The sequence below is a fragment of the Pelobates fuscus genome, chromosome 3 (assembly GCF_036172605.1).
Source record: "Pelobates fuscus isolate aPelFus1 chromosome 3, aPelFus1.pri, whole genome shotgun sequence".
NCBI classification, from domain to species: domain Eukaryota; kingdom Metazoa; phylum Chordata; class Amphibia; order Anura; family Pelobatidae; genus Pelobates; species Pelobates fuscus.
Window position 1 is genome coordinate 244,317,856 of NC_086319.1, and position 144,179 is coordinate 244,462,034.

At 43.5% G+C, this 144,179-nt stretch overlaps 2 protein-coding genes across 2 annotated transcripts; one reads left to right on the plus strand and one right to left on the minus strand.

The window, feature by feature from the left end:
- Positions 1-6,156: 6,156 nt before the first annotated feature.
- LOC134603694 (tubulin alpha-8 chain-like) lies at positions 6,157-60,550 on the plus strand (the record flags this gene model as incomplete). The annotated part of the gene is made up of 3 exons (XM_063449872.1): positions 6,157-6,379; positions 36,639-36,787; positions 59,564-60,550. Coding segments are annotated over 3 exons (1,359 nt in total), but the record flags the coding sequence as incomplete, so codon positions are not given.
- Positions 60,551-61,081: 531 nt separating this feature from the next.
- Positions 61,082-113,341, minus strand: LOC134603695 (uncharacterized). The gene is made up of 6 exons (XM_063449873.1): positions 113,159-113,341; positions 111,485-111,576; positions 110,607-110,737; positions 110,151-110,316; positions 89,760-89,899; positions 61,082-61,485 (listed from the first exon to the last, which is right to left on the minus strand). Exons 1-6 carry the CDS (start codon positions 113,234-113,236, stop codon positions 61,340-61,342), a joined length of 753 nt encoding a protein of 250 aa, XP_063305943.1. The 5' UTR covers positions 113,237-113,341; the 3' UTR covers positions 61,082-61,339.
- Between the last annotated feature and the right edge of the window lie 30,838 nt (positions 113,342-144,179).

The following is a 144,179-nucleotide window of genomic DNA, read 5'->3' on the forward strand; positions in this document are numbered from 1 at the left end:
AAACGTTTCGAGCAGCAGCCCTTTCTCAATGCTAATGTCCTGGACATGGCCTGGACATTAGCATTGAGAAAGGGCTGCTGCTCGAAACGTTTGCTGCTTTAACTTTGTCCTCAAATAAATTGTGGTAGCACCTGGGTGTGCACACCTATACTAGTGTTGTATATACACTGGTTGTATATAGACTGTTGGGACTTCAGTGTGGAGTATCTGTAGCACAGGTCTAATTTTTCTTTGTTTATACTTTGAATTTTGTAGGCATTTTTTGCCTCTACCTCACCCTATAAATATTACTTTCCCGGCCACAAGAGGGCAGAGTGGCTGTGTGTCTGCTGAGCGGATCAGAGCAGCCACTCCCCCTTCCCTCCTGCTCGCAGTGCCAGAGGAGCATCTGGAGCTGGAGGACAGACAGCAAATCGTAAGGTAGGAGAAGAGGGGCAGTGTATTTATTTGAGGAAGGGAGGGGGCCAGTGTATTAGAGTGGTGAGGGGAGGGGGAGAGTGTATTAATGGGAGGGAGGGGGGCAGTGTATACATTTAAGAGAGGGAAGGGACAATGTATTAACTTGGGGGAGGGGGACACTGTATTACATTGGGGAGGGGCAGTATATTAAAGGAACACTATAGGGTCAGGAACATGTATTCCTGACCCTATAGTGTTAAAACCACCATCTAGCCCCCTGGGCCCCTCATGCCTCCCTAAATATTGCAAAATCTTACTTGTATTCAAGCCTGAAGCTTTAGCTCTGCATGCTGTTTGCTTCAGAATAGCAAGCTGTCTGCTGACATCATCAGAAGTGCTGGCCTGATCCAATCCTTCATAATTTCTATTTTATATCATGCAAAACAGGAGAAGACAGATGCTAGATGGTCTCAAACTAAAGCAAGTTATGAGACCCTAAGCATCCCTGGATATAAGTATAGCTTACTGGAAAAATAAAAAATGTATATAAATGCTAGTGGCTAGTGGGCGTTTTGCAACTATTACTCTTTTGTTCTCACATGGGCACTTACTAAACACCTTGGGTGTGGAGCACCTTGATGATGCTCTAATCCACTACTTTTGATTTATTCGTTTTTTCTTTCTCTACTATGTCTGTCTACCTAGTTGAAAAGGGAGAGAGGCTTTATAAAGTAACTGTCAGTACATTTGTCACTGACCTCTAATCTTGTTCTATATTTCTCTCTCCATATACTGCTTTATCTCCCTTTTGCATTATTAGGACCCCCGGTATACAGTTATATTCTCTGAGTATTTCTTTTGGACTCCTGTACACCGCAAGGGGGGCTGGGGACCTACACTATACCATCAAGTCTTAGGTTGAAGTTCCAGCTTCTAATATGCAATTGAGGAACGTATGGCTGTGGGGTTACTAGGGGTAGGGGTATGGATACTTTCATTTAGTAATTTTCATTAAAGGATTTTTAATTTTCATTCCTTGTATCCCATATAGACCTCTGCACTTTGAGTTTAGTGCATATGTACCCTATCCCAGGTCTGCCAGACAGTAGGGATCGGATCTTTTGTATATACTTTATTTATATATATATATATATATATATATATATATATATATATTTTTTTTTTTTTTGTAGCACTTTCCTCTCTGTTTTGGGTGCTCTAGCCACTAGCATTTATATACATTTTTTATTTTTCCAGTAAGCTATACTTATATCCAGGGATGCTTAGGGTCTCATAACTTGCTTTAGTTTGAGACCATCTAGCATCTGTCTTCTCCTGTTTTGCATTTACCCAGTTTAGGGGTTAAGCCCCTGGAGACCCCTGGAGTCTCCTTGCGGTACACAGGATAGCGTGGCCAGACTGTCACTGTCCCATCTGGTTCAGTTATTTGGTCTGTCCCCCGCTACCTGCCTCTTGTTTCTTCTATTTTATATCATACATACTAATTTATCCATATTACTAAGTGAACCGCAATTAGTGATCTGTAATTATAGTAAAGACATTGTTATCTTATAGGTGAAGAGGAGAAAACAAATCATTCCCATATATTAGTTATGCCTCTTCATAATAACTGTTTTATATCATAAATACTCAATTATCCATAATGGTAAGTGTACACACTAAATGATCTGCAGTTGTAAAATAAAAAAGACTAAAAAAAACACTAATAGTTTCCCTCACATCATGTTCCACCCTACTCCTCCTATCTATTTTATGACTTCAATATGAATTTAGTTAGAATATCCCTTATGCCACCATTTGTGACCTCCAGTGACCCTCTATATACCCTTTCCCCAGGGCCGGATTAACATAGGGGCTGGTGGAGCTGCAGCTCCAGGCCCAGGCCCATGGAATAGGCCCATTGATTTAAAAAAAAAAAATTTTTTTTTTTTTTTTTTACACACTACTCTTTGGGTTGCCAGGTATTTCTCATGTATTTCTTATGGTTGCCAGGTATTTCTCTAAAGTATTTCCCAGGTATTTTAGGCTGCCTAGCCAGTGCCGGTATTGCAGTAATACCGGCAATACAAATGTCTGTCTCAGTATAAACAGAGATTATTCTGCAATACCAGCGGCGACCAGTAGGGATCGCTGTTTGTATAGAGAGAGGCAGGGATAAGAAGTTACAGCATCTCCCTCCCTGCCTCTCTCTACTCACTAATCCACAGGGGAGCAGCTCTGCACAGAGAGTCCAGACAGCAGGTTCAAACCTGCGAGACATGGGGGCAGTGAGAGACTTGGGGACACTGAAACATTGGGACACTGGGAGACATAGGGACACTGGGGAACATGGGGACTCTGATACACTAGGGACACAATGGCCCCATGTCTCACAGTGGCCCCTAGTCTCTCAGTGTCCATATGTCTCCCAGCCAGTGTCTCCCAGTGTCCCTGGTGTCTCTCAGTGTCCCATGTCTCCCAGTGTACCTAGTGTCTGTGTCCCTAGTCTCCCAGAGTGCCCTAGTCTCTAAGTGTATCTCAGTGTCCCCAATGTCTCCCAGTGCCTCAGTGTCCCCAAGTCTCACAGTGTCCCAATGTCTCTAAGTGTCCCCTAGTGTCCTAGTGATATCGGGACACTGGGCGACATGGGAACACAGAGACATGGAGACCCTGCAGGACACAGGGAAACATGGGGACACTGGGCGACTTTAAGACTTGGGAGATATGGGGCACTCCCAGTGTCCCCATGTCTCCCAGCCAGTGTCCTTAGTATCTCAGTATCTCCATGTCTCCCTGTGTCCCCCAGTATCTCCATGTCTCTCAGTGTCCGTATTGTGCCACTGTCCCAATGTCTCCCAGTGTCCCCATGTCTCCTAGTGTCTCAGTGTCCCCTAGTATAAAAGAAAAAATCTCAGGCACTCACTGTGATAGATTTAAGCAGGTTTATTGGACACCGCAACGTTTTGACCTGTACCCAGGTTTTCATCAAGTCTCCAGTGTCCCCTATGTATCACAGTGTCCCCTATGTATCAGAGTTTCTCAGTGCCCCATGTCTCCCAGTGTCCCTGGTATCTCCCAGTGTCCATAGTGTCTCAGTAGCCCTAGTCTCTCAGAATCCCCTAGTATCCCAGTGTCCACGTGTCTCACAGTGCCCCCAAGTGTCTCAGTGTCTCCTAGTATAAAAGAGAAAAATCTCAAGCACTCACTGTGATAGATTTAAGCAGGTTTATTGCAATGTTTTGACCTGTACCCAGGTCTTTATTGAGTCTCCTGTGTCCCCTATATATCACAGTGTCTCAGTGCCCCATGTCTCCCAGTGTCCCCTCACGTCTCATAGTCATCCAGTGTCCCCTAGTATCTCAGTGTCCCCATGTCTCCCAGTGTCCCAATGTCTCTCAATGTCCCCTAGTGTCCTAGTGACATGGGGACACTGGGAGACATAGGGACACAGACACTGAGGGACTGGGAGACATGGGGACACAGACATGTCCCCTTTTTGTGTATGTTTGCCCTTTTTGGCAGTTCTGGTTATGTGATTTGTGTCAGTGGCCCACCCTTTTACCCCATCCATAGACTTCCTGCTTTACTGGACACTGCTGTTAGGGGGTATGGTATAGGACCGGTTTGCTTGAAAGATGAAAGCGTGAGATTAGCATAGGGTATGTGTTTTCTCATAGCTGCATCCTATGAGTTTCCCTCCAGCACCATCTCCATCAGATACATGATGCTTAGGAGGTAGGGCTGTTTTAGTGTTGTTGGTCAATAAGATTTTGTAATTAGGCCCATCTTAATCTGGCCCTGCCTTTCCCCCTTCTTCTTCAGCCCTCTTATTCCTTCAATTCTGGTATCTTGTCAATATTTAATTGTAGTTTTATGGGAATTTGGTAGTTTTAGTCCAGGCTTCAAGGTTTGTGGGAGAGTCAAAACTGAGCCATGTGTCTCCCCATCAAACCAATAGTTTTGATGGGTAACCCCATCTATATGTGGTTCCATGTTGTTTCAGGGGTTCCAGGGTGTAACATATTCTTCCTCACTTTGTGGTCAGCGGCCGTGCGTCTGCACGACTAACACTTGCGATATGTTAATGGATGCCAGCCGCTGCGGTTCCACAGCCAATAATACCCCCATGTCTGCTCACGTGTATGACAACGTTGGCGTGCATGTGACGTCACGCACGCACACACCGCGTGCGTACGCTTTGAGGTCAAAGAGCGATCCCGGCCAATCAGAAAGGTAAAGCAGGTATAAAAATATCCACTGAGGATATCTTTTAAACTTAAATCTGCTAGCTTAATTTTAAGTGCAGTAAAGCTATTCGTTATCTACTTGTGTGACATAATTAGGTTGATCTCCAGAACTCTGGTGTATTATCCACTTTCTCTTCATGAGATATAGGGGAGGGGGGGGGGGGGAGCCAGACACTCTTATAGGGTGGGTTTCGTCTTTCTTTTCTTTATCCCTTGCCTTAATATTTTTTTTTTTTTGGTCTAGATTTTTCAGGAGCAATGGAAGATTTTTTTTAATTTAAAATCAGCTTCTCAACTCCTTGTTATGTATAGCAGGAGCTCATAAGAATCTGTTTTTTTCAGACTTTCTCAGATTGCACCAATGTAATAATTAGTGCAGTATAAGTAACTTTCACTTTTGCAGCTTGTCTGAGAAGTCAGCAGTGATACCTGGACGGAATCATTCTCCAGGCATATCAAGCGAGATTTTGTATAATAATCCAACACCCCTATAAATGAGTGCTGATATTCAGCTCTTTTTAGATAAGGTTATATCCATTATTCAATTGGCTTCCTTGCAGAATCATAGGTTTTGTGGCAACCTTGGATTGAGAAACATCGGTGGGTAAGCTTCTAGTGCTGCCACTATTGTATATACATAATGGAGCTGTTTCACTTGCTCACCTCCTTCAACCGTACAAGCTGTAGGTTCCTAGGCAAAATCGTCCCACTGGCACTTTAATGCAGTCAACCGGAGAGTGATGGGAAAGGAGGAGCCAGGAGGGTGAACGCTCCTATCGCAAGTGTTGAACTCTGCCTGCAGCCACTTTGAGGTAGGCATACTCATCATGATGACATAATGATCGTCATTGTGATGACACAACAGCCCCCCCTCAGGCCCCTCCCCCTTCCCACTGGGCCACTGTTATAGAAAAAAAAAGGCCTGAGCCAAATTTGCCCCCCAGTATGGCGCTGTATCAGACTGATCCTACCAAAAAGGGCAGTTTGTAAACGTTTTATTAGCGTACCCTGGCATGGCACCAGAGGTGTGTAGTGGTTATGATCAGTGGTGTATTTTGGATTTGTGCTGCCCTAGGCACAACTCAATTCGGGCACCCCCAAATCTAGATTTGCCCATCCCCTCCCCCCTCCAATTCGTGTGAAGGCCAGTTTTTTGACTGACAGACACAGGCCCTCATTGATACATGCATTGACATACACTCAATGGCAGATACAGTCATTGGCACACACATACATTAAATTTGTTTAAGGGGGGGGGGGGGGAGAGAGGGGCTTTTTTTTTTTTAGATCATTTTGGACAAGTAATAGAGAACTCACACAGGCTCATGTAACAGCTCACTTTACACGAGGAGACCTAACAATACTTAAAACTAAATTGAAGTAAATGAATTTCCTTTAAATAATAAGATTATGTTATAAAAGACGAGAAGAAAGTGCAAACATATCCAAAATTCCCTTGCTTTAATAAGATTTTTTGTTTTGCCATGAAAGCTGTTGCTAGTAACTTTCTTATTCTATCCAGAGGGAGTGCATATCAGTACATATTGGCCAAGCTGGAGTGCAGATTGGTAATGCATGCTGGGAGTTGTACTGCCTAGAACATGGAATCAAGCCTGACGGAAGCATTGCCTCAGATAGCACAAATTCCTCCGCACACCCCTTTTTCAGTGAAACCGATGGTGGAAAACATGTCCCCAGAGCTGTGTTTATCGACCTGGAACCCACTGTTATTGGTAAAATGATTTTAATTAAAGTTTTATCACTCATGTCTGTAATAAAGCAATACCCTAGGCCAAACATAAAGTGATGTAGTTTTCAGCTTATAAGTAATTCTAGCAATGTTTTTCCAGCCCTGAGTAAAAAACAAAAACAAAAGAAGTTTGTTGTTGTTTTTTTAATACTCACAGGTTTGGAATACCAGAAGTTTTTATTGTGTTTTTTTTCCTGAAAGGTTGTCATGTATTTATTTATTTTTTCTAAATTCTTTATTAGTAATATTCAAAAATAGAAAGAACAATACAAACTACAAGTGCACGACACATATATCATAAACAAAAGGCATAGGCATGTGTGTGAGGTTTAGTGATGTATGCAAACATTGAAATGCAAAGAAAATGTTGACAGATAAAGGCACATTAGTAACTTTATTTATCCCTGACATCAGTGATATGATCTGCTGAGCCAGGTAACCATCATTCTTGCTGTGGGGATGTCTATCACAGATAGATAGGTAATCCTTGGAAAGCAAGATCCTTTGAGATTCCCAATTGTGTAATTTTATGGCATAATAGCAATTATTAGGTACTGTCATATTGTGCCAAGGTTAGCAAGGAGAGTCTTGCAATTTTCAGATCATATTTTGAAGAATGCCTGTCTGAGCAAGTTGTACTGCAAAAGTGCTTCAATTAATTAAGTGTCTATGTCCAGCGTGCTGCACACTTGAGCCCAATTGGGGGATGTTTGTGTCGAAAGAGGGATGAGAGAAGAGAGGTACATTAGGTTGATGGGTGAGTATGAGTTGCCAAGTCCTACAACCCCACATCCCCTTGGGAGGTGGTAGTGGGAGTGTGGAAAATGGTGGGGTAGTGAGGCTGGTGACTGTCGACATTTGTGTCATTATTGATGGGTTATTTTCAGAGAGGTTTCAGAGACTAGTTATGTTACCAGAGATGGCAAGTCATCAGGGCATTGTAGTGTCTGCATCCAACCATGGATCTCATATCATACAGAATTTCTTTTAGGGGTGTCATGGATTTCTAAAGTGAGACTGTCCATATCTATACCATCCTAAATTTTATTTTGGGAATACATGGTGTGGACCTTTCTCATCGCTCTACGTGTATTTGGTGCTATGTGCACTGTAAGTTTGTTCTCTGATCTTGTAAAACAGGGCTGCCCAACAGGTAGATCCCCAGATGTTGTAGAACTACAACTCCCATGATGCTTTGTCATTCTGAATGCATTCTAAATGCATGCAAACAATTATGGGAGTTGTAGTTCCACAACATCTGAGGATCTACCTGTTGTATTTGGAGATTAGTAGCAGACATTGTCTGTCTAATACTCTAGTAAGTATGGATGATATGCTCAGCCATAGTGGCTGTAGCTTTGGGCAAGTCCACCAATAATGGTAGAAAGTATCCACCTCACCACATTGTTTCCAACAAAGATTGGAGGATGATCAGTGCTTGATGGCCAGGTGGTGAGGTGTTCGTTACCATCAGAATAGCAACTTAAACACCTGCTCTTTACACCCTGTTCCAAATTATTATGCAAATTCTATTTAAGTGTCATAAAGATTAAATATTTAGTTTTTCAGTTTAACTCATGGATGGCATTGTGTCTCAGGGCTCTTTTGATCACTGAAAACAATCTCGGACACCTGTGATAATTAGATTGCCAGGTGAGCCCAATTTAAGGAAAAACTACTGTGGCGAAACCAACTTCGCCACTGTGAACTGGAGAAGCCTGGTTGCCCGCCTGCTGCCTTTGGACTATGGACCAGACTTTATGGGAATGTGATACCCCAGATAGCTATACCATGGAGCCTATTCATATAATGAAAGACTATGGGAAAGACTTTAGCTCCATGGCAATTGTACTGTGTGAATAGGATCTGCGCCCTATTCGGTAGTTTTGTGCGCTCAGATCCCAGCTATCTGGGGATATGTGAAATGTCTGTGTGTTATGGTTAAAAAGTTACTTTCTGAATTTTAAAGTGTTTTATGTCTTTCTGTAACCATGTGGTTAATGGAGTCTGTCTCTGTGCTGGAGATAATTAGATTACTTCTTTAGCACAGAGAAGGCTCTGTAAAAAAAAACAGTCTGAGCTGGGAAGCTAGGGGTTTTAAAAGATACTTTACTAACTTTTGAACCCCTGGTCTGATCCATGCCATTTTTTTAATATGTTGTTCCCCTGAATGGATTGATTGTGGATATGTATTTTTATGTGAATGTGTATGGTTTTAGAGTTAGGAAAGTTGTGTAAAAGTATATTTTAAACTGTATGCATAATGGGATTATGTGTCACACTAAGGGAAGGGGATGTGTGGGAGGTAACATCTATGTCATTGGTTCTTTTATGCCTCCCCCTGGGTGTGGCCTGTATGTGTGAGTTGGAAATAAAAGCCAGGCTGGATGAGCCAGTCCTGAGTTCCTGTTTTACCCTCAAAGTGAAGTGTCGTCTCATTATTGGGGGAAGGATTGATTGCATGCTGTTCCAGTTGACTGCTAGGAGTGTAAGCCTATTCGTATGGTTCCTATTCAATGGTCTACAGCATTCAGAGGCTTGAGAAGATTCATATGCTGAATCGGTTCGGTGATTGTGGTGTCTGCCAGAGTGCTTGGAGTCCTCAGGAAGCGCTAGGAGCATCCATTAACGGAGGTACCCAGTCGGGGTGCCAGGCGATCCGTTACATTACCAATGGATTATTAAGCAGAGCACCATTTTCATGCAGTATGGGGAAGAAAAGGATCTCTCTGCTGCCGAAAAGAGTGAAATAGTTCAATGCCCTGGATGAGGTATGAAAACATTAGATATTTCACGAAAACTTAAGCAAAGAAATGGCTGCATTGGGCAGAAAAATACATGAAGACTAATTTTCAAACAGTCCTGTTCACTGATGAGTGCCGTGCAACCCTGGATGGTGCAGATGGATGGAGTAGTGGATGGTTGGTAAACGGCCACCCTGTTCCAACAAGGCTGCGACGTCAGCAAGGCGGTGGTGGAGTCATGTTTTGGGCCGGAATCATGGGAAGAGAGCTGGTTGGCCCCTTTAGGGTCCCCGAAGGTGTAAAGATGACCTCTGCAAAGTATGTGGAGTTTCTGACTGACCACTTTCTTCCCTGGTACAGAAGGAAGAACTATGCTTTCTGTAATAAAATCCTCTTCATGCATGACAATGTACCATCTCATGCTGCAAATAATACCTCTGCATTAATGGCTGCTATGGGGATAAAAGGAGAGAAAGTCATGGTGTGGCCTCCATCCTCCCCTGACCTCAATCCTATTGAGAACCTTTGGAGCATCCTCAAGCAAAAGATCTATGAGGGTGGGAGGCAGTTTACAGTGTGGCCAGTGTTATAGATATTGGAGATTTGTCCCTTTATGGTCGGAGTGCCCATGCAGTCCAGTCCTGTTCAAATGTGATAAGAAATGATGTGCCAGCTTGTTGGATGGCAGGGTTAGATGCAAAGCTATCAAGCTGCAGGTACCTAAGGTAGTCAAAAGAGGATAAGGAGGAATATTCTGTATGTCCGTGCACTCAGCCGCGGCGTCACAAGCACGGTGTGGGAAGAAAGGTGAGTAAAAACACTTTTCCCATGTGATTGGAGGGGGCAGGTCACTTAAACATGCACACTCACTGACAGACACATACTGATTTGATATACACATGCACTGACAGACACACACATTGATTTGATAGAGACTCACTGACTGAGACAGACACTCTCATGGACAGACACTCTCACACTCACTGACTTGATACACACTCACAAAAAGAGATACATTCACTGACTGACACACAGAAAACCAAACACTCGCTGATTTTTTTTGTTTTTTAAATTCTTTATTTTTGAAGCGCATTGTCAGATATTTTGTGAAGCTAATACATTTAATGGGTTACATGAGGTGATGCAGTGACATAGTGGTAAAGAGGGTTTTTTTTTTGGTTAATGCATAAGAAATAAACAAGCTTATCATAGAAGTTAACATGACATCCAAACAAGAGTTAGTCAAAAACAAGGTAGCGTAGACCGCCCCGTGGGTGGTCCTGTATTTACAAAATGGTAATAAAAACCAGGCTGGGTGTTCCAGCACCTCCGATTCTGCTTGACCCTCAAAACGAAGTGTCGTCTCGTTATTGGGGGAATTTGATTGTATGCTGACTGCCAGGAGTGTAAGCGGATTGTATGCTTTTCCTGTTCAGCTGATTCCAGGGTTCGTGTGTTTCCAGTTCGGGAGTTGGTGAATTCGTACAGTTTGGAATTCGGGAGATTGGTGATTGCTCTAGCTGCTGGTCTATGAAAAAGGGAATTATCGCCTAAACGATTTTTATCTCCTTCTGAGTGAAACTGTCCGTTACAGTGATCCTGCGAGGGTTGTTAGGCAGGTACAGATTGTCGAAGGGACAGCGTCCCCCAGAAGTCCTGGACAAGGAGTTTGTCCAGGAAGGACAGCGTTCTGGACATCACACCTCCATAGTCAGGCTTGGGGCCTGCGGCATCCGCCATGTAGGATATGCCATGTGGTGTTTCCTCGCTGTTTGAGGCAGGATTGCACAGCCCTGGTGATGTGAGTGAGCCTCCAGGGTGGGGACTGGGATCTCCCCCACCGTTCCGAAGGGGGGGGGGGGGGTAGCAGGGCACCATCAAGATTTGGACGAAGGTCTTCCTGAGTTTGGCTGGGAGAGCGGCCAAATCTCCCCTCCATAGTGCTCGTTAGGCTTCACTCCAGCCCGTTGAGGGCTCAGTCTGGATGGCTGCTACTGACCGTACAAAGCCGGTCCATTCACACCAGGTATTCATGCTTCGCAGCCTGACCCAGAAAGAGCGACGGGAACACGGGTAAGTGGCTTAAAAACGATGATTTGCCCTGAGCTCTCTGAAAAGGCGTCCAGCCGCCATCACAGTCAGGCCCGGACGCTTGTCTATTGTTTGGGCAAGGAGGGCAGGCTATCTTACAAACCTAAAATTCTCTTTTTAAGTCTAATTGGCTGGATAAATAGAGGTTCAGTAGAGGCGTACAGGCGTAAGTGGAATAATCATTGTGAAAATACTGTAATGTGGGGAGGAGGGCAAATATCTACATGGGTGATGGTGCTATTCCATGACATTGATGGGTCATAAACTATTTCCAATGTTGGAGACAAATTAAATATTGATAGTGCTAAATTAACTAAAGTATATTTAATCTGTCAATCTATTAATTAAATACACATTTTATTTCATTTAGTACTAGCACTACATCAATAAGAATAGGGATTAAGAGGTGGATGATATCCACCTCTGGGCAGGTAGGTACATAAATAATTGTAGGGAAAAAGGTAGATAATTGTCTAATCAGGAAGTCTGTATATAAGAGAACCTAGTCAGACACAGCCCTCAAAGTGAGAACAGAGGGGAAAAAGATGAATCAAGAAAATAGGGGGGTGAGCCCCCAGTCACTGAATGACTGGATCAATAAATAAAAGGTAACGATGACCTTCTCCATACCTCCCCTTCATTGTATACTCAAGCCGAAAGTGAGATAAAGGAAGGGGCTGATAATAAATATGTGGGTATCCTAAAGAACCCCATCCCCCATCCCACTGTTCCCATATACCTTGGCACCGCACAAGGCTAGTGCCTACCTGCACCAATAACCTTTAATGTACAAACCCTCAAAACTGTAGCATAGTGCTACCCAAGTGCTTGATGGAATAAAAAAAAAATTAAACGCTTATTTTAAGTAGCCTTATAAAATGTAAAACTTTATTTTACTTATATACTTTTTCTTAATCTGTATTTTGTAATAATGAATCCACTGACCATTTTCTGAAAATCTCGACCTACTAATACTGTGAACTAGACGTGTGCAATTCGTTTCGTTCCGAATGTAAATTCGGATGAATTTCGGGCAGTTTGGATGCTTACGAATGTCCGAAGTACCGAACCGTATGACATTGGTCCGATGTACTTCAGATTTCTGAAAAGTGGCAAAACATGAGAGAAGGAGGGAAAATGACGTGAATGATGATGGGAATCTTGACCAATAAGCTAATTCCTGGCACTGGGATCCCTATAGATGTGTAAGTGGTTTTGGTGGCAGTCCTGCTACCACAACCACTTACACATATGTAGAGCTCCTAGTGCCAGAAATGCCAACACAACCACTTACACATCTGTAGGGCTCCCAGTGCTCAGACTGCCACCACAACCACTCACTAGACATGTGCAATTAGTTTTATGCAAATCGGACATTTGGATGCTTACGAAGTTCCGAATTGCTGAAGTTCCGTAGTTTGGAAGTGCCGTACCGAATGCCATTGGTCCGAATTGCCAAAGCAGACCAATTTTTTACTTACCCAAATATTTGTACTGAACTTTTTTTTTATTGAGCTTTTTATTACACCCTACTGTTGTGAGCACAAACCTTTTCTGTTGTTGGGACTTGATTTTGTTCCTTGTTTGATACAGTCTCCTTTGTGTTCTCCTGACAATGTACATCTACGTAACTCTTTGATTGATAATCCTGTTGAACTGATAAAACTTTAATAAAAACCTCAATTACAAAAAAATGGAAATGTCAGAATTATATGGAAACTCTAAATGCAATAATAATTATTGCACAGACTATGATATAGTGAATTTCCTTGTCACTGTGTCCTTCACACAGTTGCTGATTACTGAGGAGTCGCTTTTTTGATGGACCTCAATAAGGAAATTTATATAAATTACATGGCCTCTACAGTATGACTACATTCAATTTATTCAGCAGTTCCACTCATCCGGTCTGAGAAGTTGAACTGTTACTGAGGGGAAATAACTACTTATCTCATAAATACATAGTATCCATCATGAGTTTATAGGTGCCATCAGAAACCTTAGACCAGAATGAGAGGCTCCTGATTGTTGAAGCTACTTTTTAGTCTTGTGTTACATAGCAAATTTGATTTACCTGATCAGTAATGGTGTAGTTCACAAACTATATTTTAAAACTCTAGTGAGTGCTCTGTTTTTACATGTTTTACATTTTTGACAGTTAAAGCCATTCTGTGCGGAAATAAACCTATAAATATACAACATGCAGATACCGACAAAAGTTAATACTGGTGGATCCACCCCCTGATATATGAAGGTAGCAATGTGTAAACAAGCACTCATGAGATAACCAAAACAAAAAAAAGATGGAAAAACAAGAAAATCAAAATAGTATCTATATCCAGTCCACTGGTTAGAGTACAAGATAATGGCAAAAAAAAAGGGAAGAAAAAACTGTATACAGTACAAAAAAACAAGGGGGCATTTTTTTTTATATCTTTTGCCTCCTCTTTTTCATGCTGCAACAACTTGTGATGCTGCTTCCACTGGCACTGCAGGTCCTTCTACCTTCTAAGAGAGTGTGTGTGTGTGTAAAACTGTATGTGAGGGTGTGTGTGTCTGCCTGCCTCCCTCCCCTCCCTCCATCCATCCATCCATCCCTCCATCCCTCCCTCCCTCCCTCTCTCCCTCCCTCTGAAAAAATATACACCTGCATTCACACACACACACATAACTCTGAAAAAATATACACCTGCATTCACACACACACACACACACACACACACATAACTCTGAAAAAATATACACCTGCATTCACACACACACACACACACACACACACACACACACACACAACTCTGAAAAAATATACACCTGCATTCACACACACACACACACACATAACTCTGAAAAAATATACACCTGCATTCACACACACACACACACACATAACTCTGAAAAAATATACACCTGCATTCACACACACACACACACACACACACACACACACACACACACAACTCTGAAAAAATATACACCTGCATTCACACACACACACACACAACTCTGAAAAAATATACACCTGCATTCACACACACACACACACACACACATAACTCTGAAAAAATATACACCTGCATTCACACACACACACACACACACACACATAACTCTGAAAAAATATACACCTGCATTCACACACACACACACACACACATAACTCTGAAAAAATATACACCTGCATTCACACACACACACACATAACTCTGAAAAAATATACACCTGCATTCACACACACACACACATAACTCTGAAAAAATATACACCTGCATTCACACACACACACACACACACACACATAACTCTGAAAAAATATACACCTGCATTCACACACAGGCCTAAATGCCTGTTTTTATCTGAATTAAATAACCATCACACACAGCCAATAAATCCAGCACAAATATCACATACAACCAATACACGCATATCACACACTGTTAATACACCCATTACAAATATCATACACAGCCAATACATAGCATACATATCCCACACAGTCATCACACCTATCACATACACAGACAACACAAACTTTACATCATACTTGGATGACGGGGGTCGCTGTGAAGATTTTTCACACAGGGCGCCTAAAGGCCTAAGGCCGTCCCTGCTCCAATGTCACGTGTTGGTGGCAGTGATGAATCCATTGGTTTTATAATTCTGTTTCACCCACCACTGCAGAAAGAGCACTTTTGTCTATTGCCCAGTATTCACAGCTATGAATATGATGACCCAAAGCATTTTAAGGGAAGAGTATGGAGAAGTCCGGCAGCAGCCCTGTATTTTCTCTGGCAGCAAGTGTGTAATTTTTCCTGCATCTTGTCTACCATCTCTAGTTTCATCTATGTCTGCTGTGGAATTCTATCATCCAACTTAGACAGTTGAGACATACCGCTAGCAAAATTAGCTCACCCACTCTCAATGTTACCAGCACCACTACTACCATCACCATTTCCAATTTCATTAATCTAGTGTACAGGCTTGTGGTGCGACCATTTCCACTGCTACCAAAGCAAATCCACCTGTATCTTCAGCAGACATAATTAGGGTTGAGGTAGTTGTCAACAGAGACAGGTTGGATAGGAACTGCTGGTCTCCTTATCATTCCAGGGAAGTAATCTCCAGCCAGTGGCATACATACCAGGCCCCTGCGACCCGGTATGTACCCACTGTGGCTAGCCTCTTCTCCTGGGGGGCCCAGGAGCCGGCCACCTCAGGGCCCTCCGAGGCTGGCCCTGCTGTCACCCCGCGGCCGGTCCTGCGGGCGCGCGAGGGAGCACTCTCCCCTGATTGCTTCAGCTCCCTCGCGCGCCGCGTACTGATACGTCATCTTCTGGCGTCGGCATCCCTACGCGGCGCGCGAGGGAGCTGAAGAGGAAGCACTCAGGGGAGAGTGCTCTTTGCACGCCCGCCCGCCCAGTGACCGGCCGCCCAGGAACCCATTGGGGAAGTGCCATCCCCAGAAAGTGACACCTTGCTGACCACCCTTAGAGCCAGGAATTTAAGGCTCTTTAAGTGGTGAGCGCTATACCTACCATAGCTGTACTATCTGTATTCTGTAAAGTACCACACATTTGGTCGCCTCTTTCTCCCTTTATTTGTATTTCTCTTGGAGGTACATCAGTGAGGAAGTGGTGTGTTGTTGCCCAAAGAGCATAAAGGTTTACCTTGCGGAGCCAATAACATATAGGCTCCAGACCATGTAAGTGGTTCTGTTTTATTTACCCATCACCGATTATTGTCCAAGACCATCTGCACTATTAAGGGGGGCGGTGCCTGACCACCGAGGCAAGCAATCGCAAGGCCTAACAGCTCCGCGTGTAAAACGGGAAAAAACGGTGGAAAACCCAGGCTGGGGACCCCCAAGTCACCACAAAGACGCAATATACCCCCTACAAGCGACATGGGGCGAAAAAACAAAAAAATGCCGACCGAGAAGCACTCCCCGAGACTCACGATTGGCGATATGTGGGGACAGGCCTGCGGGGCAAGCGGGACCAACATGGCGGCGCTTCATGGCGGATGCTCCGATTTTTCGGATGACCTCTCTGGAGAGGAATATCTGCCGGCACCCAAGACGGGGAGGCCAACACAGCCGACTACCCTGGACCCAGACACCGCTCCGGTGACAATAGCGGCCCTCACGCGGCTACTGGCAGACCACCACAAAGATCTGCATAACGACATAGCTGCATTGAGGGGAGACCTAAAGGGAATAACGGCCCGCCTCAATACGTTGGAACATACAGCCCGAACCACTAACCAAGACTTCGGGGAACTCAGACAAACTGTCCAGGACATCCAGCGGCAACAGAGACTCCTCGAACACCGCATGGCGGAGCAGGAAGATACTAGGCGGCGTGATAACGTGAAGATAAGAGGGATCCCGGACGGGATCTTCGAGGCAGACTTAGCCCAAGCTGTTGAACGCCTCCTGGCGAAAATCTTACCACCAGCGCTGGCCAGCAAGATTGCCCCTGCCAACGTATTCCGGATCCCCAAACCGCCAAGGGCACCGACCGGGGCCACACGGGACGTCATACTTACCTTCCACACTCGACTAGACAAGACAGCAGTCCAGAATGCCCTGAGAGGAAAGACGCCGTTCCATTTCGAAGGGATGACTCTAACCTTCTTCCCCGATCTTTCGAGAGGCACCCTGGCCTGGAGACGCTCCCTCCAGCCGCTGACCACGCTACTCCGGCAAAGAGACCTCAAGTACAGATGGCAAATGACCCACATACTCACCGTACACCAGGGGACGGACACTCATCAGATCCGGGAGCTGAGCGACGCAACACCGCTTTTGCAGGCACTGGGCCTACCACCAGACATCCTCACACAGGCAGGACAAGGGAGTGCCACGTCTCCTTCACACTCGTGGGACCCGGCAAGATCCATCCCGTTTGTACCGACAGGCCACACACCCGAACCCTATGTGGCGCTCACTACCTGAACGGCTCATGGGACGACTCGACAAATGGATTAACCCATGGTCCCGTAGCCGCAACACCACCGCAGAACCAGAGAGGGACATATCCTGGGGCCGGAGGGAAACCATGCATAACCCGTGGCCCGGAGTCACAGTACGGGACTCTGTAGAATGTTTATTTAACGGATCACCAAAGGTCCCTGCAAAGAAGGTGATCCCGCAAGAACTGCCTGTAATTGTGCAATTTTGTTTGTCAGTTTGAACATGACAGTTTATTGTTTTTCTTTCAAACCATTATATCTTCCCGTCTACCACCCCTACTTACACCCAGCAAAGGCACTGCTGACCATAGATCACACACACACGGCGCCCAGCCATCCCCACCGAATAGGCAACATACACTTTAAATAACCTGTTGCTTAACCTGCGGTTCATAGGACAGCGTGCTTTAAATATGTTCTGGCATATAGCCTAAACTAGACTGCCAACATGTATGATACCATACCTGTCGTATGTCTTTAAATGCTTCCATACTGCGCATGCAATGTTCTATTATACCTGTTATAAAAGCATAGTCGTGCCATGTGCACTAACCAACTAGCTTTACACTTGAAAGGTTACATCACATTTCTTTCTGGTCCACGGTAGGACTACATAAGGTTACCTTGTTACTCTCTACGCAATTATAATCATAATTGCATTTTGTTTTACCATGTCTTGTTTTATTTTTCTATTTTCTGCCTAAATAACAAATTGTTGTGCACAGTATTTCCAACGCCATAATGCCCTACAAGTGTTATACTGAAACATATATGAATGTCTTGCACCAGACGATGGGGCAGCGCAAACCTGTTTAATGAAAGATGCACGTATTTACAGATAGCCAAACTGTTGTGGTATATGTAGTAAAAGACATTGGGAAGGCTAGAAAGGCACCCAATACCTGCTTATACTCTCTTACTGGCAGGGTTTAACCCAATCTAGCCTGAGCATTTCTATAAATACTGTGAACTAACGTGTGTTCAATCCAAACTATAGAGTGTAAAATGTTTGCCTGATTTACCATCCCCTACTATGCTTAACGCGAGACCTGTCAAGCTCATTAGACATACCTATGTAATTAATATAACCCTCAAACAATGTGCAAGTTCTCAGAGCCACTGCTCTACATGTCCTGTTTTCCATGTTATTCTACGCTGCTGTGGCGCGAGATTATGTTTTAGTTAAACCATGCTATATAAAAAAAAAAAAAAAAGAGGTACTAGTATTAAGGAAATGCTAGATATCATCATTATTGACCCCGTTACTGTATTCTTAATGCATTTCCCTCTCTTTATTCTGTATCCCATCTCACATGCCTCAATAAAATACATCTGCACTATTAACTATCTACTGTTTATTTTTCCATATGTTTCGTTTGCATTTTCAAGTTTGTTGTCACACTGAATTGATGGGGTAAGTTTAACCCCTGCGCTATCCTCATTTTACAGCGCTCCACTAATTGGTATACACATACATTTCCTGTACATTTCCGCCGCCATTACCCAATTTTTTTTGCGTACCCCCAGGGGCACTGAATTGTACCACTGGGGGTACGTGTACCACAGGTTGTGAACTTCTGCACTAGAATAATAGAATGGACTAATAAAAATAACAGTAAACCATGAGCTTGAACAGAGCTTTGTAAAAGTCCCTCTATATACATTGTCTTGGCAGATCTCGCCTATCTCGCATTTGTGGTGAAATTTTGTCATCAAAACTAATATGGTGACCAGGGGTCATGTGACCAAGTTCATGTAGATCTTTCTTACAGGGGGATAAGCTTTACCCTTTGATATGGTAATTGGGTAATTCAATACCTTTACAAGTCAGGAAAGAGAACCACCTCCCCCTATCCCCTTTCTCTCTGTTCCTTCTTGGCTGTGCTCAGGGCCGGTGCAAGGATTCTTGCCGCCCTAGGCAAGAATACATTTTGACGCCCCCCTTATGAACGCAGCTACATTCCCTCAAAGTCTTATTCACTAAACTCTGAATTACACTAAAGAGACATTTAGGGAAAGAGGCACACTGAGTAGATATTAAAGGGAAACTATAGTGCCAGGAAAATAAACTTGTTATCCTGGCACTATAGCTTCCCTCTCCATCAAGTGCATCTCCCCTCGTGGTGCAGCAGGGGTTAAAACACCTTCTGTCACTTACCTGGGTCCACCAGTCTTTTGTGCTGGCTTGGTTCCACCTTCGCTCCTCATTGGCCACGCTTGCAGTGGTATTTCCGTGACTGGACGTCCCCGTGCATAGCCACTAGAGGAGTTAACCCTAAACGGTAATTATTGAAGTTTCTTAAAAATTGCAATAATTACCTTTGCAGTGTCACTTACACAATCTCACTAATACACACTCTCTCACTGGCATACACACTTACACATTCTAACTAACTTACACACTCTAACACATACACATTCTCACTTACCTACACAGTGCCACTTGCACACTCTCACTAACACACACAGTGTCACCTACATACTCTCACGTATACACACTCTCACTGGCATACACATTGCCAGTTACACACTCTAACACCACTCAGTGTCACTTGCACACTCTCCCTAACACATACTCACTTACAGTGTCACTTGCACATTCTCCCTAACACACACACGCACACACAGTCACTTGCACACTCTCCTTAACACACACACACAGTCACTTGCACACTCTTCTTAACACACACACAGTCACTTGTACACTTTCCTTAACACACACACAGTCACTTGCACACTCTCCTTAACACACACACAGTCACTTGCACACTCTCCTTAACACACACACAGTCACTTGCACACTCTCCTTAACACACACACACAGTCACTTGCACACTCTCCTTAACACACACACAGTCACTTGCACACTCTCCTTAACACACACACAGTCACTTGCACACTCTCCTTAACACACACACACAGTCACTTGCACACTCTCCTTAACACACACACACAGTCACTTGCACACTCTCCTTAACACACACACAGTCACTTGCACACTCTCCTTAACACACACACACAGTCACTTGCACACTCTCCTTAACACACACACACACAGTCACTTGCACACTCTCCTTAACACACACACACACAGTCACTTGCACACTCTCCTTAACACACACACACAGTCACCTGCACACTCTCCTTAACACACACACACAGTCACTTGCACTCTCCTTAACACACACACAGTCACTTGCACACTCTCCTTAACACACACACAGTCACTTGCACACTCTCCTTAACACACACACACAGTCACTTGTACACTCTCCTTAACACACACACACAGTCACTTGCACACTCTCCTTAACACACACACACAGTCACTTGCACACTCTCCTTAACACACACACACAGTCACTTGCACACTCTCCTTAACACACACACACACAGTCACTTGCACACTCTCCTTAACACACACACACACAGTCACTTGCACACTCTCCTTAACACACACACACAGTCACCTGCACACTCTCCTTAACACACACACACAGTCACTTGCACTCTCCTTAACACACACACACAGTCACTTGCACACTCTCCTTAACACACACACACACACACACAGTCACTTGCACACTCTCCTTAACACACACACACACACACAGTCACTTGCACACTCTCCTTAACACACACACACAGTCACTTGCACACTCTCCTTAACACACACACACACAGAATCACTTGCACACTCTCCTTAACACACACACACAGAATCACTTGCACACTCTCCTTAACACACACGCAGAGTCACACACAGTCACTTGCACACTCTCCTTAACACACACACACACGGTCACTTGCACACTCTCCTTAACACACACACACAGTCACTTGCACACGCTCCTTAAAACACACACACACAGTCACTTGCACTCTCCTTAACACACACACACAGTCACTTGCACTCTCCTTAACACACACACACAGTCACCTGCACACTCTCCTTAACACACACACACACGGTCACTTGCACACTCTCCTTAACACACACACACAGTCACTTGCACACGCTCCTTAAAACACACACACACAGTCACTTGCACACTCTCCTTAAAACACACACACACAGTCACTTGCACACTCTCCTTAACACACACACACACAGAGAGTAGCTTGCACACTCTCCTTAACACACACACACACACACACAGAGAGTAGCTTGCACACTCTCCTTAACACACACACACACACACACAGTCACTTGCACACTCTTCCTAACACACACACAGTCACTTGCACACACTAACACACAATGTCACTTACACACTCATTAACACACATACTGTCACTCAAACACAAACTTTACATAAAGTCACACTTTATTTACACACACAAACAAATCAATTTACACACTCCCCTATTTACAAACATGCACACATTAAGAAATCCACCTTAACCATGCCATACCTGGGTACTGTGAAGAGAAGAGGTCCAGGCTGCAGGATCCAGGATGTTGCTCTTTCTCCTGGGGGAGCAGGAGAGCCATGCACTGTGAGCACAGCCTGCTTCCTGCTCCCTTCACCGTGCTTCCGGTGTTCACATGCCCTTCAAACGTGTGGGGAAGGGGATTACTATATAGATAGATTTAAAAAGGGTTGTTGCTTCGTGGGTCTGGGCTTTGTGTTTGATAAATTTATAGTATTGTGTTGTTGCCTTCTAATAAATACCTTTTAATGTAGACAAACCTTGTGTTATATATATATATATGTGTGTGTGATTTACCACATAGAAACATAGAATGTGACGGCAGATAAGAACCATTCGGCCCATCTAGTCTGCCCAGTTTTCTAAATACTTTCATTAGTCCCTGGCCTTATCTTATAGTTAGGATAGCCTTATGCCTATCCCACGCATGCTTAAACTCCTTTACTGTGTTTACAGCATTTACTATCCTTAAACCATCCAGTCATAGGAACGGTGTTGAAGAGATGGAGGGCATATAATATTAAAAGTCAGCTCTCTCCTAGATTATCCCCATTACTCCCTATATCTAAAAACTTGGACTTTCAAAATGGACAGGGCGCACAGTTTATTGAAATGCCTGGGATTAGAACATGATGGGATGGTAGGGTCATTACTTGTATATGGTTTACTTCCTACTATGATCCAGTTAGTGAAACATAATATAATAACTACATTACTTCAAATTCTAGCTTATGCACAATTGAAAGATTATATGACTAAAACGATTATTCCCAGGTGAGCACCTAGAAACTTGACCCCCTTTGAAGAGAAATGTAGTTCTTGGAAGAAAGTAAGAAGACCACTTTCATTGATTTATGCTTTCATTTAACAAAGTATAGTAGATAATAAGAATGAGGGGTTTCAGTTGAAATAGGCAGCAACACTGAGTCCAGCCAAGTGAGAAACATTGGGCATATATGTTTGGCAGAGTTATGCTCTCTATAGTAAGTCTAACAAAGAGGCAAGCCTATTATAAAAGAGCAACAAAATGGTATAAGACACCTAGATTTCTAAAACGTTTATTTCCATTAGTTAGTCCTTTATGTTGGCACTGCCAAAAGGAAGTGGGTCGAGGAACATATATGGTGGTACTGCTCAAGTATTATTCCTTTCTGGGATCAAATTCTTAACATTATTAAAATAATCCTTTAATTCTCAATGTCTCTATTACATTCACAGGTGCTTTTAGGCTGGCCTAATGTCTTCCCTGATTGACATAAGCAACAATTGCTATGGATATTACTGGGTGAAGCAAATGCAGACACAAATTCCCACAATGGAACAGTGGGTGGGGAGGGTAGAAAATACTAGAGAAATGACGAGTTACATTAGATTGCCAGGGGTGTAACCAAAAATATCATAAAATATTGGATGCGTTGTTAGAATACTTTAAAAATGGACTAGTATACGACTGCCAATTTAGGTAAATATAATAAGGATATGTGTTAGAGATATAGACTGAATATTTTGTATAAATTGGAAATCTATATGTATAGAAAAATCATTAAATGTGAAGTATGACAATTGTGAATTCTGACTAAATTAGCAAATTGATGATTACTCATGACTGACCTGATACTAGACTGGGGTGATCTAGTTCTCATCCTATATTTGTATAAAAAATGCTTTAACACTTTAAAATATGTGCTTTTACAAAGCACTTGTTAGTACCTTAGCTTTCTATGGTGATTTAAGTAATTTCTCACTTCTATATTCTACTGTAGTGATGTCGCGAACACGAAATTTTCGGTTCGCGAACGGCGAACGGGAACTTCCGCAAACGTTCGCGAACTGGCGAACCGGGCGAACCGCCATTGACTTCAATGGGCAGACGAATTTTAAAACCCACAGGGAATGTTTCTGGCCACAAAAGTGATGGAAAAGTTGTTTCAAGGGGACTAACACCTTGACTGTGGCATGCCGGAGGGGGATCCATGGCAAAACTCCCATGGAAAATTACACAGTTGATGCAGAGTCTGGTTTTAATCCATAAAGGGCAGAAATCACCTAACATTCCTAAATCGCAATGGATATGGATTGACACCTGACATATGGCATATTGACACCTTGACATATGGATTGACACCTGTCCTCAGAGACCCTGATACACACTGACAAAGAGCAGAATAGAGACTGTTCCCCCTACATAGGGTCACTTGGCAGGTATGGATTGACACCTGTCCTCAAAGCCCCTGATACACACTGACACAGAGCAGAATAGAGACTGTTCCTCGTCCTCAGAGCCCATGATACACACTTAAACAGAGCAGAATAGAGACTGTTCCCCGTCCTCAGAGCCCATGATACACACTGACACAGAGCAGAATAGGGACTGTTCCCCTTACATAGGGTCACTTAGCAGATATGGCGTGGTCGTGGGAGGAGGAGGATGACTTTCACCTCTTCCCCTGTTAGATTCCCGTTGTGCTGTGACATCATTCTTATACGCTGTGTAAAGCATACTTTTTAATTTATTTTGCAAATGCTGCATCCTTTCCGACTTGTAATTCGGTAACATTTCCGCCACTTTCTGCTTATACCGGGGGTCTAGTAGCGTGGACACCCAGTACAGGTCGTTCTCCTTCAGCCTTTTTATACGAGGGTCCCTCAACAGGCACGACAGCATGAAAGACCACATTTGCACAAGGTTGGATGCCGAGCTACTCATTTCCCGTTCCTCCTCCTCACTGATGTCAATGAAGGTATGTTCTTCCCCCCAGCCACGTACAACACCACGGGTACCAGATAGGTGACAACGAGCACCCTGGGATGCCTGTTGTGGTTGGTCTTCCTCCTCCTCCTCAAAGCCACATTGATCCTCTGACTCCTCTTCCTCACAATCCTCTTCCAGTGTTGCCGAAGGTCCAGCAAGCGATGCTGATAAGGCTGTTTCTGGTGGTGATGGTGACCACAACTCTTCCTCTTCCTCTTCACGCTTATCTATGGCCTGATCCAGCACTCTTCGCAGGACACGCTCCAGGAAGAAAACAAATGGTATGATGTCGCTGATGGTGCCTTCGGTGTGACTGACTAGGTTTGTCACCTCCTCAAAAGGACGCATGAGCCTACAGGCATTGCGCATGAGCGTCCAGTAATGTGGCAAAGAAATTCCCAGGTCCCCAGAGGCTGTCCTAGCACCCCGGTCATACAAATATTCATTAACAGCTTTTTCTTGTTGGAGCAGGCGGTCGAACATTAGGAGTGTTGAATTCCAACGTGTCGGGCTGTCGCAAATAAAGCGCCTCGTAGGAACGCCTGAAATGGCCACACACCTTCCTGGCCTGCTTCAGGACGTCCTGTAAGCCTGTGTACTTATGCACAAAGCGTTGTACGATCAGATTACACACATGTGCCATGCACGGCACATGTGTCAACTTGCCCAACTTCAATGCCGCTAACAAATTTTTTCCGTTGTCACAAACCACTTTGCCGATATCCAGTTGCTGCGGAGACAGCCACTTTTCCACCTGTGCGTTCAGGGCGGACAGGAGTGCTTGTCCGGTGTGACTCTCTGCTTTCAAGCAAGTCAAACCCAAGACGGCGTGACACTGCCGTATCCGGGATGTGGAATAGTACCTGGGGAGCTGGGGGGGTGCCGTTGATGTGGAGCAAGACGCAGCAGCAGAAGAGGACTCAGCCGAGGAGGTTATGGAAGAGGATGGAGTAGGAGGAGTAGAGGAGGTGGCAGCAGGACTGCCTGCAAGTCATGGTGGTGTCACCAACTCCTCTGCAGAGCCATGCATTCCATGCTTGGCAGCAGTCAGCAGGTTTACCCAATGCGCAGTGTAGGTGATATACCTGCCCTGACCATGCTTTGCAGACCAGGTATCAGTGGTCAGATGGACCCTTGCCCCAACACTGTGTGCCAGACATGCCATTACTTCCTTTTGCACAATCGAGTACAGGTTGGGGATTGCCTTTTGTGAAAAGAAATTTCTGCCGGGTACCTTCCACTGCAGTGTCCCAATAGCTACACATTTTTTGAACGCCTCAGACTCCACCAGCTTGTATGGTAAAAGCTGGCGGGCTAATAGTTCGGACAAGCCAGCTGTCAGATGCTGGGCAAGGGGGTGACTTTCTGACATTGGCTTCTTTCGCTCAAACATGTCCTTGACAGTCACATGACTGGGCAGATGAACTGCTCAAGGCGGGAGATGGAGTGGCGGATGGTTGAGGGGGGGCAAGGAGGACAGCAGTGGTTGACATGGCTGAAGATGCTGGACCAGGAGGAGGATGGCGGCTTAGAGTTTGCGTGCTGCTTGTACTCATGTGTTGATCCCATAGGCGTTTGTGATGTGAGATCATGTGCCTACGCAAAGCAGTTGTACCTAGGTGGGTGTTGGACTTCCCACGACTCAGTTTCTTTTGGCACAGGTTGCAAATGGCATCGCTGTTGTCAGAGGCAGACACACAAAAAAAATTTCACACTGCTGAGCTCTGCAATGACGGCATTCTGGTGGTGGACACAGCATGCGTTGATTGTCGGGCTGACCCCGGGTGCCGATGCATGCTGTCTGACTGTGCCACTAGCTCCTTGTGACGACCTCCCCCTGCTTCCAACTCGTCTCCTCCTCCTCTCTGTCTCCCCATCTGAACTTTCGCCCTGTTCTTCTTCTTGCCGAGCGGGCACCCACGTGACATCCATGTACGCATCGTCATCATCAACCGCTTCACTTGTATCTGACAACTCAGCAAAGGAAGCAGCAGCGGGTACAACATCATCATCATCATCACACCGTACGTCCATGTGTGTAATGCTGCCTGCCTGAGACATATCCCTGTTATCTACATCCTCTGGCAATAATGGTTGCGCATCACTCATTTCTTCAAACGGATGTGTGAATAACTCCTCTGACATACCAAGTAAAGCGGCTGTGGTGCTAGTTTTGGTGGTGGTGGCAGGCGGGTGAGTGGTATCTTGAGAGGTGCCTGAAGCTAAGCTGGAGGAGGATTGTGCGTTAAGGTTCCGAGCGGAAGCTGTAGAAGATTGGGTGTCCTGTGTTAGCCAGTCAACTATGTCCTCAGAACTTTTCGAGTTCAGGGTACGTGGCCTCTGAAAACTGGGCATTATTCTAGGGCCAAAGGGAATCACAGCACCACGACCACGATGGCCCCTGCGGGGTGGCCTGCCTCTGCCTGTCATTTTTTGGGGGATTAGTGGTACTATGCGTGCAAGCTACTGTGAGACCAGATAAGAGTGGCAAATTGCAATGGCAGAAGTCTGCAGAGTACACGCTGTAGGCCTGACACACCCGCTTGAAGACAACTAACTGCTATTCAATCTATAACAGTGAAGAAAGTTTTTTGATTTTAAATGTCAAGCTTAAGCTATTGTGACACCAGATATGAGTAGCAATGTGCACTGGCAGAGGTCTGCAGAGCACACGCTGAAGGCCTGACACACCCGCTTTAAAGGACACTGACTGCTATTAGCTTACACTGGAAAACTTTTTTTCTTTGTAAAAGCACGCTATAGAGACACCAGATATGAGTGGCAACTGTCAAAGTACACTGGCAGGGGTCTGCAGGGCACACGCTGAAGGCCTGAAACACCCGCTTTAAGGACACTGACTGCTTTTAGCTTACACTGGAAAACGTTTTTGCTTTGTAAAAGCACGCTATAGAGACACCAGATATGAGTGGTGGCACTGACTGGGCAAATGGGCACAGTATCCACTGTGAGCCTGACACAGAAGCTGGCAGGCAACTAACTGCTATTCAATCTATTACAGTGAAAAAAAAATGTTTCTTTTTAAATGTCAAGCATAAGCTATTGTGAAAACAGTGAGTGAGTGGTGGCACTGGGCAAATGGGCACAGTATGCACTGTGAGCCTGACACAGAAGCTGGCAGGCAGGCAACTGCAATAACATTACACAGAAAAAAAAAATTAAAAAAAAAAGACTGATGTTCTAGCCCTAAAAAGGGCTTTTTGGGGTGCTGTTCTTACAGCAGAGATCAGATGAGTCCTTCAGGACTGTAGTGGACACTGAATACCCTAGCCTAGCTATCAATTTCCCTATCTAATCAGCAGCAGCTACACTTTCCCTCCTCTCACTAAGCATGCAGCTTCAGAATGAATCTAAAATGGATGCTGGGAGGGAGGTGGGAGGGTGTGGAAGGGAGGGTCTGCTGCTAATTTGCTGGAATGTGTCTGCTGACCTTGAGGCACAGGGTCAAAGTTTGCTCAATGATGATGAATAGGGGGTGGATCGAACCGTCCATGTGTTCGCCCGCGGCGGCGAACGCGAATACGCTATGTTCGCTGGGAACTATTCGCCGGCGAACAGTTTGGTACATCACTATTCTACTGCTGTTTTTCCAATTATTATTTTTCTTGTTTTTCTTCCTTCCCTATCTTCCCTTGTCCCTTTTTTATATACAATGATATGTTGAAAAAAGAATAAACTATAATTAAATTTAAAAAATAATAGAGAATATTCCTAAATTCCTTCATCCATGACCACTTCTAAAAGTGGAATGGGTCATGGGGACTAGGGTAACCCTTTAAGTTACTTTTAGTTTGAAATTCACAATGGGGTTGTGATTCCCCCACACTGATGGACAGTCACTAATGTTACAGCCTAAATATGTAGGAAAGCTTAGTTCTAGTGAGGGGGAACAATTGATTGGGTGGTTGGTTACCCGCCTTTTAATTTAGAGTTTTGGATAAGTCTAATATTTTGAACTGGAAATTACTCCTGCCACCCTATTTTTTCATTAATAGAAGATAACAAAAGGAAAGAAAACTTTTCAATAATTATCAACCAATAATTCTAAAAGTACTCTTACCTCCTACTTTATCAGAGATACATTGAATACGTTACCATCTCTGACGCACCTTGTTTGATTATACCAATTCACTATCCTAAAATAATGTCCCAGCGACCCTAGTAGTCACCCTTTGCTGAACTGAACTACCACTCCTCTCCCAGTTCCCTTTCAACACATTCACCCCAAATGTCTCTCCCTTCCACTTTTCCCCCCTCCCTCCCTCCCTTTTCTCCTACTGGATTTTTCTTTTTAACCTCTAGATATTTCACAGCCCAACTCCATATAGTGGCATAACTTTAGTCGTATGAACGCTCCAAACAATAATACCCCTCAGACAACTTACCATTTGGTTTTCCCAGTTCTTTGTTACTGGTACATAGCTATTGAAATTGTCATATTAAGAAAATTTGAGAAGCACTATCACCTTTTAGGTATGTATTTTTAACTGTGAGTATTTTATGTATCTTATATACCTGTTTAATGGACCACAATTTCATAAAGTCCTCCAATGCTTTCATGTGCCAATGGTCTTCTTTTCATTTACCTTTACTTTTCTTTGTAATTTTTGAAAACCTTCTTCTAAATGAAAATTGCAAAAAAAAAAAGCTGAATTCTAGTTTTGGAACACACACAAACCTTCAGCATATGCAATTCAAATATTTTGGCCAACTTATTTAAAACCGTTTCAGTTATTTATTTAGTGTATAAATCCTTAAAGGGACTCTCCGGTGCCAGGAAAACACACAGTTTTCCTGGCACTGTAGGTCCCCTCTTCCTCCCACCCCTTCAGTGACTTACCTGTATCCAGCACCGATGTCCCTCGGCGCTGGGTCAGGGTCCGCCCACGCTCCTCCCCCGCCGATGTCATCCAGACCTATTGAGCATGCGCGGTCGCCGGCGGGGGAGACCTATTACGCATGCGCGGCAATGCTGCGTACGCGCATTACACCTCCCTATAGGAAAGCATGCTTTAAATGCTTTCCTATGGGGATTTCAGTGACGCTGGAGGTCCTCACATAGCGTGAGGACGTCCAGCGATGTTATAGCACATTTACATGTGCTATAAACAAGTTACTGCCCTCTAATGGCTGTCTAGTAGACAGCCACTAGATGAGGAGTTAACCCTGCAAGGTAAATATTGCAGTTTATGAAACCTGCAATAATTACACTTGCAGGGTTAAGGGTGGTGGGAGTTGGCACCCAGACCACTCCAATGGGCAGAAGTGGTCTGGGTGCCTTGTAGGCATGTGCATGGGGAAAATATTTGTTTTGGTTCGGCATTCCGAAATTCGGGACTTCATCAAGCCGGGACTTCGGCAATTCAGGACTTCGACACTTCGGAACTTCGACAACTTCGGAACTTCGGCACTTGAACACTTCGGCACTTTGCCGCTTAAACTTCGGCAACTTCGGCACTTCGGATCTTAGACACTTCGGAACTTCGGCAACTTTGGAACTCTGGCATTTCGGGACTTTTGTTGCAGCCGCTTGGTAGATAACTCCCTAATTCCCACGGTATTAGGGAGCTATCTACCAAAAGGCTGAAAGACCTAAATTGGTCTTTCAGCCAATTTTACTAATGCTAAGTAAAGATTACTTAGTATTAGTAAATTATGCCCCTACTCGCTGTACTGCGAGTAGGGGCCTGTGGCTGCTCACTGTTAAAAAAAATACATAAAAAAGGGGTCCCCTGAGCGGCGGTTGGGGCCCTATATAAAAATTGGGGGGGGACCTAATGTCCTCCCCCCTGGCCCCCACCCCTGAGCGGCGGGTAGGGGCCCTAAATACAAACTGGGGGGGACACCTATTGTCCTCCCCCCCTGGCCCCCACCCGCCCTAAACAAGAATAAGAGGGGGGACCTATTGTCCTCCCCCCTGGCCCCCACCCCTGAGCAATGGGTGGGGGCCCTAAACAAGAATACCTGTAAAGTACCTGTAAAAATAAACTTACCATTTGATGTTTTCTTTCTTCTAAAACCTTCTTTTTTCAGCCCCAAAAAAGGACAAATAAAAGTCCATAATAACCGACGCAATTAAAAAAAAAAAAAAAAGTGAGCGCAAAAAAAATTATCCATCTTCACTCATGGAGGGCTCCGCGCAGACTGAGCTCTGCAGGGCGGGGAAAGGCTTATAAAGCCTTGCCCCGCCTTGCAATTAGGCTCAGAGCACTCTGATTGGTGGGTTAAGTCTCTAAATTTACCTGTCACAGCACTCTGGTTGGTTTGAAATCCACCAATCAGAGTGCTCTGTGTCCTTTTACACAGCGTGGGAAAGTTTTTGGGAATTTTCCCACGCTGTGTAATTTGACTCATAACTCTCTGATTGGTGGATTAAGTAACCAATCATAGAGTTATGAGTCAAATTACACAGCGTGGAAAATTCCAAAGAACTTTCCCACGCTGTGTAAAATGACACAGAGCACTCTGATTGGTTGGTTTGAAATCTACCAATCAGAGTGCTGTGACAGGTAAATGTAGAGACTTACCTGTCAGTCTCTTCATTTACCTGTCAAAGCACTCTGATTGGATGGCTTAAACCCACCAATCAGAGTGCTCTGAGCCTAATTGCAGGGTGGGGCAAGGCTTTATAAGCCTTCCCCCGCCCTGCAGAGCTCAGTCTGCACGGAGCCCTCCATGGGTGAAGATGGATTATTTCTTTTTGCGCTCGTTTTGTTATTTTTTTATTTTTATTGCGTCGGTTATTATGGATTTTTAGTTGCCCTTTTTTGGGGCTGAAAAAAGGTTTTAGAAGAAAAAAACATCGAACGGTAAGTTTATTTTTAGTTTTACAGGTATTTAGTTAAAGGTCCCCCCTCATTATTTTTAGGGTAAGGGTGGTAGGTAGGAGTTTAATTTTTTTTGGGAGGGGGTGACTAGAGGTTTGGGGACCCCTAGTCACCTGGGGGGGAGGGGGGTTAAATATGTATTTAGGGCCCCCACCCGCCGCTCAGGGGTGGGGGCCAGGGGGAGGACGACTTTAGGGCCCCCACCCACCGCTCAGGGGTGGGGGCCAGGGGGAGAACATTAGGCCCCCCCCCCCCTTATTTTTGTTTAGGGCCCCCACCCACCGTTCAGGGGTGGGGGCAAGGGGGAGGACATTAGGTCCCCCCCAATTTGTGTTTAGGGCCCCCACCCACCCCTCAGGGGTGGGGGCCAGGGGGGGTGACATTAGGTCCCCCCCCTTATTCTAGTTTAGGGCCCCCACCCACCGCTCAGGGGTGGGGACCAGGGGGAGGATATTAGGTCCCCCCCCAATTTGTATTTAGGGCCCCCACCCACCACTCAGGTGGTAACCTCTCTCTTGCAGTGCACTCGTGCCACGCAGAGATTGTCAAATTTGTCTCTCTCTCCTAACCCCCCTTGCCTCTAGAGTGAGTCTTATCCATTGTGTGCCTCTTAATCTTAGCTTACACCTTGGGTGCTTCTTAAACCCTCTTCGAACCCCTCATTCTCTGCCAGACCATGGAGGTTGTGCAGGGACACACACAGAAGAGGAGGTAAAGAACAAAAGACTGTGATGAGGCCACCATCCTCATTTGCATGTGTGTGTGTATGTATGCAGGGGCGGACTGACCGGTCGGGCACTTCGGACATGGTCCGAGGGCCCGGCCGGGAGGGGGGCCCGCCATCAGGGGGCCCGGCCGCCCCTTTAAATGCTGCAGCCGCCTGAGCGCTCTCTTAAGAGCGCTCAGGCGGCTGCAGCTTCTCACCTCCCCTCCCCGTAGCGTGGCCGAGCTGCTCTGCGTCCGCGGTGCCGGCCGGAGTTATAGGAAGGTGCACACACACTGAGTGTGCACCTTCCTGTCAGTCCGGCCGGGTACAGGAAACAGAAACTCCTGTTCCGCGCGGAACAGGAGTTTCTGTTTCCTGTACCCGGCCGGACTGACAGGAAGGTGCACACTCAGTGTGTGTGCACCTTCCTATCAATCCGGTCGGCACCGCGGACGCAGAGCCTCTCGGCCACGCTACGGGGAGGGGGTAAAAAGAGAGAGGGAGGGAGGGAGGGGAGGGGGGGGGAGTTAAAAGAGAGAGGGGGGGGAGTTAAAAGAGAGGGGGGGGAGTTAAAAGAGAGAGGGGGGGGTTAAAAGAGAGAGGGAGGGGGGGTTAAAAGAGAGAGGGAGGGGGGGTTAAAAGAGAGAGGGGGGGGTAAAAAGAGAGAGGGGGGGGTAAAAAGAGAGAGGGAGGGGGGTTAAAAGAGAGAGGGAGGGGGGGTTAAAAGAGAGGGGGGGGTGTTAAAAGAGATGGGTTAAAAGAGAGAGGGAGGGGGGTTTAAAAGAGGGAGGGGGGTTAAAAGAGGGAGGGGGGTTTAAAAGAGGGAGGGGGTTTAAAAGAGGGAGGGGGGTTAAAAGAGAGAGGGGGGTTAAAAGAGAGAGGAAGGGGAGGTTAAAAGAGAGAGGGGAGGTTAAAAGAGGGGGGTTAAAAGAGAGAGGGAGGGGGGGTAAAAAGAGAGAGGGAGGGGGTAAAAAGAGAGAGGGGAGTAGGGGGGGTAAAAAGAGAGAGGGAGGGGGTAAGAAGAGAGGGGGGTAAGAAGAGGGAGGGGGGTAAGAAGAGGGAGGGGGGTAAGAAGAGGGAGGGGGGGTAAGAAGAGGGGGAGGGGGAGTAAAAGAGGAAGGGGGGAGTAAGAAGAGGGGGAGGGGAGAGTAAGAAGAGGGGGGAGGGGGTAAGAAGAGGGGAGATTAAGAAGAGAGGGGGGGGAGTAAAGGGGGTAAGAAGAGGGGAGGGGGGAGTAAGAAGAGGGGGGAGGGGGGAGTAAGAAGAGGGGGGAGGGGGGAGTAAGAAGAGCGGGGAGGGGGTAAGAAGAGGGGGGAGTAAGAAGAGGGAGGAGTAAGAAGAGGTGGGAGTAAGAAGAGGGGGAGGGGGAGTAAGAAGATGGGGAGAGTAAGAAGGGGGAGTAAGGAGAGGGGGAGGGGGGAGTAAGAATGGGGATAAGAAGAGAGTGGGAGTAAGAAGGGGGTAAGAAGAGGGGGGGGTAAGAAGAGGGGGAGGGGGGAGTAAGAGGAGGGCAATTGCCCCCTCCCCTGTCCGCAGGCACCGTGCGGGCAGCCGGCAGGGGAGGGAGGAAGAGAGGACACGGGAGCTCAGCCTGCAGCTCCTCTGGGTCCTTCTTGCGCGAGCACAGATCGTTGCCGCGGTTACCACGGCAACGTTACGGCTCTTGCAAGAGTAAACTCTAGCCCTGGAGCTACGGGCTAGAGTTCACTCTCAACACTGTGACCACCAGGTATTCCTGGTGGTCGCAGTGGTGAGAGTGAACTTTAGCCCCATAAACACACTGCCCCCACACCATACACATTCACACACTGCCCCCCATACACACACACTGCCCCCACACACACATACACATTTACACACATTGCCTCACACACACACACATACACTGCCCACCCATACACACACAGCCCCCCATACTAACATTGCCACACACATACACAGCCCCTTCGTACACACATTGCCCCACACACCCTACACATTCACACACTACACCCCCTCACACTCACTGAACCTTTCACACAGACTGCACCCCTTACACATTGCACCACTGCTCCTATACCCTACTACAGCCTCATATCCCAGCAGACCCCAGGTAAGTTGTCAAACTGTTCTTAAACGGTTTGACTACTTACTCTGGGAGGGGGGCCCGGCCCTCCTGGCACCATAACGACTACACAGAGTAGTAGTGGTTATTGTGCATGGATTATTTCTTTAAATAATCTACGAGTGCCCCAGTAGCCAGCAAGCCAGCCAACCCACAGGCCAGCCAGCCCACAGGCTGGCCAGTAGACAGCCAGCCAGCCTACAGGCCACCAGTTAGGCTTAAAGCCAGCATCCCCACAGCCTGCCAACCGCAGCCAGCAAGCCACATCCTTCCAGCCAGCAAGCCACAGCCAGCAAGCCACAGCCTGCCAGCCGCAGCCAGCAAGCCCACAGCCTGCCAGCCGCAGCCAGCAAGCCCACAGCCTGCCGGCAGTAGCCAGTAAGCCCACAGCCTGCCAGCCGCAGCCAGTAAGCCCACAGCCTTCCAGCAAGCCCACAGCCTGCCAGCCGCAGCCAGCAAGCCCACAGCCTGCCGGCAGTAGCCAGCAAGCCCACAGCCTGCCAGCAAGCCCACAGCCTGCCAGCCGCAGCCAGTAAGCCCACAGCCTTCCAGTAAGCCCACAGACTGCCAGCCAGCAACAGTAGTTAAGGTAAGAGGAGCCAACTTGGCCTAGGTATCAGCTATGTTGTGTTGCTATATTGTGAATAGGAACCAGAGTGTTGGAGAGACCCCCCTCCAGGCCCCATTAGACTCCATTGTAGTCTCTAATGGGACCTGGAGGAAATTCTTTCTAACACACTCTCTAAAGGACACTGAGATAGCCTCTGCTAGAATGCTCCCCCCCCTCCATGGCCCATTAGCCCTCAATTGTAGTCTCTACTGGGGCCTGGAGGCGACTGTTTCCAGCAGGGACACTGAGATGGCCTCTGTTAGAAAGACCCCCTTCCAAGCCTGTTAGACTCCATTGTAGTCTCTAATAGGGCCTGGAGGGGATTCTTTCTAACACACTCTCTAAAGGACACTGAGATAGCCTCTGCTAGAAAGACCCCCCTCCATGGCCCATTAGCCCTCAATTGTAGTCTCTACTGGGGCCTTGAAGGGATTATTGCACTTTTGTTCCTTGTGTCTAAAGATTGTGTAGGGTGTGGCTGGAGGCGGTGCATGGAGGCGGGACATGGGTGGCGCTTGCTGCGGAGTATGGGTGGGGCCTGTAAGGGGGCCCTTGATTTATTTTGCCCGGGGGCCCTGAGGGTTCTCAGTCCGCCCCTGTATGTATGTATGTATGTATGTATGTATGTATGTATGTATGTATATATATATATATACCGTATATACTCGAGTATAAGACGAGTTTTTCAGCACATTTTTTGTGCTGAAAACCCCCCACTCGTCTTATACTCGAGTCAGTTGTCTGTATTATGGCAATTTTCATTGCCATAATACAGACAAGGACCGGGGGCTGTCAGGAAGCTGTAACTTACCTTCACCGCAGCTCCTGTCAGCTCCCTTCTCTCTCCTCCGTCCGTGCAGCTCCCAGGTCAGCTCCCTCTGCAACTCTCGCGAGAGCCGCGGGGTCAGAGCGTTGCCACGGGTTACCGTGGCAACGCTCCGCGCGGCCGCGAGAGTTGCAGAGGAAGCTGATCTGGGAGCTGCACGGACGGAGGAGAGAGAAGGGAGCTGACAGGAGCTGCGGTGAAGGTAAGTTACAGCTTTCTGCCAGCCCCCCTCCTACAGCCCATCCACTGGACCACCAGGGAGTGAGAGCCCCCCTCCCTGGCCAGCTAACAAGCAGGGAGGGGGGACGAAAAAACAAATAAAAAAAATAATAATAATAAAAAAAAATATATATCACAATAATAATAAAATAATAATAATGAATAAAATGCCCACCCCCACCAATGCTCTGCACTCACACACACACACACTGCACCCACACACACTGCATTCATACACACTCATACACACACTGCACTGCATTCATTATATACACACACTGCATTCATACACACACTCATACACACTGCACTGCATTCATTATATACACACTGCATTCATACACACACTGCACTCATACATACACACTGCACTCATATACACACACTGCACTGCATTCATTATATACACACTGCATACACACTGCACTCATACACACACTGCACTGCATTCATTATACACGCACTGCACTCATACACGCACTGCACTCATATACACGCACTGCACTCATATACACGCACTGCACTCATATACACGCACTGCACTCATATACACGCACTGCACTCATATACACGCACTGCACTCATATACACGCACTGCACTCCATTCATTATATACACACTGCATACACACACAGCATTCATATACACACTGCATTCATACACACACACACTGCATTCATTATATTCACACACTGTAAATAAATATTAAATTAATATAATTTTTTTAGGATCTAATTTTATTTAGAAATTTACCAGTAGCTGCTGCATTTCCCACCCTAGTCTTATACTCGAGTCAATAAGTTTTCCCAGTTTTTTGGGGTAAAATTAGGGGCCTCGGCTTATATTCGGGTCGGCTTATACTCGAGTATATACGGTACTTGGTAGCTTTAATTCCTATACAATTTAAACAGAATGCGACTTTATTTCTTAACTCATTGTAGATGAAATTCGGACAGGGAAAACGAGGTCTCTTTTCCATCCAGAGCAGCTTATAAGTGGCAAGGAAGATGCTGCAAATAACTATGCCCGTGGACATTACACCATTGGAAAGCAGATGATAGACAAAGTTATGGATTATATCAGGAAAACGGCAAGTACATGTTTTATTTTAAAGACTGGAATCCTGTTCATTAACTCAGTGATTTGTAGTAATTGTTTCTATATATGGATATAATGTGAGAAACAATCTTTGTAGCTAGAGAGGCTTATGGTGCCATGAGTGTCCTGGTACACTCATTTAAGTAGTCAAACTGTTTTAGTACAGTGTGACTTCTTACCTTGGGTCTGCTGGGCACCACTCACTGCCTGCAGCCAGGAGAGTCAAGTTCCTGCCTAGGAGCTTCTGTTGACTTTCACGGGCAAAGTTCTGCAATGCAGAGCAATCTCAATGACTGCTGAAAGCATTAGCTGGCCACTCTCGAACAATGTGCTATACCCTGCACTGTGGGGGTTGGCTCATACAGAGAATCTCCAGCTAGAGAGGAGGAGCGGGAAGCAAAATGAAAAGTCCCTGTGTCAGAATTTCTGATTTCACTAAAAGAAATGTGGGTAAATTCATTGGATGCAGTCTTCTTTTATTAACACACTAAATCTAGTAATTTTATGGCAGTGTGTGTGCCAGTATTTTTTAAATTTGTATTATTATTATTATTTTTTTTACATACTTTATATAACGCAGTGATATACATACAAGCTCAGAATAACATGTCAGCATGGTTGTATAAGGTATGAATGATAAAGAAATAACAACATGACGTGCTGAGAATAAGACATAGTTATGACGAGTTAGATTATTGTAAAAGCTGGTAAGTAGCCCATCTCCACTAAATGGCATCATTTATCAACAAAACATGAATTGGTCAGTGAACTTTGAAAATTACAAGAAAATATAACCACTGGCTTGCACAAGCACCTTACATACTCTATAATAAGTAAAAAGAAAATGAGTGAGAATACCAATAAGATTGTAGCCTAACACAGAGCACAAGATCTATCACATTAAGCAAGTAAAATAGACTTTGCTGTAGAGGACCCATGCTTAGCCAATGCCTATGGAAGGGAGGCTGCCAATACAGAAGTGTTCACCTTGCTGTGAGTGGGGACCCGCCATCCACTGGCACTGATGCACTCCAGGATCTTGCTCCTGGGCTTCAGGAAAAGATCAGTACCCAGCTTCTGGCCTTGCTTAAAACACTAGGCCAGGGGTAGGCAACCTACGGCACTAGTGCCATGCACGGCACTCGAGGTGTCTTTGCGCGGCACTCAAGGCTGCTAAAGCCAAACAGGTTCTTTCCTATCAGGAGTCCCAGTGAAACTCCAGATATATGCTAATACGAAGAGGTGGTGAAGGACAATCCTCAATTTATGCATTGCAGCACGTAGAGGAAGTGATCTCAGATCACTTCCTCCCAGCACTTGTGAATGTGAATCCACACTGTAGCAGAGCAGCCTGCAGCTGCTGTTGCAGCTCGTATACTTGAGCTATACCTGGCCGGCCTGGTCCCCACTGGAACCTAGGGAAGCCACACACACTGCTAGATATACACAGAAATGCAGAATAACCCTCCCCTCATACAAATAATACGAACAGCCCACACACAAACATACACACAATCCCCACAAACGCAACACCACTAACAATCCACACACATGCACACAACGCCGCATGCAGCTTCTCACATGCAATACCCCAAACAGCCCCCACACACTACCAAACACACAATGTGACATATCCATCCACACACAATTCCAGAAGCAGCCCCATACACAGCCCACATTCATATGTATCATACACGATACCATAAACTACTAATGAACATATACAATATAATAGCTCATATACGCACAAATACAATGATACAAAGCAATTACAGTAAAAATAACACAAACAGAATACGGCAGCATACACACCTCAATTTAAAAAAAATAGGATCAGCACGCTACGCCACATCACAATCCTATATCGGCACACTGCTGCTAAAAGGTTGCCTACCCCTGCACTAGGCCTTGCTTAACGGAAATCCTATGACAGCGCACATTGCGCTTGTAGATTCTGCCCCCTTCTGGGTGCTGTGTTGGAAAGCGGCGGGGAGAGAAATAGAACCTCCGGTGAGTAATTCCCAGCCTCTGTCTCACTCTCTGCTTTTGCCGTGTCGGCGAGAGAATGTTGCTTGACAGAGTGAGCTTCTGATGGGGTGAACCACATGAAAGTGCAGCTAGTTTCTGCGAGTGGAGGTATATGTTCTCCCAGAATGTCGCCCATATTTTGTCTAAGGCTATAGGTATGTGGCAGTATTTCTATTGCACGTAAAACTCATTAAATTCTTCTTCTCAAGTACCCCCTACCAGCCCAGTCCAGGATTTGGAAATTACCCAGTTGTGTGCAAGGCAAGCATGCAACCCACAGGGCGCATGCAACCCACAATGAATATCTTAGCGGCCCGGCGAGCCATGAGTTTGAGACATGCTAACTAAGGCAGAGTACGCACCTGCTTTCCTTACATCGCAGGTGCCTACTCTGCTCAAATTTACCCAGCCGGGGTGGAGAGGTCCCTGGCGGCAGCGAGGGAGCTCAGTCTTCCTGCTCCTCACTGCTCCCCGCACGCGCTCTCTGTTGTGATGCCAGGTGCCAGAATATGACATCATTCCGGCACCCGGCATCACTAAACTGTGCATGTGAGTGAGCAGTGAGGAGGAGGAAGATTGACCTCCCTAGAGAAGAGGCCCCACACCAACTCCCAAAGGTAGGGAGCAATAAAGAAAATTATGTTAGTGTGTGCAAGAGTGTGGAAATGTGTCTGTCAGCGAGTGTGTCTGTCTGTGTGTCAGCGAGTGTCTGTCTGTGTGTCAGCGAGTGTCTGTCTGTGTGTCAGCGAGTGTCTGTCTGTGTGTCAGCGAGTGTCTGTCTGTGTGTCAGTGAGTGTGTGTCTCTGTGAGGGAGTGTGTGTGTGTCTGTCTGTGAAGGAGTGTGTGTCTGTGAGGGAGTGTCTAATTGCAATATATAGGGTTTGTCCAGATAGAGGAGACAAAAATGATACAACATAGTGCAACACTGTGTAACCCAATATAGTGTATGTTTAGGTGCCAATTGGCCACTCACACTTTGGAGCCAAATAAAGAGCCTTCAGAAATAAGATAAATATAGTAACATTTTATCTTGTGAATCTCTTGATGTCAGCTGTCTTTTTACTTCTGTGTAAGTAAATAATTTTTTGCATTGTGCACTTTGTTCCTTTAGTTATTTTATTTGGCTGCACTTTATCTATTTTACGTGAATGAGACCCATTTCAATAAAATCCAGGAATTCAGAAGATATATATCCAAAGATTACTAAAGGCTCTTTACTTGGCTCCAAAGTGTGAGTGGCCAACTGGCACCTAAATTTACACCATGTTATATCATTCTTGTCTACCCTTGCTGGACAAACCCTATGTATTACAATTATACTGATTGAAGATTTGATGAGATTGGGTAACCCCATTTCTAGAAGGGTGTGTGTTTTTTTTAATATATGTTCTTTAGGTCACTTAAGCAATTTATTATCTTAAAAATTAGTGCAATTACACTTATATACACTTTATTTTACTTAAGCACTTTATTTGTGTGATAATGGGAAAGATTCTGTTTCTTCTTAAGTAAGTGTGTGTCTGTGAGTGTGTGTCTGTCTGTCAGTGAGTGCGTGTCGTTCAGAGAGAGAGTGCGTGTGTGTCTGTCAGTGTGTGTTGGTCAGAGTTGCGATGGGCGCAGCAGGACAGTGGAGGACCTGGAGGTGCACGGAGGCATGCAATGCCAATTCACATTCCGATGTGACGTCAACATTCTCAACCTTCACAAGTTTTCAATGAGTAGCGGGTGGATCCACTTTGGCACAGTGTGCGGATGGAAACATTGGGGGTATACTCCAGTGTCGTTTACTGGCAGCGGCAATGTGAGTGGAGTCTGTTGTTGGCTAATAATGTTTTTTTTTTCTGTTTTTTTTTCCTTATTTATAAATAAGGGCCGTGGTTTAGTAAAGGTGGGTGCTGGGATTTAGTATAGAGTGGGGACTGGGATTTAGTATAGGGGGGGGGGGGATTTGGATTTAGTATAGAGGGAGGCGATTGGGATTTAGTATAGAGGGGGGACTGGGATTTAGTAAAGAGGGGGGGACTGGGATTTAGTATAGGGGGGACTGGGATTTAGTATAGAGGGGGGACTGGGATTTAGTATAGAGGGGGGACTGGGATTTAGTATAGAGGGGGGGACTGGGATTTAGTATAGAGGGGGGACTGGGATTTAGTATAGTGTGGGGACGACGACTGGGATTTAGTATAGAAATAGTACAATTAAAGGATAAAATGAGAGATAAAAAATAAATAAAAATGTACTCACATATAAATATACAATAAAATAAATATAAGGATAAGCGTAATAGTCCCAATATGTAGTGGATTCCAATAGACTGATGGAAACTTGATACTGTAGTCAAATAAAACGCTGGATCTTCTATGGTATAGGCAATCTTGACTCAATGATGAGCATGCAAATAGAAAGACAGGGAGACTCCAATAGTGCAGACTGTATTGGCATAAATAAAGTAAAAAATAAAATAAAATGGGTGATGGGGAGGTATTTCACTCACCTATGCAAGAGCATGTACTTGCTCAAGTGTAATCAGCATTCAGTGGCGTTTTATCCCCCACTGGCGGGACATAGATGTGGGTAATTCCTCAAAGTAAAGGAAAAATAAAATATAGTGCTCACTGTATATAAAATATAAGAGTAAGACTTAAAAAATAGAGAACGTACTCACATTTGAATGAGCAGGATAGACTGCTCACTATGATGGCGTGGGTGGTATAATCCCCACCTAGGATACTTTGGACAATAGTCAGCTCCAAAATGACGTGTAACCAGGTTAAGAGAGAAAGTAATATAATATAAAATATAAAGATAAAATAAAATAAAAGGTATATGGCAAATGTATGGTGAAAAAAGCCAATATTCCTTTATTAGTACAAATATAAAATATATATATAAAATTAGCCAAAACGCGTTTCGCCACACAGGGCTTTATCAACTGGCAATAATAACAATAATAGTTGATAAAGCCCTGTGTGGCGAAACGCGTTTTGGCTAATTTTATATATATATATATTTGTACTAATAAAGGAATATTGGCTTTTTTCACCATACATTTGCCATATACCTTTTATTTTATTTTATCTTTATATTTTATATTATATTACTTTTTTCTCTCTTAACCTGGTTACACGTCATTTTGGAGCTGACTATTGTCCAAAGAATCCTAGGTGGGGATTATACCACCCACGCCATCATATTGAGCAGTATATCCTGCTCATTCAAATGTGAGTACGTTCTCTATTTTTTTAAGTCTTACGCTTATATTTTATATACAGTGAGCACTATATTTTATTTTTCCTTTACTTTGAGGAATTACCCACATCTATGTCCCGCCAGTGGGGGACAAAACGCCACTGAATGCTGATTACACTTGAGCAAGTACATGCTCTTGCATAGGTGAGTGAAATACCTCCCCTACACCCATTTTATTTTATTTTTTACTTTATTTATGCCAATACAGTCTGCACTATTGGAGTCTCCCTGTCTTTCTATTTGCATGCTCATCATTGAGTCAAGATTGCCTATACCATAGAAGATCCAGCGTTTTATTTGACTACAGTATCAAGTTTCCATCAGTCTATTGGAATCCACTACATATTGGGACTATTACGCTTATCCTTATATTTATTTTATTGTATATTTATATGTGAGTAAATTTTTATTTAATTTTTATCTCTCATTTTATCCTTTAATTGTACTATTTCTGTACAGCGCGACCTATTACTTTGTTTTTTCCATATTCTTTATTGAGGACATTAGAGGGAACCTCATACCCATCGGTTGCAGCTTCTTTCCTGTCTCTTCTCCTTTAGACCACCCAGCGCTGATCCTATACCCCCTTTTCTTTGGGATTTAGTATAGTGTGGGGGGGACTGGGATTAAGTATAGAGGGGGGACTGGGATTTAGTATAGGGGGGACTGGGATTTAGTATAGGGGGGACTGGGATTTAGTATAGGGGGGACTGGGATTTAGTATAGGGGGGACTGGGATTTAGTATAGTGTGGGGGGGACTGGGATTAAGTATAGAGGGGGAGACTGGGATTTAGTATAGGGGGGGACTGGGATTTAGTATAGGGGGACTGGGATTTAGTATAGGGGGGACTGGGATTTAGTATAGGGGGGACTGGGATTTAGTATGGGGGGACTGGGATTTAGTATAGAGGGGGGACTGGGATTTAGTATAGTGTGGGGGGGACTGGGATTTAGTATAGTGTGGGGGGGACTGGGATTAAGTATAGAGGGGGGGACTGGGATTTAGTATAGGGGGGACTGGGATTTAGTATAGAGTGGGGGTGACTGGGATTTAGTATAGGGGGACTGGGATTTAGTATAGAGTGGGGGTGACTGGGATTTAGTATAGGGGGACTGGGATTTAGTATAGGGGGGACTGGGATTTAGTATAGAGTGGGGGGACTGGGATTTAGTATAGAGTGGGGGGACTGGGATTTAGTATAGAGTGGGGGACTGGGATTTAGTATAGAGTGGGGGGACTGGGATTTAGTATAGAGTGGGGGGACTGGGATTTAGTATAGAGTGGGGGGACTGGGATTTAGTATAGAGTGGGGGGACTGGGATTTAGTATAGAGTGGGGGACTGGGATTTAGTATAGTGTGGGGGGGACTGGGATTTAGTATAGAGGGGGGGACTGGGATTAAGTATAGAGCGGGACTGGGATTTAGTATAGGGGGGGACTGGGATTTAGTATAGAGTGGGGGGACTGGGATTTAGTATAGAGTGGGGGGACTGGGATTTAGTATAGAGTGGGGGGACTGGGATTTAGTATAGAGTGGGGGGGACTGGGATTTAGTATAGAGTGGGGGGACTGGGATTTAGTATAGAGTGGGGGGACTGGGATTTAGTATAGAGTGGGGGGACTGGGATTTAGTATAGAGTGGGGGGACTGGGATTTAGTATAGAGTGGGGGGACTGGGATTTAGTATAGAGTGGGGGGACTGGGATTTAGTATAGAGTGGGGGGACTGGGATTTAGTATAGAGTGGGGGGACTGGGATTTAGTATAGAGTGGGGGGACTGGGATTTAGTATAGAGTGGGGGGACTGGGATTTAGTATAGAGTGGGGGGACTGGGATTTAGTATAGAGTGGGGGGACTGGGATTTAGTATAGAGGGGGGGACTGGGATTTAGTATAGTGTGGGGGGGACTGGGATTTAGTATAGAGTGGGGGGGACTGGGATTTAGTATAGAGTGGGGGGACTGGGATTTAGTATATAGGGGGGACTGGGATTTAGTATATAGGGGGGCACTGGGATTTAGTATAGGGGGACTGGGATTTAGTATAGAGTGGGGGGACTGGGATTTAGTATAGAGTGGGGGGACTGGGATTTAGTCTAGAGTGGGGGGACTGGGATTTAGTCTAGAGTGGGGGGACTGGGATTTAGTCTAGAGTGGGGGGACTGGGATTTAGTATAGATTGGGGGGACTGGGATTTAGTATATAGGGGGGGACTGGGATTTAGTATAGGGGGGACTGGGATTTAGTATAGAGTGGGGGGACTGGGATTTAGTATAGAGTGGGGGGACTGGGATTTAGTATAGAGTGGGGGGACTGGGATTTAGTATAGAGTGGGGGGACTGGGATTTAGTATAGAGTGGGGGGACTGGGATTTAGTATAGAGTGGGGGGACTGGGATTTAGTATAGAGTGGGGGGATTGGGATTTAGTATAGAGGGGGGGACTGGGATTTAGTATAGGGGGGACTGGGATTTAGTATAGTGTGGGGGGGGGGGCTGGGATTAAGTATAGAGGGGGGGACTGGGATTTAGTATAGGGGACTGGGATTTAGTATAGGGGGGGACTGGGATTTAGTATAGGGGGGAGACTGGGATTTAGTATAGGGGGGGACTGGGATTTAGTATAGGGGGGGACTGGGATTTAGTATAGAGGGGGGACTGGGATTTAGTATAGAGGGGGGACTGGGATTTAGTATAGAGTGGGGGGGACTGGGATTTAGTATAGAGTGGGGGGGACTGGGATTTAGTATAGAGTGGGGGGGACTGGGATTTAGTATAGAGTTGGGGGACTGGGATTTAGTATAGAGTTGGGGGACTGGGATTTAGTATAGAGTGGGGGGACTGGGATTTAGTATAGAGTGGGGGGACTGGGATTTAGTATAGAGTGGGGGGACTGGGATTTAGTATAGAGTGGGGGGACTGGGATTTAGTATAGAGTGGGGGGACTGGGATTTAGTATAGAGTGGGGGGACTGGGATTTAGTATAGAGTGGGGGGACTGGGATTTAGTATAGAGTGGGGGGACTGGGATTTAGTATAGAGTGGGGGGACTGGGATTTAGTATAGAGTGGGGGGACTGGGATTTCGTATAGAGTGGGGGGACTGGGATTTCGTATAGAGTGGGGGGACTGGGATTTCGTATAGAGTGGGGGGACTGGGATTTCGTATAGAGTGGGGGGACTGGGATTTCGTATAGAGTGGGGGGACTGGGATTTCGTATAGAGTGGGGGGACTGGGATTTCGTATAGAGTGGGGGGACTGGGATTTCGTATAGAGTGGGGGGACTGGGATTTCGTATAGAGTGGGGGGACTGGGATTTCGTATAGAGTGGGGGGACTGGGATTTCGTATAGAGTGGGGGGACTGGGATTTAGTAGAGGGTGATGCTGTTTTTGTTTTTTTTGTTGTTGTTTATACTGTACTTTTCAAAACAAACCTAAGTTTCTATGAAAAACTTAAACCTTGCTTATGTGGCCGTGCTAGCCTTTGAGTTTTACATGCTTGGTGTAAGGTGTTTTTAGAAAATGGAAAAAACTAAACACTTTAGACACAACAAGGTAATCCCTATATCCTGGACGGGTAGGGAGCACTTGAGGGCTGGATTAGGAACCCCTGCTCTATAAGATCTTTATAAAGATATACAGTGTATACATATATAAACAATTTGGTAATTGATTTTACATTATAAGAATGGACACCTTAAAAGTCTCTTTAGAATGTCTTGGACCTTTCAGACATGAGTAACAGTACAACACAGAAGTCTGTACAGGAGCTTTCATAGAATTTGTGATGCACAAGAAAAGAAGCATGTTCTCAACAGCTCTGGAAACTGGTAAAACTTGACAATGACTTTACCATAAAAGTAGCCTCTTCTGTTTCTTGTTATATATTTTGATTATGTAGGAATTTCAACAATTCCACAGCAGTAAGTATTTCTATTTTATAAACATTCTATCTTTCTGAAATACTCAAAATGGACAGAGCCTAGTTAAAGGACCATTGTAGTGCCAGGAAAGCATACTCGTTTTCCTGGCACTAGAGTGCCCTGCCCTGAGGGTGCCCCCACCCTCAGGGACCCCCTCCCGCCCGGCTCTGGAAAGGGGAAAAGGGGTAAAACTTACCTTTTTCCAACGCTGGGCGGGGAGCTCTCCTCCTCCTCTCCGCCTCCATTCTTCCCCGTCGGCTGAATGCGCACGTGCGGCAAGAGCTGCGCGCGCATTCAGCCGGTCACATAGGAAAGCATTCATAATGCTTTCCTATGGACGCTTGCGTGCTCTCACTGTGATTTTCACAGTGAGAATCACGCAAGCGCCTCTAGCGGCTGTCAGTGAGACAGCCACTAGAGGATTAGGGGGAAGGCTTAACTAATTGATAAACATAGCAGTTTCTCTGAAACTGCTATGTTTATAAAACAATTAGTTAACCCTAGCTGGACCTGGCACCCAGACCACTTCATTAAGCTGAAGTGGTCTGGGTGCCTAGAGTGGTCCTTTAAGACAGGTGCAATATGGTTTACGGTTAGTCTGTTTCTTTCCTTGCAAACAAACTGTATTATAGGGACCTCTAGTGATGAAATATTAGAGTACAGCCTATACGCATATTCAATTCATAATCCTAACCTAATATTTAATTTTTTGTTCTGCCAGAGTAATCTTTTTTTTTTTTTAGACAATCTTTATTTTTGTTTTATATTTGACATATGTCGATAGGGTGTTACAATTATACACATAACGATATTTAAAGAAGACAAAATGGTTAGGTGTTGCGTACAACAGGAACCTGTGGACAACAAGTTCAATGAACTACATGCTGTTTGTGAATGGTAACATTCAAATACATTAAATCATATAACTGAGTTTATCACCTTTCAGATGTGGATGACAGTAACCGGACAGGGAAGAGGGGGAATGGGATGTCCCTACCTAATGGAGCGTATATGGACTTTCCTCTGTCAGGGGTTAAGACATTCCGTGAGCGGGGTGAGGAGGATAGTTCCTCGTAGGCAGGGCCGGATTAAGAGCCCAGTGGGCCTGGTGCTGATAATTATGATGGGCCTAATTACAAAATCTTATTGACCAAAAACACTAAAACAGTCCTACCTCCTAAGCGTCATGTATCTGATGGAGATGATGCTGTAGGGAAACTCATAGGATGCAACTATGAGAAAACACATTCCCTTTGCTAATCTCATGCTTTCATCTTTCAAGTAAACCCATACCCCCTAACAGCAGTGTCCAGTAAAGCAGGAAGTCTATGGATGCGGTAAAAGGGTGGGCTACTGACACAAATCACATAACCAGAACGTCCGAAAGGGCGAACATGCACAAAAAGGGGGAATGTCTGTGTCCCTATGTCTCCCAGTCCCTTAGTGTTTGTGTCCTCATGTCTCCCAGTGTCCCCATGTCACTAGGGGACATTGAGAGACATTGGGACACTGGGAGACATGGGGACACAGATACTAGGGAACACTGGGAAATCTGAGACTCTTGGGGACACTGGGTGACAGACACGAGGGGACACAGGGAGACATGGGGCACTGAAATACTGTGATATATAGGGGACACTGGAGACTTGATAAAAACCTGGGTACAGGTCAAAATGTTGTGGTGTCCAATAAACCTGCTTAAAGCTATCACAGTGAGTGCCTGAGATTTTTTTCTTTTATACTAGGGGACACTGAGACACTACGGGCACAGAGACACTACGGCACAGAGACACTACGGGCACAGAGACACTATGGGCACTGAGAGACATGGGGCACTGAGACACTGATACATAGGGGACACTGATACATAGGGGACATTGGAGACTTGATAAAGACCTGGGTACAGGTCGAAACGTTGCGGTGTCCAATAAACCTGCCTAAATCTATCACATTGAGTGCCTGAGATTTTTTCTTTTATACTAGGGGACACTGAGACACTAGGAGACATGGGGACACAGAGACATTGGGAGACTAGGGGACTTTGGGAGTCTAGGGAACACTGAGACACTAGGGACACTGGCACACTACAGACATTGAGAGACACCAGGGACACATGGCGATACTGAGATACTAGGGACACTGGCTGGGAGACATGGGAACACTGCCATGTCTCCTATGTCTCAGTCGCCCAGTGTCCCCATGTCTCCCTGTGTCTCCATGCCTCTCAGTGTCCCCATGTCGCCCAGTGTCCCCTAGTGTTTGTATCCCCATGTCTCCCAGTGTCCCTTAGAGTCTGTGTCCTCATGTCTCCATGTGTCCTGATGTCACTAGGACACTAGGGGACACTTAGAGACATGGGGACACTGGGAGACATGGGGACACTGAGACACTAGGGACAGTGGCTGGGAGACATGGGGACACAGACTAGGGGCCACTGGGAGACATGGGGCCACTGTGTCCCTAGTGTCTCAGGGTCATGGGCATCCGAATGGGGGGGTAAAGGGGGTACTTGGCCCCCCCGGATTTTTCAACTTGTGCTGCTATTTTTCGTTTTAGTGTGAGAATACAGTGCAATACCAGCGCTGGCCAGTAGGTGGCGCTGTGAATGGAGAAAGGCAGGAAGCTACAGCTTATCCCTGCCTCTCTCTCATGACTGAAACCGCAGGGGAGCAGCACAGAGGCAGCCTACAGAGCAGGTAAGTGAGGGATGGGGGTGGGGGAGACCGCATAGAGGAAGGTAAAGTAGAAGGAGCAGAAAGGTTCTGCAAGGGGCAGGAGGGGCCAGCAAGGAATAGAAAGGGGCAGCAAGAAGCAGGAAGGGGTCGAAAGGTTTTCAAGGAACAGGAGGGTAAAGTAGAAGGAGCAGCAAGGAGCAGGAGGGGTCAGCAAGGAGCAGAAAGGGTCTGCAAGAGGCAGGAGGGGTCAGCAAGGAATAGGAAGGGGCAGCAGGAAGGGGTAGGGACGGTCTGCAAGGAGTAGGAAGGGTCTGCAAGGAGCAAGAGGGGTCAGCAAGGAGTAGGAAGAGGCAGCAAGGAGTAGGAAGAGGCAGCAAGGAGCAGGAAGGGGCAGCAAGGAGCAGGAAGGGGCAGCAAGGAGCAGGAAGGGACAGCAAGGAGCAGGAAGGGACAGCAAGGAGCAGGAAGGGGCAGCAAGGAGCAGGAAGGGGCAGCAAGGAGTAGGAAGAGGCAGCAAGGAGTAGGAAGAGGGAGCAGGGAGGGTCTGCAAGGAGCAGGAAGGGCAGCAAGGCGCAGGAAGGGGCAGGAAGAATCAGAAGGAACAGAAAGGATCAGCAAGGGGCTGCAAGAAGCTGGAAGGGGCAGAAAGAAGCAGGAAGGGCAGTAAGAAGCAGGAAGGGTATGCAAGAAGCAGGAAGGGCCATCAAGAAGCAGGAAGGGCCATCAAGGAGCAGAAAGGGATCAGAAAGAGAGCAGAAGGGCGCAAAATAAGCAGAAAGTAGCAGAAAGGTAAAGGAGCAGAAGGAGCCTCAGAAGGCAAAGAAGACTGTGTCAAATGAAGGAGAAGAAAATGAGATTGGAGCACTTCATTCTGGACACCACATCATTAGGCGTTGGTACCTGGGCCTGGCAGGGAAACTTTAGACCTTCTCATCTCCCCAGGTAAAAACAAACAATATCAGTGTTAATGTGTTCACTTTTATTTACTGAGTGTCAGGAAACACAGAGGGCCGCTGGGTAGGGGTGCCGCTGATTGGCTAGATGGGTCAGCTAGCACTCTTAGCCAATCAGTAGCTCCCCATTCATAAAAACGTAAAACATTTTTATGAATCGGGAACTAGCGATTGGCTTAGAGGGTCAGCTGACCACTCTAGCCAATCTGCAGCACCCATGCCTGACGTCAATCTGCACTTCCTGACACTCTGTTTCAGAAGTTGAATACCACTGAGCGACCTGGAGATCTGGAGCTGAAGGAAGCCTTTGGGGGTAAACCATTTGAGAGCGGTTTAACCCCTTCAAAGAAAGAGCACCCAGGGGCCTCCTTGCATCACATCATTTTCATTTAGATAAAGTTGTTATGGTGACCAGAATGTTCCTGTAATTTGATGAAAGGAACACTATAGTGTAAGGAATACAAACATATATTCCTGACACCATAGTTGTGAAAACGCTATTCACCCTGGCTTTATGTGAAAATGACTATGCTCCTTCCCTTTCATGACACTGTCAAAAAGGGGCCAAGCATGGATGTCATTACAATTATGTCCCCCCCCCCCCCCCCCCCCCCCGGAAAAATTCCTGCGGACGTCCATGCTCAGGGTCCCCATGTTACCCAGTGTCCCAATGTCTCAGCGTCCCCATGTCTCGGAGCTGCTGTCTGGACTCTCTGTGCAGAACTGGTCCCCGCGGATCAGTGAGTAGAGAGATGCAGGGAGGGAGATGCCGTAACTTCTTATCACTGCCTCTCTCCACACAAACAGCGCTGGTATTGCAGAATAAACTATGTTTATACTGAGACAGACATTTGTATTGCCGGTATTACTGCAATACCGGCACCGGCTAGGCAGCCTCAAATACCTGAGAAATACTTCTGAGAAATACCTGGCAACCCTAAGAAATACATGAGAAATACCTGGCAACCCTAAGAGTAGTGTGTAAAAAAAAAAAAAAAAAAATGTAAAAAAAAATAATTTTTTTTTTTTTTTTTTTTTTCAAAACCAATGGGCCTATTCCATGGGCCTGGGCCTGGAGCTGCAGCTCCATCAGCCCCTATGTTAATCCGGCCCTGCTCGTAGGGAGTGTTTGGTCACCCGGCTGCATATGATCAAGGAGGTGGATTCTGAGTCAGTTAGTGAGCGTAGACTGGTTGCAAAATCGTAGCTGGTCCGCTGCCAGAGGGTAGTGTGTTTGGGGGCTCTACTTTAGTAGGTCCGGTCGTAGAGGTTCATTTTTCGGGTTCCAGGTCGCGTCTGGGTGTAGGTCTTATGTCAGGGACCGTGTGTGTGGGTCTCGGGATTCAGGCCTGTGTATAGTCAGCGTTTCTAGTTTCAGTGCCAGGTTGTCTCAGGACCGTAGAGGTGTGTGGTCGTAGGTGAAGGGTTCGAGGTGAGTAAGGACATGTGTGGGGGCCAACACTGGAACTGTCTTGGGGAAGTGGGTGTTAGCGGGTTGGGGTTAGTTAGTACTCAGTCGGCAGGAACTCCGACCCGTTGTTCAGTTAAGTGGACAGGACAGAAGAGGGGGTGGAAGGGGAGGGGGGGGGGGAGAGAAGGCCCCCGGCTCCCCGCTCCGTCCATCATGAGGTACCATAGCCATGGTGCCCAGGTGCGGTCACATTTCTCTAGCCTCCCATGAAGCGCTGCCGTTAGTGATTCCATATGGTGTATCTCTCCCACCTTGTCCAGCCATTGCCGGAGGGTTGGCGCATCCTTCTGTTTCCACCTAGTTGGGATTATCGCTGCTGCTGCAGATAGCAGGTGTTTGAGTAGGGATTTTTTATATGTGGAGATGGACATGTCTGTGTGGTGAAGAAGCATAGTGAGCGGATGGAGAGGGAGGGTGATATCCGTTATGAGCCGGATGGTCTCCCTGATCGCTGTCCAGAAGGGTGCGATGTCAGGGCAGCCCCACCAGATATGGATAAAAGAGCCGTCTGGGGCCCCGCATCTCCAGCACTCGTCTGGTATTCCCGGGTCTATACGGTGTAGGATGTCTGGGGTCCTGTACCAGTGTGTGAGGATTTTAAAGCTTGTCTCCTGGAGCTTGGAGCTGATGGAGCATTTGTGAGACAGTATAAAGATCTTGTCCCATTCCTGTTCTGTGAGCGTGGTCCCTGTCTCTATTTCCCACCTTGTTATGTACCTCGGGTGGGACTGGTGTTCGCTGCTGAGAAGGGTCGCGTATAGCAGCGAGACTCCCCTTTCCGGGTGGGTTTGGGCTGTGCAAAGGGATTCGAACTGCGTGGGTGGTCTGTTCAGGCATTGCTTGTTTGGGAAGGCCGCGTAATAAGCTTGTATTTGGGCGTAATGAAAGTTATCTACGCCAGTAGGCGTCTTGTCCCCCATTATGTCTGTGAGAGGTCTGAGTTGGTTTCCCCGCAGTAGCTGTCGGAAGCTAAGCCAGCCAGTGTCCGTGAATGCGCGTAAATCTGAGGGCGTAAGTCCCCCTCCCACCTTGGGATTATGTGTGATGGGTGTAAGGGGGCCGTCGGTGGTGGTGAGTTGGTGTGTGAACCGTAACTTGCACCAGACCCGCAGCGTAGCATCGGTCAGGGGATTACCTGTTCGCAGTGTTGTTAGAGTGAGGGAGCTGAGCCATAAACGGGAGGGGAGTGTGCCCCCCGCCTGTGCCTGCTCCATGTGGACCCATAGTTTGGCTGTGGGACGGGCGTGGCAATCTATGACCCTTAGTAAGTGTGCTGCGTGGTAGTATCCCCGGAGGGATGGGAGACCCGCACCCCCTTTACTTTTAGGGCGCTCTAGGAGCTTCCTACTTATTCTGCTTGCTTTACCGTTCCAAACAAACTGCCTTATTGCCATGTCTAGTGTTTGGAAGAATGACCTGGGTATAGTTATGGGGATCGCTTCAAACAGGTATAGAAGGCGCGGCAGTACATTCATCTTTACGGCATTAATTCGGCCGAACCAAGAGACGTAGAGGCCCTTCCAACGATGTAGGTCCGCCTGTAAAACCGAGAGTATGGTAAGGAAGTTTAGCCGGAACAGGTGTGTTAGGTCACTGGGCAGCCAGACGCCGAGATATTTGAGTTTGGCGTCGCACCAGGAAAAGCGAAACTGTGATTTTAAATGCGTGACTCTCTCGGCGGCGAGTGAAATCGGCAAGGCTTCCGATTTGCTTAGGTTCAGCTTAAGGTTGGAGATCTCACCGAAGATTCTGAAGGCTCGGAGGAGATTGGGGAAGGAGATTATGGGGTTGTCTAGGAAAAATAACATGTCATCGGCATAGGCGGCCACTTTATGCACTGTGTGGTGGTGCCTATACCCGGTGATTCCCCCATCTCGTCTGACCGCCTCCAGGAAAGGTTCTAGAGTGAGGACAAACAGGAGGGGGGATAGGGGGCAACCCTGTCTGGTTCCGTTCCGAATGGCAAAGGGAGCTGAGAGACCGCCTTTGATCCGAATGCGGGCCGTCGGGTTAGTATATAGGGCGAGGATCCATGAGCGTATGTGGGGGCCAAACTGCATGTGACGGAGGGTGGCTTCGAGGTACTGCCAGTCTACCCGGTCGAAGGCCTTCTCCGCATCTGTGGAGACCAGGACTAGGCTTCTATTTGTCGACCGGGCAGAGTGGACCATGTGTAGGGCTCGGATGGTGTTGTCTCGAGCTTCTCGTCCCTGGATGAACCCTACCTGGTCTGGGTGGACCAGAGTGGGGAGGACGCGGGAGAGTCTCATGGCTATAGTTTTGGCGAAGAGCTTGAGGTCAGCATTGAGGACCGAGATCGGTCTGTAGCTCCCGCAGTCAGTGGGGTCCTTCCCCTCCTTTGGTATGACCGTGACCGTGGCGCGTAGGGAGTCTGTCGGGAACCGACCTCCTTCCAACAAGGAGTTGAGACCCTGTAACAGATGTGGGAGCAGTACGTCTTTGAACCTCCGCAGGTATGAGACCGGTAAACCGTCGGGGCCCGGTGCCTTATTGGACTTAGAACATTTAAGTGCGGCGGCGAGTTCTTCCCCAGTAAGTGGTTGCTCTAGTTCCTCGGCTAGCTCCTCTGGGAGCGTCCGGCCTACGTGTTCTGTGAGGGAAGCGTCTATGTTACGTCGGTGTTGGGGTCCGTCTGAACGTCGCGCGTTGGTGTCTAAGTTATATAGCTCCTCATAGGAGAGCCTAAAGGCCTGCAAAATATCCGTCGGTGTCCTTTTCAGCGTCCCATCTTTCCCCTTAATCTGGTGGATGTGATGTTGCCTCTGTCTCTGCTTCAGGGTACGGGCTAGTGTCCTACCGCATTTGTCAGAGAACTCATAATAGTGTCTGTGGGACTTGCGTATGGTTTGGAGTAAATTCTGGGATAGCAGGTCCCTGAGCTGTCTACGTGCGTCTGTGAGGCGTCGGTAGGTATCGTCCGTCTGGTCACTTTTATGTCTTGTCTCTAGGGTGGCTATTTCGTGTATCAATTCCTGTGTTTTGGCTATGTGTTCCTTTTTCCGTTGGGTGCATAGTTTAATCATGTGTCCCCGAATTACGCATTTATGCGCCTCCCATATTGTGAGGGGTGCAGTATCTGGCCTGTCATTTTCTTCAAAGTATTGGGTCAGTGTTTGGGCTATTTGTGTGGTGACATTGTTGTCCGTCAGTATGTTTTCATTTAGTCTCCAGTGGCGTTCACTGTGTTTGAAAAGCGGTGATTTAAGTGTGGCTCGGACTGGCGCGTGATCCGAGTCATGCTGAATCCCTATTGAGGAAGACATCAGGAAGGGGAGGTATTCTTGGGCTAGGAAGATATAGTCTATCCTGCTATACCTATTGTGTGCTGCGGAGTAACATGTGAAATCTTTATCATCAGGATGCGCCACCCTCCAGCAGTCTACCAGACCCGATCTGGACAGGGCTTGTTTGGCCTGTCGGATACAGTGTGGGGGGATGGTGCTGGTGCCCGCGGATGAGTCCATCCGGGGGTCCAGGGGGATGTTGAGGTTGCCAGCTAGGATCAAGGTTCCTTCCCAGAATCTCTCTAACTTCGCGAGGGCTTTTGCTAGGAATCGGTGTTGTCCTTTATTGGAGCAATATACTGTGGCGAACGTGTACTTGTGTTCAGCTATCGTGCCTTTAACAAATAGGAACCTGCCCATGGGGTCTGCCTGTGTGGCTGAGCTAAGAAATGGGGTGTTGTGGGAGAAGATGATGGCAACCCCTGCACGTTTAGCGTCGGGGTGATTGGCGTAGTATCCTAATGGAAATCGCCTGTCTTTGACCTGTGGGGCATCACCCCCTTTTAGATGCGTTTCCTGTAGAAACGCTACTGAGACCTTTTGTGACCAGAGTGCGCGTAGCAGGTGCCGCCTCTTATCAGGGGAGTTAAGGCCGCGGACATTATGTGTCCTTAGGAGTAGAGGCGAGGGTCGGAAGACCGACGCCATGGCTGTATAGTGGCACCGTACGTGCGGAGGGAGCGGAGCACCGGGAGTAGGGAGGGGGGGGATAGGGGATACAGAGGGTTGTAAGGGAAGGTTGGGTGAGGGGAGTTGGGTAGGTTAAGGTGTTCGCCCGTTAAGGGGCCTAGGAGTATAGGCAACCGTAGCCCTAGGTCGTGCTAGGGTGACCTAATTTACAAGAGGGCCGGTCGCAGGGGGTCACGGAAGTCAGGCGGGTGTGGTCAGTCGGAGTAGACCGGGGGCCGCAGACCCTCGGCCCACGTCTCAGGTTAGCTGGTATATCCACCTAGGGTCTCTGTGGTATTGCAGCGTGGGCGGGCAGGGTATTTGGTCTTGGCGGAGTTATTAAGGATCCTCTGAGGCGTCTGACCGTAGGCTGTCAATTTTGTGGGAGCAGTAGGGCAACGGGTGCCGGGGGGGTGTAACGTCATTTGCCATGTCTCCAGGGGGGCAGCAACGGCAGGGGCGGTTCAACTATGGTGTGGAGGGTAAGGCGTAGTGGGGGGGGGGGGGGGAGGCCAAAGTCAAAGCATCCAGTATCAATACAGCTGCGTTAACCTGGCGAGCGTGTCGGCTGGGCAAGCCTAAAGAATGCATAACATACCGATAGAAGAGATTAAGTTTGCATACAAAGTACATATCTAATAAAGTTGTACAATTCCTGCAATATTCCCGCTAAGTTTAACCACTCCCTGGTCCCTCATCCCCCTCAACATCCCGTCCCGGGGCAATGCGGGCCATCCCAGCACTAGTATGGGTGCCCGCAGGGTCCCAGGAACGAAAGTACAACGGTAGCATGGCAAACATAGCATACGGGCATATATTGGAAAACAGACAATATGGGTCTATGTGAGCAGGTTAGCTGGTACACAACATAACTGGTAGTATTTCATGCTTCTTACAATACTCTGGCTAGTACAGACCCCCTCAAGGTCCCCCCCCCCTCCCCCATCCCGGCTAAGGGGTCATACGGGGTGTCCCGTTTTAAGCGTGGGGGGCAGCTGGTATCTGGGGGCTAAATTGCTGCGGTAACGTGGCAAACATGTCGTCCGAGTAAGCTAAGACCCCAAAACAATAAGGTGAACAAACGGCGGCTTAGCTTGTACTTAACAGAACAGATTACTTTTCACATATCATGCGACATTCCATCCCAAGCAAATAACCCCCATGTTTCCCAACCCCCCGCCACCCAGCCCGGGATTAGTGTTTGTTCTCCCGGTACCAGTTGATGGGACAGCATGTGGAGCAGCGTTAATTGGTGTGTGGGTCAGCGAAACACAAGGGCGAAGCAGTCCTTTTTTAGGTTGGACCATGGGTAGGGTCCCGGGCATCGGCACTGCGTGCAAGGGAGGCAGAACCGGGGCGCCGTACCTCTCCACCCCTGGTTAGATGAATTCCGCTGCTTGGTCGACCCGGGGGATAATTGTTCAGTCCCACTCCCGTACCCCACCCAAGAGACATTCAGAAAGTATAAAGTACAGGCCCTCCCCGGATACCCGTGGTGTCCCCAACTGTAGGCCCCGGGCCCCCATACCCTAGTTGAGATGGTAAACGTGGCGTTACCCATATGGATATAAGTGTAAGTACTTAGCTGTCATCGTGGAAGCCATGGGGTAACCTCAGCAGGTTAGGTCTATGCAGAAGGGCAGGGCAGCGCCGGGGCCGGAGACTGCGTGGACCAACCTATTCTTCGGGCCCGTCGGGGCCTCCCCAGCGTGTAGGCTGTGTGACTCTCCGTGCTTGGTTGCGGAGTGGTTCAGGCACTTCAGGGTGGTCAGGACGTGTCGGAGGCTGATCCAAGATCCAGTTGCGGATGATAACCGGTGGCAGTTCCATTGTCCTCAAGAAACTGGGTACGTCGTTGGGCCACCTTAGTGTGCACCACGTGTTCCCCCGTTTGGCCTGGAGGCTGAAGGGAAAGCCCCATTTATAGGGAATGCGTTTTTTTCCTGGAGGACGTGCGTGAGAGGCCTTAGAGCTCTTCGTGCGTCCAATGTGAGGGTGGACAGGTCCTGGTAGAGCGAGATAGAGGCCTCATGGAAGGTGATTGTCTGAGGGCGCGCCGCTCTCATGATGGCGTCCTTGAGTTGAAAGGACAGGAGGCAGCAGATCACATCTCGCGGTAGGCCGTCTCTCCTGGGGGGACGTAGGGCCCTATGGGCGCGTTCTATTTGGAAGTCCTCTGGGGCATCTTCGCCCAGGATGTGGGTAAATAACTGCGTGAGGGCTGTAGTTAGGTTTTCTTGTTCAACTTCTGGCAGGCCTCTAATTCTAATGTTATTACGTCGCCCCCTGTTATCCAGGTCCTCCACCTGCCTGCGGAGCTCAAGCAGCACTGAGCCTTGCCTTGCTGTGGCATGGTCTGCAGATTGGGAGTGTTGTATGGCCCTGAGGTTCTCCCCCTCCAGCTCTGTGACTCTTTCCTCCAGTGCAGTAAGGTCCCTGCGTACCTCCTGTATCTCCTCTCGTATCGCCGACCTCAGCTCCGCTACCAGGGCAGTCTTATCGCTCTTTGAGAGCATATTTGCAGAAATGGTTGCCAGTTCGGCCGTGATTTGAGATAGTGGGTCCCCTCCTGTCGCGCCCGGCTCCGAGCTTGCGTTACTCTCAGACCCTGGGGATGCGGCCGCCATCTTGTCCGCGTGTCTCGCGGTTCTGGGACCGTCTGGAAAAGTGATGAAATCGTCCAGCGGTCCGGCGTTTTTCCTTTGTGGGCTGGATCCAGAAGGTCCTGGGGTGCCCTGGCGCTTTGTTTTACCCATTTTAGTGGTGAAGTGAGGCATTGATATGGGGCTTTGTGGTCCGAGGTTGCGGAGCTCCGGCGGTGTGCGACTCACTCCATGCACGGCAAGCCACGCCCCCTCCTGCCAGAGTAATCTAATGTAAAATTATTACATAAATATATACGTAGAATTATTATATATATATATACATATATGTGTGTGTGCATATATATATATATATAATATATGTGTGTATATAATGTTTTTTATTATTTTTATTTATATATAGGTGATATAGGTGAAAAAGTGAGATATACGTATATACTTATGTATATAGATATATATATATATTATTTCGTTCTACATGTATTTTGATATCAATATATATATTAATTTTAAAATACCGTTAGAACGTAATTACGCATGTGTATATATATTTTTTTATCTATTTATTTTTTATTATTTTTTTAATTTAATTTTTTTACGTATTTATATATTATATATATATATAAATATATAATGAAAATTATATATAATTATGTGTATATTAATATTAAAATACACGTAGACAGTGTATGTATATTTGTGTATATGTGTGTGTGTGTATATATATATATATATATATATATATATAGTTAGATCATATATATAATAAATATATATATATATATATGATCTAAGTATATATAATTTAATTTACACTGTTTTAACATGTTTTCATTTTATTTCCAGGCAGCAGGGGGTGTACCTGTCATTACAGGCACTCCCCCTGCTGGCAATGCCTTGGACGGCTATGCTGTCCATGTGATCGTGAGGTCCTCCCAAGGACCTCGAGATCACATGGCCCAGGGGGGCCGAAGAGGACGGAGGGGGACTCCCTGGACTCCCAGGTAAGTCCCCATACCGCGATCGCCGGCATGGGATCGCCGGCAACTGGGTAAGTACAAAAGATCGCAGGGCGTTCTATGCCGCCCTGCGGCGTTTAGAGCCATCTAAATAAGGACGGCATAGAACGCCCTGCGGTCTTAAGGGGTTAATTATGCAAATAATAACATAATAGTATGAATATGGTGTACACCCTAAGGGCAGCAGTCCTCTGTACAGCATAAGCCTCTCTGAAAGCTAATGTACCCCATTATTGGCAGGTCCTATACTAGCAACCCAATGTCTGCTCTTATGAGATTAATCCACTTACTTTGGAAACGCTTCCTCCTGGGACTCTCTGCAGTACAAGGTTTAATAGGGTCCTGGGGTGCAAAAGTTAGTCTGGACTCCCCAAGAAAATAAATAAATATACAAGTTGTGGTAGGCAGATTTATGCAACCTATGATCATATTCTGTAACAAAACCTCATTATTTTTTTACTTGACTAGATGTTTAAAACAAACAAACCTTTTTTGAGAAGCAATTGCCTGATATAATATTAAAAATGAAAAGCACTAATATCCTCATACTCCGTGCACCAACTGTAGAGATTTTGGTATACGGAACCCTACATCTAGAGCTTCAGCCACCGAAGCTCCCCTTGCAACTCTTATGCTGTCATCCACACAAACAAAACATAAATTATAGTACAGATCTAGTACTAAATCTGATAAATTATATTACGATCTGCGAAAATAATTCCTATCTGCAACTTTTTGAGGGATTTAGGGCATGTTTATGTAAAACATCTAGATCCTATTTATTGCCTATAACTGTTTCTCACACGCAAGTAAAACCCTAAAATATCAATGTCCATTACAATCCATTTAATTAAATTTGTATCTGTTTTGCACAGGCCAGTCAGTGTGGAGGACTTCAAGGATTTCTCGTTTTCCACAGTCTTGGTGGTGGCACCGGTTCTGGGTTTAGTTCTCTATTAATGGAAAAGCTGTCTGTGGATTACGTGAAAAAATCCATTCTGGAATTCTCCGTTTACCCAGCACCTAGAATATCTTCTGGAGTTGTAGAGCCCTATAACTCAATATTGACCACTCACAGCACATTAGAATATTCAAATTGTGCTTTTATGGTGGACAATGAAGCCATTTATGAACTCTGTCACCGTAATTTGAGCATTGAACGCCCTTCATATGTGAATCTAAATAGGCTTATAGGACAGATAGTGTCTTCTATTACTGCATCACTGAGGTTTGATGGAATCCTTAATGTTGATCTAGTTGAATTTCAAACCAATCTAGTGCCTTACCCTAGAATTCACTTTCCACTTGTCACATATTCACCAATCATATCCGTGGAGAAAGCTTACCATGAACAGTTATCTGTGCCAGACATTACAAACAATTGCTTTGAAGCCAGTAACCAGATGGTGAAATGTGACCCCCAACATGGTAAATATATGGCATGTTGTCTCTTATACCGAGGAGATGTAATGTCAATAGATGTCAATGCAGCAATAATGGCTATTAAAACTAGGAGGAATATTCAGTTTGTAGATTGGTGTCCTACTGGGTTTAAGGTTGGAATAAACTATCAACCTCCAACTATGGTTCCAGGGGGGGATTTGGCTAAAGTCCAGCGTGCTGTATGTATGTTAAGTAATACCACTGCCATTGCAGAAGCCTGGGCTAGACTAGATCATAAGTTTGACTTGATGTATGCCAAGAGAGCATTTGTACATTGGTATGTTGGAGAGGGAATGGAGGAAGGGGAGTTCTCTGAGGCAAGAGAGGATATGGCTGCCTTAGAAAGGGATTATGAAGAAGTGGGAGGAGAAATAAATGATGGCATGGATGATGATGATGATGATAACATAAATTGTTGACCTCCATTTTCCTTAATAAGATCCCGAAACTCTAAAAACAATGAAGGGAAATCAGTTGACATGCTATACATAGGAAGTTCAATGTACAGTTTTAGTTTAATATACAAGTCAAAATATTAAGCTTTGCTATATGAATCCATTATATTTTCTCTTGCTTTTTTCACTTAGCGGAGTGAAATAGACAACCATTTAATTTGACAATTGATTTATTTCTTATTCTATAAATACATTCTGTACAAGGGGTAAGTGTTTATCATTAATTGAGAAAAAATTACCATTTGATATCACAGTCATGCCATCTGATATAATCAGACAAAGCCAATAAATCTTTGAATATTTGTCAAAGGTTAGGTATAACAAAATCAGATTATTTTTTTTAACACTTTCTCCTTGTATTACAGAAATAATGTCGTTTTTGTATGCAGTGTCAAATAAACGTATACCATACAGTGTTTTTTATTTTAATTTTATTTTTTGTGTGAATATAGAGCATCGGACTGCTACAAATTAGCAAACATTAAAGGTGCCAGGTTGCCCTAGTATATTAGATGGTATTTGGGCGTTAGTGTTTACAAATACACATGTCTGAGAAGTCTTGAAAGATATTTCTGAAGCTACAGAAGGATATTGGCAAAATGGAACACCTGGCATAGCGAACAAACATAATGTCCGAGGTAAAGCATTTCTAGGTATTGACTCGCAACCATGAGAGAACTGGCAGATATCACGTGAGTCATAAAATATGAGATGCATTGTTACATCTGATAGGTTATTTTCTTTGGTACAGTTTTAAAGCTGTTTTGGTTGTCCATACCAAAAATTCTTTTTTAATGGCTTGGGAATTGTAAGTCTGGATTGCATCAACCCTGGTAAGTGTAGAAACTTCTTGGCGGCTCCTGAAAATACATTTCCATTTGAGGATTCACTGGTTGACCCTGCAATTGAGATGCATGTTTAAGGCAGTAATAAGGAACTTGCTGTATTTTTAATATAAACATTTAAATATTTGACACGTTTTACCTACAATTAACTGTGCTTTTTTTTTTTTCTTTTCTTTAGTAATTACCAAAAAATCATGTAATTCATGTAATGCAACCCCTTGTGCAGTACCCTTAAAGAACATGTATACGAGAAGCTCGTTGCATCTCCTGGCTTATTCTTGCTAGATAAAGGTGACAATCTTTAGCTCCACTTAAATGTTAAGACCATGCCCAATTTGAAAGGTATGATCTTTATTAGAGTGCATTTTAGTCCTCTTCCAACCATAGAGGACTTGCATTATTTAAAAAAAAAGAAAAGGAATATCAAGGTGTATTTCCAGATCCGCTATGCTTCCAGTTTAGCTATATTGGTCTATTATTTTGAATTCCTGACAAGTCTCATTTACAGAGACCTTATTGTGCCGACCTTACTTTTCTCCTATTGTTCCTTCTTCTCTTCCTCTATCAGAATTTGTTCTTTTTTTTCTTTATTTCTAAACTAGTTTTCTTTAAAACCTAAGATAAAGTAGGGACTACTTTGTCTTATGTCTTTTTCCTACACTTAACCTTCTTTGACCAAAGGAAGAGCTTAAGTCGCTCCATTTCCTGTGTCAGAGAAAGTATTCATCCTTCTCTGTGACACGCCGTCGTCAGGAGCAAGTGAAATGAGACTTGACTTGCTCGATCTTAAATACCAGGTTAGTCTGCTGCCTTGTTACCAGTTGAATAGAAAACGGCATCCAATCAGAGCGATGGGAAGGAAAAGGTGAGGTACCCCGGTAGACACGCCGAAATTGCGCATCAAGCTTTTTCTCATTTTAGTTATCACTTTGGTAGCACATTATGCTTTTTTTGTTTGATTAGTTATTTAATTCTATAAGTTTTCTTTTTTAGCAGACAGGGAGTGGGTACTAGGTAGGTACCATTGGATCCCCCATGGTACTGAGGTATTTGTTAGGGTTGTGAAGGACTTTTATGCAATTGCCTATATGCTTCAGTTTAATTCTCTCCCTGCTATTTTAAGGTCTATATTGTTCTGTTCCAAATGTCAAGAATGAATGTATTTTAAGTCTTTTTGTAACCATGTGGTTAATGGAGTCTGCCTCTAGCCCTGGAATTGGATTACTTTCCCCTTTGTCTCCAGGATAGAGGCCTCTATAAAACCTACTTAAACCAGTTGCCATGCGGCCAGCCAGGGACCAAAATATACTTTTACTAACTTTTGAACCCCTGGTCTGATTCATGCCATTTTTTAATATGTTGTTCCCCTGAATGGATTGATTGTGAATATGTATTTTTTATGTGAATGTGATGTATGGTTTTATAGTTATGAATGTTAGGTAAAAAGTATGTTAAACTGTAAATGTTCTGGCCAGCAGATAATTGAGCTATGTATATTGCTAAAACTCAATTATCTAGCCTGGCCCAGAGGAGGAGTTTTGTGTTGCATAAATTGTGAGTTCTGTGTGCCAGTAAATCAGTCTTGTTCCAGCATTAAGTTTTGGCTCATGTGTGGATTATTCGGCGATTGCAGGGATATTTCTACTTGTGGAATATTGGGTGATTTTATGGGAAGAAGGGAATGCTTGACGGGGATATTTTCTACTACCGTCACAAGGGTTTAGTCATTTTTTTGTTTTACTACCCTGAACTGACTTAACCTTATCTGGGGGTTGTACAGATATTATTGCCTAGGATACTTAACTTTAGCTCATGGGAGTTTAGGAGTGTGGTATAGGAGTTTTTTTTCTTCTGGGGTTTATTACATAGTTACATAGTTACATAGTTAGATAGCTGAAAAGAGACTTGCGTCCATCAAGTTCAGCCTTCCTCACACCTGTTTTTTGCTGTTGATCCAAAAGAAAAGAAAAAAAAAAAAAAAAAAAAAAAAAAAAGAAAAAAACCCAGTTTGAAGCACAATTTTGCAACAAGCTAGGACAAAAAATTCCTTCTTGACCCCAGAATGGCAGTCAGATTTATCCTTGAATCAAGCAGTTATTACCCTACATTGAAAGATTATATCCTTGAATATTCTGTCTTTGCAAGTATGCATCTAGTAGCTGTTTGAACATCTGTATGGACTCTGATAAAACCACTTCTTCAGGCAGAGAATTCCACATCCTGATTGTTCTTACAGTAAAAAAACCTTTCCTTTGCCTTAGACGAAATCTTCTTTCTTCCAGTCTAAACGCATGGCCTCGTGTCCTATGTAAAGTCCGGTTTGTGAATAGATTTCCACACAATGGTTTGTATTGGCCCCGAATATATTTGTATAATGTTATCATATCCCCTCTCAGGCGACGTTTTTCTAAACTAAATAGGTTTAAATTTGTTAACCTTTCTTCATAGCTGATATGTTCCATTCCTTTTATTAATTTTGTAGCCCGCCTCTGCACTTTTTCTAGTGCCATGATATCCTTCTTTAGAACAGGTGCCCAAAATTGCACAGCATATTCAATATGTGGTCTTACCAGTGATTTATAGAGAGGCAAAATGATATTCTCGTCCCGAGAATGAATGCCCTTTTTCATGCATGACAATACCTTACTGGCCTTGGCCACTGCTGATTGACATTGCACATTGTTGCATAGTTTGTTGTCTATAACAATTCCCAAGTCCTTTTCGTGTGTTGTTATCCCTAATTCGCTTCCATTAAGGGTATACGTTGCTTGTGTATTCTTTACGCCGAAGTGCATAACTTTGCATTTTTCAACATTAAATTTCATCTGCCATTTGAGTGCCCAGTCCCCCAGTCTATCTAAATCCTTCTGCAGCAAAGTAATATCTTGCTCACATTGTATTATTTTACAAAGTTTTGTGTCATCTGCAAACACTGAAACATGACTTTCAATGCTGTCTTCAAGATCATTTATAAAAATGTTAAATAGAAGGGGTCCCAGAACAGACCCCTGAGGGACACCACTTGCCACCTCTGTCCAGCTTGAAAATTTACCATTAACGACAACTCTTTGTATTCTGTTTTTAAGCCAATGTTCTACCCAAGAACAAGCATTTTCATCGAGACCGATTTCCTTGAGTTTGAACACTAATCTTTTGTGTGGAACTGTATCAAATGCCTTGGCAAAATCCAAATAGATCACATCCACTGCAACACCCTGATCTATACTTCTACTTACTTCTTCGTAGAAAGCAATCAAGTTAGTTTGACATGACCTGTGCTTCATAAAACCGTGCTGATTTTTGCTGATATACGGGGTATATCCATGCTGCAGGGGCGTACCTAGAGCATGTGGCACCCGGGGCGGGTCCTGGGTTTGGCAACGCCCCCCTACCCCCCCCCCCCCTCGCCTCCCCCTCTCCAAAAAAAAAAAAACCCAAAAGACACCTACTAAAATTTTAAAAGGTGTTCTTTTTTTTTTTTTTTAAATTTTGAAAAAAATGTATTGAACAAATTAATTATTTGTTTATATTTATTGAACAAATTAATTTATTGAACAAACTTTTTACAAGCACAGTCTTACGCCACAACAGCGTGCATACATATGTAAACATAGAGTTAACAGTGGCATTATGGGTTTGCACGGTTTTATATTTTAAAAAGAAAAACACATTGTTAACCAGGTAAAAATATACATAAGAGTATAGCTCATGTGTTAGCCACAATAGTTTCGTCAGGATGCCACAACAGTGCAGTTATGCAGTCGCGTGCGGGTTAATTAGTGGCTTGAGTTTTCATACATTTTTAGATTAAATAACAAGGTAACCTTTTGAGCAGCCGGCCTAGGTCCTGTGAGCCTATCAACTATGCTTATGGCGCAGAAAGGCATTACAGGTTCGGTCGGCTATGTTGCTAACAAAGACAAACATTATCAACAGAAATAAACCTAATCATAGTTGGTGGAGTTTGCACAATAGGTTGCTGTGAGTTACAGCCGACCAACCCTGCACCTACTTTATACATAGGGGGGGTTAATAGGCATTATGAGGTTGGTCAGGGCATATGCCGAAGGGGTTAAGTGGCTATTTTGTGCCTGGCCTAGCTGTGGGGGATCGCTGTGTGCTCTCCTTCCATATCATTAACTTGTTAGTTTGTGTAATGTCGATAGTAAGCATCGCCACTTCGGCTGGTGTGGTCTGAGCGGAGGCAGTAACATACAATTACGTGGCTTAAGAATATTGCGCCCTTTTGTGTGTTTGGTATAGGGGAATAGTGTTAATCGAAGGGCGACATGTTACGGTAGGTAATGAGGGCTATTTGTGTGCACGTGTAGATCCCTGAGGGTAGCGGGTAGCTAGAGTGTCCCCCGGGTTCTCATGTAATGTTGTGTGGGGTGGGTGTTGGAGTGGACCTGATAGGTCTATAGAACTCTGGATAGTTCTGTTGGAGGTGTAAGGACTAGTCCGCTTTTTAGCCGTGGGAGTTCTTGAGGTGGCTGCTTCGTAGGTATCGATTGAGGTTCTCCGTGGGACAAACGGGGCTGTGTGTGCTGGGTCCCAGACATGTGTACCGGTCGTGGCTGGTCCCTTGCGGTTAAGGATTTCTCTTGGGAGACCTAGGGGTTCCAGGATGGTCTCTGCTCCGGCAAGGTTCCTAATCGGGTAGGAGGTGTCACCCTTGTGGACTACCAGTGTACAGTTGGTCTTCCAGTGGTAAGTGACATTGTGAGCTCGCAATACCTCCGTGAGTGGCTGTAATGATTTTCTCCAGGCGAGGGTGCTCCCCGAGAGGTCGGCATAAAATGAGAGCGAGGAGCCGTCAAAACTGTATAGGGAATTTCCCCTGAGTGCGCCCAACACCGCTGCCTTGTCTTGCCCACTTTGGAATTTCACTATCACGTCCAGTGGGGCAGTAGCGGGAGCTTTGGTGGTCTTGGGATCCGGAAGAGACCCGTCGTTGCGATTGACTTGGCTTGTTTTGGAGTGAGTAGTGCGCCGAGCAGCCGCCTTAGAAAGTGCGGTAGCTCCTCGTCGGGTACTGCCTCTGCTACTCCTCTGATCTATAGGTTCCTGCTGCGCCTGGAGTCCTCCAGTATTTCAAACCTCTGTTCTATTGCGGTTTGTTGCTGGTGGAGCACGGTTATTTCCTGCTGCAGGTGGGTGATTTGTGCCTTGGCATTGCGGGAGTTTTCTTCCAAAACGCCTGTGCGTGTTGTTAGGCCTTGCAGGTCCTTGCGGAATGTGGCCATATCTGTGTGGATATCCCTCCGGAGGCCCGCCAGCATCTCCCGCATATCGGATTTTGTCACCGGTGCAGTATCCGGGTTGGTGATCACGGGTGGTTGCGGTGGTGGTAGGTTTTGCGGTGTTGGTAGGTTATGGATTTCAGGCTCCAGAGCTTGATCATCCGAGAAATCGGAGCTCTCTCCCAGATAGGAGGCCATCTTGGACAGTGATCCGCCATGTGCTTGCCGCCACAGTTCGCCTATGTCCATTCCCATTTTCGGCTTGTCAGATTTTTGTTTTTATTTTTTTCTGCCCATGGTATCGGGGGCCGTCGGTGGATCCAGTTGGGGTTCGTAAGATGTGGGTTGGAGTGGTAAAAGTCGCTATTAATAGTATTTGGCTCTCGGAGCCTTGCAGACATGCGACCGCTCAGTTCCATAGCTTGGCTCCGCTTTTTAAAACCCCTGCCCCTTCTACAAAATCCCTGCACTCCCTCACACACAGGCACAAGCAGACAGTCACAGGCACACAGTCACATGCAGAGAGTCACACATATAGTCACAGGCAGTCATACACACAGTTACAGGTAGAGAGTTACACACACACAGTCAGTTACAAGCAGTTACACACAGTCACGCACACTGTTACAGGCAGACAGTCACATATACAGTCACAGGCAGACAGTCATACACATAGTTACAGCCACACACAACACAGTTATAGGTAGACCGTTGCGCACACACACACAGTTACAGGCAGACCGTTACATACACACACACACACACACCGTTACAGGTAGACAGTTACACACACACACACAGTCAGTTACAAGCAGTTACACACAGCCACGCACACTGTTTCAGGCAGATAGTCACATATACAGTCACAGGCAGACAGTCATACACCTAGTTACAGACACACACACACAGCTACAGGCAGACCGATACATACACACACACACACACACAGTTACAGGTAGACAGTTACGCGCACACACACACAGTTACAGGTAGACAGTTACGCACACACACACAGTTACAGGCAGACAGTTACGCACACACACACACAGTTACAGGCAGACAGTTACACACACGTACACACAGTTACAGGCAGACAGTTACACACATACACACATATTTACAGGCAGACAGTTATACACACACACACAGTTACAGACACACACACAAGACAGACAGTCACACCGTTACAGACAGTCACACACACACAGTTACAGACATACATTCACACACACATATTTACAGGCAGACAGTCACACACAGACATTCACACACAGACACACACACACACAGTTACAGGCAGACAGTTACAGACACACAGTTACAGGGTCAGGCAGACAGTCACACACACAGACACACACTCTTACTTACAGACAGTGTGGGCTGGAGGAGTGGATTCCCTGGCCTGAAGTCCTTCCCTGGCTGGAGCCTGTTAGGCGGAGGAGCAGGGATTTCTTCTTGCTGCACCTCCATGTGCAGCAGTTACAGCAGCTTGTAAGGGGCGTGTTAAGCCCTGCCTTGCTCTCGGTTAGGCTCCACCCATAAATGTCAGTAGTTCTGCCCCCTTCTTCTTTCTGTGCGGCCAGTTAATCTTGCTGGTCTCCGTGTGAGCTGTGCAACACCCCAGCTGCCATGGGGCACAGCTCACATGTCCCCCATTAGCTCTCAGACCAGGGTCATGGCACCCCCCTAACAGGTGGCACCCGGGGCGGACCACCCCCTCCGCACTCCCCCTTAGTCCGCCACTGCAAGTTAGTTTTCAACCGACAGTAATAGCTGATAGCTTTTCTTTATCCTACCTCCACATCCCTTCCTGTTTCTCCAGTCTCCTCCTACTGTACAGACCTCTTTTCCTTTTCTTCTGTTCTGTCTCAGAATCTAGAGGTCTATCTCTGTTTTCTCATTTAGTCTCCATTTAGGGACCTCCAGTCCAGGTGGTTCCTAGCCTTTCTCTTCTATTTAATAAAATAAATATATTCTACATTTTCAGGTGGTCTTCATTTAGCGACCTACCTGTTTTAGGATGGGTTTTACGAGCTGTCGTGGGGATTCCCTGCTCTGGTGCGTATGTGAAAACTTCCCCGAACATAGACGAATGCACCAGAGCAGTAAATCCCTTAACTCCTCACTTACTGACCAATTCGTTCTACGACCGGGTCGTACGAACGGAACCCAGTCGGTAAGTGAGAAGTGTCTGTATTATATATGTATAATATATTATAACATAATTAAATGTGTGTGTGTATGTGTGTGTATATATATATATATATATATATATATATATATATATATATACATATACAAAAAGAGATGGCTGCACTCCCGGGTATTCCTTAAAACTTAGCTTTTATTCGGTTCCATAAAACAGATCAACGTTTCAGTCCAACATGTGGACTTTCATCAGGATCATATGAACATTAACAAACTTATCGCTTATATATAATTAATAATAATTGTAAAAAGTGATTAACTCACCCCAGGTGCTGTGTGTGAAAAGACCGGCGTCCTTCCCGGCAAAGTGCGCATGTGCCGCTATCTCCCCGCCCACTAGCGTGACGTCGTTGCCATGGAGACGCGGTTATACAAAAAGCGTTACCATGGCATTTGTGAGACACACCACGATCACCCTGTGTATGAAGTGATTAATAAATACTCAATAATGGTCGATATCGTCATAAATATAAAGGTGCTGAATTAGTGCAGGAAGAGTATGAAGTGGAGTACCCACTGTGTGCAGTCTATTTGAGGTCCGTGCCATAAGTGTCACCTGTTAATATATAGTGAATCTGACTTAAGGCAACCATTGTCAGTTGCTATTAAAGTGACTGTTAAAGTGACAAGTGCTTACTATATAGATATTCTCATATCGTGAAGTGCCAAAAAAAACATCAATTTAAAGTGACATATGTGCAAAACATTCCAACATTCTATATATGCATACTGGTTGCTCAATATTAAAAATAAATATAAATGTAAATATACCATATGGCTGGCTCTAGAAAATCTAGACTGTCATATATCTATTGTTTATCTATTGTTACATATATCTCACTCCATCCACTTATGGTATAGGATATGTACTACTATGTCCACTGTGATGGATATTATGAAAGGGTATGTCATGCCCTAATCTAACCAATTCAATTCCATCTTAATTGATACTATATACAAGCCTGCAACTAAATGGTAATAACATACGCTATAAAATCTATACACTAAAACAATTATAAATTATACGAAATGCCCTATAAATTATAATATATAATGTCAGCAGGGATCACACATTCACAAAAATGAATGTAAAGATAATGATTCATTGAGGCCTTTTAGGGAGACCGTGTTCAATTCGTGTATCCAAAATGCTTCCTTATTAAGGAGCATTTTCCCCCGGTCACCTCCTCTTCTTGACAACGGAATATGATCTATCGCTACGAATTTTAGCGTAGCCAAAGTGTGTTTCAGTTCTAAAAAGTGATGAGCTACTGGTTTGTCCGAGAAGCCGTCCCTGTAAGCCAACCGGATGCTGGACCTGTGTCCTCTGATGCGCTCACATATAGCCGTTTCAGTTTTCCCTATATAACAGAGACCACATGGACAACTCAGTTTATATATCACATGTGTGGTCTTACACGTTAGGGTGAACTTGATAGGGTAGATTCTGTTGTTGTGCGGGTTGTTAAACGTCTTCGCCGGAATCATGTGGCTGCATGTGACGCATCCCAGGCACCTAACTGATCCCCTAATCTGTGTTTTTGTGGTCTTTTGATAGCTGGCTATAGGGTCCGTGCGGACCAAAAGGTCCTTTTAATTTGTATTTCTCTTATAACAAACTAGTGGTGTTGTGCTAAATACTCTCAGAAGAGATTCATCACTTGTTAGAATCTTCCAGTTCTTTTTCACTGAAGCTGCAACTTGAGGTGATGCTGGTTGGTATAGCATAGGAAATACCAGTTTCGAGGACTGTTTCTTGCCTTCGTGAGCGCGTGCACTGCGTGCTTCTTGAAGCGCTTTCTCGAGGTTTCGGCTATCATAGCCTCTTTGTAAGAATCTCGTCTTCATTTCCATAATCTGGTTTTCCATAACGCCATCATCCAAATTATTTCTAATAACCCTCAAAAATTGTGCTTTCGGTAGCGAGTCTTTGAGTGACTTGGGGTGTGCACTTTGGTAATGCAGCATAGTGTTTCTGTCTGTCGGTTTGGTATACAATGAGTATTGGAGACTAGTAGAGCCTACTTCTATCTGGAGGTCCAGGTAATGGACTTTGTCCGCACTGATGTCCGCCGTAAACCTAACTGGTAGTGGTATTTGATTAAGTTGTTGCACCATCTCCTGTGCTTTCTCCTCCGATCCATTCCATACGATGAACACGTCATCGATGAATCTATAATATGATCTAATACAGTTCTGATATCGTTCCAGTATTTGGCTTTCCTCATAAATAAACATGTAGGCGTTGGCGTACATAGGCGCCACAGCTGACCCCATGGATGTGCCTGCACCTTGGAGGAACCATGTGTCTTCAAATCTGAAGTAATTGTTTTGTAGAATCAATGTCAGGAGTTCCAACACGAACTCTATAGGCGGGCCATGGTATACCGTCGATCTTGTCAATACTTGCCTCATAGCCTCCACACCCTCATCGTGGGGGATAATTGTGTAGAGGCTCTGTACATCCATAGTTATGAGGATGGGTTTATGTTCTCCATATTGTATTCCCTTGATATTGGAGATCAGCGTCGGAGTGTCTTTGATGCAAGTGTGTAATTGCTTAACTGGACCTTGAAATAGATGGTCTAACCATTAGGCAATAGGCTCTAGGACGCCTCCTATCGCCGAGACTATGGGGCGTCCTGGTGGTTGAGTGGGGTGTTTGTGTATTTTGGGAATAGTATAGATGATGGGTGTTCTCGGATAAGGTTTAGTGAGGTATTGGCGCAGTTCTAAATCTATGTAGCCAGCTGTTAATCCCATAGTTAGGACTTCATCAATTTTATTTTGGATGCTCCTTGTGGGATCTCCATTCAATGGCATATAGGTGTTTCGATCCATTAACTGTGTTTTCAGCTCTGTGGCATACTGGGTGTAATCCATTATCACAATTCCGCCACCTTTGTCCGCTGACCGTATTATGATCGTAGGATCTTCTGCCAAATCTGTGATGATCTTCCTTTGCTGCCTAGAAATATTGTGTCTTCTGCTATGATCTTGCTGCATATACCTCACAGCATCCTTATTCATAACTGTCAGAAATGACTTGATGGACGCTTTATTTGATATAGGGTCAAACGTGTATTTGACTCGAAAAGGTCCCCTAGTGTTCCCAATATTACACACTGCTTCATCGTTATAGTTAGAAAAATGCTCTTTAAGTCTCAATGTTCTACCAAATTTATGCAGCTCCACTTTCCATTTGAATTCGTCTGGTCTTGATGTCGGTACAAACGATAGGCCCCTGCTCAGGAGGTCTATTTCTGCTGCACCTAGTGGCCTCTGTGACAGATTAAATATAGGGATTATCTCCTGTGTGGAGGTTTTCCCTGTGCAAATCTGTTTCCCCTTGTGGCCTCTCCGTGTCCTGGTTCTGCGCCTCCTCTGTCTCGGCTCCTCGTCACTGCGCCTCCTCCCACATTGTCTAAAAAAGTTGCCCTATTAGCTTGGGTAGAGTTGGTCATGTCAGTATCTGAAGCTGATTCGCCCGAAGTAATATCTATCGTGGGTATTTTGGGTCGTTGGATCCTCCTACGTGGTCTCCTGGGCCTCTGTGGGTTGGTCCTGCCCGTTAACCACCCATATACCCTATGATCAAGGTAGTCCTGGGTTACTTTTTCAAACTTTTGTTTCTTGAAGTGTATGAGTTCTGTTTTGTATTTCAAAATCTCCTCCTTAAGTTTCTGTGTTGCCTTTATACCCTCTGGTGATGCCAATAGCAGTGCATGTTCTGTTTCCAATGCTGTAATTTTGAGGTTAGTGTCGTTTAGATCCGTTTTGACATCTTTAATGATTATAAGCATTAGATCTAATGATGCTTTATTCAGGACGTGCGTCCAATCTCTACATACAGTAGCTTTTGCCCGTCCAATAGTTGGTATGTTGTGTATTCTGAACCCTCTTGGGATCAGGGCCGGACTGGGAATTAAAAGCAGCCCTGGAAAAAAAATATTTACCAGCCCCATAATGCGTCGCGCCAGCATAGTGTGCAAATACAGCGTTAGAAAAGATAATGTAAGATTAAAAATTATTACTCCAACGTGAAAAAAGCACATGTAGGCTTAAAAAAAAAACAAGAGTGCAGATTTATTTTAAGCAGACGTGCCTTTGCATATAACCAATGTTTCAGTCCAACTACCTTGACATATTAAGAAAAGCTTGGTCATGGGACTGAAATGGTGAATGTATGTAGGGCACAACTGTAAAAAATGACGGTATCTTGTTTATTTTGAAGTCCTGTGGGTGCGCTCTTCACTTTAAATATGTTATTGTGCTGGAGTATGCACCTAGCAACAAGACTGGGCCAATATCTGCTCATTACATATGGTACATATCAATTACATTTCTCTGTGTATTACGTATATATATATGTACATTAATATATGTGTAAATATAATAGGCATAATTATATATATATATAACTAATACACACATAAATATACATGATATATATACACACACACACACACCAGTGGCGGATCCAGAGCCTGATCTTGGTGGGGCACTTATAGAATTAAAGAAATAATCCATGCACAATAACCACTACTGCTCTGTGTAGTGGTTATGGTGCCAGGAGTGCCGGGACCCGCTCCCAGAGTAAGTAGTCAAACCGTTTAAGAACAGTTTGACAACTTACCTGGGGTCTGCTGGGATATGGGGCTGTAGTAGGGTATAGGAGCAGTGGTTCAATGTGTGAGGGGTGCAGTTTGTGTGAAAGGTTTGGTGTGTGGGGCTGTGTGTGTGTGGGGGGCAATGTGTGTGGGGGGTCTGGGTGTGTGTATGGGGCTAGAGGTCACAGTGGTGAGAGTGAACTCTAGCCCGTAGCTCCAGCGCTAGAGTTCACTCTCGCGAGAGCTGGAGCGTTACCACTGTAACCGCGGCAACGTTCTGTACTCGCGCAAGAAGGACCCGGAGGAGATGCAGGCTGAGCTCCCGGGTCCTCTCTTCCTCCCTCCCCTGCTGGCTGCCTGCATGGTGCCTCCAGAACAGGGAGGGATATCTCTGATCTCCCCTCCGGTTCGTGAAATCACATGGTGCTTGGACAGTGCCAGCCTTGCATTGGCCAGCAGGGGAGAGCATCTGGGGGGGGGGAAAGGGCAATTGCCCGTTGCCCCCCCTGGATCCACCAGTCATATATATATATATATATATATATATATCTTTCTCCCCCTCACTGCTCCTCTGTGTCCATGTCACCCCTCTCCTTCCCAGTCACTCTCTTCCCCCTCTGCCTCTTTCTCCCCCTCCCCTTGGGTATCTCTCTTCCCCTCTGTCTCTTTTTCCCCCTTATCCCTGTCTCTCTCTCCCTCTCTACTATCTCTCTATCCCCCTCTTTCTCCCCTTGTGTCTCACTCTCCCTCCCCCTCTGTCTCTCTCTATTCTCCCACTCTTTCTTCCCTATCTCTGTTTTATTTCCCCCCTCCCCTTGTGTCTCTATATTCCCCCCCTTGTGTCTCTATATTCCCCCCTTTTGTGTCTCTATATCCCCCCTTTTGCGTCTCTATATTCCCCCCCTTTTGTGTCTCTATATCCCCCCCTTTTGTGTCTCTATATCCCCCCTTTTGTGTCTCTATATCCCCCCTTTTTTTTTTTTTTTAAATTCTTTATTTTTGCTGTGCAGGAATAACATAAGCATCCCAATAATGCCACAACAGCATAATCAGACAGTTTGAGCGCACAGAATTGTTAACAGTCATGCAGCATTAGATAAAATGCACAGATTTTTTGGTAATAAAACAGGTTAGGTACAAGCTGGTTAATAACGATTGTCATTATGAGTTACTCGTCGCTTGGTAACAGTAGCTTAGGGTTAATAGTTAAAGTGAATGTCATCGCTGTAGTATATAAACATTGCTTTAGAGTTTAAACAGTAGTTCGGTTAGCTAGTAGATTAACTAAAAATATATACGAATAAAGTAGGCAATATAGGAGTGCATGGTAATAAAACTCTATAAGATTTTCAGTGTAAAAACTTTGCACATTTTTTTTTTTAGATTGTTAACGCTGGACACAGAGTTGTGTTCAAACTGATTACTAGCAAAAGTAAGGAACAGGCTTAGCTTAAGACAGGCTATAATTAAAGTAAGATAGAATAGCTAACACACTAGTATTATCTGGCTAGGTATACATAACATATGAATAGAAGCTTGCCGGTATCCGAGTTACACATGTTAGGAAGTCCTGCAGAGGTTTGGATGGGCTAGGTAGGTAAAATACGGCAGTCAGCTGTGGAAAAGCGTGTCGGTAAGTTCTGAAAGCGGGGACCATTATATGCCGCTGCGAGAGGCTGCGCTTCCCATATTTCGTGCCTCAAGTCCCAGAGTGACCCCTTTATCCTATGCCCTCGAGAATGTCTTCTGTGCCGTGTTTTCCACTCAGGGGCTCACCCATCTCGGCTGTCGGGTCTAGGAGCCACGTGGACCTCCATGTCCGCCTGCTCAGGCAGAGATAGGTCGCTGTCTCCACTGGATCCCCTGCCCGTGCGGTATGAGTCTCTCTGGAGTTGGGACGCCGGCTCCTACCGGTTCTGGCAGCGGGTTGCACTATGGTTGGTTGCTCAGGTGAGGCTGGCTGTGTTTCGCGCCGGGTGATCGTCGTTTTCGGGCGCCGCCATTTGCTTTTCCCTGCCGGCATGAGAGGGAGTCTTCTCCTGCGCCGTTTGCTTTTGGCTTGCTTGGACTTGCTAGGTGAGTAGAATGGATGGGAGGGTCCTTTGCTGCCGCCGCTTGGGTGCTGTGAAGACCGGGCACCATATCTTGCTGCAGTGTTCTGTCTCATATGCAGTTCTAGCTTGTGCCAGAATGTTTGAAAGATGGCATCCAAGTGTGCCGCATAGTCGGAGCGGTCTGCTTGGTCTCGTGTTGCGGAGTCAGGCGTGTCCGCCATCTTGGGTGTCGCCGCTTGTGTTCTGCACGAGGGTGTCACCGCTACCTCTGCCTTGTCCAGGGCTGCGGTCGTCCAGCTCGGCAGGGACCGGGATATCCCCCACCGGTCCGGGGGGGGGGGGAGGCAATACGAGAGTGCTCCCTCTTCAACCAGAGAACCGGGAGAGCGGCCGCCTCTCCTCGGCTCCCACCCGTGTAGGCCGCAGTCTGCGATGTGGTCGATTCAGCCACGGAGGGTCTCATAACGGGTATCCCCCGATGCAGCATCACCCCCTGGTTAGGGTTATCGCTGTCCACAGCCGGTACGCTTGGGTGGTCGGGCGTTAACACCCAAATCTTGGCCTCAGGCTCAGGAGCTCTTAGCAGGCACGTCTGCTTCGCTCGGCAGGCAAGCTCCGCCCCCCCTATATCCCCCCTTTTGTGTCTCTATATCCCCCCTTTTGTGTCTCTATATTATCCCCCCTTTTTGTCTCTATATTTCCCCCCCCTTTTGTGTCTCTATATTATCCCCCCTTTTTGTCACTATATTTCCCCCCCCTTTTTTGTCTCTATATTTCCCCCCCCTTTTGTGTCTCTATATTATCCCCCCTTTTGTGTCTCTATATTATCCCCCCTTTTGTGTCTCTATATTATCCCCCCCTTTTGTGTCTCTATAGTCCCCCCTTTTGTGTCTCTATATTATCCCCCCTTTTGTGTCTCTATATTATCCCCCTTTTGTGTCTCTACATTATCCCCCCTTTTGTGTCTCTATATTATCCCCCCTTTTTTGTCTCTATATTATCCCTCCCTTTTGTGTCTCTATATTCCCCCCCTTTTTTGTCTCTATTATCCCCCCCTTTTGTCTCTATATTATCCCCCCCCTTTTGTCTCTATATTATCCCCCCCCTTTTGTCTCTATATTATCCCCCCCCCTTTTGTCTCTATATTATCCCCCCCTTTTGTCCCTATATTATCCCCCCTTTTGTCCCTATATTATCCCCCCCTTTTGTGTCTCTATATTATCCCCCCTTTTGAGGCTGCCACCCGGCCCGGCGACACCAGCGTGGAAAGCGGCCGGCCCCCTCTGAGTGTGCCACCGGACCGGCCACCCGGTGGCACATACCTCTGCAGCCCCCAGGTGCCGCGGCCCACCGGGAAATTTCCCGGTATCCCGGTGGGCCAGTCCGGCCCTGCTTGGGATTCTCTTGGCTTTAAAATAGTCAGATAAAAAGATGCCATGTAGATCCAAGTTGACTTGTTTTCGATATAGGCGTAGGAGTTTGAAGTAAACATCTCTCACTGTCAAATTATGTGGGAGTTCAGAGCTAGATTGTTGCCACAGGATAGTGTCAGCATCCTCCTGAGAAAAATATAATGTTTCTGCCTCAGTGCAGTATGCCCCTGCTTGCACTAAAAATTCGTCCATGATGAAAAAATACTTTTGTACAAAAATTGCATCCAAAAAAAAGGCTGCTAATGGCCAATATTGCAGTTATGCTAAAAAATCTTAGCAAAACAATATTATCCCCCCTTTTGTGTCTCTATATTATCCCCCCCTTTTGTGTCTCTATAGTCCCCCCTTTTGTGTCTCTATATTATCCCCCCTTTTGTGTCTCTATATTATCCCCCTTTTGTGTCTCTACATTATCCCCCCTTTTGTGTCTCTATATTATCCCCCCTTTTTTGTCTCTATATTATCCCTCCCTTTTGTGTCTCTATATTCCCCCCCTTTTTTGTCTCTATTATCCCCCCCTTTTGTCTCTATATTATCCCCCCCTTTTGTCTCTATATTATCCCCCCCTTTTGTCTCTATATTATCCCCCCCCTTTTGTCTCTATATTATCCCCCCCCCCTTTTGTCTCTATATTATCCCCCCCCTTTTGTCTCTATATTATCCCCCCCTTTTGTCCCTATATTATCCCCCCCTTTTGTCTCTATATTATCCCTCCCCCCATCCCCTCCTCTCCTCCATTTACCTGAGAGGAGTCAGAGGGGGCCGGCCGCTTTCCACGTTGGTGCCGCCGGGCACTTCTAATGCTGAGGACGGAAGGAGGAGGAGGAGGAGGAGGAGGAGGGAGGAGCATGTCTCTGTACCATGCTCCCTCGCGGTTCCCACAATTCACAGCACAGGAACCGCGAGGGAGCATGGTACAGAGACATGCTCCTCCCTCCTCCTCCTCCTCCTTCCGTCCTCAGCATTAGAAGTGCCGCCGGACCGGTGAGGCTGCCACCCGGCCCGGCGACACCAGCGTGGAAAGCGGCCGGCCCCCTCTGAGTGTGCCACCGGACCGGCCACCCGGTGGCACATACCTCTGCAGCCCCCAGGTGCCGCGGCCCACCGGGAAATTTCCCGGTATCCCGGTGGGCCAGTCCGGCCCTGCTTGGGATTCTCTTGGCTTTAAAATAGTCAGATAAAAAGATGCCATGTAGATCCAAGTTGACTTGTTTTCGATATAGGCGTAGGAGTTTGAAGTAAACATCTCTCACTGTCAAATTATGTGGGAGTTCAGAGCTAGATTGTTGCCACAGGATAGTGTCAGCATCCTCCTGAGAAAAATATAATGTTTCTGCCTCAGTGCAGTATGCCCCTGCTTGCACTAAAAATTCGTCCATGATGAAAAAATACTTTTGTACAAAAATTGCATCCAAAAAAAAGGCTGCTAATGGCCAATATTGCAGTTATGCTAAAAAATCTTAGCAAAACAATGCTTTGTATTGTAAATAGCCGGTGCACAGGTTGGAGTGAAAAAGCCCACACTCCTTTATCTAGAAAAAATGTACAATACCTTGCACTCAGGCTGCTGTAATGTCCAAAAACCGGGTGCAATACCTGGGCTGTAGTCCATACATACAAAAAGAGATGGCTGCACTCACGGGTATTCCTTAAAACTTAGCTTTTATTCGGTAGGAGGATCCAACGACCCAAAATACCCACAATAGATATTACTTCGGGCGAATCAGCTTCAGATACTGACATGACCAACTCTACCCAAGCTAATAGGGCAACTTTTTTAGACAATGTGGGAGGAGGCGCAGTGACGAGGAGCCGAGACAGAGGAGGCGCAGAACCAGGACACGGAGAGGCCACAAGGGGAAACAGATTTGCACAGGGAAAACCTCCACACAGGAGATAATCCCTATATTTAATCTGTCACAGAGGCCACTAGGTGCAGCAGAAATAGACCTCCTGAGCAGGGGCCTATCGTTTGTACCGACATCAAGACCAGACGAATTCAAATGGAAAGTGGAGCTGCATAAATTTGGTAGAACATTGAGACTTAAAGAGCATTTTTCTAACTATAACGATGAAGCAGTGTGTAATATTGGGAACACTAGGGGACCTTTTCGAGTCAAATACACGTTTGAGGGGCGGGGCCTGAGCTTCATGGCGGCTGGATGTGCCTCGTTTGAGCTCCGTGCTCAATACACTTACCGAGCCAGAAAAACGTGTCCCAGCCAGCCAAAAATCCTACACAAATCGGAATTTTCAGCAGACAGACCCCAGAAGCCAGCTGTGGTGCCCCGAGCTTGCAGCCCGTGGATACACGAGGTGACCATCGGGAGTGAGGCCTAGTAGTATCGCCGGACGGGTGAGGCGGCCGATCCCCCGATCCGTGCGACCTAGTGCCCTCCCAAGTGAGTTACACAGCCCTGTTCCCCCCCCTCTGGACCGGTGGGGGAGATCCCGGTCCACCCCAGCTTGTACCTGGCACTACGGGAAAGACATCTCACAGCCTACACTGACCGAGACACTGCCCTAGCAGCCACACGCAAGATGGCGGCACGACTTACCCTGCAGGACACCCATCCCCAGCATCCTGAGCCTGAACCACTGAGCCCAGCACGGATCACACACAGGAGGCTGGATGAAATTTTTAGCCGCTTCTGGGCCAAGCTGGAGGCACGCCAATCAGCGGCTGAGAGCATCATAAAAGCACAACGTCCCAGATTCACCCCGCAGAAGCGGTGGAGCGTGCCTGACACGAACCGACCGACTGCCAAGCGCCTCTCTGTCTCTCCGGAGGCCGCAACCAATGGCCGTCCCATACGCCTTCCTGGGCCGAAGACCACCCGGAGTAAAGCTCCGAGACACCGTCCACAACGCCGGAGGATTGGCCGCCGCAGGCGGCGGCAGAACACCCAAGCTCCTGTCGGCGCCCAAAGAAGGGAAGACCCGGCCTCATCGAGATACCGAGTCAGTGGAAAGCAGGTGCAGGCCTTCACAACGACCTGGGGCTGGCTGATGGCCATCACACACAGGCAGCCCGCTGCCACCCTGTGGACTTACCTGGATGAGGGAATCACCTTACCTAGCAAGGGCATTGGCTGAATATGGACTCTCGGCCCCAAGGGCAATATACGGTTAGATATGCAGAGATCAAACCGTCCACCCGTACATGTCACCTACTGTATGGACTTAACTTTACTAGCATAGTCAAATTAACCTCACTGAACCTTACCCTTTTGTGTTTGCTGTTTATACCCTGATGGTGTTTCACAAGTCGTTATATTGCTATGACACTATAGTCTCACAGGTCTCCACATGCTAGCCATATTGATTCCAGTATGTACCTCTTAGAGCAAAATGAAGCTTATAACATCTCTTCTATGTACTAATAGGGCTACTACCACCAGACTCTTTAGCACCTAGTTTGTTACATCTTTTACAAGAAGCTTGAGACAAAACAGCTTAGGTAATCCTTCTCTATCGCTTAGTCTGACTGTTCATGCTTATCCTTTTGAGAATCACTAGACGCCGACATACTTTGTGCACATTCTGTAATGCAGAACACTTACTCCAATCTTGACCAACTAGTGAGACAAGAGATGCATAAACACTATCGCATTAGACATAACCTGAGCTAAACACCATATAAATGAAAAGGTAATAACACTTCTGTTCTACCAGCGAATACGACCTCACTTAAGTCCAACCACTACTCTCTTTACTACTACGTTAAACTTACCAGACCAACTCCTATTAATAAAAAATGAGGCTCAAAGTTAAGCACAGATGATATATACTGCATTGTATTGTACCCGTTATGTATGAAGCATTATCGTCTCCCCTCTCTCATTCTGTATCCCATATACTTTTATGCCTCAATAAAAAAGAGATTGACAAAAAAAAAAAATACACGTTTGACCCTATATCAAATAAAGCGTCCATCAAGTCATTTCTGACAGTTATGAATAAGGATGCTGTGAGGTATATGCAGCAAGATCATAGCAGAAGACACAATATTTCTAGGCAGCAAAGGAAGATCATCACAGATTTGGCAGAAGATCCTACGATCATAATACGGTCAGCGGACAAAGGTGGCGGAATTGTGATAATGGATTACACCCAGTATGCCACAGAGCTGAAAACACAGTTAATGGATCGAAACACCTATATGCCATTGAATGGAGATCCCACAAGGAGCATCCAAAATAAAATTGATGAAGTCCTAACTATGGGATTAACAGCTGGCTACATAGATTTAGAACTGCGCCAATACCTCACTAAACCTTATCCGAGAACACCCATCATCTATACTATTCCCAAAATACACAAACACCCCACTCAACCACCAGGACGCCCCATAGTCTCGGCGATAGGAGGCGTCCTAGAGCCTATTGCCAAATGGTTAGACCATCTATTTCAAGGTCCAGTTGAGCAATTACACACTTGCATCAAAGACACTCCGACGCTGATCTCCAATATCAAGGGAATACAATATGGAGAACATAAACCTATCCTCATAACTATGGATGTACAGAGCCTCTACACAATTATCCCCCACGATGAGGGTGTGGAGGCTATGAGGCAAGTATTGACAAGATCGACGGTATACCATGGCCCGCCTATAGAGTTCGTGTTGGAACTCCTGACATTGATTCTACAAAACAATTACTTCAGATTTGAAGACACATGGTACCTCCAAGTGGCAGGCACATCCATGGGGTCAGCTGTGGCGCCTATGTACGCCAACGCCTACATGTTTATTGATGAGGAAAGCCAAATACTGGAACGATATAAGAACTGTATTAGATCATATTATAGATTCATCGATGACGTGTTCATCGTATGGAATGGATCGGAGGAGAAAGCACAGGAGATGGTGAAACAACTTAATCAAATACCACTACCAGTTAGGTTTACGGCGGACATCAGTGCGGAAAAAGTCCATTACCTGGACCTCCAGATAGAAGTAGGCTCTACTAGTCTCCAATACTCATTGTATACCAAACCGACAGACAGAAACACTATGCTGCATTACCAAAGTGCACACCCCAAGTCACTCAAAGACTCGCTACCGAAAGCACAATTTTTGAGGGTTATTAGAAATAATTTGGATGATGGCGTTATGGAAAACCAGATTATGGAAATGAAGACGAGATTCTTACAAAGAGGCTATGATAGCCGAAACCTCGAGAAAGCGCTTCAAGAAGCACGCAGTGCACGCGCTCACGAAGGCAAGAAACAGTCCTCGAAACTGGTATTTCCTATGCTATACCAACCAGCATCACCTCAAGTTGCAGCTTCAGTGAAAAAGAACTGGAAGATTCTAACAAGTGATGAAACTCTTCTGAGAGTATTTAGCACAACACCACTAGTTTGTTATAAGAGAAATACAAATTAAAAGGACCTTTTGGTCCGCACGGACCCTATAGCCAGCTATCAAAAGACCACAAAAACACAGATTAGGGGATCAGTTAGGTGCCTGGGATGCGACACATGCAGCCACATGATTCCGGCGAAGACGTTTAACAACCCGCACAACAACAGAATCTACCCTATCAAGTTCACCCTAACGTGTAAGACCACACATGTGATATATAAACTGAGTTGTCCATGTGGTCTCTGTTATATAGGGAAAACTGAAACGGCTATATGTGAGCGCATCAGAGGACACAGGTCCAGCATCCGGTTGGCTTACAGGGACGGCTTCTCGGACAAACCAGTAGCTCATCACTTTTTAGAACTGAAACACACTTTGGCTACGCTAAAATTCGTAGCGATAGATCATATTCCGTTGTCAAGAAGAGGAGGTGACCGGGGGAAAATGCTCCTTAATAAGGAAGCATTTTGGATACACGAATTGAACACGGTCTCCCTAAAAGGCCTCAATGAATCATTATCTTTACATTCATTTTTGTGAATGTGTGATCCCTGCTGACATTATATATTATAATTTATAGGGCATTTCGTATAATTTATAATTGTTTTAGTGTATAGATTTTATAGCGTATGTTATTACCATTTAGTTGCAGGCTTGTATATAGTATCAATTAAGATGGAATTGAATTGGTTAGATTAGGGCATGACATACCCTTTCATAATATCCATCACAGTGGACATAGTAGTACATATCCTATACCATAAGTGGATGGAGTGGGATATATGTAACAATAGATAAACAATAGATATATGACAGTCTAGATTTTCTAGAGCCAGCCATATGGTATATTAACATTCATATTTATTTTTAATATTGAGCAACCAGTATGCATATATAGAATGTTGGAATGTTTTGCACATATGTCACTTTAAATTGATGTTTTTTTTGGCACTTCACGATATGAGAATATCTATATAGTAAGCACTTGTCACTTTAACAGTCACTTTAATAGCAACTGACAATGGTTGCCTTAAGTCAGATTCACTATATATTAACAGGTGACACTTATGGCACGGACCTCAAATAGACTGCACACAGTGGGTACTCCACTTCATACTCTTCCTGCACTAATTCAGCACCTTTATATTTATGACGATATCGACCATTATTAAGTATTTATTAATCACTTCATACACAGGGTGATCGTGGTGTGTCTCACAAATGCCATGGTAACGCTTTTTGTATAACCGCGTCTCCATGGCAACGACATCAACGTGCGTGACGACGTCACGCTAGTGGGCGGGGAGATAGCGGCACATGCGCACTTTGCCGGGAAGGACGCCGGTCTTTTCACACACAGCACCTGGGGTGAGTTAATCACTTTTTACAATTATTGCATTCATATATAAGCGATAAGTTTGTTAATGTTCATATGATCCTGATGAAAGTCCACATGTTGGACTGAAACGTTGATCTGTTTTATGGAACCGAATAAAAGCTAAGTTTTAAGGAATACCCGTGAGTGCAGCCATCTCTTTTTGTTTCTGGACTACAGCCCAGGTATTGCACCCGGTTTTTGGACATTTCAGCAGCCTGAGTGCAAGGTATTGTACATTTTTTCTATCTATCTATATCTATATATATATATATCTATATATATATATATATATATATATATATATATATAAAAAATTGTGGTAAGGGCAATATTGCCATAATGGGAAGATAACCTAATTTGTATACAATAAACATAGTTAAAGGGACACTATAGTCACCTGAACAACTTTAGCTTAATGAAGCAGTTTTGGTGTATAGAACATGCCCCTGCAGCCTCACTGCTCAATCCCTTTGTTTATGAACCCTAGTCACACCTCCCTGCATGTGACTTGCACAGCCTTCCACAAACACTTCCTGTAAAGAGAGCCCTATTTAGGCTTTCTTTATAGCAAGTTCTGCTTAATTAAGATTTTCTTTTCCCCTGATATGTTAGTAGCTTGCTAGACCCTGCAAGAGACTCATGTATGTGATTAAAGTTAAATTTAGAGATTGAGATACAATTATCTAAGGTAAAAAACATCTGTTTGAAAGTGAAACCAGTTTTTTTTCAATGCAGGCTCTGTCAATCATAGCCAGGGGAGGTGTGGCTAGGGCTGCATAAACAGAAAAAGTGATTTAAGTCCTAAATTACAGTGAATTGAGCAGTGAAATTGCAGGGGAATGATCAATATGCTAAAACGGCTTTATTTAGCTAAAGTAATTTAGGTGACTATAGTGTTCTTTTAAGGACTCCAGTCGATTGTGGTGTGCCGGAACCGACAATGCAGTAGACATGTGCAATTCGTTTCGGTCCGAATATAAATTCGGACGAATTTCGGGCAATTTGGACATTCGGGTACTTCCGAATGTCCGAATAGCTGAAGTGTCGAGCAGCCTGTGGCTGCTCACTGTAAAAAAAAAAAAAAAAAACACGTCCCCCCCTCCAAAGCACCACCCGTGCCGCGCGAGTGGGGGCTTCTAACCTGAAGGGGGGACTTATTGCCCCCCGGCCACAACCCCTGAATGGCGGGTGGGGGCCCTAAGGGGGGACCTATTGTCCGGCCCCCACCCATGAGCGGTGGGTGGGGGCCCTAAATTAGAATAAGTGGGGTGGACCAATTGTCCTCCCCCCGGCCCCCACCCCTGAGCGGCGGATGGGGGCCCTAAAGTAAAATAATGGGGGGGGACCTATTGTTCTCCCCTCGCCCCCACCCCTGAGCAGTGGGTGAGGGCCCTAAATACTAATTGGGGGGACATCTAATGTCCTCCCCCATGGCCCCCACCCCTGAGCGGTGGGTGGGGGCCCTAAATTAGAATGAGGGGGGATCTAATGTCCTCCCCCTGGCCCCCACCCCTGAGTGGTGGGTGGGGGCACTAAATTAGAATGAGGGGGACCTAATGCCCCCCCCAAGCGGTGGGTGGGGGCCCTAAATACTAATTAGGGGGCTACCTAATGTCCTCCCCCCTGGCCCCCACCCCTGAGCAGTGGGTGGGGGCCCTAAAAACTAATTAAGGGGGGGACCTAATGTCCTCCCCCCTGGCCCCCACCCCTGGGCGGTATGTGTGCAAGGGCTGAATTGTGTTTGTGATTGTGTGTGAGGTATGCATTGTGTGTGTGTGGACACAGACACTTGGGGACACTGAGACACTAGGGGACACTGGAAAACATGGGGACGCTGAGACACTAGGGGATACTGGGACACATGGGGACGCTGTGAGACATAGGGACATTGTGAGACACTGAGACATTGGGACACGGATAAACTATGTCCCCATTTCTCCCAGTGTCCCTAGTGTCTCAGTGTCCCCAAGTCTATCAGTGTCTGTGTCTCATGTCTCTCTGTGTGCCTAGTGTCCCCATGTGTCCCTATATGTCCCAGTGTCCCCATGTCTATGTCCACAACTGTCCCCATGTCTCCCAGTGTCCCCAAGTGTCTGTTTCCCAGCCAGTGTCCCCTAGTCTCCCAGTGTCCCCTAGTCTCCCAGTGTCCCCTAGTCTCCCAGTGTCTGTGTTCCCATGTCTCTGTGTCCCTAGTGTCTTAGGGTCCCCAAATGTTTCAGTGTCCCCATGTCTCTGTGTCCCCAAGTGTCTGTCTCCCAGCCAGTGTCCCCTAGTCTCCCAGTGTCTGTGTTCCCATGTCTCTGTGTCCATAGTGTCTTAGTGTCACCAAATGTTGCAGTGTCCCCATGTCTCCCAGTGTCTGTGTTCCTAGTGTCTCAGTGTGCCTAGTGTCCCCATGTCTCCCAGTGTCCCTATATGTCCCAGTGTCCCCATGTCTATATCCACAACTGTCCCCATGTCTCCCAGTGTCCCCAAGTGTCTGTCTCCCAGCCAGTGTCCCCTAGTCTCCCAGTGTCTGTGTTCCCATATCTCTGTGTCCATAGTGTCTTAGTGTCCCAAAATGTTTCAGTGTCCCCATGTCTCAGTGTCTGTGTCCCTAGTCTCTCAGTTTCCCTAAATGTCTCAGTGTCCCCATGTCTCCCAGTGTCCCCATGTCTGTGTGTTCCCGGGTCTCTCAGTGTCCCCATGTCTCTCAGTGTCCCCGGGTCTCACTGTGTCCCCAGTATCCTAGTGGAGTTATTTTCTCTGAAAAGACAGTGTTTACTGCAAAAGGCCTGAATGGAATGATTCTACTTACCAGAACAAATACAATAAGCTGTAGTTGTTCTGGTGACTATAATGTGCCTTTAAGTTTGGAAGCTTAAGAGGGATGTATGGGAACAAAACCTGTGTGGACTGGCTGACAATAAAATTAGTTTAGGTAATGCTGTTGGTCTCTCTAACACTGTGGTATGTCCCCTCCTTTCTTCTACACTCACTACATACACCTTTTCTCTGTCTCAGACTGTATACCAGGAACTTCTTCCTGCTAGTAAGAAGATAAGGAGACAAGTGGACCAGCGAGTGCTAGGGGACAGTCCTTAGAAAGCATGGAGTGAGCACATCATTAGACGCATTTATGTCAAGCTCAGAATGCTGCCTGCATAGTATGCCCTTAGTTGGCCAGCCTGCAGGATTGGCGGGCAGCCTGACATGCATTCATGCCAGGCTGTCCTTCAAATTCTTTGGACAGACATGCCCCCTTTCTGGGCATGTTCTCCCCTTTTGGCAGATCTGGTGACGTGATTCGCACCAGTGGCCCACCCTTTTACCCCGCCCATTGACTTCCTGCTTCACTGGACACTGCTGTTAGGGGGTATGGATTTACTTGAAAGATGAAAGCATAAATTAGAGATAGATTAGCATAGAGTATGTGTTTTCTTATAGCTGCATCCTATGAGTTTCCCTCCAACACCATCTCCATCAGATACATGACACTTGGGAGGTATGACCGTTTTAGTGTTTTTGGTCGATAAGATTCTGTAAATAGGCCCATCATAATTGTCAGCACCAGGCCCACTGGGCTCTTAATCCGGCCCTGCTCCCATCCTATCCCTTAGAACTCTCCCCTTCTGTCCCATATTGTTGTCCCCTTCCCTCCTGTCCCTTAGTGCTCTCCCCTCCCCTCCTGTCCCTTAGTGCTCTTCCATCCTCTCCTGTCCCTTAGTGTTGTCCCCTTCCCTCCTGTCCCTTCGTGCTCTTCCCTGCCTTTAGTGCTCTCCCCAGCCCCCCCTTCCCATAGTGCATTGTCGTCGTCCCCCATCACTTAAAGTTCTCCCCATCTTTCCCTTAGTGGTCTCTCCTTCCCCCAATGCCCATTAGTGGTCTCTTCTCCCCCTCTCCCCCCTCATGTCCCTTAGTGATCTGTCCTTCTCCCCCCCACCGTGCTCAAAGGGAGAGCACTTCCTTTCAGTGCTCCTGTACCGTGGTCCGTGCCGCCCAGCCACGCTACACACAGTGACCCGGTAGGAGGTCACTCGAAACTCGCGCCCCCCGGGCCGGTGCGCCCTAGTCGACTGCCTATGTCTCCTATAGGCCGCGCCGGTCCTGTATGTCAGTGGCTTACCATATCAGTGGCTTAGTTAAATTATATTTTATAGAAAATTTGATGAAATAAAAAATAAAAAAATCTAAAATGAAAATATAATCATGCTGTGAAATATGCAATTTCTGTAGAAATCCTCTAGATGACACTGTAAAACTGTATTCATTACACCACAATTATTTCTCCTAAAGGACAGATTTATAAATGTGCTTCCAACACTTAGTGGGGCTAAGTTATAAAATAGAGCTTTTCATTGGTTTTCATGGTAGTTGAAGCATAGCCCCAAATTTCTTTATTGAAACTTTACTTCCCACTAAATGTTTCTTATGGGCTTTCTGTATAAAGAAACAGACAGTTTAGCGCTAATATATATTGGACTTGCTGGAAAGAGCATGGTTAGTAAAGATAAGTGACGAATAAAAAGTGCCACTTCTATTTAGTGTGATTACCTCAATTCATACTTTTTCATACTTCCACCATATGGTGGAACTGAATCCCCATATTTGTTTTCGTGTGCAATTTTAAGTAGCCCGATAAGATTATTGGTGTGTGTGCCGTAACAATTTGTATCCTGTATGAATATTGGTCACTATGGCAGCACCATTCCTGCAGAATGCATGTTTCAGGTATGCCCCCAATCCTTTTTGTCTTTGCTATCCACTGCTATTTAGTGTAATTACCTCAATTCATACTTGAAATGCTAGGTTTGTAAGTGTAAAATCATTGCCAAACTTTAATGACTGAATCTGTGGCTGATTGACTGTTAAGGGAAATGTTTTTTTATATATATATATATATATATATATATATATATATATTTGCTTGTAATATTCAAATTCCTTGCTAGAATTCCTATCAAAGTGTAGCATTACTTACTCTGTTCTCGTACCGGTCGATATCCTCCTGTCAGGAAAGTCTGAATGGGCCACTCATGCCGAATGCAATAGCCATATGTGCGGCCCAAATTGCAGAGAAGAGATCATTACTCTCTCTCAGAGCACACTCTGGGTAACGGGAGTGTTCCGTCACATCTGGCTCCAATTGGTCCATGTCAGTTTGGTGCATATGTTAACATACATTTTTGGGGTCACATGCATGACATGGACCAATCAAGTAACACATAATGATATTTAAGCTTCTCTGGCCCTATTTGATGTGCCCTATTAAGGTTTCTGTTCTCAGTAACTTTTAGTGCATTCCTTGATATACAGTTTTATTTCTAGCATTGACCTTGCCTTTTTTCCTTGAACCTTAGTTTCTCTGTAACCCTTTCTGTCTGCTTTACCTGTTTGATTTACCGTGTTCCTAACTTTGGCTAATCTCATTTTCACTGTCTCTCTATTATCCTGATCTTGGCTTGCATTTGACTACGTTTCCTCTCTATTTACGTTGGGTCCCGCCACTCTAAGGCCTGGCAATTTATTTATGTCTCGCTCATGCTTCCCCAAACTCCAGCCACTCCAGATGTTGCTGAACTACAACTCCCACGATTCTATGAATGAAATAGGCTGAGAATCATGGGAGTTGTAGTTCAGCAACATCTGGAGGGCCGGAGTTTGGTGAAGCCTGGTCTAGCTTATTACTGCTAAGATAGACTCTGTGTGCTGGGGTTAGACCCAAAGGTAAAATGTGTCAATTTTTTCTCTCAATCACAATATTGAAAGTTCCATGTTTCTATGGAGTGCCTACATTTTTACTGGAAATACGTGCAATTTCTGCATAAAGTGTTGTGAACAATATATTGTCTGTCCTTAGCCAAAGGTCTCATGAACTTCAATATTTCTCCTATGTCATTGGATATAAACTGTTTAAGTTATTGGGCTTATGTACTATTTTTAACTTTATCTGAGGATAGTTGATAGGGAGAGAGAGAGAGAGAGACCAACAATATTTAACTACATAAACCTGTACATGCAATACCAAATTACATGGCCAGAACATGCTCACCGTTTTGTCTGACTTTAGCATTGGGAAGCTTCACATATGGTTTCTCATTTAATGAAGCTGGTACTTCACTATTCTTTCTTGTCTTATTGGAGCATTTTAATGGCGCACCATCAGATGTGAAAGTTTCTTCTGTCCGAAATCTATAAAGAAATTGCGCATATCATGGGTAGGTAACTTCTCACATTGCAGCTTAAAAAAAATTGTGTTCCTAACTGAGGTGCAAAAAACTTGAATTTCAGGTTCCGGTTTCCGGCGGGACTGAAAGGAAGTGTGCACAAGCTGAGTGCGCACTTCCTTTCAGTCCCGCCGGAAACCGGAACCTGAAATTCAAGTTCCAGTACCGCGGTGCGCCCTGTGCTGCCGGCCAACGCTACAAGACAGGTAAGTAATTATGGGACAAGGGGAGGGGGACAGTATGGGAGAGGAGAATATGGGGAGGGGGATGAAGTCTATGGGGAGGGGGATGAAGTCTATGGGGAGGGGGATGAAGTCTAGGGGGAGGGAGGGAGGGGGATGAAGTCTATGGGGAGGGGGGGATGAAGTCTATGGGGAGGGGGGGATGAAGTCTATGGGGAGGGAGGGAGGGAGGGGGATGAAGTCTATGGGGAGGGAGGGAGGGGGGATGAAGTCTATGGGGAGGGGGGGATGAAGTCTATGGGGAGGGGGGGATGAAGTCTATGGGGAGGGGGGGATGAAGTCTATGGGGAGGGGGGATGAAGTCTATGGGGAGGAGGGATGAAGTCTATGGGGAGGGGGGGATGAAGTCTATGGGGAGGGGGGGATGCAGTCTATGGGGAGGGAGGGATGAAGTCTATGAGCAGGGAGGGATGAAGTCTATGGGGAGGGAGGGATGAAGTCTATGGGGAGGGGGGATGAAGTCTATGGGGAGGGAGGGATGAAGTCTATGGGGAGGGGGGGATGAAGTCTATGGGGAGGGGGGGATGCAGTCTATGGGGAGGGGGGGATGCAGTCTATGGGGAGGGAGGGATGAAGTCTATGGGGAGGGAGGGATGAAGTCTATGGGGAGGGAGGGATGAAGTCTATGGGGAGGGAGGGATGAAGTCTATGGGGAGGTAGGGATGAAGTCTATGGGGAGGGGGGGATGAAGTCTATGGGGAGGGGGTGGGTGAAGTCTATGGGGAGGGGGTGGGTGAAGTCTATGGGGAGGGGGTGGGTGAAGACTATGGGGAGGGGGTGGGTGAAGACTATGGGGAGGGGGTGGGTGAAGACTATGGGGAGGGGGGGAGAAGACTATGGGAGAGAGGAGAAGACTATGGGGAGGGGGGGACACTATGGGACAGGGGAGAAAAATAATATTCTGAACAAACTGTCCCATAGTAAGAAACACTATGGGACAGTTTGTTCAGAATAATTTTTTTCTGTGTTTCTTCCTCTAAAAACTAGGTGCGTCTTATGGTGAGGTGCGTCTTATGGAGCGAAAAATACGGTATCTCTTTACTTAACATACTCTTCAATACTCCAGACAGGATTTCTCTAATTCCGGAAGGGGCCTGATTGTCCAACAATAGGCAATCAACCCCTCTCGTTCTATGGCTGATAGCTATTTGAATTTTGATTATGAAATAAAATTCAACACCTAAACTGCCTTATTGGTATCTGGAACCTCCACTATTAATGGGGCACCTCTACCATATCACTGTACTCACCATTCAGATATCCCAATTTATTTTCAGTCTACTTCTATATAATCCTTGAGACCATCAAAAGACAAATAATGTCCAACTATTCATATCTCCTCCTATCTTATCTAAACCTACCAACCATCCCTAAAATTATAATAATTGGGGCACCACCACAATATTAACTTATCAATATATTATCATTTTCATGATGATTATTTATTTGGATACCCCTTTGATTGGGTGACATGCCAATAAATTTGAGTCCACGGATGCATGGACCACGGATGTTCAGCCAGTCTAGAATTGAAACTGACGTCGGCTTCTCCTTAACCTTTTTCAGCCATTTCGGCCACCATACCCCTTGAACGAACGAGTGACCAATCAGATTCAAGGGCGGCCTTTTTAAACCCTAGCATGCCGGGAAATCATTTCCCCCTGATGAGCCTTTGAAGTGAGGCGAAACGCGCGTCGGGGCGCAACGATTCAACATTTCCTATTACTATATTCACCAGACTCTGCCTGCTGTGTCTCTCGTCACCTCTCCCCCCCTACACTTTGCATTATTTTGGTTATAACTTACCTGTAGTGGGGAGGCAGCGGATGACCAGTTAGGGACACACACCGACCATGGTAGCAATATGAGTCAGCGACTGAATCTGTAGGCTAGAGCCTCTCCATACATCAAGGCGGTAGTCTGCCATTTCTCGAGCAGAATATACTTTCTTATCTTCCTTTCCTATACCAGGTACCCTTGAAGGTACCCTTTCTCACTATTTCTACCTAGGAGCTTTGAGACCCTGTAGACTCCGGTCACTAGCCATAACGGCATTACGTGGTATAGATATTTCGAGCAGTTACATCTGCCATTCAGGAAAACAACCCAGTATGACGCCTTAGTACGGATTTAGCTACCTGTATGCTCTGTTGGACACATACTCCACCGCATACAACTTTGACTACATGTTCACTCGCTGTGATAGGAATAAGATGTACTTTTTCTGTAGCAGTATCCCTCTTTAGTCGAACTACGCAAAAAACACTGTACTGTATCTCAAACCCTGACACTTTGACACAAGTACAGTTTATGACACTATCTAAGTTCGACCACCTGGGACACGCTACAGTGAATACCCCTGTTGATACACAGGAATCTAATCTGCAGCAGTATCCCCCTTTAGTCGAACTACGCAAAAAACACTGTACTGTATCTTAAACCCTGATACATTGACACGAGTACGGTTCATGACACTATCTGAACTCGACCACCTGGGACACGCTACAGTGTATACCCCTGTTGATACACAGGAATCCAACAACTTTATCTGACAAAGACATTGTGTGGGCTTCTCACCGTCAGCTTACTGTGGCAAACTGGTGGGAATTGTCCAAGCACACTTTTTAGTTTTATCCCTCATAATCTGTGAGGGTTCTTTCACTATCTACTCTCTTTTTTCCTCTGTATTTTATATACCCATGTATCATTTATTATATTATAATTTTTTCTCTTCATGCCCTCTACCCTAGCTGCTACTATTGACTTATTGTCTAGTTATGACTAGTGACTTATTGACAGCTACGGACGAGTTTCTTTTTCTAGATTGGTGTCTCTTACCCAATGATTAAAGTATAGTTCAGTTTTTACACTGTTTATGTGAACCTAATATAGGCAATGGGAACAGACTCTCTCTCTCCCTATTTACTTCCAATTCTCTGTGGGTTACCCCCCGCTTTTCACTCTGTTCTCATGAGACCAATAAACTTTGAACCTTCGGCCATCTCTCATTACAAAGGTTAATAACAAAGTAATAACAAGATAAGGCTTATCCGGTACGCGGGCCTTAATAGGGTCAACCAACTTGTCACGCTAATTGCATCATGGGTCTACTATGTGTACTAATCTGGCGGGACTGGACTTCTGAATAATATGAGGGTCTACAGATATAGATTTGTGTAGGCTTTTGGCTTGCCATGTTAAGCCTGTTATGCCATCACATTCATTTTGTCTGTGCATGGGTATAGTTGAGCGGTGATCTAGAGACTCGATATGAACATGCAATGGGGCTGCGCATACATAGTTTAAGGCATAAAGTGTGGTGCGTATTGGAGCCCTTATGGCAGGTATGTCCCTGGGACGCGTCCCCCAAACACACGGTGAAATCATAACACTATATACAGTTTACACAATTAAACGCTATCTGAAAGCGGTAGTTAGGATAGAAGATATCGATAAAGGCGAACAAAAGGCAACAAAAGAATAGGCATCATTATCATGAGCAGCCATAGAGATTTGACAGTCCCCTTCTGAGTGATTCAGGTGGTGGTTACAGTGTGCGTAGTGCGGGTGGGTCCACCTGGAACAAAGGGTACAGAGGTAGCCGGATTCCACTTGTGTGGCTTGTGGGACGTGTGATGTCGCTGAATGGCGTCCGCTGGAAGGCCCAGGGTGGGGAGGAGGGCTTCGGCCTCCTGTAAGTCCGCTACAAGGTGCGTGGCCTCTCCATGAAGCACTTGGAGTTTACAGGGCGAACGCCATCGGTATTTGACGTTGTGTTCGCGGAGCAGGGTGGTGAAAGGCCTAAGAGTAGAGCGCCAAGCCATGGTCCCCCTTGATAAGTCAGAGTAAAGTGACAATGTCATGTCCTCAAAGATAATCGGCGTGGTGTTTCGGATTGCGGCCAGTATTATTTCTTTGTCCTGGCGCTTCTGGAATTTGATGATCAGGTCCCTGGTTGCTGTTGGTGGGTCGAGGCCCACTCCTTTGGCCTGCTTTGGCGGCAGTATTGTGCTCACCAGGTGCCTCACGAGTTCAGCTTCAGGGACTGATTCAGCTATGCCTCTGACCTTGAGGTTCTGGGCACGTCTTGAGTCCTCCATTGCTGCCATGGCCTGTTCCACCTTTATATGTTTTTGTTGCATGAGTTTCAACTCCTGTTGGAGTGAGGTAATCTGCCCGGCATGTGTGTGGGAGTTTTGCTCCACGGTCGCCACGCGGTCAGTGAGGCCTTTTATGTCTCTCTCCGCATGCCCGCCACGTCCTCCTGAATGTTCCGTCGGAAGCTCCGCCAGCAGCTCCTTCATTTCTGATTTCGTGACCGGAGCCGTGTCGGGCTGTGGAGCCGGTTGTGTGGTAGGTTTCTCCGGAGCCCGTATCGCGGGTAGACAGATCTCGTCTGGCTCGGAGAGCAGGTCATCGGAATCTTCAAAGCCGTCCATGTAAGCGGCCATGACAGGCTCTGGGGCGCCATGCGCTCGCCGCCACAGATCTCCTATGCTGGTGCCCTGTCGGGGTGGATCGGGCCTAGGTTTCTTGCTCTTCCTGCCCATATCTACTGCCTACTCGGGTGGCTGGTCCGCTTTTGGGGGGTGATATTTCGGGTTTTTAGGGTCTTTTAGGTTGATTTCGTCGGGAGCTCACTGTGGATGCGACCTATCGGTTCGGCAGTTGGCCGTGGAACTGTGTTTTGAGAATTTTTATCAAGAATATAGATTCAGTAAAAAAAAAATTTATTCATAATACCGAAAAACAGAGGGATAAGCAATGAGCACTCACATAATACAAAAGCATTTAAAGACAATTCATATTCACTGAAATTTTGTCCTAGAACTGATGTAGGCAGTTAAAGGGGCAGTATAGTCACCAGAACAGCTATAGTTTAATGTAGTTGTTCTGGTGTCTATATTCTGTCCCTTCAGGCTTTTTGTTGTAAACACTGCCTTTTCAGAGACAGTTCTTCTCTCCATTAAATGGTCTTTCTATAAATACCATTATTTTCATCATATCATATAATTTACTATAAAACATTTTTATAAAATATGCTAAAAAAATTCAAAAAACACACTTTTTCTAACTTTGACCCCCAAATTCTGTTACGCATCTACAACCGCCAAAACATACCCATGCTAAATGGTTTCTAAATTTTGTCCTGAGTTTAGAAATACCCAATGTTAACATGTTCTTGACATTGCTGTTTCAAAATTTATATTTTTAAAAATGTATCAATAGTGACATTGTAACTCTGTTATCTGTCATAAATCTCTGAATCCCACCTCACATGTACATATTCTTTTTAAGTAGTGTCCAGTCTTTTTATTTTTTTAAGTAGTGTCCAGGCTACCATACGCTCTGCTCTCAAAGGAAACATAACCAATCTGGCAAATTCCAATGTGAAAAAACAGAAAATTAAGCCTTATATTTGACCCTGTAACTTTCAAAAACACTATAAAACCTGTACATGTGGGTACTGTAATACTCGGGAGACTTCGTTGAACACAAATATTAGTGTTTAAAACAGTAAAATGTATCCCAACAATGATATAATAAGTGAAAGTGCTGTTTGTGTGTGAAAAATGAAATGCAAAAAAACGTAACTTTCACTGACAATATCATCGCTGTGATATGTTTTTACGGTTTTAAAAAACTCATATTTGTGTTCAGCAAAGTCTACCGAGTATAACAATATCCCCGATGTACAGGATTTATGGTGTTTTGGAAAGTTACAGGATCAATATAGGCCTTTCCCATTTCAGTTTGCTGTGTCTATGTTGCCTTTTGAGACAATTTGGTAGCCCAGGAATGTGAAATAACCCCATCATGGCATACCATTTGCAAATGTAGACAACCCAGGGTATTCAAAATGGGGTATGTCCATTCTTTTATAGTAGCCACTTAGTCATGACCGCTGGCCAATATTAGTGTTTTTTTTTTTTTTTTTTCTTTTTTTTAAACAAAAACTGCACTTTTACTGGTGATATCATTGTCATGATTAGTTTTATTTTTTGAAACACTCATATTTGTGTTCAGCGAAGTTTCCCGAGTATAACAATACCCCATTGTAAAAGTTTTTGATTGTGTTTTGGAAAGTTATGGGGTTAAATATAGGGCATACCAATTAAATTCCCTGGACTGTCTGCATGGGTTGTCAGGCAGGTCTCTCAAATTATAATTAATAAAATTAATAAAATATGTGTGTGTATATATGTAGAGTGTGTGTGTGTGTGTATATATATATATATATATATATATATTTGTGTTAGGTGCTCATGATAGTACAGAGTAAAATACCATAATTAAATGTAGGATAGTAAAAAGGGCAAGTCGGTTGTGGTGTGCCGGAACCGACGATGAGGTAGGCCTGAGAAAGAAGAGGGCCTACCAAGGAAAAAGAAATAGAAAGGAAATAAATGTTAAAATGTGGTGTGGTGGGAGGGTCATTCAACGCTGACCTCGAACGGTAAGGAGCAAGGTGAGGGGTGTGCCTTAAGTAGGCTAGGAGTGGATGCCAAGCACCTCCCACAAAGAGAGAGAGAGACACATATAATAAGTGTGTGTATAATATATAATAAATACATATATATATATATATATACACACACATTTTCATTTCCTATATATGTATAATATATTATAAAATAATTAAAGCATTTTATAATATATTATTCATATATAATGCATTACATTATAAGTGTATTTTGAGATATATGTGTATATGTCTCAAAGCACACTTATAATGAAATCATATATATGCATTATAGATGTATAATATATTATAAAATGCTTTAATTATTTTATAATATATTATACATATCTAATATATGTATAATATATTTATTTCATTATTTTATTAAAAATGTTTTCACTTTTAGCTGCCTGGGGGACTGCCTGACAGCTCAGACAATCCCCTTGCTGGCATCTCCATAGGCCCCTGTTGCGGCCATGTGATCATGGTGATCACATGGCCCTGGAGGGCCGGTGTGGCCGGGGCTGCTGGGATCTCGGGCAGTCCCCCTCGACCTGGATCGCCGGTCCAGGTAAGTACATAGGTTATTTTTGCCGCGGACGTACTAGGTATGTCCGCAGTCCTGAACAGGTTTTTTTTTCGGATTTACCTAGTACGTCCGTGGTCGTTAAGGGGTTAAGCAAACTTTTAAATAGTAGAGAATGATGAAAAGGGTTATTAACAAAAGTAAGGATAGGAAACCTTCGGCACTCCAGATATTGTAGACTTAATTTCCCAAAATGCACTTACAGCCCTAATGCTGGCAAAGCATCATGGGAGGTGTAATCCAAAAGCATCTGGAGTGCTGAAGTTTGCCTATACACAAAACAGAGGAATAAAAGTGTGTCAGGCACTTCTATATTCTAGACGTTAAATCAATAAGAACTGGTATTAAGGGGTGTTCCCCACCACTCTAAGTAAAAGCTACAGTTCAAAACATAAAATATATACCAGTGTCAAACAAACACCTAAGTGTCATAAAATAGAGTTAAAAAGTATACAAACTCATGTAAAATTCTTGATTCTACAAGAAGAGCAGAAAAAATAACCTGGTGTATACTGTATATAATCACACAAAATAGCACCGGGTAGGGGATAGAATCTGACTCACATGGTCCGTCCTGGCACTGGACCATGTGAGTCAGATTCTAACCCCTACCCGGTGTTTGTTTGACCCTGGTATATATTTGAAGTTTGCCTATCCCTGAAGTAAAGTGAACTCAAAGTGCATTTCAAATTTAAGGCCTAAGTAGTTGTAATGGATCACCTGGCACCCCGACTGGGTACCTCCGTTGAAGGATGCTCCTAGCGCTTCCTGAGGGCTCCAAGCACTCCAGCCGACACCATAACCACCGTGGACTCATTCAGAGAGCAGGACAGGAACAAGCTCTTACAAGAGCTTAGGAGTGATTTAGCAAGGGAGTATGACAAGCATAGCAATCCCTTGTAGCAAATACCCCCAATAAGAGAAGGAACTGCAAATTGAGGGGGAAGTAGAACTGACTGTACTGGCTCATACAGCCTCTTTTATTCACATTCTACAAACACACTCAGGGCCGTCTTTAATTTTGATTGGACCCTGGGCAAGCATTTACTTGGGCCCCCCTGACTACATATAGATACACACAAATACACTACCTGACACACATGCAGATACACACTGACCGCATATAGATACACACAAGAACATACAGATACACACAGACACTGACACACACAGATACAAACACTGACATACATGCAGATACAAAAGGTACACACACACTGACACACATGCAGATATACAGATACAAACACTGACACATACAGATACACACACACAAACGCAAATGGACAACATACAGATACAGAGACACATTCTGACAGACGTACTGACACAGACAGCTATACTGAAACACACATACACAAAGACATACTGAACCACACAGACATACAGATACACTACTAGACATACTGGCACATATACACACAGACAGATGGACATACTGAAACACACATACACTGACAGACATATTGACAAACACAGACATACAGAACCACACGGACATTGACAGACTCACATAGACATTCTGTCACACATACACACAGACAGACATACTGAAACACACATACACACAGAAAATGACAGACATACACATATACAGACATTTTGACACTCACAGACAGCCATACTGAAACACAGGGACACTGACAGACTCATGCACACACACATACTGACACACATTCTGGCACACATACACGCAGACAGACATACTGAAACACACATACACACAGATAGACATACATATATACTGACACACACACACACTCAGACATTCATGCAAAATTCAAATGCAACAGTGCTCCGTTTTCCAAAATTCAGTAAACGATTTTACATAATCAGTTGCAATGTGATTATTTTATTTTTCCCAACCCTCTCTTCTAATCAAAAAAAATTGCTCAAGTTATTTAAACGTTTGATATTTAGGTATGACTGCACATAAAGCACATGATGTATGTATTAATGTGTTTCATCGCAGTGGGTTTACATATCATCCAAAATGGTGAATAAAAAAATACATGTATAAAAAGAGTCTATGACATCTCAATGTCGATAATGATGTCAAATGCCAGGGACAGAGATTTTGCTCTAGATTTACATAACAAATGCTGTTTATTTTGTTTAGTGAAAGCCCGAAAAGTAAAATGGTAACTGATTGCTTGTAGCTGTTTTTAGACTGTGCAGCCGTGGATATGGTTCTCCTGTACATATTTCTGCACATAACAGATTTAATCATTAATCATATAATACATACATTCCTAAATGTTTACATAAACACTCGATCAATGCAGTGCAGTGTATTTTGGCATGAATCATTTTATGCCTCATAAGGAGTATGTGGATTTCAATAAGTCCCTTCAGTTAAATCATTGTAAGATGAAAACACTTTTCTTTATTCAAACCGAATAGCTTGCGCAGTGAATTATTTAATTTTAACTACATCACTGCAGCTTTAAAATTATATACACATTTACAAAAAAAAACAAAAATTTTTTCAGACATTCTGGCACACATACACACAGACAGACATACTGAAACACACATACACCAAGATAGACATACATATATACTGACACACACTCAGACATTCCAGACTCAGACTCAGAGTTTCTTACCTTTTCCTGGAGGTGGATTCCCTGGGGTCCAGTGGGCTGGCTGGGGTGGCTGGGAGTTAAGCTCTCGCTCTCTCCCGGCCTGGCCCCCTTCTGAGCAGCTGGTCCTCCTTCCTCCCGCGCGGTTCCGGTTTCTGTGGGAGGAAGTGACGCGCGGCGGTCACTTCCTCCCAAACGGCTGCCGAAAAGCAAGGGCCCGGTCGCGCTGTTAAAGCGCCACAGCGCCCGACCGGGCCCCTGCTGACACAGGCCCACCGGGTGGCCCTAAGTGCATGGGCCACCCGATGGGCCCCCATAGTCTGCGGGCCGGGGCAAACGGAGCAGCTGTCTTGGGCCCCCCAGCAGGGACAGGGCCCGGGGCAGCTGCCCCGTTTGCCCCGCGTTAAAGACGGCCCTGAACACACTCCCAAACAAAATCCTCCCCTCTGCCTGTGATAAAAATGGGCTCCATGAAATAGCTATCTGGGGTAACATTGCTCACATAGGGAAAGTACCGAATGACCCGGCTTTCGGGTCTTTGCAGGGGAAAATCAAGCATTTCAACATGGGGCCGTAGTCACAGGGCAGAAGGCTGGCAATCAGTCTTCTCCAATGCCCAGTGGCGAGGCTGGTTCTGCCACAGTAGTTGAACTGGAAGCATAGCTGAATTAGTGAATTTTTCTGATTTGGCTATTTTGACCTTAAATTTGAGATTCTCTTTGAGTTCACTTTGAATTCTCACTCTAGTGAATAACCCTGTAAGATTCCATGGTGTAGAGATCATGGTTGCAATTAAAGTCTGTAAACTGTTAAATATACACTGATCTGTCACAACATTAAAATCACTTGCCTATATTGTGTAGGTACCCCTTGTGCTGCCAAAACAGTTCTGATGCATTGAGGTCTGTGCCGGAATATATTGGTGTTGCCGCAGTATACTGCTGTAACGCTCTAATACAGTGAATGTGAGGGAGATCTATCACTATCTCTTTGATCTCCCCAATGGTTGTGCCGCAACCAAAGCCATCATCTCAGTGGCCTTGTGGGAAATCCGGGCCTGATTATAGCAAGGAGCTGGAAGGGTCAGTAAGGAACTGGAAGGTAAAGCAACACAAAGGTAAAATAGAAGGAGCAGAAAGAGCCAGCAAGGAGCTAGAAAGGGCAGCAAGGAGCAGGAAGGGACAGAAGGAACACGAAGGTAAAGTAGGAGAAGTGACAGAAATGAGCAGAAAGGGGTAGCAATGAGCTGGAAGGGGCAGAAGGAGCACAAACGAAGCAGGAAAAGGAGCAGAAATTAGCAGGAAGGGGCAACAAGGAGCAGGAAGGGTCTGCAAGGAGAAGGACGAGTCTGCAAAGAGCAGAAAGGAGCACAAAGGTAAAGGAGCAGAAAGGGACATAAGGAGCACAAATGTAATGTAGGAGAAGGAGCAGAAAAGAGTAGCAAGGAGCACAAAAGTAAAGTAGGAGAAGGAGCAGAAAGGGTCTGCAAGGAGCAGAAAGGAATCAGATAGAGAAAGTAGCAGAAGGGCGCAAAATAAGCAGAAATTAGCAGAAAGGTAAAGAAGCAGGAGGAAAGAAGACAGTGTCAGAAGAAAAAAGAAGACTGTGTCAAATGAAGGAGAAGAAAAGGAGATTGGAGCAGGAAGGACAAGTGAAGTGAACCCTCCACTTTATTCTGGACACCACATCATAAGGCTTTGGTACCTGGGCCTGGCAGAGAAACTTTGGACCTTCTCATCTCCCCAGGTAAAAAATATCAGTGTTAATGTGTTCACTTTTATTTACTGAGTGCCGCTGGGTAAGGGTGTCGCTGATTGGCTAGATCAGTCAGCTAGCACTCTAAGCCAATCAGTAGCTCCCCATTCATAAAAATGTTTATGGAACTAGCGATTGGCTTAGAGTGTCAACTGACCACTCTAGCCAATCTGCAGCACCCATACCTGACTCCGTTTCAGAAGCCGAATACCACTGAGCGACCTGGAGATCTGGAGCTGGAGGAAGCCTTTGGGGTTAAACCATTTGAGAGCCGTTTAACCCCTTAAAGGAAAGAGAGCACCCAGGGGCTTTCTGGCATCATAGCATTTTCATTTAGAAGAAGTTGTTATGGTGACCCAAATGTTCCTTTAATTTGCTTAAAACTATAGTGTCAGGAATACAAACATGTATTCCTGACACCATAGTTGTGAAAACGCTATTCACCCTGGCTTTGTGTGATAATGACTATGCACCTTCCCTTACATGACACTGTCAAAAAGGGACCAAGCATGGATGTCATTACAATTATAGCCCCCACCCCTGTAAAAAATTCCTGCAGACGCCCATGGTCTGAGCCAATCGCAATGCTTCCCCATAGGATTGGCTGAGACTGTCAAGGAGGCAGATCAGGGGCAGAGCCAGCACAAGTCAAACACAGCCCTGGCCAATCATCATCTCCTCATAGAGATGAATTGAATCAATGCATCTCTATGAGGAAAGTCCAGTGTCTGCATGCAAAGGGTGGAGACACTGAATGGCAGTGCTGATTACTCTGCTGCACTGCCCAAGGAAGCAGCTTTAGCAGCCATATGAGGAATGGCCACAGAAGGTATCACTACGCTGTAATGTAAACACTGCATTTTCTCTGAAAAAAACATGTTTACAGCAAAAAGTGAAGGGAATGATTCTACTCACCAGAACAAATACAATAAGATCAGTGGCGGAACTACCGCAGTCGCAGGTTTCGCAGCTACGACCGGGCCCCCTGGAGTGACAGACCTGTGGAACCCTGCGACCGGGTGCCAGCCGCCATGTGTTGTGGCCCCAGCCTGCGCGGTAATTGGCCATTGCTGTTCGGGCCACCCGATGGAAATGAATTTCCAGGGGGCCCGGTCAGCGCTGCAGGGCTTGGCAGCTAGAGAGGGCTCACCTGACACCAACTAGTGAATCGTTTGCCACTAGGCAATAGCTAGCCTGCCAGTAACGTCCCTGTTTCTAAGTTGTATTGTTGCATTTTTTTCAGTATGTCTCAGCTCCTGATGAAGGTGACGATATTTCAGTCCCCAGCACTCCAGCCAGGTCTGCTACCCCTACACGCAAAGGCAATACTGGTAGCCCAGCCTCCATCAGGTCATGGACTATCCCCCGCATCACGGCCGAGCTACGCAATCGCCGCATCCCTTTCCCAGCTACAGCAGCAACACAGATGATTCGGACGCAGGGGAGGGCACAAGTAGCTCTAACGACTCCAACCTCCACACAATGATAGCATCACTGATGTCCTCCATGGGGCAAATCAACGATAGGCTAGAGAGACTGGAAGCTCATAGTCTTCCCATTATGGCAACAGGGTCTCTCACGGAAGTACTTCCATACACACCCCAGTTAGAACCGGGTAATAGTCTGCCTGCTGCTACCAGACCACACGTTATCAATCCAGCCCACATGTTACTGGCAAATCTAAAAAAGGACATCCTGGAAGGCAAAGATGTTAATTTTGTCTTCCTTCTGATTGCCTCCCAGGATGTCATCGAGAATTGCACATACGCATATGGAGATATCTCGGTAGTTCTTAAATCAAGAGACCCTAGACTTGACAAGAAGCTGTCGATCCCAGATTTTGTTATAGCTTTTTGGGGGCGGAGCTTGCGTATGGGGAGGCGCTTCCATGCAGGAGTAGAGCTTGTGTGCCGGGGAAGCTGCTGCACAGTGGCGGAACTAACATAGAGTGGGCCCTGGTACAAAAACAGTTTTGGGCCCTGAAGACACATGCCCATCGGGTGACCCTAATTGCATGGGCCACTCGATGTGCCCCGTTGTAACCGCAGCACCAGCACTCCCTGTAGTTCCACCGCTGCGCCTTGATTATTACAAGCAAGACACCTTTTCATGGAAACTGAAAAACCTTTACAGGTGATAATTTTTCATGGTGATTAGAAGGGGGTGTGATAAAGTGTGTGTATAGAGGAGTCTGTTTATGGTGTACTATGTGTAACTAGGGGCTGTAGTTGGATCATGTGCTCATGTATAGGAGCTTTTGAGATTGTTTGTATGCTGAGAGGACCTGTAAAGTGTGTGCGTGTGCATCTGGGGGCTGCATTGTGATTGTACAGTATGTGTATTGGGGTTGCATTGTGTGCTTATCAAGGAGCTGTAGTTGTTATGTATTAAGGCCGTTTGGCCTGTAATTGTGGGAGGGGCATGTATTTCCCTACTTAAAAGGAACCCTTACCTTACTCCACACCATCCGTGGTCTAGTGATTTGCATGTGACCACTTCCGGGTCACATGCGGGTCGCCGTTTTGCGTGGGACACTGAACCCAGCCATGCAAGAATGCCAGGTGCCTGACGCGGCATCTCCGCCGCCAACTCGGATACTTCATCGGGTACACAAGGCACCGATTTCAGGCTGTCTGATACCGGCGCTCTCATATACCATTCCGCTGGATTCTTTTTCCAGGTCAGCCTCCTGCTTTTCGGGGGGCCTGCCACTCAACACACGGTCAGCCGCAACAAACCGTAAGCTTTCCGGACCTCAGAGCCTTGCACATATAATACCGACGGGACAACTTGCCACAGGGCAACATCGTCCTCACATTTTCCCAAAGCATTAATTTTGTTTTTCATTCTCTGTAATCTGATATTATTTAACGGTATCACGGCATTGTATACTAATACAGAGTATCTATACAATAATGAACTACACAATGCTGTATCATGATACTGAGCCTCTCTTTACACTGATAATTAACACACATTGCTGTATATGACAAACGTGTCTCAATACACACAGCACTCTAATGATTCAGAGTATCTCTATACACTGCTAATAGACACATTGCTAAACAGTCTCAATACCACCCTATGCAGTCTCTTGAAATGTATTTCCCTTGCCTGCTACAGTCTGACAGTATATATTCCACTGGCCTCAGTCTTCCTCTAATTCTGTGATTGTGCCTGCAATCATATCATTGTGGTGATCATTTAATGTCACTCTCCCAGTAAGGATAAAATTAATGTTTAAACCAACTTCGGCCAGCTTCACCTCAGTCCCTGCATCACACTGTGTATAATGTTGATTATCTGTGTGCACCTCATGCAGCTGTACCAGCCATCGCAATGACAGTCTGCAGGTCGTAATCCCTCTAGTCCGTCACTTCCACTGGTGATAATTATCAGATGCAGAGAGCTAAATAGGAATATCTGCGGGGTGAATGGAGGACTAATTTGTTGTACGGCAATTGTAGTTTGACCTCAGCCATTCATCTTGTTGCTTGGGCAGGTGAAGTAAGAGTGAGGAACAAGCTGTAAGGTAATTATTGTGCTACTGACAGGGGAAATAAATCATTTTAGTGTTTTCCGCTCCTCAGTAGAGACAGACTTGCGAAGGCGAACATCATGTACACAGTACATCAAATGTATCATCACGCACCCGCCTGACACTGGCATGAGCAACATGATAATTAGACCTTACTATACCTCTGACAATCTCAGGGTTAACAGGCCTTTCTACAGTAACTTCAGGAAGTCAAATAGTTACTAATGGTTTTATAAATTGTTCATCGACCAGGGCTGAGAACAGCCAATTGCTGAATCCCATTCCACGGTCCCCCAGGTGTTTTTAACAAGAGCACTGTGCCTTGGTGAACAATCTCCCAGGCACGTTGATTTTCTGTGTCTCAGTCAAACACCTTAATCTCATTTCTACACTACTTTACTAACATCGTATAGCATATTCTATGCTCTCTACACCATTAGTCCAGTCATTTTCATAGATCACGGGTTACTTATCTACATCTATGGGAATTAGCCACCAGTTGAAGGGAAATTTTGCTCTTATACTTGTACGGGATTATACTAGGAATAGGGTCCACGGGTGACCCCACGATTAGGTATCATACTTCCGACACGCTGTTTTGTTTTCATACGCCTCTAAAACACTCTTCTGGTGTAAGCCTATCATATAAACAAATGTCGGTTGCATAAATTATTATTATTTTATTATTTATATAGCACCATCAGATTCCGTAGCGCTGTACAATGGGATAAATCACTTAAACTCTCAAATTCTATACTACCTCACCCCGGGTTTATGCTTGAATGTCATGTCACATTGTTCTCTTATATGATGTACATATTCCCGACACTAGGATTGTCCTTCTCGTTATTGGTTCCCCTCATTCGTTTGGGGCCTCAATTTCACTATCCAATTACATGACTCATCATTCTCCTTATATGTTTCACTTAGATAAAATGCGTTGTATATATTAAGATTTAACTCATATTACGCTTCCTTAAAAGTCACCGAGAAGCAGACACCCTGCCACAACGTTCTGTGGCCACGAAATCACCTCGCACCAATGCATAGATAGAGCCTCTCAAAGCCGCTTGGCATCTAGCAGGGCCTCATCCGTCACCAACCAAGTTTAATCATTTCACCTCTTGGCATTACCTAGTAAGCCAGTACATCATGATTGTATGCACTAAATACTTGGTTATTCAAACGTTTCGAAAACAAGAAGGTAGCTAGACCTGGGCATGCCCGGCACTCCTGCTAGGTCCGATACACCTTCACACAAAGGGTCATAGCTAGCCCTACTTCTATTAGATCTTGGACTATCCCTTACATCACAGCAGAATGGTTACACGGCACATACGGTACCAACAGCTAGATAACCAAGTTACTCAATCACATATATGCATATATATACATCTGTACCGCAAAATAGGTTTAGAGAAATGAAGCATCTGCTTAGAATTAAAAATTGTATCTAGAATTTGGGAAATAACCTGTCCAGTTATTTATTCTATAATACAGGATAAAGAGCTTGCACGTTAATCTGTGATGCCCGCACAATTATAAGTTTAAAGCAGTAATGTGGCAGGTACTATGAGGTAAAGGTATGTTCCTGTATAGTAACATGCATTAAGTCATGGGGTGAAAAACGTACTGTAACGGACCGTTTTGCACACAAGAGGTTAAAAACCGTTTAGGCGATATCCCCCTTTTAAATACACAAACAGCTGCTGCAAGCACCAATCTCACGAATTGCAAACACATGAATACTCAAACTCCCGAACAGGAAACACACGAATTCACCAACTCCTGAACACACGAATACTGTTAAACAGCCGAACTGACGCACAGATGAGAAATCATATTATGAGCAAACAGAGAAGTCGTCTGAATATCACCGAAAGAGGAGACCTTCATTTGTTCCTTACGAAAATCGGACTAGATATCAAATATTTAGTCTCGCAGCCTCAAGGATCTCATTAATCACTAGTTAAAGGCAATTTCAATTTACTTTATTGTTTATTGTTGTATTGCGTGAAAACTGGTGGGTGGTAAGGAACTTTTTCCATCAAGAAAGATGCATTAGTGGGCGGTAGGTAGAAAAAGGTTGACTACCACTGCCTTAGATTATGAAAAACTTGTTTTGTTTTTGCATTCCAAAAATAAAATGCTATTTTATATAGCCACCAAAAAGCTCATCTTAAAATACTTATCCTTATAATAATGTATTTGCATTCCAAAACACTAAACCAGGCTTCCCAACTGTTCCTATTTTGGTGGATGTGACGGATCACCCTGTCCTTGGATTGTAAATCCCTTCATTTAATTCCCTTATGAGTTCGGGACATTGCCTTCTATTTAGTTTATTCTTAATTTATTCCCCTACCGAACGACCAGACCACCCGTGTGTGGAGTGTGCCTCTCATTAACCTCTATCACCTCTGAAACACCTTTAAACCACAAGCATTCTAAGCAGTTGGCTAGGTGGTCGGCGTTCGGTATACGAACACGTGGTGGTGACCATCTTTAGCCGCAAACACATACAGCAGTGTTTGGTCGTCGAGTGCATGAAACTATAATCGGACACTCGACGGTGCGAACACTGCTGGGACTTTCATACCTTCATACGTTTGTCTAGATTCATATAAAAAGAGCGGCGTTCGGTAGGAATAAGCTCCCGAACCAGATACATACACTAGGTATCCATACGAACTCTTATGTTTGGTATTTTGACTATTTCATGTATTCCCGAAATAGACCGACTGCACAGCCTGATTTCATGGAACTTTTTGGGGCAGGAGCCTTGTATGCGGTCGTTCAAAATGTGACTTCCATGGAAATCCATAACCCCTGAACCGATCTGGGTGATCTTTGGATATGTTGGTCCCCCAGATTGGGGCTATCAGATTACATAACGTTAGTGGGGTTTCCATGAGTTTTGGGGGTACTTTCAGGATACTGGGTAAAAGTATATTTTTTTCTGTGCTTGGAGGTAATTGGATTATGTGATTACAGTGCCCGATTCAATTATCTCCCAAGCACAGAGGAGGGATTACATTGTTTGTGTATGGGAGTGTTCTGGACCTGAGAGCCAATGCCTTTGTATGATTGTCTGTGCTGTAGTCTCCTCTCAGGTCCAGAGGGGAGAGTCCCTTGCATGGTGATTGACATAAAAGGCAGTGTGTGGCTCCATTCAAATTAGTTATCTCACAGCATAGAGCTCTCACATGTTTGTTGGAGAAAGCTATAACAGCTGTCTCTCTTCTGCTTGGAGAGCTTAATCACTAGCTCTTGTAAGAGTTGTTCCTGCTCTGCTCTACAGCATCCCTCCCACTAGGGGGAAAAGAAAATCTCTGGCGGCGGAACCCCTCTTCCCATCGGGGAGGCCGCCACGGGGGAACTATCCCTATTTTAGGGCCATGTTCTGCTGTAACAATTTTTAGTTACCTGGTATCCCACATTCAAGAAGACCAGTGAACTGTCACCAGGCAGCACAGGACACTAGGAGGACTGTGCAGAGAGTACTTCAGCAAACCTCTCTGTATGGTCCTGTATATGGCGGGGGCCAGCCTGGATACATTTTATCATCCAAACATACTTAACAGACTGACATGCCCCTTCAGTGGGTGATCCTGCCTCCTTTCGCAGCACTGGCAATGTAACCCGGCATACCAATATCATACGTCCTAAGCTGGGAGGCATGCAAAACTATATGATTTTTGCTAAAATTTGTTACATACATAAATATATCAGTTTGTCCAAATCAAAATCCTTTTTATGCACACCTAAACAAATTGATTCGTCCGGAAATAAATTATTACCTTGATGAATTTACTTGCTTAAGCGTGGATTAAAAGGATTTTGAATCAGACATATCGATTTGTTTATGGAAAAAAACAAACTTTTGCAAACTTTTGCCAATTAACATTGTTAAAAAGTGTGTCTGATTCCTGAGTACTAACACAGTTATTCACTGACGTCCAAATGGATCCGTACTTAATGGGGCAAAACTATCCGGCTGCATTAAGAATGTAGAATTTAACAATGTCCGGATTGTGTAAATCAGACATTGAAATTGGTCTGAATTACAGACATCTGAAATCCGGACCAAATGAATTAAATTTAGGGCTTGGATTAATTCACTCTGGGCCCAGATTTAAAAAAAAAGTACTCTAAAAATATCTACAAAATGTTTTAAACTAGTACCTGGGCAGACATGGGGGCTGTAAAATAACAGGAAGGACATAGTACCCCTACCCATGGGTATCAAGGGGCTACGATAATCTTAATCTGAGAGGATCTACTGTTCCACCCGGCCCTCACCCATGGGTGATGAGAAGTGAGACTTATCTCAAGACCTGGCTGTTAGAATTCTCTGGTTGGTTGGCTCACTGACCAACCAATGAGAGAGCTCTTGGTCATATTGCAAAGTGTGGGAACATTTCACAAGTTTTGCAATGGATGAGATAGCTTGGGAAAGTCTATTTAAGGATTATCCCTGCTACCAGAGCTCATTCTGCAGCAATTCCTCCATGGGTGAAGATGGATTGTTTTTTATTGTGGTTCGGTTTAGATTTTTTTGCTGCCTTTTTATCTGATGTAAAGTATAATTTTTTTAAAGCAGGTTTTAGATTTATAGGCCCCTTCCTCACTATTGCTAGGGTGAGGGGGTAGGTAGGGACTTTAATTTGTTTCACTGGGGATGGCTTTGGAATTAGCAACCCCTAGACATCAGGGAAGAGAGACATGTTATTATTTTATTATTTGAAAGGGGAACAATTGCATGTCCGTTCACCTGTTTTACCAAAGACTGGGAGCTGGAGAGGGGACATTAGGTTGTTCCCCATGAATATTCAAAGTAGCCTTCTCCTGATGCCTTTAAACCTTTACTATAAGCCATAGAAAGGTATTTACATAGTAAATAATTATAGATGTTATAAACTATGCTGACATTCATGTAAAGCATGTCTAAGTAACAGATTCTGCCATGATGCAACTAGCAGATGTAATACATGGTTGACCACACTCTGTAGATTCCCATGCCAGTTGAGTAAGATTGGTTACTTACATTGGCACATATTCAAATATTTGCTCTAGATCATGTTGCTCATGTTGAAAATCATCTTTTTTTGTAATAGCAGTTGAAGATCTGGATTTCATTGCATCTGGTAAGAGTAGAGGTTGCTTGGCAACACCTGACAAGTTATACCCACTGGAGCCTGCACTCATTAACTCTGAAATACAGAGGAACAGTTTAAGAACAGTAATATTTCATTTGCAATATTTATTAAATTGTAATGAAATCAATATTAAGATATTGTTTTTCCCAATCAACTCTAATACAAACTGAGTTATTTACTAAAGTGAAAATTCAAAGTTAATTTCACATTTATAGTTTGGCTATTTTGTCCTTAATTTTAAAAAATAATTTTGAATTCATACTTAAGTGAATAACCCTGACAGAGTCAAGCTCCATGTGCCTATCTTCGCAAGTCCAAATTATTTATAATCCGAATATGCTCACCAATATCTTTGCCATCAATACTGGGTAATCCCACATATAGTTGTTTATTGTACAGTGCTGGCAATCCATTTTTCTCTCTCTTCTCACTGAAATGATTTGGAAATTCACTATTGGTTTCCTGTGATGCAAATCTGTAGAGAAGCATTACATGTTTTCACAGTAACATTATGAACACATGGACATTCAGCATCCTAAAAGATGTTATGTGGTTTGTTTCTGAGAGCTTAGAAAAGATAGTAATCAGATTTGACATAATATCGAATTTACGTAATTTGCCTTGATAATGGATCAACTGCAGTTAGATTACAATAGTTATCCTTTGAACTGAATATCTAACACATTGCTAATGCTGGTAATGCTGGCAAATTTGTATCTATGTCCTATTATTATGTGAAAATTTAAAAATGTTTAAAAACGGTCAACCGGGGACTTATGTTGCTTAGTAACATCAAACAATAAATGTGAACATTGTGGAACGAACTGTGCTAGAAATAAATCTATAATGTAGAAAGTGAACAACACAATGAAACATTTACCTCAAACATGCTAATGCTGGCTTTTACCTCAGAAAGATGCTAGCATTTTGTATGAGTGCAAGTGAGGTCCTTAGTGTATAATAAGGTAAACTAACTCGAAACATATCAGTGTATGGCTTTATTTAATAAAATGTATAACAAACAAAACTTGTCTTTTTCTCCTCTCCTTACCACTGTGAATACATCTCTGCCTCGACGCAGTGCAATCACCTCCACTAAATGTTCACACCCCCCGCCCCCTCCCACCACAGGTCACTATTTTTTTACCTCACGCTCACCTAAATAATGTGTGTAACAAATCTACAATATTTGGAACAATACAATGGATGATAAAATGTTTACCTGAAGCTACATCCTAAAGGATGGTCATTTAGTTGGCTTGAAGTGGAGGATAGAGGTGGTAGACGGTAAGGCCTTTTAGCAGGATTTACTTTCTATAGAAATTAAATAATGTCAACATTACAACACATTTTATGAAAATCTAAACATTGAAAACATTATTCTGGTATATGTGTGTCAGCATGTCTAATCTTATGTTCATATTGTTCTCTATTGATACGGCAATCAAAGGACCGAACTTTACAAGTGGTTTATGTAGAAAACAGGTAGGACAGCGTTGTATGCCCTACTCCAGGCTGTCTGGAAAAGCAAAATAAAGGACAGATTTCTACTTCTTGTTTATCACATTTAATGAAACGCAACATTATTTTTTAATGATGTACGGTATATAGATTTATATATTATTTTTTTTTTTAGAAAATGTTACTTTTTTATCTGGCTGAGGAGCCATGTTGGGTCAGACTTTACTGTTATCTAAAAAGAGTAATCAAAACTTTACTGTTTACTGTTATTTAGACAACTGTTGCTCAACCTAACTTTCTTAAAGCTGTGATTGCGCTGAAAGCACACTATAAGAGAGGGAGCATGCTCACAGTAGGCCCTATGTACTAAGTAAGACAGGCTAGAACAATGATTCAAATTGTAGGGCTGTAAAATAATTTAGAGATGGAAAAATGCACGAGTTAAATTTGTATACATAAGTGTTATCGGTATGGATCCCCTCAATTATACAACTATCTCTGTTTGATTTGTTTAGTTTTTAATATTTTACAGTGGCATTTTTTAAAAATATCTTTTTTACAAGCTTTACTAGCTTTGTAGGATCCATGTTCTTATTATTTATAGAAGAACTGCTATATTTTTCTTGATTTATGGGTCTTCATAGTTTGTAAATTCTACAATAGTGAAACAAAGACCCAAGTAGGGTCCTTACAATTATGCTAATCTATTACTACACTTATAAATAAATTACTATTTAGAATTGTGTAAATATATTAGTAGAATCACTGTAAACACTTGGGTTTCATTAAAGGACCACTATAGTGCTTGTTTTCCTGGCACTATGGTGCCCCCACCCTCAGGGTCCCACTCCCGCCGGGCTGAAGGGGGAGTAAGGGGTTAATCCCTTACCTTTTTTCCAGCGCTGGGCTCTCCTCCCTCTTCTTCCGTCATCGGCTGAATGCACATGCACGGCAAGAGACGCTCGCGCATTCAGCCAGTCCATAGGAAAGCATTCTTAATGCTTTCCTTTGGACGCAAGCGTCTTCTCACTGTGAAAATCACAGTGAGAAGCGCGGAAGCGCCTCTAGCGGCTGTCAATGAGACAGCCACTAGAGGCTGGATTAACCCATAGGTTAACATAGCAGTTTCTCTGAAACTGCTATGTTTACTGCAAAAAGGGTTAAACCTAGCTGGACCTGGCACCCAGACCACTTAATTAAGCTGAAGTGGTCTGGGTGCCTATAGTGGTCCTTTAACCACGTAAATATTTAAAAGTGAACTCCATATTGACTCGTACTTTGGGACTAGTTTTTCTACTTCCCTCCCCATTCTCTTCTCTTTTATTTCTATATAATATAACGTTTTACATTTTATATTCATATAATGTTCACTCTATTCTGTCAATAACTACATTTAAAACCTTAACTAAAATAGTTAATTAGTATGTGTCTTTACTCTGCTTTCCAAGGGGTCTTTGCATTGGTTCCGAGTCTTAGACAGGTTTTCTGTGTTGTGATCAATTCGTGGCAACATAATGAAGCCTTTGTTTCCGTTTAGCTCCTCAACGGAATCACTGCCAAGTTCCTTTCAAAATGTTCTATGCAACAAAAACACGTAGCAAATTGCAACTGGTCAAAGCACACTAAGAGACAAAAGCCAAGTATATACATTAGAAATATAAAACAGTAATGATTACAAGGGTGTTCTTTTATTGGGAGGTAAGGTTGTAAGTAGAGATATGTATATTTTTTGTATATTACCCATCTTTAACCCCATAAGGATAGAGGCAATTGTACAAGTTCTTAACTAAAACAAAACCTAGAATTTTAGCTATATGTCTTCAACCATAATTTACCTCCTTTATATTAAGTGCACATATACCATCCACTAGCATGTAAGCTCATTGAGCAGGGCCCTCAACCCCTCTGTTTCTGTGTGTCCAACTTGTCTAGTTACAACTACATGTCTGTTCGTCCACCCATTGTAAAGCGCTGCGGAATTTGACGGCGCTCTATAAATATCATAATTATAATAATAATTTTGTTCAGCAGAAAGATGGCTTTTCATTTCACATACTTACAACAGTAACCCCCATGTACAGATTTTATTGGATTTTGGGAAAGTTACAGGGTTAAATATAGGGCTTCTCCATTTTCAGTTTTTGCACATTGAAATTAGCCAGATTGGTTTGCTTGGCCTTTGTTGCATTTTGGACTGTATGGCAGCCCAGGAATGAAACTTAACCCCATCATGGCTTACCATTTGTAAGAGAAGACAACCTTGGGTATTGGAAATGGGTTATGTCCAGTCTTTTTTAGTAGCCACTTAGTCACAATCAGTGGCCAAAGTTAGCTTCATATTGGTTTATTTTCGCATCTTTCACACAAAACCTGCCCTCATTACCGATGATATAATCAACATCATACGTTTTACTGCTCTAAAATCCTCATGTTTGTATTTAGCGATGTCTGTACCCCCTATGTACAGGTTTTATGGAGTTTTGGAAAGTTACAGGGTCAAATATAGCGCTTGCAAATTAAATTCTCTCATCGTTCTGCCTGAGTTGTGAGGTAAGTTCCCCAATTTATAATTAATAAAATCACAGAAATAATACATAAATACACAATATACACTTAGAACTAGAAAAGCTACAATTTCTGGGGAAATTGTGTGAAGTGTTCTTGCCTCCACCAGTAGTCTACAACTGGAGTGGGTGGAGTAACTATTATTTATTTATATAGCACATTTAATTGCAACATTGTTGCCCAAAGTTCTTCACAGTTACATTAAAACATACAGTTATAAAAACATTAGCAGGTGCAAAAGGCCCTGTCTATGACATCACTTGCTGCTGCAGCCTGGCACAGGTCAGAATATTTTGGCGGTTGCCATCTTCAAACGGTCGTATTTTAAAAACTATAAATCCTACAGTGAAGAGCTTTATATTGTGAGAATCACAAGACCCAAACCTACATTTTGATGTATAGTATGTCTCTGAGATATTAACAATGAAGGCACAATCACAGTTTAGAAATTGCCCTTCAAATGTGAGCTTTTCAGAGTGGAGTTTCAATGAATGTCAATGGACTGCGTAAGTTGCAAACAAATGGTCATATTGTGAAAACTATAAGGACTATGGCTTAGCTGTGGACATTTTTAGTGGCAGCAGGGATAGCTGAACGTTTTGATATAAGATTTGAGTAGGTGGGCCTGAAAATGAGGGAGCGGTGGCAGTTTAGAAATCATGTCCGGATTTTCCAACTTTTGCCAGCTCCCACTCTAGCTTTGCCATTCATTCCTATGGGACAAATTTCGCCAGAAGAACGACGATATTCCGTGAACCATTCGGCGAAACGTTCCACAAAGTAATAGCAATCCGATCGGGAACAATCTGCACGTTTTGGTAGATTTTTGTCTATGTAGTGTAAAAACTGTGGGAGGAGTTAGGGTGGCAAATTTGGCTATAATAATATATATGTGAGATAACATTAAGTGGTCTTGCTATGCAAGAACACTTAATTAAATCTATATATAAAGATAGCTAGAGAGATTCCAAGTGTATACGTTATACATATAATTCATTACTCTTAGCCAGGAAAAAGCATGCTAGCAGATATCTCCTTAGTAACAGACATAAGAAATGTCTTTAGGACACCTTTGGCATGCAAGGATGTGTTTTGTCATCCTAGTAGGATTTAGAAAAGCATTTTTTTTTTTAAGTACTTGCATTCTTTTTTGCAATTGCATTTATTTTCTCAGAAGAAACTGCACAGTGGAAATGTTTCCAAATGCTGGATGTTGGTCCTATTATTTTATTGAGATCAGGGGAATAAAACAATTTTGTGGGTAGATTAACAGGATTAACTGGGTTATATCAAAATGAATTCCAAATTTAAGGCCAGAGTAGCTGAACTGGAAGCATCAGGGCCGGCGCCACCGTTAGGCGACCTAGGCATTCGCCTAGGGCACTGGCCTGCTGGGGGCGCCCACTGGCATATTTCCTGGTGGGCTCCCCCTGTCCTGAGGGTTAAAACATTTATTTTAACCCTCTGGGGTTAAAAAAAAGTAAAAATCAGATGACAGTAAAATGTAGTCCCTGCCAATTGATCACTGTAGTCAGTTTATTAAAGCAGGGGAAAGGGGGGGGGGGGGGGGATTTAACTTCAAACTTTATTTTTTTACAGGGAGAAGATCACTGCTGATCCTTCTCCCTGCACTTCACGCTGACCACGGAAGCACAGGGAGGCGGATCAGAAGTCCCTGCAGCACATGTGCTGGCTCTGACAGCCTGTCAGAGCGATCACAGCTGTAGGGACAGCGCGATAGGGTGCTCCCGGTCTGCTTTGAATACCAAGGCAGACTGGAGGAGCGTTAACCCCGCAATCGGGGCGATCTGGGGTTAACTTTAGTAAATGACGAAAATTTTCCGTCAAGTTTCCTTAACGCAAGGACAAGCTTGACCAAAATTTTCCATCTTTGGTCAGGAGGGGGTTAATTATGCATTTTTTTCATTAGGGCTTTATCTAAAAACAGATTTCTTGTCTGAAGCCTTTGCAGCCTCCACCCCCTTCTAACTCAACTAAAGGAAAAATAACACACAAAGCACCAATATATGTTAAATTATTATTAAGAAATATTTTCAATTGTATTAGAATGATTCTTATAGAGAATCTAGCTTGTCCATTATCCTGGTTAATAGCGGTATACTTTATGTTGCCCCCACTCATTTGTCTTGTTGATATCCACCTTTTCCCTATTCTATATCTTTGAGTAACCATTTATTAATTTTTTAGTTTAATACAATATTTTTGTTTGTGGCCTCCAGGCAACAACTCTATGAGTAATGAATTCCTTAAAACTTGAAACATGTGCAGCCATAACCTCCACTTTTGCCATGTACTGCTTTGTATTTCAATTTCTGTTTTCATTTAAGTAGAGTATTTAGTATCATGTTGTGTGTAGACTTTGATAACGAAGGTAAAAAAAAAAAAAATCTAAATTGATTTCCCCAACTGTTGCAGTAATTTCTAACAAATTTCTTAGCACTTTATTTTGGGGTGTTTCACTAAAAGGAGAATTGGTGGGAATTCAAAGTCAATTTCAAATGTAAACCCACAATAGCTGAACTTGAAGCAAAGCTGACCCTGCTTGAATTCTTTTATATATATTTTATTTCCCGACCTAGTGTCTTAACAAGTGCCAAGGTAATAATACCTTACAGACACTCTGACATAGAGGCTGCATACATAATGCATGATATGTAATGTGTTGCAAAGAAAGTCAATACTTTCCACCCAAAAGGTAACTCAACTTGAAAGTGACTAAGTACCATCCAGTTAGAGAAACAGGGGGAAGAAATATAGTAGAGAGTAGACAAAATGTCATTCTGATGCAGTATTGCATTTGCTCTCTTATGGCCAGTCTGCTGTTGTGCGTGGGATATTCACTGTCTCAATGTTGTTGGTTCCCTGAGAAGTACCATCACTAATTAGAGGCACTGTATGTTACATTCAAATGTCCCAGTCTCCCTGCTCCAGTGGCGGTTCAGATCACACCTGTGAAGCAGCAGTGTCTAACGGCACTGTCCATTCAGCACCATCTTCGCTGAGGATATTTAGTAAAGTGAGAACTAGTAGGAATTTTAAGTGAATTTCGTATGTAAGACCAAATATCCTTCAATTCAGTTATGCTTGCAAAACGCTTATTTTGGTTTAGCGTTTGAAATTCACTTTTAATTCTCAACAATGCTCACTTTAGTAAATTAATCGATGTCAAACAATTGTGTGTAGGGGGAGATACTACATTTTGGATACATGAGAGTTTGTATATTGTAAGCCTTATTCAATACTCATGCAAAATGGCTGCACTTCAATTTTTCTAAAATAGATATATACCTATATACACAAGACAGAATAGAAATTGCTATTTTTTTTTCCATTTAAATTGGTGTGTTTAAAATAATGTTTTAAAGTAGTATATCGCTGGTGTTTAGATTGTTCAATAGCACCAAGTTGTAACATAATTTGTTAACCAAGTTCCGTATTCGTAGAGAATGTAGGACAGGCCCAAGCATATAACCATTGCACAACATATGTGCACAGTAAAAAAAATCCCTTTCTAATTAGACTTCATCCATAAAATTCCAATATACAGGTGTAAACAGGCTAAATAATAATTAAGCTACAGTAATCCAAGAATTCAAAACCTTTTGTTTTGCTTTCAACTTTCACATATGCAGACAAATGATGCGTGGGAATGAAAGTTTGTTTTGGAAATTGCCGAGATCAGCAATGGTGCCCACAAATATGTTTCTGGGCGCAATCAAAAGGAATAAATCCAGGACAGGCTTTAATATTATAGGTATAACTATAATAATCCCTCCTATAACTATAATAACCTGGAATACTGCACCATGGCCTCATCAAAGCTTTAGTGAGCAGAAGATTAAGGATCATAATCTTGCTTAGGGCAAAATTTTAGAGAAAAAAGGGAAGCAGGGAAAGCAGTGCCTTGTCTTGTCCTACCCAGCGGATGCCCATGATGGTATTTTGTTTCATATTTTTAGAATGATGTAAACAGTGTTTGCAGCCTGAATGAAAAGCATGGGGAAACATAGCATGAATGGAATTTTTCCTTTGAAACATCACACATATGATGCACAAATTATTCAATATATGTTATACACACATTGCATTTAGAAAGTGTTCAGACCCCTTAATTGTTTATGTTGATTTATTCTACAATTGTTTAAATTATTTCCTATTATATTTAGAGCAGTGGACCTACGCATTTCAAACTGTTATCAATGCCCAGAAAATGTACCATAGTAAAGGTTATTCAAAAGTTGTTGAGTAAGCACTTACATGGCTTAAATCATGTGCACTGTTAACAAGGCCAGCACTACCATAAGGCAGCACACCCAGCCACATAGGTCACACCTGCTTGGGAGGGATTGTTTTCAAAGATACTGCTGCCCCCCTGAAATGTGCAAGGTAATTTGTGCTATATATATTGTTGAATCTGCAATATATGACATAAAATTACTCCCTGTTGGTCCAGTGGGGGCAGTGCATGGTCTACACCTATGATCAGTGCAGACCATATTAATTAGTCCTTTGCGGTTTCAGCTCTCCATGAAACCCACATGCTCACTTCACAGTATGTGCTTGCGCAGACTGGTGCTCTCAGGACTGTATGTGGTCATCACCCACCCACCGGCTCACAACATAGACACCTCCACTGCACCCCCACCCCAACCGCTGCTCTTACTATGAGAGAGAGCAGGCCAGAGACCTGAGAGACAACAAGGCCAAGCAAACAAAACCAGTGAGAGAGGAGGGTCATCTCCTGGCACCCAGCCCAGGATCACATGGGCAGTGTCCTGTATATTAGCCTCTAGGGGCATTACCACTGCTACAAATGACTTAATGCTTGGCTGTTTGGTTGCGTTGATTGGCACCCTCCCGATGGCTATATGTGTAATATGTGTTGTGTGTTGACTGTGTGTGATATGTGATGGCTGTGTGTGATTTGTGTCATTAGTGTCTTGGATCACTGTGTATTATTTTGTCAAGCTTCCAGTTACACACAAGCCATCACACACGTCACACATAGCCAAAACACATCAAACACAGGCAACCCATATTACAAATTTGTAAGTTCTCTCACAGTGGAGCCCTTTGATACTGTTGTAAAAAAAATGCACAGCTATTTATGCTTTATAGATGTGGAGCTCTTTTGTGCACATTACTGTGTGTTTTATTGTGGAGGAGTTCTGTGATATATTCATACTCCCTGCACATTCTGTAAGTTTTATTGTTGTTGAGTTTTGTAAAAAAAAACTGATACACACCACATGTTTGTCTTGCCCATCCATAGAGAGGGAGCCTTGCCTCTTTATAGGCAGGTGAGGAGATTGAGAATCTCAGTCTGTCTTTCTGATGGTGCCCAGAGCACTTCTGTTCTGCACCTTCGGCGAGTAGTTCTCTTGCGAGCTCGGCATTCAGAGTGTTGCTGCAAGTTACCACGGCAACACTGATACCATTAGAAGCTCATAAGAGGAAGGCTCCTGCTTTGCATCCGGTGAGGGTGCAAAACTGAAATGCTGGCAGAGACCATTGGACTACCAGGGGATCGGTATTCCCCTCCACCTCTTTTTTCCAAAGGTATGCAAGAGGTAGAGATGAATCAACTTTAATTTATTTTAATAAGTAAAATCATTAATTTAAAAACAAACAAACTACATAACCTACACACTACATCCCTATCCCACACTATGTGTTCCCTACACACACTACATAACTTATACACATGCATACTACTGCCGTATCCCACCTCACACTATGTTCCTTACACAAACCACAAAACCCACACACTACATCCATATCCCATCCCACACTGTTTCTTACATACACTGCATAACCTACAATGGGATCCCTAAGCACACTACATCCCTATCCCACACTATAATGTGTTCCCTACGCACACTACTAAATCTATAAACATGACACCTCTATCCCACCCCGCACTATATTCCTTCCTTACACACCCTGCATAACCTACATGCATACACACTACAGCCCCTACACACACTCACACTCACACCCCCTACAAGCAGACAGGTGAACATTGAAATAACACCCTACCTTGCATTAAATACATCATTTACCTCAGATATATATTATGTATTCATTGTAAAATATTTAGATACAATCTCACCTCAATCTCATTGGTAAATTGTTTCGCACAGGAGTCTATGCGAAGAGTTGATTGACAAATGGGAGAAAAAAACTATTTTTCAAGAGGCATTTTAGGCACCAGATCCACTACGGTTTAATGTAGTGGTTCTGGAGCAAAAAAGATTGACCCTGTAAGCTCAGCAGTGTATATTGCTACCTAATGTCACTAACAGAGGGTCTACCTGGTTGCACTCCTGCAAAGATTGCAAGACCAATGTTAGGTGTGAAAGCACTCTGCATGGAGACGCTGAATTCATCTCTTTGAGGAGATGTTGATTGGTGTTTTTAGGCAATTGCCAAGCATACATACTAGCCTTCCTATGCTTCCCTATGGGAAAACAGTATGTTGGATGAGAACATCAGTCCTAATGATCTCAGCAGGTGGAGGCAGGGTGGATGCAGGGAGACAGGAGATTTTTCAAATTAATTAAAGGGGGCCCAAGAATCTAAATGGCTAACATTACACTCATGTGTTTGAATAAGTCTGTACTCCTAATGCTAGAGCATTAATTTTTCCCATGGAACCCTTTGATATAGTGTACCAACAGTGAGGAACACCCCAAAAATGTTTGCATCATAGCACAAACATTTTAATTAGCAATATTGTGTAATATTTAATTTGTTGTAGATATATATGTACATGTACACACATTCTACAGATAGTAAACACATTGTAGTACTTAGGAGCAGGTGTGCTTTTGTGTGTAGTTGTTCTTTGTATATAATTTTAGAGTTTTAATACAGGGGTGTGTTTGTATGTAATGTTTGCAATTGTGTGCAGTGGTGTGATTGGATGTAGTGGTGGCTGTTAAGTGTGGATGTACATTTGTGTGAAGTATTGCTGTTTGAGTGTTTGTATATAATTTTGGAGTTTGAATTCAGGAATGTTTTTGTATGTAATTTTTGTGTTTGCAGGAATATGTTTGATTGCCGGAATGTATGCACATGCATTGCCACATACATACATACATACATACATACATACATACATACATACATACATACAGATAAACTTACACATACATACACAAACACACAGATGCACACACTTTGGCACACAGATACACACAGTGACACATACACACACAAATTGACACACAGATACACATACTAGCACATGCGCGCCAAGATAGGACCTTTTGCCTGTAGGAGGGTGGCTTGCTTGAAGTGCTGCTGGCTGAGGCTGGTGTGTGTCACTCGCTGCTGCTGCCGTTCTCCCTCCAGAGCAGGGCTCTCTAAGTCAGGAATTTTCTGCTCTTTAAAAAGAGCAGAAGTTGTGTACACCATAACAAGTTCAGCTTAAAATGATTTGCGAGAGTAGTATGTGTATATATACATGTATATAAATGTGTGTATTATTAATATATGTAATATGCCTAGAATATTTACACATGTATTAATATTCATGTGTATATGCATAATCTGCCTAGAAATTACATGAATACATAATATCTATGTAATGGAAACAGCACTTCCTACAGGGTGGAAAGTTTAGGATGAGGCAGTGTGGCCATGGAGGTGCATTGTGAAGATTTTTTTGCACAAGGAGCTTAATAGGCCTAAGGCTGACCCTGGGAAAAACTGTACAGTACTGGAATTTTCCCTGCTGTGGAGCTCTGTGATACACTCAAACACAGTGAACATATTGCCAAGGAGGTCAAGGAAAATTAGGAAAACCCATAACTCTAATGCAAAAAGAACTCACAGATTTTTGTGAAATGGATGAATATCAAGAAACTTCAATGCAATAATCGCTGTGTTTGTATGTGATGCTTCTGTGTAAATGTAGCATATACATCTTTCAAAGAGGTGACCCTCACTAGCGAGCAGGAGAGAGAGTACAGGATAGACCATCCGAAAAACTGCTTGGTAACAGGCTGAGTGATCGGCTGCCTCCATCTCAATCACTGCTAGTAGGCCTCTTGTAGGCCGCAGAGCCACCTCCGGGGTAAGTCGCTGAACTCGGTTAAAAACATGATTGGTTTGAGAGCAAGGTATGTCTCCCAGCACCGGGGTGTCATGAGATTTATAATTCAAGTGATAAATTTGTATTTAGAACTTTGTTAGGAGCCAGATTACACACAGAGTTCTAGAGTGTGCAACTGGTCAGCGCGGCAGCTAGCCCCCCCCCCCTCCCTTAAAGAGCCATTTAATATTACCTCTTGCTTTATAACAAGACCTCATTTTAATAACCTTTCATTAACCATAATACACATTCGTAATAGAAATTGCCATATTAAAACAGTTAAAAATATATTATATTAATATATTATAAATATTGAAATATAATATCATTTGAAAAAAACTTATCCAAAAATATTAAATCGAAATCTCTTGCAGGAATAATGAGTCTTAATGAATTAAAAGCACAGAGAGGTGAAAGGGTGAAACTTGAATTGTTAGTTTATTAAAATATAAGACTGCAGTGGAATACCAAAATAATTAAGGTTTGCAAAGTGAAAGCTGCCAAATAACCAATAAAAATCCATTTTGTAATAGGCTACCATAAAACTACTAGAAAAGTACATTTGCGAAGTACATTTGCGAAGTACATTTTCTTTGGAGCTGATGGGGCATTTAATCGAACCAAAAGTTTGTTACTAAAGCCAAAATGGAAGAATATGATACCTCCAGCTTTTTTGTTATTACCATTACTTTGTTTTGTACAATTTACTAGATCAATTTTCCCATTCCAAAAAACAGGAGGTATAATAATAACTATATGCATTTGAAGAAGATCAAATAAAAAATTAAAAATAAAAATATCTGCAATGTATCATTCTTGCGTACTGGTAACATAAGTGATATTGTGTCTTCACTAATGCTTCAAACTTCAGCTAGTCTTTAAACTTTGTTTGGCACAAAGTATAAGGAAAAATAACTCATGAGGTCACGAGACCTAACATCTATGGACAAAATATTATGTGTTGAATATAAACACAACACTACAGGAAGTAATAGAAGTAGAGGAAAGAGCTACATTGCGTCCATTCACTCAAAGGAGATATAAATATCAAAGAAGGATGTGTCACTAACCTATCCAACTATTGTCTACTAAAAATGGTGTAACAAGTATTTTCATGTGGACTGGAGTCATAAAGCATCAATTAAGCACCCCTCGTCTAGACGATTGCTGCAAGCCCAGTCCCTAACATGTGGCATTCTTGCTCGACTGCTGACTCAGTATCTGTCAGCATCCATTTTCAAAAGTCTTTTGCAGACACCAACTGACTGTACCATGCAAAGTGCTATAAATACGCAGGCCTTCCATCTACAAGTGACTGGTTCCTTCTGTTGGCTTTCACTGTTGCCTTTGAAGTTGCTTTGTTTGATTGTGCTGTTTATGTTGAACCTTGCTTGTCTCTTGACCTTGTCTGCTCTCTGCCTGCCCTGACCATGGCTCTATATTGTTCTATCTATCCTCCCCTCATTGCCATTATTCTTGTCTGACTATCTTGCTATCATCATTAAGACCGTTATTGTAAGAACTGATAATACAATCTCTGTCTTTCCTACCTTTGCTTTTTAGGATCCAATTGTTAGGTTCACTGTTTCAGCGAAAAAAATGTAGTTAAATGAGGTGGGCAGTGTGGGTGGCAATATCAGTGGATAATGTATATTTAAAAATATTGTGCAGAAGCACTTAGAAAACTCAATGACACATGGTTCTATGTCTGGTTGCTTTAATACCCAACAACCACTTTTTCTGAGTCTGTGAATAATGTAGTGAGTGAGGGTCAACTATGTCACCTGCAGTAGATCGGACAAATTAAACGCCATTTTAAAGCCTGGATTTTAGAACACCTAAATAGCATTACAAGCATGCTAGTTGGGCAAATATTATTGTCAATAACTGATTTGCATAGTGGATGCATGGAACGGTTACTCAGAAGAGGTGTATGACTGACTTATGAGGCAAATTAAGTTTCAGAAGCAATAGATTAAATCTTGTTGCTGTCTGGTAAATACTCTGAAATAGTGCAAGGCATGTCCTAGTTTCCTGTTTGTAATCCAATTATGATAGAGGTAATCAACCTTGTATATTCCTGGGGCCATATCAGATAGTTTTTTTTTTTGTTTTTTTTTACAGCCTAAGAAACAACAAAACACCTCCATTTATACCATAAGTTTAATAAAGGGTCATTCATTTCAAGTTAGCTGAAGTTCTCAACCTGTTAGTAGCTTTACAATGGGAGTAGAGAAATGTGAAAAGGGTATCTTTTTGATAAAAGAGTGGAACAATATTTTCACTCTTTTCTCAATGTGGAGTTACTGATAGGCTGAGAGACTCAGCCCATGAGCAGTGCCAGGTCTGAAGATGTCTCATTGACACCTCAGCATTCTGATGCAGTTGTTATGGTCCTTTAGGAAATCGTTAATTTGACACATAATTGTTTTCATCTTGATAAATAAAAAACTGCCTTCAAGGTTAATAAAGCCCTAAAATAACAACATATAGTGCACATTTCTTTATAGCTGTCTTATAATATAGCACAATTGAGAGAAAAAAAAGAAAAGAAAAAAGCTCTATTAGAATAATATCTATTGTCTCTGTACATTGCTGAGAAAGTGCTTGAACTTCCAGATACTATTGAAATGTGGTGTATGTACTTGCTCCCTCTAGTGGCAGATAAAGAGTCTGGGCAAAGAAAAAAGATAACCATTAGTCCACAATCAGAGGTAGCAGCAATAAATATTTCATGTTATTAATGCAGGGCACGGTGAGTTTTGTTCTGCTTATATGCAGTTCTTTTCTCCCAAACAAAACCATCTCCGTAATTTAAGGATACTTTTCCACACAGTGAGTAAGGTTTATGCAATACTTGTTGATGTTATTATGCAATGCAGAGGTCAATCTGTGTCTTAAGACTGTGAACATTATTACTATGTTGTGTTGGGCTGAATTCCTTGAAATCCGTGAACATGCTGCTTGTTTTCCTCCTTTTCGAAGGGAGCTGTAATGTCTTTACTTAAAATCCTCATGAGATATTTCACTTGACAAGCACAACATGGCATTTACGTCGCCAAAATACGCACGCTTCATTTGGAAAACATTTTATTGCCAGTAATTCCGGCAATGCATTATGCACTGCCATTTCACTTTTTAAATACACATATATATTGCCCTTTGAATGCCTTTATTTAAAAAAAAAAAAAAAAAAAAAAAGATTATTTTTACTGATATATAAAACATTGGTGATGGAATATTAATGAATACTGAATGCAATGAAAATAAGCTACAAAACGAAAACGTCTCCACCCTTTCTTCATTCTGTTTGCAAAGTACAGCCTACCTTCTAAATCAAAGCATAATACTAATTATGGGCACACATTATTTTTCTTATAGAGGATAAACTTCTATGCATGCATTGGACTGGCAAAAGTGTTAGCTCTCCAAAAATGCTTTTGCTATTTTATGTTTTCTGTACTTAGGAATTACTGAAAGTGAGGGATCCTGGTTGCATCATTTTGGGTTGTGAAGCTGGCGGCTACCCAAATTTCTAGCAAATGAAGAATTATTGTTTCACGTTATGGAATTTGACTTTCCTTGACTTCATTGCCATGTGCTTTACTTTATTGATAAAGTGTTTTACCAAATTTTGAGAACTACTATAATACATGCAGAACCAAAGAATAATTAAGTAAAGCTAAAGTAATACTACTGGAAGAAGAAGAGGATGGCATTCCTTATGTTCTGTGATGTATGTACGGCTGCAGGTTGAATGGTTCCCCCATCATTATAACCGATTTCAAATGGTGCTAGAAAAAGCAGATGACTCTGAACACCAGAAGAAATCGGTCATCCTTTAAAAGGGGTTCATATTAGCGCTTCTCTGGATGTATCTTCATCCATATGTCCAGATGGAAGTTTCCTTGCTTTGTTACGCTAGATAATAAAATGCTCTTCACACTGAAATGTCCCTATCGTCAGCAGGATTTGTCACATTCTTTTCCCTGCTGGAGATTACTGGTTATCTCACTGAAAATATGTATTTTGAAATTTGGATTAGTTTGAGCTTTTAGGATTCCAACCATCCGTGGTACTTTGGATGCAGTAGGTGATGATGCGGGGAGAATCAACCGTTTTATGACTTTACATATTACTGCAGTTCTTTTGAACCTCATATTTAATCAAAAAGTCTTTAAAGAGTCTAGCAACAAATGTCATTTGAATCTAAAATCCAACAACATAATGCAACGTAAAAGTGATCCCTACTGTAAAAAAGATCATCTCTGGGCAATAGAAATAGATATTACAGCAAGTCAAGAATATGTTTAAAACCGAAATAAAATACAATTATGGTTAATTGAAACAGCATTCCAACACCTTTTTTTTTTTTTTTAGACAGGCAGAATTTCCCCTTCCAAGGACACTGATTTCATATGGTGCTAGACATTATACTCTTAAATCTAAACCACCAAATGAAACCAGCCTCCTGAGAATGGGTACAGTTTGTCTTGTCCTTCAGTGCACCGTATCAGATTCTTTATAGCTCCTCTTTTCAATTCCACACTTTTACAAGATGTTTACAATACTTGGAATCAGGATTTGTTTGTTGACCTTACATACAACGGGCTAAACCTTTAAACCAATGCGCTCTATCTTGCTTTTTATAAGCTATTAGATTATGTTGTTTTTTGTTATCTTCAGAAACCTGGTCCTTTCCCAACTGACTTATTTATGAGCTTAGTAAATAATCTTCTCCAAGTCTGCACTCCATTTCTTCTTATTTTACATTATGATGACCTGAGAAAGACAAGAAAGCAGACATCAGTAATGCAAAAATACATATTGACAGAACAGAACATAGATGTTCTGGACCGTTACAAAATAATTCTTTATATTGCTTACATAGCAAATATTTTAAAACATAAAAAATGTGTGTTGCAAATAATGATGGTTATACTCATAGGTATACGTGGTATGTCCGGAAAGTAGCCAGCCAAGAAATGTGAAAAATAGAGACATTTATTGAACAAGATACAAGAAACATTGTACATAGAACAATAACGCATCAGTCCCCTTGAAAGTAGGTACATTGAGACCTCACAGAGTTCTCCCAGCATCTCTTCCACTGTTCAAAACACTCTGCAAAATCCTTTGTTGGAGTCGCCATCAGCCAATAATATTTACCTGAATCTCATTGACTGTCTGAAATATCTTCCCCTGATGCTTTAAGTTTTGGGAAAAGCCAAAAGGCTTTTAAACAGTCTTTCAACAGATTCTCAAACATCTTTGAAGCGCTTGTGCCACACTTTTATTTACGCTGCACTCATTGCATAATCCAAATATTTTCCGTGGAGGATTGTTCAAGTTTAACGCAAATGTTGATGCAGAAAAACCAGAAACATCACATTGACATTAGCATTCAAAACCTTAGATGTTTCCATATTTTGCATGGAGTTCACCTGTGGCAAATCCAATGGATTTAACATGATTTGTGAAGACACACATCTGTTTATCTAACTTGTAAATGTATACCAGGTAAAAACAATGCCATAGGTTCAAAGGAACTGCCTGTAGAGTTAAGAGACAGGATTGTGTTGAGGCACAGATCAGTGGAAAGCTACAAACCTTTCCGGCTGAATTAAAGGTTCGCAAGAGAACAGTGACCTCCATCATTCTTAAATGGAAGAAGTTTGTAACAACCTATAGCTAACCAGCCGGCCATACTGCTCAATCGTGGGAGAATGGCCTTGGTAAGAGAGGAGACCAAGAAACTAATGGTCGCTCTGCATGAGCTTTAAGATAGTGGAGATGGGAGAGCTTACGAAAGTTTCCCTGCAACACTCCACCGATTTGACCTTTATGGCAGATTGTCCAGTCGGAAGACTCCTTACTGCAAGACACCTGAAAGCCCACTTGGAATTTGTGTTAAATAAAAAAGCACCTAATGGACTTTCAGACTGTTTGAAACTAGATTCTCTGGTGTGGTGAAATGAAGATTGAACTGTTTTGATTCCATTAAAAGCATCATGTCTGGAGGAAATTAAGCACTGTCCATCACCATTAATAATTTAAACAATTGCAGCATAAGGCTTTAACAAAAACAATGTGAAAAAACAGTCTTCTGAATACTTTCTTAATGCACTGTAAATTGTTCAAGTATACTTTCATTGTCCTATTATATGTTCTCTCATAATGACACTGCACATTTATACTTGGACACACATAAATATAGACACACATATGATTTCATTCTCCCCCGTTTGCTCTCTCACACCCTCCCTCAGCTGCATTCTAAACACACAAACACACACTTTAAGTCCTACACCTAGGATAATCAGCATGTTGATTGGACCTAAACACAATGAGATGGTCTCACTAAGCACACAAATACAATTTTTCCGTGTCCATCTCCAGATGATAATATTATCACTGTGCTGTTTTTTTGTAGAGCATTCTATTTAAATTGTATATACACAATTTTGGAAGTGAAGGGGTTAAAAGTTAAACATAAGATTATTGGAAATATGCGTTTAATAATCAAGGATATTATAAAATCTAATATGACAATAGTACACAGTTACGCATTACACTGTTAATGTCCCTAAATGGTAAGACTGACACTGACTAATTTGTGTTTTATGACGTGCCACATTCTGCTAAAAGCTCCAACTGGCTACTACATAAGTCGCACTGAGTTAGAACTTCTCCAAATATTTTTCAACAGTTACCTTATAATACCATTAGCAGAATTTTGGTAAATGAATACATACTAAGCTGGATGGAGCAGGGACTTAAAAGTTAAATGTTGTCTTGCCTTGGTATTTAGGTCATACTAGTTACCCAATTAAGATGTTTGCTGTTCTGGCACTAGATAGGTTTCCAGGGTACGACTGACTGCCCACGTTCACAGATTTTAATTACAAGAGACTGCTATTCAGAGTCCCTTTGCTTTTTTCTTTATTGCTATATCTGAACTTTACAAAGTTAATGAAAAACAAACCACCATGAAACAATCAAGCGTTAAATGCGACCGTTGTACAGTGATAAAGCACCTGTAAATTAACCTTAATATTTGTAATTATGAATCGTTAGGTCTTCATAACCAATATATATATATATATATATATATATATATATATATTTGATAGGTAAACACTTAAATGCAACGTTTAATAGTTTAACTTAATCCCCTGATTTTCATAAAGACACACTCATAAACATCATGGGACTTATCTGCTATGTCCTAACAGGATTCAGGTTTCAAGTTTGCCTTCTCCAAAACAAGACACACGAAGAGAAAAACAACTGAAGGTAATTGTCCATGACAGATGTTCTGCAGAATACTATGGGAGTGGGATGGTTAATTTTGTCCTTGGCACTTTCATGTTTGTCCTACTCCGGAATGCCACGTGCCAGTCAGAAGACAGCACTCCATAAAAATAATTCTGTTGACTGTTTGTGACTCAGCATAGATGGCGCAAACTATTCTGTGTAGTTATTCCGAGACAGTTATCGAATCAATGTCATTCTTAAATACAACTTCTGTACGTGAATGTTAAATATTAATTTTTAAATTAATTCTTTTCAATAGTAGGCTGTGGATTACATATAATAAACCATGTTTGAGATACTTAATGTGGGTGCTGTGGAGCTCCTAGAAGCAATTTTCACTCATGATTCATCCTTAACCGGACATATAGAACCCAAATGATACCCACTCAACATCTACATCACCCACTATGACATAACATCAATCTAATCTCCATTATGTAATAATCTGTATATCTTGTAGTAAAGTTTGTCAAGCACTATAGGAAGGGAATAATATATTTTTATATTACATCAATAAATTTAGTATAGTTTATTGTAAGCCAAATATTTTAGATGCCTAGACAGCAGCACACATGCATCATTATCACAAATTGTATTGTTTTTCTGCTGGTAAAACAAGTATAAAAGACAATAAAAATGTCTTATTCTAGCAATGCTCTCCATTTATTTTTTATTTATTTTTAAATTCCCACATCACAAAAGAGAAATCGCAATACTGTATCATATTCTCATAGACATTATGATGGACACATTTTGCATACATGGCAATATGCAATGTGAGAAGGTTTTTGGGATAACAATTGTGTGGAAATGCTAAAATACCAGTAAATGATATACATATCTCGGTCTTATAAACTGTATGATGGTTTAAAACATAGTATAATATAGACTCGAAATGCTACGGCTAGTTTTGTTTTGTTTGAATACAACACAAGCTTGCTAAATGAAACTCAACGGTTATATGGCAGTGGGTACATAAGTAAGTGAAGCTCGACAAACCTGACAAATCCCTCAACCTATTCCCCTATGACAGATTTGTACATGTGGCATATAATTAGGGAAGAACACGTGAGTGCGCCCATGATATAGACAGGAAACAAGTATGCCTCCAATGCCTATCAGTCAGGTTTGCTGTCCAAGGTTGTTCCACTATACACCATGTAGTAACGATAGGATGCACCTTATAGCATCTGCTCCCTTTCTTCTGTCTGCAGATGTACTTTGTAAGGCTGCAGTGAATGGAGGTACACCATCTGATGGCCCATCATGTAGAGAGTGGTTGTGGTCGTGGCTTCTGCCTTGGTCAGCAAATCAATAGACTCTTGTACGTCTCCTGCTTAAGTATGGCATTGAAAGACGTCTTCACATTAATCACAACAGAGCCGTTGTCTGTCATCGATCAAGTGGAGACAAGGACCCCAGACTTTTGGTGGAGCTGCTCTCTCTCCCAGAAATCAGAGCACAGCTGCTCAAATGCTTCTAAAACTTGATCTGAGCTGCATAGATTTACCCTGTTCCACAGCAGCCTCCACCTCACGCTCAGCTGGCATCCTCGAAACGTGCCCACAAGTCATCTTGGGTGAGTATGCAGAGATCTATCTACTTGTGTTCTCCCCAGTTGAGAAACTACATACAGTAGCACCGGAATAACCCTCACCGGCAAGGGGGAACTACGCAAAGGCGTTCTGCTCTCAAGACAAGGTGTAGGGATGGTCCGCCTCGCTCTCTCCCAGGTCATCTAGTAGGCCATAATGCAGAGAGCTGCCAAAAGTAATCAGAGCTGGCATCAAGCTACACTATCATATAATTCAATAAGACCATATTATCCCATCCATATAGTTCTCCAGAGAGCAACAAAACTCTTACTACATAACTTATTACTAAAGGTGAATGAGTTCTATTACGAACACTTAAAGAAGGCAGTGTCAGGATATTTATGGACTATTTGAGAATATGGAACACCTTTAGTTGGTCTGAATTGCATCCTCTGCTTCGCTCATACATACACCCGTAAATCTCACAATATTGCCCTAATCAGTCAGTATATATGAGTACATCTTATATTATCTAAGTCAGTAATGTTGTTGGATTTATTGACACTGATAAGGGGAGAATACTTTGGAACAATGAACTCCGATGTCCAATCTAAGATGTATCCTCCAACAAGTTTGTGGTCGCACATGCATCTCTCAACACCCGAATGAGTATACATAACTGTTATGGTTTCACATTGCCAAAATATTATTTTAGGTGTCTTTAGTCAATTTCAAGTATTGTAGAACTGTGAAACACATGCAATGTTCTTGAGCTGTTGTTTCAAACATCAGTAATAATGACTTCTCCTTAAGAGATTTCTCACATAAGCAGAGTTGAGTGCTCCAGCAATGATCCACTTCAATCTGTCCTATTAGGCAAATAAACATTGTTGAATTGCTTTATTCTGTTTTGGTGAAAATACATATTTATAGATATTCTATAATGTAAATATCTTATCTTGGACTTGAATAAATCTTGTCATTTCATCCTATGATTTTTGTTGTTAGAGAAACCACAAATATGGATTCAAGAACGGTTTTATTCTTAACTTTCAGATTTAAAAAAAAAAAAAATAATTCTTGGACATGCAGCCCTTCCCTATGAGGTCACAGCTTTTAAGTGCCCTAAGGGGAACAGATTGTTCCATTCAGTTCAGGATTGCAGAGTTTGTTTACACAATATGAATGGACAAAATGTATCATTAACCCTTTCACTGAAGCAGGAGCACTAATAAAAGGCAATAAGCTTGTCCCGTATACTAGAAAGGAAATATTGGTTTAAATGTATAGTTACATATATACTCCAACAATGAACTGTCAGGTACATTGTTGCAGACAATTACAAATAGTTTTATCCTTTTGACTAAGTTTCCAAATATAATACCGTACTTATTGTTCTCCTATGAGAACAGGTGGATTAATTTGCTTGTGGCAGTATAGGAGATGTAAATGGCAACCGGGTGATGTACAATGTGCTAGAATCCGCAAAAAAGGTCATTTAGTGGTAAAGATTTCTCTGTCAAACTAGTATTTCTATATGTGTTCTTTAATCATTATATTTTCGCAAACGGATCTAGTTATTTCAGATTACGTATGGAGATATGTATTAGGATGACACAAAAACAGCTGGGCTATTTTGTTTACCCATTTCTTTTTCAATATAAAAGTTAGATGTAGACATCTAGATCTGGAAAACCTTCTTCTTAAAAAAACACCCACCTATTCAACATCATTTTGAGATATTTGCAAGATTGCATTATGTTGCACCATCTATTCTATGCTTTACTTTACACTTATCTATGGCTGTTAGTTTCTCTTGGTTTGTATTATAAGCCAGAATGTGTAGCAAAGGTGATTTCTCCAGAACCAGACAGACATTTTCAAGACCGTGTCTTATTAGAGAGCTAGAATGTGTAATTATCATGTCAGTAGTTCTAGCACTAATCATTCTTCCTATGTTCCTGAATACTCTATTGGCATTACCCATTTTGTTATTTCCACACGGTTTATTTTTCATTTAAGACTAATCCATTACTAATATGGGATAATGAAAATGGCATGATATTAGGGAAAATAATTGCTTGCTAAATTACAAATGGATGATAGGAAGATCGATCACATCACTGAACAACTAAGAGTAGAATTTGGGAGATGCTTTAAAATTGGTAGTAAAAGTTAAAATATGTCAATTTTGATTCCTGTGCCTCTAGTCTTCTTGTGCCCCAGGAAAGAGTTGCCTCGAAGAAGATCTGTTGGTGGATTCTGACTACAAATTGAGTACTATTGCCTGGGACATGGCAAATGTTAAAATCAACAATGCAGAACATGATTTAGGTAAGAAGATGTTAGATAAATTATCAGATGTTGCATGGTTATTTGCCTCTGTTGTCGTTGATCAGGTTTGGTCTACATGTTCTTTCAAAGTTATTATAAGAACACTCAAATAAAATAAATAAAAAAAACATCGATCTATCTGTATATAATTTTAGTCCACCATTTTGCCATTGAAAGGGTTTAAATCAATTAAAATGCGCTTTTGTAGAGAAGCATTGAAAGCATTGCTTCTCAATGAGAAGTACTCAGATTTGTTTTGACCTGTAGTTCAAAGTGACTGAGACATAAAGCAATCCTAGGTGTCTGCTTGGCAGTTGATAAGTCTTACTATGCGGATTTAGAAAAATGTTGATTTCTGTTGCAATTGACTCGTTTACAAAATAAGCCAGAGGAGCATGTTGAAGTACTTTAGGGGACTGCAGTGTCCCTTTAGTCTTCCTTCCTTTACAATCTAGGATTATGAAAAATCATTAGAATTCCATTTACATAATAGATAATTGCCACTGGAGGGTGCTCTTTGACTGCAACACAGTTGATTCCTAGATCTACCTCCCAACAAAAATATTGAATTGGTATACAATATACATATAGGGTTTGTGTGTATGTAGCAGTAGTTATGAGCTGTTTTGAGAGGGGCCACATTATGTACATATCATTAGCGGGGGTGCCCATTTTTAACTGGTAAAATTATAATCTAAAAATAATATAATATAACATACTAGGATGTCTTTATTAGTCTCTCCCCAGTGTCAACGTGTCTAAATGACACCAGAGTGCTGTAACAGTAATACCATTTAATACAGACAGATGCTAGGGGATTTGTAAGTATCAAGTGCTTCTTCCAACCAGTGGAGACCAACAGAAATAGTATGGGGACACCATTTTATGTTCCAATTCAGGTGTTTGTGGTATGAACATGTGTGTAATTGTGATAGATTTAATGAGCAAAAGACTGCATAGCATCTTTATTGACAACACATGGAAGCATTAGATTTATGCCATATATCTTACTACTAGAAAGACTTATCCTCTTCTTTGTGAGAGTGAGAGCACATTGTGCTTGCTGCCTGAGAAAGAGTTATTTTGGAAACCTGAGCCATTGGAACTGTACACTGTGAAGCTTAGTTCCCGTTGTAAAGAGCTAGGCTCCCAGTAGTCAGAAGTGTGACAGATGAAGAGGTTCTTTTTAAATAAACAATGTGGTCAAATGATAACCATACTGGCCGGCTTGCAAAAAATAACATAAAATACCAATTGATGCACATTATTAATTTATTTACACAATTTTTGGCATTATCAGCAACACAGTCAAGCTACTGAAGTTCTATCATTCCATTTGCTTCTGTACCTCAAATCTGTGTGCTTATGCTTCAATCCAAATGGTCTGGCCTAGGGCTTATTTCTGTCATGTAACTATATTGATACAGATTTATTAAAGGGACACTACAATGTCACTAATACAAACATGTATTCCTGACACTATAGTCCCTATGTGGCTGTTAAGGTCCACGGCCCCACTTAAATCGCTCTGAAAAGCGGAATTTAATCTTGGTCCTGCTTCTGTGGCACCAGTTTTAAGGAAATCAGCATCTCCTCAGATAGATGCATTGAATCAAACGTTCATCGTCTCCATGCAGAGCACTGGACTAGGATGCAGCTAGGATGGATGTGTTACTAGGCAGCAATGTAAATGCTGCCCTTTCTATGATAAGGCAGTGTTTACATTGAAAAGACTGCAGGGGCAGGATATAGACACCAGAACCACTATATTAAGTGTCCTTTTAAATCTAATCTAAAACTAATAGTCAGTAACTGCTATTTTGGACCTTATTAATAGTTTGTTGCCCACTTTACACCCAGCTGAGACCTGATCGGAATGCGCTGAGAATGTTCAATTCTCCTTTGCCTATACCTAACAGAAACTGAAGTACTACATAGAGGTGAAACATTTGTAAATATATTGATATTATGATAAAGTCCAGTGAATTTGTATTTTTCTTCTGTGGCTACATATTAAAGATCATGAGAGGCTGCTAATTTTATTTTTAGATGGATACAGTGCAGAGGGAAGAAAGTGCTTTCTTGCTGTGGTCAGTGTGTATAATGTGAGTCAGTAAGAGCTGCTGTTTGTGGCTTGCTGACTTTCTCCAGACTCACTGGAATGTCCACTCTTTGCTCATACTGTGTTCATACTGTGCATGTGGTAGGATTTGTTTTATTCTCATTGACACTGTAAAAGTCTAAGCAAGGCAAAACAGTAAAATTACAGTCATTGTCATTACAGAACACACACAAGCCTTATAACCTGCATGTTATGCTCTAATTCTGTTCTGAGATGGTGACTTGCAGGCTAATAAACAGTCATACCAGGAGGCATTGAGGCTTCATGTGTTTCAGAGAGGGGAAAGTCCAGTAAGTGTGAGGGAGAACTTCCAGTAAGACATTCCAGGGGGTATTGCTAACTCTGAAAGGGATGACATATTGTGAATCCTTTTTACAATACTTGCAGCTTTGCTCAATAGAACATAGCCATTAGTGATTAAGGAGAAAAAACACAAAGCTTGTGAATTTTGCACCTGTTCTCCCTCCTTAGCTCATCGTAAGCCAGGTCTCCCAACACTCAAGATGACAAGGAAGTTAGACATCAATAATACAGTAATTGTGGAGATTATGTACTATGCTTGTAAGAACAAACTATTGTTCTTGCAGGCAAACCACAGACATGAGTGTCTCATTTCATCAGGCTCACAGCTCTGCATCAGTCAAACAACTGTTCATGGATTCAGTAACACAGAAAAGATTTTCTGGCCATTCAATCATTTAAACATTTACCAGAAACCACAGCATATTTGAGAAGATAATCGCCAGATACTTACATATCATTTTGTCTAAAGTAATCCCAAGGCTGTTTATTTGATATACAATATATAGCAAACCAGAACCTTGTACTGCACAGCCTTCTATTACATTACTTTCCTAGGTAATTGCCTCTTCCAAATCATGGATAAGTTGGAGGAAGGGGTTAAACACTTACCTTTCTCCAGCGCCGGGCTCCCTCGGCGCTGGGGACTCTCCTCCTCCTTTGGACGTCATCGGCTGAATGCGCATGCGCGGCAAGAGCCATGCACGCATTCAGTCAGTCCATAGGAAAGCATTCTCAATGCTTTCCTATGGACGCTGGCGTCTTCTCACTGTGAAAATCATTCTGATGATGTCCCAAAGGGGGCGGAGACAGCGCCGGCGGACCCGAATGGCGCTGGAAATAAGTCGAGTTTTAAACTTTTATAGGGGGGCTAACGGATGGTGGGTTAAACACTATAGGGTCAGGAATACATGTTTGTGTTCCTGATCCTATAGTGATCCTTTAAATATCCCCCAAACACCTAAAGAATGATTGCTTGATAGGCAAGATAAAAAACATTTACTGGATCATGTTAGATATACCACTCTATTAACCTCACCTAGTGAATTACAACTTAATTAAAACATGCCTAAATCTCTATAATATGTGTGTATGACATCAATATCTTCTACTGCAAAGATCAACAATAGAACCTCAATAACTAAAGGTCACCAATCCTATGTACACACCATCTCATATAACTATAAATACAGATACAAAATTATTAAACTATGCAGAATAACATTTTCTATACATTATTTATATTAAAAATATTATTATATCTCGGTACATACAGTATTTCTCATGATTTTTAATTACTCACACAATTAAGGAAGCTGTAAATCAAAAGACAGAAGAAATACCCCACCTTTCAACTAAATCACTGCCATGTTACCCTATTGTTCTAATATCTCCTTAGGCAATAATGCCCTCTAATGTTGTTATGTCTCCCCAAGCACAGAATACTTGCCTAGGGTCAATAAAACTTGTAGATGCAACACATGTTTGTATCGATCTCGAGGAGATAAGCAATAATATCAAGTGAACACCATGAAACTTTATAACCTTTTGCAACTGCTAGGTTTGTATCTGCCAGCCCTGTGCATAATGGATCCTGGTGTGCACATTGTTACGCAAGACCCAGCAGGTTTGGCACACGCTTCCACAGTGTTTGATCTGCAGTATAACTAACGTGCACCTGCACCTAACTTCAGGACTGCACCTGCTACTCACTGTCTGGTACTTCAGATAGCACAGGCAATACCTGAACTGTATGTGACAAGAAGGACTCAGCATGGACTGCTAACCAGTACTGAATTATTTTTTCACACTCCACAACTATTTTATGACAGCTGTAACGTACGGTCATTCTACTGAACTTTCCAAATTAGAGGAACAGGAAACATTAAAATTATTAACCCCTGGACAGCTCAGCAAGAAAATATCAATTAACATTTGTCTGTGTTCACACATAACGCACCATTATGAAACAAGCTCATAGTTTATTTCTAACAACTTAGAGCTTAAAGGTTACTCCAACCATAAACCAGTGTTTATATAAAATGCGGGTTTTGGTAAGAGTAACTTTTTCTAAGGTGGTCTGCCCCCAAACTTGAAATTTTTTTAATAAATTCTGAAACTTACACTGAGTCTCCCTGAAGCCCGATCATCCTCAGCTGACATCATCCCCCCTTGTTGGAGTGGGAATTAGATCAACGAGGATGGGCCGGGGGGAGGACAGAGGCGGCATGAAGGGGGGCGAGATACCAATGGCTGGCTGTCTTCAGACGCCAAATTTGCACAGACTTTACCCCACTTTGTTGTGGACTGACTAATAAAGATGCCGGAGAACACCTAAGGCAGCGAAGAGGTTCATAGCTGTATGTGAGCATTTCAAAGTGAAATGCTGCACATAAAGACTCAATGCACCAAGTCCACTTCAAATAAATGAAGTAGTCATGGTGCTTGGAGTAATCCTTTACAGATTTAAACCACGCTAATTCACAGAGTTCAGGCACAGGAAAGAAAACAGGAATCAAACGGTATTCAATCAGTATAGAAGAAAGATTAGGTGCTTATGACTGCATCCTACAAAAGATTTAAAAAAAAAAGAATCATCCACTCTGAGACTCTAGTGAAAAGCATAGAAATTCAAGGATAGCTATGGTGTATTAAACTGTAAGATTCTACTTGTTACTTTGAGGTGTCTCTTTCAGTTGTTTTTACAGCTAAAGTACTACACAAAAATTTATCTTTTTTTTTTTTTTTATATAATTCATGTACACTCTCTGGCATTACTTTTTGTCACAAAGGCTGTATCGAGTGCACTGTGTGTGGTCCAAAAGTGTCCCAGTTAATGGGAAGGACACACTTGAGCAGTCTGGCTGTAATTGGCTTCTGTTTATTTGAGTGTTGCATAAGCAGCTACCATTTATTTAATTAGAGGAAGCAGAGCTCATGACAAGAACTTGATATTGCATGAATGTGCAGTCTTTCTCCAATTTTACTTTAGTTGGATTTCAGGGATTGGCAGCGGGCACAGGATGGTCCTGAGAACACAAAATAGATCAAATCACAGGCATAACCTTTTTGCAATATTTATGTAATGCAATATAAGTAAGGAGATATTATTTGTGTGATGAGCGCATTGAACTAGTCATAACTAGGTAATGCTGAGATTTCACAAGTGTAATAATGTTGGATCAATAGGGTCATGCATATTTAGCACATGAAACAAAAAAAAACAGGTAATGTTGAGAATACTGATAACTGATATCACTCTGTGACCTGCCCAAAAACCAGAGACTTTATGGATTTTAATGAATGGTAGAGCCTCCAGCAGGCAAATTCCATCAGTGAGGACTTTTATATTACATTTTTGCACCACTTTGTAGAACAGAACATTTTAATAGGTCTCTCCAAATGCATCCATGTTTGTGTTCCTGCATGCATTGCCTAATTCTAAGCTTTTATTACTTTTATTACTTTATTGTTCGTCCTTACTCTGACAAATATATCAGTACATATCGATAAAGAGTAAAATATGCATAAAAGGCCACTTATACAAAAAAAAAAAAATTGTATTAAAAAAGAAAATCATTGGGGGGTGGGCCCTGACCTCTGAGCTGAGAGGATGCTAAACACAGCAGCTCCTACTGAATAAGGCGATAAAAGCTAAATTCAATAGCCAAAACAGGAAAATCGGGACAAAGTAGGGCTACCCAGGGTGAGGTGGCATCGGGGTGCACATGTGTATACCAAACAAGCGACTACCCAAACCCCATTCACCCGACGCACTGGTGAGGCCTACAGGCATGGCGGGCGCGGGAGAGACGGCTGCTCTCCTGCTGCCGCGACCGGACAAATATCGGGACAGGGGCTCCCGTTCCCCCCCCCTCTGGACTGGTGGTCATCCCGGTCTACCCCACCAAGATACCCCCGCAGAGCGCTGGAAAAGCGAAAACTGTGCGGAACCCTGAACCTACCTTCACAGTGGTCTGCAAAATGGCAGATGCTACCCACACAGCCCACTTACAAAATGCATGGCTGGAAACTGATCTCCGACTGACAGAAATCTTCACCACCTTCTGGAGACAGCTGAGGGTCCGCATGCAACGCCCGAGGCCCGCACCGCTTAACACTGACTGGCCACGCAACTCGCCACGAGGTGCCCGGCAAGGAGAAGCGAAAACCCCTCCGAATACTGCACCTGCTAACGCCCAGTCCCAACAAAGGGTCTACCCGGGACTACACTCGAGTCCCAGGGTGTGCAGCAGCAAGCTGGGACCTAAGTCCCTGGGGATACCCCACAACACCCTCGCCGGCGGCAGCGACTCCGACCTAAGAAAGGCAAACTTAGCCCGACCGGGAAGGTGCAACGGAGGAGCGAGAGACTCAAGAAGACCGGCTTGGGAAGGCAAACAAAGAGCAGCTCAGGCCCACGACTGGCGAATACCACTAGACACACAACATGGAGAACATCACAAGCGCCAACAAGCACACCTCCACATGGCTCAGGGGCTCCAGGCTGCCTTGCACTTCGGAGACTGCACAAACCACAGCGGATGGCGCAGAGAGAGCACACCCGGCCCCAACAAGGCATTGGCTGAACCACACGGGACTGGTAATCAAGGACATACCGTGCCAATGGTCTCCTCTTTTTTTCCTTTCTATGCCCCGACTGAACTACCACACACCACTGTCGGTATCCATTTTTGTTTAATTTCTTTTCCATTGTTGATAACACAGGGGATAACTGGGGGGTATCATATGTAGTCAATCGACTAAATACTAAGTATGCTAATGCTCATAATAGCTCACGTTCTAGCAATATTCATTTTTTTCATGTTTTTCCTCTTGTTCCCTCGACTATGATGTACAGTCTTATTGAAATGCTGCTTAAAAGTTATGTACCAGCGAGCTGATCAATGTAGCTACTGTAGTCTCAGTACATAGGCTTAGTCTTAAGCTTGTCAAATTACTTAGGGTCTGCTAGCCTGGTACAGTCAATGTCGACAGAATTTAATATTATAAAACGTGCACATTTATCTTTGTTATGAAAGGTTCATGTACTTAGATTAGCATGCTATGTAGCACTATACATGCGTTGAATGGCATCTAACATGGCAGCATGTCACTTACTCTTTAAGTACATTATTACTACTATTAATCTGTATCAGTGGCAGTAAATATCTGCCTTTGCATACAGTGTGGACAAACAGTGTGGCTATGATGCTCCAGTTTAGAATGCAGCCAACATTATCTAGACTGGCAGATATTGTTTACTACTTCTCTAGATTAAGACACAGCATATTGATCAGTCTAAAATGTAGTTTAACTGTTTGCAAATCGGTATGTTGTCTGGTAGCACACTCTCCTCGGTATCATCCAGCTGGATATTGTGAAAATAATGAATTAACTTAATAGAAATGAACTTACATTTGAATTAAGAACAGGCCAACTCTCTAGATTACTAAAAATACGGGTTTAAGCTGTACAGTAATTGGTTGACCTTAAACATGAGACATACATATTGAGTGAATCAGATGGAACGTTACAATAAAGTCAAGAAAACCAAATATTGGTGTTTTGAAAAGAGCTTTCAAGTGATATAGGAAGCACAGAGGCTTGTTTCCAGTAAAACAAATCTAAAAATCATGGATTTGCACAGGCAATAGGGTAGAAATGGTCAACTTTTTGTTTTTAGACAACCACAAGTCTACTCTCTTTTTAAAGAAACAACCAAAAAAACAAAAAGGAAACAAACTGTCACAATAATTTTATAAGCTCTATGACAAATTGCTTAGGCTGGGAAATCAGCTTGGTTAAATCCAGTAGAACAGTCAATTTAGTTGTACCTTGTTTGGTTTCGGTTGTACTTCCAATGCCTTCCCATGATGCCTTGCCTGTCCTGTAAAAAAAACCAAAAAAAAACACACCATGAGTGCATTACTTCAGCAGTGTTATTTGAGTGTAAACGTGTACATACAAAATTGCAGGGGTTAATTTAATTTAGATGCCATGGCCAGCACAGAATATAAAGGGTTAAAATAAGAATGCATTGTGACTACAATGCTGACTAGAACAGAAATGCAGGTAATATCTCTCCAATATAATACATGGGTAAGATTGCAGAAATCTAAATACAAACGATTTTATATACAATTTTTTTTAAATGCCTACAATCCACAAGCCCAGAATGGCAACTGAAATATTAAAGTGTAACAAGAACTTAAGGCTGTTAAGGCCCACATACACATTTTGATGATCCTATTTACTGCCCTATAAATGAAATGCTCTATTTTTCTCTGTTGTAAAACTCTTGTTACCATGTTTTTGTGTCAACCCAAAAATGAAAAACATATAGAAGCTTTAAAACCTAATAATCTTGAACTCATTAACTATAAGGCTTAATGCTATCAAATGTGTTTTAAATCCCCAAGAGCATTTCTAAAATCTAGAAAACATATTTGAGCTGTATTAGGAAAAAGTATGTGTTATTGGGATTCATGGCTAAGTCATCAGTGAAAGCAGTTTTTGAGGCAATGTCATTCTCTGTTCACATGTTGTAGACAAAAAGGAAGTGATAAAGTAGACTACAATTTTTGTAATTGCAGTCCATTGCAACATATTGGCCTAGTGCCACATATGGCATTGTATTCTATTAGGTATTTCTAACTCTATCTGGGAATAAATTTGTGAATGTACCTATAAAACAAGTTTAGCACAGTAACACTATTTTAGCCAATATATATATATATATATATATATATATGTTTCAATGTATAAAAGTTACACAGAATTGTCAGTAATGCAACTTTTTTTTACACAATTCATTTTGAAAACCTATACTTTTCCAACAACAGCTAGTTAGTACACATAGATATATCACTATAACTTACATTTGGTAAATGGTTTTTTATAGCTATCTTGGTCCATTGCCAAATAACCCTTAAATATACATTGTACATCTGAACCGGTATACCTTTTTAAAGGCTTAACATTAATGTCAGCTACTAATCATTTCTGCAGTTCTAAGCCTGATCAGTTCTGCACTTGCAAGCAATCTTGAGCTCTTCTGTTCCTTATTTCAATAAGCAATATTGAGTCACTCAATAAACATCTTTCACTCATATATTCAACTGTATAGCAAATTGTCTAAGTTAACTAGGTTCTGCTGTTCCCACTTGAACTCCAACGCCTGACAGCAATACCATTTGGAATCAGGCAGCCATGTACAGATATTATTAACCCTTTCAATGTACTGTCATATTCCACCAACATCCAAGAACACTGGCTTTTGCCTCAGCTACGTGAGGAATGTTAATGAATGCATTGAACAATACATATATAATTGGCTTATTAATGACACACCCCAGAATACGACCCACACAATCTCATTCCACAGCCTGACACATGTACATCCTGCTTTTAATCAAAGCATAAAATATCTCGGTGCTTGACGGTTTCCATCCTGCTGTCACCTGCCTGGACAGGCCAGGAGAGAACGGTGTTTGCATCAGAAGATTCAATTTGAAACAGAAAGCATTTTGGGAGTGGTGAGATTATAATTTAAGTGAAAGGAAGGCACACACCCAGATGGATACAAATGGCAAGGTACCAAAAAACTGCTATTGTGTCACATGCCTGTGTACAGGAATTACTGAGGTCACTGCTTGGTTAAGAGTCTAGAAGGCATATTAATAATGAAGCCAGGGTGTGTTTTTTCGTAATGTGTATAAGGTATGCTTAGTATTAATAATATTTTTTAAACCACCAACATGTTCTTTAGTGCTATACGATAACAATTCTTATCTTCAACCATCCATTGAAATCCATCAATTCTCCATCCAGAGTTTTTGCGCAGGTGAGTTACCAGTATCCTCAACATGTCAAATTAGCCTGTGTTGTTTTTCTGTTTCATGTGCTAAATATGCTAAATATGCTTGAATGTAACCAACTGTCTCATGTTTGCCAGGAAAATGGTGTTTTTTTTTAGACTTAAATGTTTGTCTTGTTTACCTATTATAAAGCACTGTGGTATATACTGGCTCCACATAAATAATTGTAATTTTCTGAGGACCGGTTTTGGCTTTTATAAATCACCCCAGTAGTTACAGTATATTATCTTCATTATGCAATAATATTGATTACCAGCTTAACTACTGGGCTGAATTCAGCATTA

What these genes read in the sequence shown, in the direction of transcription:
- LOC134603695 (XM_063449873.1), bottom strand. Translation starts at nt 113,236, where the DNA reads ATGTTGCCACGAATTGATCACAACACAGAAAACCTGTCTAAGACTCGG. An exon ending in TATTGATGGCAAAGATATTG is followed by an intron (nt 110,317 to 110,606) that starts GTGAGCATATTC and finishes TCTGTATTTCAG; the next exon opens with AGTTAATGAGTGCAGGCTCC. An exon ending in ATATTTGAATATGTGCCAAT is followed by an intron (nt 89,900 to 110,150) that starts GTAAGTAACCAA and finishes ATTTCTTTATAG; the next exon opens with ATTTCGGACAGAAGAAACTT.